The sequence below is a fragment of the Salmo trutta genome, chromosome 21, assembly GCF_901001165.1.
Source record: "Salmo trutta chromosome 21, fSalTru1.1, whole genome shotgun sequence".
NCBI lineage: Eukaryota > Metazoa > Chordata > Actinopteri > Salmoniformes > Salmonidae > Salmo > Salmo trutta.
This window is the reverse complement of record NC_042977.1, coordinates 29900740-30004673: the sequence shown is the minus strand read 5'-3', so window position 1 is coordinate 30004673 and position 103934 is coordinate 29900740. Positions and strand designations below refer to the sequence as shown.

Genomic DNA, 103934 nt, shown 5'->3' with positions numbered 1-103934 from the left:
TTGATGACAGGGAAAAAACAATTTAATACATTTTAGAATAAGACTGTAACGTAACAAAATGTGGAAAAAGTCAAGTGGTCTGAACATTTTCCGAATGCACTGTATGTTCCACTGGTGGAAGTATAGGGAATGTACTTACATGAAGATGTATATGAGTTGCATAGGGAAGATGAGAACAATATCCAGCTTTATAGTCAACTCCCTTAAAGGGTCCTGAGGAAAGGGCAGGGATGCTGCAGTGAGATACAGGTTGGACTAAAAGCTGATGTATGTATCCTCTGGCACAAAGTGGGAAGGCGTTTTATGACATTGTACTGTACTGTGCCACAGGGTGGTCACACACCAGCGGTTACACATAGACACACTTGTATTTTTTACACACACACACGCACACGCACACACACAAATACATACAGTAACATATCAAACATACAGAATTACTGTATATGAGTCTCTGTCATCAAGTCTGTAATCATCAAGGCTAGCCCTCTGCAATGGAATTAATTATCTAATTTGTCCTTATTAGAAGTACTGCCCTCTGTCTATGGAGAATCCATCCACACACTGCTTACAGTGCATAGGAGCAGCACATAGCATTGGAGGATGTGTGTTGGACACAAGGAGTGTGATTGGATGAGTCCTCTTCTCAAGCCACTCCTCCAGCCCTGCCTTCCATACGGTCCTGTTGGCCAAAGTATCATCAATGCCAGCCAACACGTCCAGGCCCAGCCATTTTGGACCCTTTTGGATCCCAATATCTTCATAGTTTTTCTGTGTGTTCATGGCTCCCTTTTCTTTCTCTCCGCCTCTCTCTCTCTCTCTCTGGTTCCTTCTTGCCGCTCAGGTCTTATTGGCTCTCAGAGTTGTAGCACTGGGTGTCTCCTCTCTCCTTCCCGTTGAAACTTGGCAATGGCTGCCCATACTTGTCGACACACCAGCAAAACCCTCGCTTTCTGCCCTTGGATGGACGGCACTGTGTGTGTGAGGGAGAGAGAGAAAGGGGGAGAGAGAAACGGAGAGTTACAGAGACCGAGGGAGAGAGCGAGAGAGCAAGAAAGAGTTACAGAGAGAGAGTTACAGAGAGAGGGAGAGAGTAACAGCGAGAGAGTTACAGAGAGAGAGTTACAGAGAGAGAGATTTACAACAAGAGAGTTACAGTGAGAGAGTTACAGAGAGAAAGTTACAAAGGGAGAGAGTTACAGCAAGATAGTTAAAGAGAGAGAGGGAGATAGTTACAGCGAGAGAGTTACAGAGAGAGAGGGAGAGAGCGAGAAAGAGTTACACAGAGAGAGTTAGAGAGAGAAGGAGATAGTTACAGCAAGATAGTTAAAGAGAGAGAGGGAGATAGTTACAGCGAGAGAGTTACAGAGAGAGAGAGAGAGTTGCAGAGAGAAAGTTGCAGAGAGAGAGAGAGCGTTACAGAGAGAAAGCTACAGAGAGAGAGTTGCAGAGAGAGAGGGAGAGAGCGAGAAAGAGTTACACAGAGAGAGTTAGAGAGAGAAGGAGATAGTTACAGCAAGAGAGTTAGAGAGAAAGTTACAGCGAGAGAGTTACAGAGTTACAACAAGAGAGTTAAAGAGAGAGAGAGAAAGAGAGTTACAGAGAGAGAGGGAGAGAGAGAGTTACAGCAAGAAAGTTACAGAGAGAGAGAGGGAGAGTTACAGAGAGAGGGTTATGTCGAGAGAGGGAGAGAGTTACAGTGAGAGAGGGATGGAGTTACAGAGAGAAAGTTACAGAGAGAGAGGGAGAGAGAGACTTACATGGAGAGAAAGTACAATAAAAAGATTTAGGCTTATACAGTACATAATTACCAATAGTCATCTAGCACAATGGCCATCTAAAATGACTTGAGGAAGTGGGACATGAAATGGTTAAGGACATTAATGTCCATTTTGTGCTGAGGACCTGAGGAGACTTGGCCATGGGATGCATGCTGGTGGTATTTTCAGCTGCTTTTACGGTCTACCTCCAGTTCCACACACATATAGAGAGCTTTAAGATAAACAGAAACCTGGTCAAATATTTGCTTAGGCCCGTTTGTGAACAACTGAGACCCAATATCTATTTTCAGTGAGCTGGTGGCCAGTACAAATCATCTGTTGCTGATTATACCCCAAAGCTCCAAATTATGGGTACTACAAATGACTTACAGAGTCTCCGGAGGAACCCAAGGGCTGTTATTTTACTGCCAATTTGACTAAAGGTCAGAGTCCTCTCTAGTAAAACATGCAGGCATTAATTTGAAGGGCAAAGGAAGGCGAACAAATGGCGTCGCTCTCTAAAAGAGTTCATCAGAATGGAAGTCAGTCCTTTCTCTGCTTGATATTACATGTGTCTAGGTATCTGACCCCAGAGACCATAGCATAGGCTCAACCCTGTAAGAGCGATGTGGTACCGTAGAGTTTATGTAATGGACTGTCCAGTCAAAATATGACTATCTTGTCTACTGTAACTTAACTCTCTAATATTGGCACCCATTATCATGTTATTTCCCTTCTCCGAACAAATTATGTTTTATTATAATTTCATCTATATGACCAATCAAGTAGCATAACTTTATTAAAGTACACATGCTGAGAGGTTAAGTCACATTTTCAGGAAAAAGTAATTAAAAAGTTGAAACATTGGAGTCAAAGAATAACTCCACTAAATAGTAGCTTGGGAATCTAATAAAAGTAATAAAAAGAAGACAAAACCTGGAAAAATGCATTTAAAAGCTGCATTAAAAGCTCTTTTAAATGCACCTCTCATGCATAATCGCTTTACCATTTCCACCATCTAACTCCACATGCTTTACTTCCTCCTCCAAACTATGTATACGTTTATAGTTAATAAGACATGTTGGGTCTGAGACTCATGGGAACCGCAGAAGTAAACTCCCAGACATTAAATGTCTGCCATTCCCTCCCTGCCTGCCATCCCTGAGGAGACACAAACGTACATTTTATATAAACAAAGACAATGAGCCTGGCGTTTTGGTATAGCTGGTTATGAGATGATTGCAGGTCAAACAGAGGCACGTCCATTAGGCAGGAGACTCAGTGCTGTGGCATGTAATAGAAATGTTGCTTTGTTTTTGGTGGGTGCCGTGATGGCGCTGGTGGACTAAGTGCCTCCATATGAACGCGTCAGGGACACTCATTTATTATAAACCTATTGTGGGTGGACCAGGACCACGCAAATGTTTGAAATGGCTGAAGATTCTATTTTCGGCACTGCTTTTTCAAAAGTCTGGCAATTATGGGGAGCGAGCAGCGGGTGCCGGCGGCCACCTTGACGTCTGTCTCCCTGGGAGGGTTCACGTTAAATGGCCGCTGTTTGAGCCGCGCTGGGTGCTTGCTGGGGTCTGTGGTTCCATGTCTCCAGAGCCAACCCCAAATGGTGTGGCTGAGAAGTGATGAGGCTCTAAGAACTAGTGAAGCAGATCTGGAGGAATGGATCTGCTCCAGATATGAATCTAGTACGCATGATGAGCCACTGACATTACAATCTTCATTGATGAAGAAAGGGTAAGTGGGAAGATTATGTTCAATGGGGGTGACTTTCCTGGCCTTTATAACACTGTTCAAATAGGTGGGTCTGGTATCTGGGCTCGTGTTCCTTGGTGGAAGCATGGCTTTGACACATTCGGGTAATGCCAAGGAGCGTGGGGGACTGACTCATAAAATGGCATCTTTATCCCTACGGTGTGTTTGTAGGATTTCCTTACCTGTTTTTTTTTGTAGAAGCCCTTATTGTCACAGTTTGGGATGTGGAAGCCTCTGGGGTTGAGGATGTCTGTGATCTTCAGTCCTTTAAGGACACTCTCCATCTCTCTAAGACAGGGACCCTAAACACACACAGACTATAATGACCCATATTACCTCTTCCAATCCAAAGCACTCTGTCTATTACCTACAGATCAAATAATGTATTTATCCTATTCGAACAGTGAAACTAACAGAAGCCACAAAAGTGTGCTTACTTGGTACAGTGTAATTCAATCTCTAGGAACAATGGCGCCGGAGAAGAAGGCTGACGTTTTACGTGTCCCCAACCGATTGTGTTATTTTGTTCATTTATTTGCGTTGTTTGTAACTTATTTTTTAACTTACTTTGTACATAATGTTGCCGCTACCATCTCTTATGACCGAAAGTAACTTCTGGACATCAGGACTGAGATTACTCACCATGGACTGGCAGAATCCTTTTTTTCCTTTAACGAGTCTGACGAGGCCGACGCGAACGATATACTGCTTTCTCGGGAACAGGCCCAGATCCCCGTGATTTGCGTGAAGAAAAAGGGGCCAGAGGGCGGTCTGCCTTCTGAGAATTTGTAGGTGATCGAATAAACCCCCACTTCCTAGCAAACGTGCAATCTATGGAGAATAAAATCGATGACCTACGCGGAAGATTAAACTACCAACGGGACATTCAAAACTGTAATATCTTATTCTTCACAGAGTCATGGTTGAACGATGACACTATCAACATACTGGTTGATAGCTGGTTATACGCTGTACCGGCAGGATAGAACAGCGCCGTCTGGTAAGACAAGGGGCGGCAGATTATGTATGTTTGTAAATAACAGCTGGTGCACGATATCTAAGTCTCGAGCTATTGCTCGCCTGAGGTAGAGTATTTCATGATAAGCTGTAGACCACACTATCTACTTAGACAGTTTCCATCTGTATTTTTTGTAGCTGTTTACATACCACCACAGATTGAGGCTGGCACTAAGACAGCATTGAATGAGCTGTATTCCACCATAAGCAAACAAGAAAATGCACACCCAGAGACGGCGCTCCTAGTACCCGGGGACTTTAATGCAGGGAAACATAAATCCAAATTTCTATCAGCATGGTAAATGTGCAACCAGAGAGAAAAAAACTCTTGACCACCTTTACTCCACACACAGAGACGCATACAAAGCTCTCCCTCGCCCTCCATTTGGCAAATCTGACCATAATTCTATCCGCCTGATTCCTGCTTAAAAGTAAAAATTAAAGCAGGAAGCACCAGTGACTAGATCAATAAAAAAGTGGTCAGATGAAGCAGATGCTAAGCTACAGGACTGTTTTGCTAGCACGGACTGGAATATGTTCCGGGATTCCTCCGATGGCATTGAGGAGTACACCACATTAGTCATTGGCTTCATCAATAAGTGCATCGATGACGTCGTCCCCACAGTGACCGTATGTACATACCCCAACCAGAAGCCATGGATTACAGGCAACATCCGCACTGAGCTAAAGGCAAGAGCTGCCGCTTTCAAGGAGCGGGACTCTAACACGGAAGCTTATAAGAAATCCCGCTATGCCCTCCGACGAACCATTAAACAGGCAAAGCGTCAATACAGGACTAAGAACGAATCGTACTACACCGGCTCTGACGCTCGTCAGATGTGGCAGGGCTTGCAAACCATTACAGACTACAAAGGGAAGCACAGCCGAGAGCTGTCCAGTGACAGAAGCCTACCAGACGAGCTAAACTACTTCTATGCTGGTGCTTTCATGCACTGAAACATGCATGAGTGCACCAGCTGTTCTGGAAGACTGTGTGATCCCGCTCTCCACAGCCGATGTGAGTAAGACCTTTAAACAGTTCAACATTCACAAGGCCGCAGGACCAGCTGGATTACCAGGGTGTGTACTGCAAGCATGCGCTGACCAACTGGCAAGTGTCTTCACTGACTTTTTCATCCTCTCCCTGTCCGAGTCTGTAATACCAACATGTTTTAAGCAGACCACCATAGTGCCTGTGCCCAAGAACACTAAGGTAAACCTGCCTAAATGACTACCAACCTGTAACACTCACGTCTGTAGCCATGAAGTGCTTTGAAAGGCTGGTCATGACTCATATCAACACCATTATCCCAGAAACCCTAGACCCACTCCAATTTGCATACCGCCCCAACAGATGATGAAATATCCATTGCACTCCACACTGCCCATTCCCGCCTGGACAAAAGGAACATATATGTGAGAATGCTATTCATTGACTACAGCTCAGCGTTCAACACCATAGCACCCTCAAAGCTCATCAATATGCTAAGGACCCTGGGACTAAACACCTCCCTCTGCAACTGAATCCTGGACTTCCAGACTGGCCGCCCCCAGGTGGTAAGGGTAAGTACAGTAACAACACATCCGCCACGCTGATCCTCAACACAGTGGCCCCTCTGGGGTGCATGCTCAGTCCCCTCCTGTACTCCCTGTTCACTTATGACTGCACAACCAGGCATGACCACAACGCCATTCTTAAGTTTGCCGATGACACAACAGTGGTAGCCCTGATCACCGACAATGATGAGACAGCCTATAGGGAGGAGGTCAGAGACCTGGCCGTGTGGTGCCAGGACAACCTCTCCCTCAACGTGATTAAGACAAAGGAGATGATTGTGGACTACAGGAAAAAGAGGGCCGAGCACGCCCCCATTCTCATCGACGGGGCTGCAGTGGAGCAGGTTGAGAGCTTCAAGATCCTTGGTGTCCACATCACCAACAAACTAACATGGTCCAAGCACACCAAGACAGTCGTGAAGAGGGCACGACAAAACATATTCCTCCCCAGGAGTCTGAAAAGATTTGGCATGGGTCCTCAGATCCTCAAAAGGTTCTACAGCTGCACCATCGAGAGCATCCTGACTGGTTGCATCACTGCCTGGTATGGCAACTACTTGGCCTCCGACCGCAAGGCACTACAGAGGGTAGTGCGAATGGCCCAGTACATCACTGGGCCAAGCTTCCTGCCATCCAGGACCTCTATACCAGGCGGTGTCAGAGGAAGGCCCTAAAAATTGTCAAAGACGCCAGCCACCCTAGTCATAGACTGTTCTCTCTGCTACCGCACGGCAAGCGGTACAGGAGCGCCAAGTCCAGGTCCAAGAGGCTTCTAAACAGCTTCTACCCCCAAGTCATAAGTCTCCTGAACATCTAATCAAATGGCTACCCAGACTATCTGCACTGCAGACAGGGATGCTATCATTAGCATTAGGCTACACCAAGCTCCATCTGTAGCCTAACGCACTACCGCACTACCCTTCAGTAGTACCCAAACAATGTTGGTACTAGGGATAAGAAGAAAGAGAGGCAACTAATAGGAAATTAATTCACCTTGTGAGGGCTTACACTTTGCTGAAAGCTGTTTAGAAACTAGCTAACACTTTACACAAAGGGCCAGGGCCAGGGGATAAGGTCCATTCAAAGAGGTCTTAGAAAGGAGCCGACAGGCCTTATCCTCAAGTCCAGCTCCACTCTCTGATCAAAGCAAATCAAGGCAGAGTTATTTTCTTGTGCTGCACTCGTTTCTCTGCCACCGGGCCAAAGACAGGATAAAAAAACTAAAAGAGGAGGGAGGAGGGCGAGTCCAAACAGGCACACGCAAAGGGCCAATCCATCATCAACTTGCTCTGAGACTCGGCGCTCCCCTCCAGACCGCCACCGCTCCCCTCCGTTCCCCCAGGAGGCATGCGGACGCCTTGCTGCAAAACAACAGGTTACCCACAGAGGCAGAGCTAATGTACCCAATCACCGCCATGCCAATCTCCCGCCAACACGCCACCGCCAGCCGTCAGAACCCATACCCAGAACATTTCATCACCCGCAGACGGACGGAGAAAAACACCAAAACACAGAGAAAACGGGGAGGAAAGAGGGAGAGAGGAGGAGAAGGGAGGAGAAAAACACAAAAACACAGAGCGAAGAAGGAGGAAGAGGAGAACATTTTCTGAAAGTCTGTTCCTAGAGAAAGGAAAACAGTGGACTTGGTACTCACATACTCTGGCTCCTGCTTGGATTCCAGGGAGAAGTTCTGTTGGTCTGTGCTGTGAGCTCCAGGGAGTTCCTCCATTTTGTAGCTCCGGGCCCTCTTCAGCTGCTCCCTGTGGATGACCACTGCCTTGACAGGGTGGAGGAGAGACGGGTGGTGGGGGAGTCTGGGGGGGCCTACAGGAGGTCTGCTGGTGCTGAAAAGGGCTTGGGGGGCTTGGATCACTGGGGCGGTGGTGTTTTGCTCCTCCTCCTGAGTACCATCCACATTCTCTGCCAAAAATTATTTTGGGGCAATTATTTTAATTCCCAAAATTACATAATTATTTTAAGTATTATACATTATAAGTATAATATTTAGTATAATAATACTAATGGGTATATGTTTGGATCATGTAAATCATGTGAATGGTCTATCTGTGCTGGTTCGGGTGGGGTTTTTTCACTCGAAGTTCATCCAAGCTAATAATAGTTGCACATTAATTACTGATGAAGAGAGGAGGGTAGAGAGATCAGATGACATTACAAAATTACAACATGTAAATTAGTTTTGATTTACAATTGGAAACCACAGTGTAGTTTGAAATAAATATTGACATCTGTCAAATAATTCCAGACTCATTCAATCAATAATCTTCATGAAACCCTTGTATCACAGAACACCAGTTGTATCACACAGTCCCAGTTGTATCACACAGTCCCAGTTTATCACACAGTCCCAGTTTATCACACAGTCCCAGTTGTATCACAGAACACCAGTTGTATCACACAGTCCCAGTTTATCACACAGTCCCAGTTGTATCACAGTACCAGTTTATCACACAGTCCCAGTTTATCACACAGTCCCAGTTGTATCACACAGTCCCAGTTGTATCACACAGTCCCAGTTGTATCACACAGTCCCAGTTGTATCACACAGTCCCAGTTTATCACACAGTCCCAGTTGTATCACACAGTCCCAGTTTATCACACAGTCCCAGTTTATCACACAGTCCCAGTTGTATCACACAGTCCCAGTTTATCACACAGTCCCAGTTGTATCACACAGTCCCAGTTTATCACACAGTCCCAGTTGTATCACACAGTCCCAGTTGTATCACACAGTCCCAGTTGTATCACACAGTCCCAGTTTATCACACAGTCCCAGTTGTATCACACAGTCCCAGTTTATCACACAGTCCCAGTTGTATCACACAGTCCCAGTTTATCACACAGTCCCAGTTGTATCACACAGTCCCAGTTGTATCACACAGTCCCAGTTGTATCACACAGTCCCAGTTTATCACACAGTCCCAGTTTAATCACACAGTCCCAGTTTATCACACAGTCCCAGTTGTATCACACAGTCCCAGTTTATCACACAGTCCCAGTTGTATCACACAGTCCCAGTTGTATCACACAGTCCCAGTTTATCACACAGTCCCAGTTGTATCACACAGTCCCAGTTGTATCACACAGTCCCAGTTTATCACACAGTCCCAGTTGTATCACACAGTCCCCAGTTGTATCACACAGTCCCAGTTTATCACACAGTCCCAGTTGTATCACACAGTCCCAGTTTATCACACAGTCCCAGTTGTATCACACAGTCCCAGTTTATCACACAGTCCCAGTTGTATCACACAGTCCCAGTTGTATCACACAGTCCCAGTTTATCACACAGTCCCAGTTGTATCACACAGTCCCAGTTTATCACACAGTCCCAGTTGTATCACACAGTCCCAGTTTATCACACAGTCCCAGTTGTATCACACAGTCCCAGTTTATCACACAGTCCCAGTTGTATCACACAGTCCCAGTTTATCACACAGTCCCAGTTTATCACACAGTCCCAGTTGTATCACACAGTCCCAGTTGTATCACACAGTCCCAGTTGTATCACACAGTCCCAGTTTATCACACAGTCCCAGTTTATCACACAGTCCCAGTTTATCACACAGTCCCAGTTGTATCACACAGTCCCAGTTTATCACACAGTCCCCGTTGTATCACACAGTCCCAGTTTATCACACAGTCCCAGTTGTATCACACAGTCCCAGTTTATCACACAGTCCCAGTTTATCACACAGTCCCAGTTGTATCACACAGTCCCAGTTTATCACACAGTCCCAGTTGTATCACACAGTCCCAGTTTATCACACAGTCCCAGTTTATCACACAGTCCCAGTTGTATCACACAGTCCCAGTTTATCACACAGTCCCAGTTGTATCACACAGTCCCAGTTTATCACACAGTCCCAGTTGTATCACACAGTCCCAGTTTATCACACAGTCCCAGTTGTATCACACGTCCAGTTTATCACACAGTCCCAGTTTATCACACAGTCCCAGTTGTATCACACAGTCCCAGTTGTATCACACAGTCCCAGTTGTATCACACAGTACCAGTTTATCACACAGTCCCAGTTGTATCACACAGTCCCAGTTTATCACACAGTCCCAGTTGTATCACACAGTCCCAGTTTATCACACAGTCCCAGTTGTATCACACAGTCCCAGTTTATCACACAGTCCCAGTTGTATCACACAGTCCCAGTTTATCACACAGTCCCAGTTGTATCACACAGTCCCAGTTTATCACACAGTCCCAGTTGTATCACACAGTCCCAGTTGTATCACACAGTCCCAGTTTATCACACAGTCCCAGTTTATCACACAGTCCCAGTTGTATCACACAGTCCGTTGTATCACACAGTCCTAGTTTATCACACAGTCCCAGTTGTATCACACAGTCCCAGTTTATCACACAGTCCCAGTTTATCACACAGTCCCAGTTGTATCACACAGTCCCAGTTTATCACACAGTCCCAGTTGTATCACACAGTCCCAGTTTATCACACAGTCCCAGTTTATCACACAGTCCCAGTTGTATCACACAGTCCCAGTTTATCACACAGTCCCAGTTGTATCACACAGTCCCAGTTGTATCACACAGTCCCAGTTGTATCACACAGTCCCAGTTTATCACACAGTCCCAGTTGTATCACACAGTCCCAGTTTATCACACAGTCCCAGTTGTATCACACAGTCCCAGTTAGAAAATTGATGAAAGAATCATAGTGAGGAATACAGCAAAATTACAGGGTCAAACATCGATATCAACCAGATCATGAGTTAAAACCATTCTATCAATAATTAAAATTGCAAAAGACAACATTCTTGCTGTGGAATTCACCATAATAAAAACAGACAGTATAATTGTGTCCATCCAATTGTGTCAATATTGGATATATTACGCACAGGCTGGCTTCATCTAACCGGATAGCTCAAGGTGATAAATTATACTTTAGGCTACCTTGCATGCAGATGTTTGATGACAAGCAAAGTTATCTATATTTTTACAGGCGACATTATTATAACAATATAATATTCAGTTGGCAAACCATGCGTAAAAACCTTTCCAAACTGCGTCATCATCTTGGCCTTTACCTTGTATCTCATTGACGGCAGGTAAAGCAGCGGTGGATCTTTTAATGGTCGCAATCGCACACTGTCCTCGTCCCTCCAGCAGAGCTTGGAGAGGTTTCGTCTCGCCGGGCTGCTGCTGGCATGTCATCCCGGAGCCACATCTCCCCGTGTACACCCCGCACGGCTGTCCAAATGTCAGCGCGCAAGTCATGCAGCACCCGCAGCCAGTTTCGCGAACTCTCTCGGTGCAGTCCTTGGGCAACGGCTTGCACAGGAGCCGGGCTCCAGCATCACAAGGTTCACACCGGATAACCGGCCCTACCGCGGCTGATCTCCGCGTAATCAATGCCAGAACAACTGTCATCCAAAGTGTACGATAACAGGTCTCCATTGTAATGATTTCGGGTAGGTCGTGGTGCGTATTGTCCTAAATTTAACTCTGCAGTTGATGCGTACCTAATTCACATGAAGCCACTTTAGACAAAACATCTCAATATATAGAGCCATCCACTGCAATGTCACACCCCCTCAAATGAGTTGCCTGTGTGTGGGATTGCTTTAAAGGGGGAATCAGCAGTTGCTACATACATGTTTGTACATACATTAATATGTACCCAATAATATCACTTTTAAATGCCTCATGAGCTTAGTTCAACCCCATCAGTATGTAAGCTTTTTTATTCCAATGTGTGTAAACAAAGTAAATGTTAACAAGCACTATATAGACTCAAAACATGGTTAAAACTATAATGTTGATATCATGAATGGTCAGTCCTTGGATCCATAGATCTGTCTATGAATTTGAGAGTGATTCTATTTCTCCAACCCCATCTCCGTCCGCTGTTTGCCGAAACAGGCGCATTGTTATTGTTTGTACTTCTAATTGCCTGCCGCTTAACTTCCTCGCTGATATTTTCTGAAACAACTTGCTTAGAAGTTTCAATGAAAAAAGTAGCTTAATAAATAAAACATATGTTTTGGTGTGCAAATAAAGTAATCAAATAAACGAATCGAACTTGATTTATTTCTAAATCATTGAAAGGCTAATTCTGAAACGGATGGTTGTGGATTTTCTCTTTAGGTATGCCAGCACATTAACTAGCTTCATTTTAGTTGTATGACTTCTCTACTGACTTATATTGGATGAACATAAAAAAAGAGACCTTTGACGTTATTCTGAGGGCTCTTGATTTCAGTCAGGGTATTTTCTGTGAACTTGACAGAGTACCAGTTTTAACAGGATAGAAAACCTTATGTCCATGAAATTGACAGAACACGTGCCTGAAAGAGAAATTAAAAAGTGGCCAAATCAACATCAGTGTGAGGCTTAGGGGAAAGGGAAAGGTAGGACACTACACAGAAATGTGTGTGTGCACACATGCAGGCGCATGTACAGTGTGTGTGTGTGTGTGTGTGTGTGTGTGTGTGTGTGTGTGTGTGTGTGTGTGTGCACACATGCAGGCGCATGTACAGTGTGTGTGTGTGTGTGTGTGTGTGTGTGTGTGTGTGTGTGTGTGTGTGTGTGTGCGTGTGCATTTGCACTGGTTTTCACAGCACTAGGTTCCATCAATCAATGTGGAGAAAGATCCCTTCACAATCTCCTTACTCCTGATTGAGTGCTTAGGCCAAACCAGGCCCATAGATGGCAAATTCCATTGTTTGCTACAGGATTACTTGACTTGATAATGAGTCAGCTTTCTTTGGTTGACTTTTTAAAGGAAAAATGACTTTGTGTGTGTATGTGTGTTTGTGTAAGTGTGTCTGTGTGTGTGTGGGCATGCGTGCGTGCGTACGTGTGGGCGTGCGTGCGTGCGTACGTGCGTGCGTGCGTGCATGAGTCTGTGTGTGCAGGTTGTGGCCCCATTCCATATCAAAATCGCAAGCATTCAAATAGGTGTCAGGTCAAGGAACTGAATTTCTCCTGACATTACTCCAAGCATTATTGAGAAGATTAGGTTAGAAATACATAGATTATTTGTGAATACTGCATGTGACCAACGATACAGCTATACTCCATTATTATTTATTAAACTAATACATCAAAGTAATTTATGTTTTTACCATGCCCATTTGATCTATTGTCCCACATAGTCTACTAAACCTCTCATACTATCCACACCACATAGTAGTAGGCCTATGGAACATTGTGTAGTCACATACCTAGTCTGGACTCGAGAATGTGTCGGCCGAACAACAGCTGGATGGACCATCCCAACCCTGAATGTTTTTCTTCAACCTTGCCTTTCAGGACATGATTCTGAGGTTCTGAGGATGTGTGACATAGCTCGAGCAAGTCAGTAGGCCTACATTGTAGTTTGTCATAGCACCTACAGTCGGTGGGTTTGTTTCAAACCATTTCACCATGTATAACTTTGATATTCAAATAAGAGGGACTAATCTTCATATTGTATTTATACTTTTCGATACTTCACAATCCAGAGAGATGTGTCCAGTACAGCCTAAGATGAAGATGTTCCCCAGAACACAGCAAGGACCAGGTCACAGGAAGAGGGCTTTTAATGCCACATGGTACAAATACTATTCATGGCTGAAATATTCACAAAGCCAGGACTTGGCACATTGTTTTTGTTTACAGACACTTTTCACTACCCAATGCCCCTCAATCTTTCTTCACTTCTTTCTCTGGTTTTGCAAACTAGAAGAAAATAAATCATAGAATCGCCCCTGATTTCAGTGCCCTGCTCAGTCTGAGCAAAGCCAGCACTTGCCCAGCAGTTAGATGTGTTGACAGCCAACTTTAGAGCCCAGCCCGGAACCAATTACATCAACCCTCAAGCTTCAGTACCAGTAAGTTAAATATTACTCCTGGAGCAATTTACTGTTCTAATGGTCTCTCTCTCTCTCTCTCTCTCTCTCTCTCTCTCTCTCTCTCTCTCTCTCTCTCTCTCTCTCTCTCTCTCTCTCTCTCTCTCTCCCTCCAACAGGCATTCAGCCAGTTCTTAGTTTAACTCAGACCACACTGAACCCTGAGTTGTCCAAGTGCCAGTGACCAATATCTAAAAGTCACCTTTTAACTATTGTCTTAATGGTAGCTGTTTATTAGACTGAATATCAGGACTCTAAATATACTGGAAGGTATCTTTAGCTCAGCCCCCCCCAAGTCTTCCACCTGTAAACTATGAAAATTACAAAACCTGATAGTTAATGTATGATCAACTTAGTAGATGATATCCTATGTAAATATTCATGTGCATCATTATAATAGTACTCAGTCTTTATCTTGTGTGTCTTCCTAATATGTCCCTTGAAATACTTTAATTGATGATGGTGACTTATCCTTCCACTTTGTGTTTTTAAAACACCCCTCCATATAGGGTACTAGGGGGTAACTAGCCCCCTGGGGTAACTGGCCCTCCAGTGTAATTCACATTAAGACCACAAGATGTCACCAAATTATTTTCTCAACACTTTCCCTGGCTCCCACTGCTCTTGCTCAACAACAAAAATGTCCTCTGTGTCATCACAACTTTTGGATATATTTCAACAAAACAATTTGATCAAATTTTTGGGAAATTTTGAAAAAGTTGTAAATATATTCCAATGACGTTGGATCTATAATTTTTTTTAAATATACAAGAAGGAAAGCCTTAAGATACATAATCCATTTGTTAAGAGAGAAAAATGTTGATGGTTTTTTAGTAAAGTAGTAATATGTTGGATGAGTTTGTTGGGGGCAACTTACCCCCCCCCCCTTACTAGAGGGTAACTGGCCCCTGGGGGCTAGTTACCCCTTTATGGTTATGAATGTGTTTCTACCAGTTATTTAGACAATGACTTGCCCAGTTAGCGCTAGTTTATGCTAACTTGCTAGCTAGCAACTTCACCTTGCAGTAAATGTTAGCCAGCTAGATATTTAGCATAACATGCTAGGAGTGCTAGCTAGCAACCTTACTACCTGACATAAATTTGATGTCATATCATTCGGAAAGTATTCAGACCACTTGACATTTTTCACATTTTGCTACATTACAGCCTCATTCTAAAATGGATTAAATAATTTTCCCCCCCTTAGCATTCTTTACACAATAACCCATAATCACAAAGCAAAAACAGGATTTTAGACATTTTTGCAAATGTATTAATATACCAATTAGGCACATTTGGGCTTGATAAATCATTTTGAACAGAAATGCAATGGTTCATTGAATCAGTCTAAAACTTTGCACATACACTGCTGCCATCTAGTGGCCAAAATCTAAATTGTGCCTAACCTGGAATATTAAATTTTGGCCATTCTCTTGCATTCTCTAATGTGTTATATTCTCCTACATTAATTTCACATTTCCACAAACTTCAAAGTCTTTCCTTTCAAATGGTATCAATAATATGCATATCCTTGCTTCAGGTCCTGAGCTACAGGCAGTTAGATTTGAGTATGTCATTTTAGGTAAAAATAAAAAAAAGAAATACCTTATTTACATAAGTATTCAGACCCTTTGCTATGAGACTCAAAATTGAGCTCAGGTGCATCCTGTTTCCATTGATCATCCCTGAGATGTTACTATAACTTTATTGGAGTCCACCTGTGCTAAATTCAATTGATTGGACATGATTTGGAAAGGCACACACCTGTCTATATAATGTTCAACAGTTGACAATGCATGTCAGAGCACGAAACAAGCCATGAGGTCGAAGGAACTGCCCGTAGACCTCCAAGACAGGATCGTGTTGAGGCACAGATCCGGGGAAGGGTACCAAACAATTTCTGCAGCATTGAAGGTCCCCAAGAACACAGTGTGCTCCATAAGTCTTCAATGGAAGAACCACCAAGACTCTTCCTAGAGCTGGCCGCCTGGCCAAACTGAGCAATCGAGGGAGAAGGGCCTTGGTCAGGGAGGTGACCAAGAACCCAATGGTCACTCTGACAGAGCTCCAGAGTTCCTCTGTGGAGATGGGAGAACATTCCAGGGCAACTATCTCTGCAGCACTCCACCAATCAAGCCTTTATGGTAGAGTGGCCAGACGGAAGCCACTCCTCGGTAAAAGGCACATAAATCAAATCAAATCAAAGTTTATTTGTCACATGCGCCTCTAACTGGTGTGAAATGGCTAGCTAGTTAGTGGGGTGCGCGCTAATAGCGTTTCAGTCGGTGACGTCACTTGCTCTGAGACCTTGGAGTAGTTGTTTCCTTTGCTCTGCAAGGGCCGCGGCTTTTGTGGAGAGATAGGTAGGTCGCTGGTTCGAGCCCAGGTAGGAACGAGGAGAGGGACAGAAGCAATACTGTTACACGCCGAAAGACAACAGGTGTAGACCTTACAGGGAAATGCTTACTTACAAGCACTTGCAGTTTTAAGAAATAAAAGTAACCAATAATTAAAGATCAGCAGTAAAATAACAATAATGAGGCAGGGGGTGCCGGTACAGGGGGTACCGGTACAGAGTCAATGTGCGAGGGCACCGGTTAGTCGAGGTAATTGAGGTAATAACGTAACAGCCGACTTGGAGATTGCCAAAAGGCATGTAAAGGATTCTCAGACCATGAGAAACAAGATTCTCTGGTCTGCTGAAACTAAGATTGAACTCTTTGGCCTCAATGCCAAGCGTTACATCTGGAGGAAACCTGGTACCATCCCTACGGTGAAGCATGGTGGTGGCAGGGATGTTTTTCAGCGGCAGGGACTGGGAGACTAGTCAGGATCGAGTGAAAGATGAACGGAGCAAAGTAGAGAGAGATCCTTGATGAAAACCTGCTCCAGAGCGGGGGGGGGGGTCTGAATATTTATGTAAATGTTTTATTTCAGTTTTTTATTTGGTATAAAGTTGCAAAAATGTCTTGAACCCTGTTTTTGTTTTGTCATTATGGGGTATTGTGTGTAGATTGATGAGGGGGAAAAAATGATTTAATACATTTTAGAATACTGCTGTAACATAACAAAATGTGGAAAAAGTCAAGGGGTCTGAATACTTTCAGAATAGATATAGATAGCTAGCTACGTTTTTAAGAGCAAGCTTTTCAATTCGCATCTCTTCCCCTGTTTTCAGTCACAGTTGGGGACTGAATTAGGTGTGAGCAGTGCAGGAGGTGGGCTCATGAGTTGTGCTCCAATTTTACTGGGGATAACTTTATTTGTGACCTATGTACAAATTAGACTCGCGCAATAGCAGAGCATAAGAAAGTTGCCACATCAATGTTACCCTGAATTAATTAGTCAAGTTATTAGCTATATTCAATTACAATATTATATTCCAATGAATACATTTTTTTAATGAATTAAAAACAACTAATGAAAACCTTTTACACTTGAATGTCATTTTAAATACTGTTGGGATTTAAAATCTTGCATTATTCAAATCTCCCCCATATTGTATTTAAATAATTAAAATAAGACACCTAGACTTAGCTTTTAAGTATTATTTACTAAAGAATTTCTAAATAAAACGGATTAAATGGATTTTAACACAAATGTGTGAAACCCTATCCCATAATCTTCTACCGGGGTAACGTTGCTTTTTTGTGTCAGCAATTAGACATTGTTCTTAGTGTGGACTTGTTACCCCCTAATACACTATCCCTCAAGAGAGGCATACTAAGTCAAGTCAAACTGTGTGGTATTGCAGGAAATACGTTTTAAAATGTCCCCCCAAAAACGGGTGAAGACCCACGGACCACCCTCTACTGTTCCGCCCCCCACATATCTACCCCACAATTTCGCCCTTGACCTACAAAGTAACCTATACCTTAAAATAAGGACACGTTTCTGGCATAGATGCGGGAGATAGATTCCTGCATAATTAGGCCTACATCTCTATATCATTTAGGCCCGATATTTTAGTTGGTAACAGATAAGAATGTCACCAGTAGGCGAAATTTCCAAAATGTCTCCAAAAGAATAACAAACAGAAAAGAGAAAGTTGAACTATTGCTTTGCGTTAAAAAAATGTATACTGTCAAGACGTGGCCTCCCGCCAACAGTTTACAGTCAGGTCTGAGTCTACAGCAGAGCACCACGCAGTGGAATGCCAAATATTTGTTTCATATGCTGAAGAAAGAGTGTTGATTTTCCTCCCCTTTCCCCGGTCAGTTTTTTTTTTGGAAGGATCTGTCGACTATCAAGCACCTGCGCATAGTCCGCATAGCGCAGAAGGAGAGCGTTCATTGGGCACGGGGAGAACGCATTGGCGGCTTGGGGTGGAATTTGGTCCCGCAGCACAGCCACTCAATAAAGACGGAGTGTGAAGAATGCGCTTTTTCACACACAGGATATTACTGTACACGTGTTTAACATACACCGTTGTCAGAAGCAATCTCGGCCAACAACAACAGTCGCTCAAATTCTAATCCAAGGAAATTTTCCACCGTTTTAAAACGATTTGGACGATCCAGTCCGTGATTTTTAGAGCACATGTACAGCAGAATTGCCCCTATGTATTTCCTACTGCAGAGGAGACCACTAGCAGCTGAAACTCTTAGTAGGAATGTAGGCCTACTGTTCTATTCGAGACAGCTATAGGCTGACTGAGGACTACTGCTATCAGTCAGTACCATCATCATCATTATCATCACCAACAACATTGCCATTCTCTGGCGTACAATTTCCATAATCAAATCTTGATTCAAACAATGAGTCTGAATGCTGCCTGAGTCTGATTGTCTGAAGATATGATATGGGCAGGCTTGGAGCGAGTGTGGGGGATCTGCTGGGTGCTGTATGGCATTACTGCAGAGACAGAGAAAGAAGCCCAAGAATCTGCAAGACGTGCCAAAGCTCACAGAGAGGAAAGCACATAGTTCAATCAGCTGGAGGTCGCTGAGCCAAACATGCCTGACTAGGAAAGGGCAGTGTGTGTGTGTGTGTGTGTGTGTGTGTGTGTGTGTGTGTGTGTGTGTGTGTGTGTGTGTGTGTGTGTGTGTGTGTGTGTGTGTGTGTGTGTGTGTGTGTGTGTGTGTGTGTGTGTGTGTGTGTGTGTGTGTGTGTGGTGAGGGTTATCCTGCAGGAGGGAGACTGTAGATCCCATGACGTCTGGTACAGTCACTGTTATTATTATAGCCTCGTGACCTTCTCACACACAAAGGATAATTGATTCTGCCTGAGTGCCTTTCAAATTCCCTCTCTTAACTGACCCAAATGTATAACTCTCTTAAAACTGTACAGTACAAAACAACGGAGGAAGAGAGAAACTGTTACTCTAAGTTGATGTGGGTGCATACCTTGAGTCCTATACATTATGAGATGTTATAATGTTACTGTATTTCATTGCAGATAGTATTTTATTCTTCATCCAGCCAACCATTCCCTTCAATTTCAATCTCAGACACACTACTAGTCTCAATATCCAATCCAGCTGCAAAAATATCCAATCATCAGCAGTCCAAAGACTGTAAACAAACAGACAGATGACATACATTAAGGCCACCAGGCCATCTTCTGTGTGTCTATTTCTGGAGGCACTCCCTCTAACCCTCCCTTCCATCCCGTCCTGTTTTTGGAGCGGTCAATTTGTGTCGTGCGAGGAGCAGGGACCCTGCCTGCCTGGTCCTGTTGTAGTTAGTCTGGTGTTGTCGTGGTCCCCTTCAGGAGGCCAGCCAAGGCCCCAGCCCATCTAGGCAGCCCAACCCAAGGCTTCAATTAGTCCAGAGCGATGGGGGAAGATGGTGGAGAGCACGTGTGAGCACACCGCCTGACAGTTTGCAGAGCTGCAAGGAAGTGGGCTGAGAGTGGTGCCGACCAGCAGCCGCTGACTTTGGGTACTGCACAGACTGTGCTGTTCCCCATGCATGCACAAACATGTGCACTGAACACTTATGATAGTCTAGATATGTAGTTTTGCACACTTACAGTTGAAGTCGGAAGTTTACATACACCTTAGCCAAATACATTTAAACTCAGTTTTTCACAATTTCTGACAATTAATCCTAGTAAAAATTCCCTGTCTTATGTCAGTTAGGATCACCACTTTATTTTAAGAATGTGAAATGTCAGAATAATAGTAGAGAGAATGATTTATTTCAGCTTTTATTCCTTTCATCACATTCCCAGTGGGTCAGAAGTTTACATACACTCAATTAGTATTTGGTAGCATTGCCTTTAAATTGTTTAACTTGGGTCAAATGTTTCGGGTAGCCTTCCACAAGCTTCCCACAATAAGTTGGGTGAATTTTGGCCCATTCCTCCTGACAGAGCTGGTGTAACTGAGTCAGGTTTGTAGGCTTCCTTGCTCGCACATGCTTTTTCAGTTCTGGCCACAATTTTTCTATAGGATTGAGGTCAGGGCTTTGTGATGGCCACTCCAATACCTTGACTTTGTTGTCCTTAAGCAATTTTACCACAACTTTGGAAGTATGCTTGGGGTCATTGTCCATTTGGAAGACCCATTTGCAACAAATATTTAACTTCATGACTGATGCTTTGAGAGGTTTCTTCAATATATCCACATAATTTTCCTGCCTCATGATGCCATCTATTTTGTGAAGTGCTCCAGTCCCTCCTGCAGCAAAGCACCCCCACAACATGATGCTGCCACCCCCGTGCTTCACGGTTGGGATGGTGTTCTTCGGCTTGCAAGCCTCCCCCTTTTTCCTCCAAATATAACAATGGTCATTATGGCCAAACAGTTCCATTTTTGTTTCATCAGACTAGAGGACATTTCTCCAAAAAGTACGATCCTTGTCCCCATGTGCAGTTTCAAACCGTAGTCTCGCTTTATTTTATGGCGGTTTTGGAGCAGTGGCTTCTTCCTTGCTCAGCTGTCTTTCATGTTATGCCGATATAGAACTTGTTTTACTGTGGATATACATACTTTTGTACCTGTTTCCTCCAGCATCTTCACAAGGTCCTTTGCTGTTGTTCTGGGATTGATTTGCACCTTTCGCACCAAAGTACGTTCATCTCCAGGAGACAGAACGCGTCTCCTTCCTGGGCGGTATGACGGCTGCATGGTCCCATGGTGTTTATACTTGCGTACTATTGTTTGTACAGATGAACATGGTACCTTCAGGCGTTTGGATATTGCTCCCAAGGATGAACCAGGATGAACCAGACTACAGCTTCCCTGTAGCTCAGTTGGTAGAGCATGGTGTTTACAACACCAGGGTTGTGGGTTTGATTCCCACGGGGGGCCAGCACGGAGGGAAAAAGTAAATAAAAAATGTATGCATTCACTACTGTAAGTCGCTCTGGATAAGAGCGTCTGCTAAATGACTAAAATGTAAAAAAAAAATTCTGAGGTCTTCGCTGATTTATTTAGATTTTCCCATGATGTCAAGCAAAGAGGCACTGAGTTTGAAGGTTGGCCTTGAAATACATCCACAGGTACACCTCCGATTGACTCAAATGATGTGAATTAGCCTATCAGAAGCTTCTAAAGCCATCATTTTCTGGAATTTTCCAAGCTGTTTAAAGGCACAGTCAATTTAGTGTATTCTGACCCACTGGAATTGTGATACAGTGAATTATAAGTGAAATAATCTGTCTGCAAACAATTGTTGGAAAAAGTTTTTGTGTCATCATGCACAGAGTAGATGTCCTATCCGACTTGCGAAAACTATAGTTTGTTAACAAGAAATGTGTGGAGTGGTTGCAAAACAAGTTTTAATAACTCCAACCTAAGTGTGTGTAAACTTCAGACTTCAACTGTATGTGTACTTTGCATGCATGTTTGCACACACACGTGAGCACACATATTTTTCCAGGAAGAGTCACCTCACTCACACACACACACTCATACCCATGCACATGAATGCATAGCTTCATGTGCGTAGCCTTTGTACTGTTGGTGACTTGCACATAGAGTTTTCACACAGACACATATGCAGTGCACTGCTGTTGGACAATGAAAAGTTAAGGCCCCATGCAAATCATAGGTGGTGGATGGAATAACTCCACTTGGCAGTCGTAGGACATTCAATGGTTCATTTATTTTGGACGTGTTGGTGGTCTGTGGCTGTGAGATGTGGTGTGTTGCCTACGTGGAAAGGAAAGAACCAGAGTTATTGTCATCACAGTGGGGTGCTGAGAGTTTCATAGCGTTATAATCGTCTTTGACAGCTTTGGCAATCAGCTGATTGGTTAAGCTTACTGTATTTTTCTATAGGGACCCTGTTCAGATCATATACCTACTATTCCATACAAATCAAAGGCCGCCTATGGCTGGCTTTGCTTACAGCATGTCTAGGCATGAATTAGAATCAGGCAGGGGAGTACTTGCGAAATTCACATGTTATGTTATGTGATGACATAAACTGCTAAAACTACTGGAAAGGTAAGTTAGTCAGGAGACAGTTGAAACTTTTGAGCTTTGAAAAGGGAGGCAGAATAGACTAAAAGATAATGCAAATCTAGGTTAAATGGCACAACCACCACACTACCTCTGATACTAGTTGAGAGCCGTATCCTTTGGGAGTGAGATATAATCTCCACACACATAGTGTACACACGTACACACAGAAACACTCATTCACATGCACCTACACACTCACACATACAGTACATTAGGAAAGTATTCAGACCCCTGGACGTTTTCACATCTTATTATGTTACAGCCTTATTCTAATATAGATTAAATATTTATTCCTCATCAATCTACACACAATCTTTGGGGCGGCAGTGTAGCCTAGTGGTTAGAGCGTTGGACTAGTAACCGAAAGGTTGCAAGATTGAATCCCCCGAGCTGACAAGGTACAAATCTGTCGTTCTTCCCCTGAACAAGGCAGTTAACCCACTGTTCCTAGGCCGTCATTGAAAATAAGAATTTGTTCTTAACTGACTTGCCTAGTTAAATAAAGGTAAAAAAAAACAACTTATAATGACAAAGTGGAAGGTTTTCATAATTTTTTGCAAATGTTTCCATTGATCATCCTTGAGATGTTCTACAACTCGATTGGAGTCTACCCGTGGTAAATTCAATTGATTGGATATGATTTGGAAAGGCACTTTCCTGTCTATATAAGGTCACACATTTGACAGTGCATGTCAGAGCAAAAACCAATCCATGAGGTCAAAAGAATTGTCCGTAGAGCTTCGAGACAGAGCTCCGAGATTGTGTCGAGGCACAGATCTGGGGAAGGATACAGCATTGAAGCTCCCCAAGAACACAGTGGCCTCCATCATTCTTAAATGGAAGAAGTTTGGAACCACCAAGACCCCTCCTAGAGCTGGCCGCCCGGCCAAACTGAGCAATTGGTGGAGAAAGGCCTTGGTCACGGAGGTGGTTACTCTGACAGAGCTCCACAGTTCCTCTGTAGAGATGGGAAAACCTTCCAGAAGGACAACCATCTCTGCAGCACTCCAACAATCAGGCCTTTATGGTATAGTGGCCAGACGGAAGCCACTCCTCAGTAAAAGGCACATGACAGCCCACTTGGATTTTGCTAAAAGGCACCTAAAGGACTCTTAGACCACGAGAAACAAGATTCTCTGGTCTGATGAAACCAAGTTTGAACTCTTTGGCCTAAATTTCAAGCGTCATGTCTGGATCCCTACGGTGAAGCATGGTGGTGGCAGCATCATGCTGTGTGGATGTTCTTCAGTGGCAGGGACTGGGAGACTAGTCAGGATCGGGGGAAAGATGAACGGAGCAAAGTACAGAGAGATCCTTGATGAAAACCTGCTCCAGAGCGCTCAGGACCTCAGATTGGGGTGAAGGTACGTCTTCCAACAGGACAACGACCTTAAACACACCATCAAGACAACGCAGGAGTGGCTTCGGGACAAGTCTCTGAATGTCCTTGAGTGGCCCAGCTAGAGCCCGGATTTGAACCCGATCGAACATCTTTGGAGAGACCTGAAAATAGCTGTGCAGTGACACTCCCCATCCAACCTGACAGAGCTTGAGAGGATCTGCAGAGAAGAATGGGAGAAACTCCCAAATACAGGTGTGCCAAGCACATAGCGTCATACCCAAGAATACTCAAGGCTGTAATCGTTGCCAAAGGTGCTTCAACAAAGTATAAAGTAAAGGGTCTGAATACTGTTTTCACTTTGTTATTGTGGGGTATTTTGTTTAGATTGATGAGGGGGGAAAAAATGTATACATTTTAGAATAAGGCTGTAACGTAACAAACATACTTTCCGAATGCACTGTATGCACGCACACACGCAGCATATACACGCACACACACACAAACTAGCTCTGACACCCTTCAATGCACTGCTCTGCTGTTCCTGCGGTGTCCACTTAATGTAAGCCTAGTCATGGCTGAGCAGGTCTATATAATATTGGCGAAGTTGTGACCATGAGGGCAGTCAGTCGAGTCAATGCATGTGCGTCCCAAATACACCATATTTCCTAAGGGGCCTGGTCAAAAGTAGTGCCATATGAATGGAGTAGGGTGCCATTTGGGACGCAAAATAGTGTTGTCGAAGTGGAGTATGAGTTAGAGCAAGAAGTCGTTGTTCTCTGGCTTGTAACACACTCCCCCATGCATACAGTCAGTAAATGGGTCACCACCTTCCCTTTTAGCACAGTCAAGTGTAACACAACAGCAGGCCCACAATCCATCAGATACTTTCCCAGTACCTTCTGTCCCTCCTTCCTACTCTGCTATGTGTTGGAGCTGTTGAGCCTTGTTGTTCTGTTGGCAGGTCGGAAAGTAATAATGAAACATTATGTTTCTTTCTTTCGTAATGACTGTAATATTACATTGCATCTCTGTAATGGTAAAAATATAATCTAGGCCTACATTTGTTGCACGGTTATTGGTTACATATGATTAGTAAAAGCCTTTGATCTGCACACTGCTTTACATCTATATAACCTCTAGGGTAATGTATAATTCTAACACTATAGCTCCTGCAGAGTAGGGTAAATGGCATCCAGTAACCCTTAAAATAAATTTACATGACGCTGGGTGGCAAAGACGGCCCAAAATCAAACAGTGCATGGCATTGTGCAGCGATCCCAAAATTGAACTTTCTATTTCTGCGTCGCTACCTTTGTTCTTCCTCCAAAAGGGGACCTCCCCTCCCTCTTCATCCCCTCCTCCTCTCCTCCCTAATTAAACAACAAGTGAATGGAGGGAGGGAGAAGGGGAGCAGGGAGGAGGAAAAGTTCTATGGAACTGGGGCCACCACTTACCAATCCAGACTTGAAGAGCTCCTCCCAGAAACAGCCTTGTGCAAACTTGTGAAATTGTTTGGCAGAGCTCGATTTATTATTACTGTACGTGTGACAGCCCTAATCAGTGTCTGCAACGGGCGCTTGAGCAGGTCAGAACACACAAGACAATGGCAGCGATTATGCCCTGCCCTGTTTGAGACTCATCAGTGGGGATTGGGTTTGTGTTTAGGGTCAGAAGGTAGGAGGTTCCAGAATAGTGGTGGTAGTTGAGGAATTCCTGGTCAGTATCCAGTGTATTCTGAGAAATTACAGTATTTCCTAGAATTGATTGAACCCAATATATTATGAACAATATGCATGGAAATTCAACGAGAGGTCTCTCTCTCTCTCCAGTGTATTCTGTAGTCTGTAATTATGATGTATGTTATTCTGTACAAGAGACTACTGGATAGATCTTATGAAAGGTGCACGCGTTGAACCCTGTAATGGAAACTTATGGACAATGTGCTCAATACATACAATAAGTGGGAATTTCTCTCTCTCTCTCTCTCTCTCTCTCTCTCTCTCTCTCTCTCTCTGTCTCTTTCTCTTTCTCTTTCTGTCTCTCTGTTAAATGAAAACGAGGATGCTATTATTACTTGTCTGAAATATTGCAATCTCACAATCTGTTCTCATAAAACATCTACCCTCCCCAGAGAATTCCCTTCTATTATTTTAGTATTGTCTGCTTCTCCGGACTTTGGATTCCCCAAATTCCTTTTTCTCTGTGGCCCACTCAGACTAAATAAGACACCTACACTCCCTTCCTCCCCTCCCCGGGAATTCTTCACTTTCACCACCTGTCCAAGGACAGTAGGGGGTTTCTCTCCCTTCCCACCTTCCCCCTCTCCTCCACTCTCCTCACCCTGCAATTTGTACCTCAGTCTCACCACCGGGCCAGTCAAAGACAGACCTGTCCAGACGTGCACCGCCCAGAGAGAGCAGAGGAACACGTCCTGATTTCTCCAAGTGTTAAATGACACGTTCCTGTGTTGTCTTTAGGGTTCATCATCCAATCAGACAATAAACTGCCTTGTGACATCATCAACATTTGCACGATTTGCAGCGATAGTCTTGATGATCCAGGACCAACAGTGCAAAAGACAATCCAGGACTGACACAGCGCACAAGACAATCCAGGACTGATACAGTACACAAGACGATTCAGGATCAATACAGTGTACAAGACGATCCAGGACCAACACAGTGCAGTGAGTGCACAAGACAATCCAGGAGCGATCCAGTGCACAAGCCAATCCAGGAAGGACAGAGTCATATGACAATCCAGGACAGATCATCTTCTAATCAATCATTCTTTTAATACTGCTTTTGTGCAAGTATGTATGTCTGTGTGTTCTATTTTTGTGATCCAATCTCTCTTACCCTTTCTCCGAAATATTCCCTGTGCAGGTTAGCTGACATACCCCCTAGATGCGATGTCCGTGCCCCCCGTGGAAATCTAATTAGCACAATAAAAAAAATGCCCATCGATATCCGTCTGTTTAAGAAAGAGATATCAGTTTTTTTTGCATGGGCTGCGTCTCAATCCACTGCATCAGCCAATGGCGGCCTTCCGCATCTTCGGTGGAAGGTGGCCGAGCTATAGCAGTGTTTGTCAGACCATGAGATATTCAGAAAATTGGTCTTCTCACGAAAACGTTTGTAGCATCCAAACTAATATGACCACTCTAACGAAAGAGGAGACTCTCATAAACCCCCCCCGTCTGAACTCGGTTCCCTCTGATCTGCCAACTTCTGTTTTGCGCCCGAACAGTTTGGGCTAAACGCTAATATGACCCCTCTATGGATGTACACACATGCCTCACAAGACTTGTACCAGTTAAAACATTTTATGGAAGTATATGTGGAAGTAGTTTAGTGCCTAAAGAAATTTGTTAAATATGTGTAATTTTTTTTAATAGTTTTCTGATCTTTCTTATTTCTCTCAGATATAGGACAGACACTTCAAGACAGACTATCTTAGGTTTTTTTATGACTATCTGTTTTTCCATGTATGAATCTGTTCAATGTGTTAGGTTCTATGGGCTAATAGCAGTAAGGCCAAATTCAATGTTTCATCAAATCATTTTTTTATATTTTTGATAGCTAAAGTGGTCCTAAAATTCTAAATCTAATAGCTAATGGTACATGGTATGACCATCTTAAAACAATTCCATATGTTGGCTTAGTAGAACTCCCCTCCCCCCGGTTTAGACTCTTAAGGATTTGTGTGTTACTAGCACCCTCTTCTGGTTTCCTGGTGGAACAACAGACATACAAATCAGACATACTGCCAAACTCAACAAATCTCTCTATCATTCTGTGGTACCTGAATTGAAAGTCAGATCTCTCTCTCTCTCGCTCTCTCTCTCTTTCTCTCTCTCTCTCTCCCTCTCTCTACTTTTTGAGAATAAATAAATGTTCTAATGACATTACTTTTCCCTTTTGTTTATTTACATCTAACATTGAAAATGTAATTTCTAATATACAAACAAACTGTTCATGTCACTTGCTGCAGGATCAATATGACACTTTATTATTATTCCAAATGTGAGATAGTAAAGGTATTATGAGGTACAGACTGTAGATGATACACTACATGACCAAAAGTATGTGGACACCTGCTCGTTGAACATCTCATTCCAAAATCATGGGCATTAATATAGAGTTGGTCCCTCCTTTGCTGCTATAACAGCCTCCACTCTTCTGGGAAGTCTTTCCACTAGATGTTGGAACATTGTTGTGGGGACTTGCTTCCATTCAGCCACAAGAGCATGAGTGAGGTCGGGCACTGGTGTTGGGCGATTAGGTCTGGCTCGCAGTTCTTCCACAGCAATCTCGACAAACCATTTCTTTATGGACCTCGCTTTGTGCATGGGGGCATTGTCATGCTGAAACAGGAAAGGGCCTTCCCCAAATTGTTGCCACAAAGATGGAAGCACAGAATCGTCTACAATGTCATTGTATGCTGTAGCGTTAAGATTTCCCTTCAATGGGAAAAAAAACAAAAAAACAGCCCAGACCGTTATTCCTCCTCCGCCAAACTTTACAGTTGGCACTATACATTGGGACAGGTAGCATTCTCCTGGCATCTGCCAAACCCAGATTTGTCTGTCAGACTGCCAGATAGATGGTGAAGCGTGATTCATCACTCCAGATAACGCATTTCCACTGCTCCAGAGTCCGATGGCGGCAAGCTTTACTGCACTCCTGCCGACGCTTGGCATTGCGCATGGTGATCTTAGGCTTGTGTGTGAGTTCTCAGCTATGGAAACCCATTTCCTGAAGCTCCTGACGAACAGTTCTTGTGCTGACGTTGCTTCCATAGGCAGTTTGGAACTCGGTAGTGAGTGTTGCAACCAAGGACAGACGATTTGTACGCACTACGTGCCTCAGCACCTGTTCTGTGAACTTGTGTAGCCTACCACTTCACGGCTGAGCTGCTGTTGCTCCTAGACGTTTCCACTTCACTATAACAGCACTTACAGTTGACCGGGGCAGCTCTAGCAGGGCAGACATTTGAGGAACTGACTTGTTGGAAAGGTGGCATCCTATGAGGGTGCCACGTTGAATGTCACTGAGCTCTTCAGTAAGGCCATTCTACCGCCAATGTTTGTCTATGGAGATTGCATGGCTGTGTGCTTCGTTTTATACACCTGTCAGCAACGGGTGTGGCTGAAATAGCCGAATCCACTAATTTGAAGGGGTGTCCACATACTTTTGTATATAAAGTGTATAACTAGCTCATCATGAGAAAAATATGAAAAAATACAATGAAAATGTACATAAACAATGACTGTATAATATTTCAACAAAACCGTATTGGATTAGATGGTCCCTGTCCAGATTATTTGACATAAAGAAATAAGTGATCAGGAAAGTCTATTTAGACAAAAATGTGTTTTAAAAGTTGCGCTTGATTGAGCTCACACAGTGCATTGAGTGGGCAATGTTAATACATTTGCACTTTTCCATTTAGCTCAATAATCACCTATTGTTCCAACACAAAAAATGTTATGAATTCCAAATGAAATATATAATACAAATGTCCTCTAATGTATATATATATATATAAATAAGACACCTTATTATATATATATATATATTTATATTAACAATGAGACATTCCAATATATAGTTAGAGGCAATAATATACCACCAAAAATACAATTGAAAACAATTTTTGAGATTAGCCAGAGGAAAAACAAACAGTGATGTATCAATGTTTAAACATTCTTCCAGACAAAGTTTTACTGAATTAAGTAATAAAGGAGTTTGAAGTACAAGTAATGAACTAATTAGATAAACTAATCATATAATATATTAGGGTTTACATAAAATAATGGTCTGTGGTTTAATTCATCCTAACACTCCCAATCCAGATCATAGCATTTGTGTGTATTATAGTTTTGATAGTGGTTAAACTCACATACGTTTCCAGAGTTAGCAACATCAAAGTTCAAGGGAAATGATTGGGATGGTAAAACATGAGTTTAGGGATATTTGAAGTCAATAGATATTACTTTTAAAATAGTATTTGATGCATTCACAAAAAATATATTTTTTCATGAAGTATGGAAAGGTTATGATTTAATGTATTTTTCATTACCCTTTTTAATAGCTTGAGAAATGCTTTATTTATATTGTTTCTTTCATTTTAGTTAAATATTCGACATGACAAACCCTTACATGCCAGACTTCTAGGGTCTTTAGCATAATATCACACCATACAGAGCATGTTGAGAAGAGGAATATGTAACTAACTTTAGTATAGTATCACACCATACAGAGCATGTTGAGAATAGGAATATGTAACTAACTTTAGTATAGTATCACACCATACAGAGCATGTTGAGAATAGGAATATGTAACTAACTTTAGTATAGTATCACACCATACAGAGCATGTTGAGAATAGGAATATGTAACTAACTTTAGTATAGTATCACACCATACAGAGCATGTTGAGAATAGGAATATGTAACTAACTTTAGTATAGTATCACACCATACAGAGCATGTTGAGAATAGGAATATGTAACTAACTTTAGTATAGTATCACACCATACAGAGCATGTTGAGAATAGGAATATGTAACTAACTTTAGTATAGTATCACACCATACAGAGCATGTTGAGAATAGGAATATGTAACTAACTTTAGTATAGTATCACACCATACAGAGCATGTTGAGAATAGGAATATGTAACTAACTTTAGTATAGTATCACACCATACAGAGCATGTTGAGAATAGGAATATGTAACTAACTTGTAAAGAGCTGGGATACATAAAACTGTAAACCCCTTCAAGACAGAAATGCAAACACCTGTATTAGTTCTATAACAATAAATGAAAATGAAATACACATGTTATAATATACCTGTTGTATTCTATGTTTCCCTGCATACACACCCCTAATGCTCATCATTAGGAGAGTCTATTAGAAAATGAAGTCAAAGGAAGTTTTGAGTTTTCATTCGACTCAAGAAAGATTTGATTGAGTTTCCTGTCCTGCTGATGGTCCACAGCTCCCTCTGTGCTGTGACTAGGAGTTTACTTGGATAGGTGGTGGAGTTGGCACTTATAAGTCTTTGCATGCTCGTTATCAAGAGAAATCTATCCAATGTCCAGTTATCCATTGTTCATTGTATCCCATTCTTAGGTGGTGGAAACATAGAAATAGAGACTCACAGAACTCACTCTAGTTCTGTGGGTGGAACTCTTTTCCACTGCCTTCCAGTATCCAACGGATTAAGTCCTGGGTCATAACCCTCAGGTTGTGGGTTGTACAATACAGTTTCCAGTTTTAGAAACAGCCCCATTAGCCAATCAGCTAGCAGCATGGCAGGTCTACTTGGTCTTCTGGGAGCCAATCATCACCTTGGAGACGAAGTTGACAATGGCGCTGGCGGGCTGCTCGGGGTCGTGCTCGGCAAACAGGTGGCACACGTTGTCCTGCCCGCTGCCCGTCTTCCTCGCCACAAAGCCAAAGATCTTTGCTGAAGTGCAGCCATCTTTTTTCCACCTAAGAATGGTTGGGGGAAAGAACACAAGAAGAACATACTGTTAGTAAGGTATCATACAAACAGTAAAAGGTGATGATATTAACCCCACCGTACTCTTATTTCAAATTATGTTCATTCTGGCATCTTTACTCACTTCCGATCTTGAGGGTCCAATGCACAGAAGATGACAGTGTTCACTGCATAATGCCTTCTGAAGAATAACCTGGAAAGAAGAGTGGGAGGAGGGAAAAAGAGAAATGCATATTATTACTGTATATATATATGTATAATTTTATATTACCTTTATATGCATTCCTAATGTGACCATACATATTACGTGTGTGTCTGTCTTTCTGTCTGTCTGTGTATTCTCCACGACTCACTTCCTCTGGTTGTCGGTGAGGGTGATACCCTGTGAGGAGACTTTGAAGTGGACCACGGTGGAGGTGGGCAGAGGGTCTGAACCCAGAGGGTCTGAGCCCAGCGTTACACTGGTGGCCTTCTGCACAGCCTGGTACCCCGTCAGAGACTCCATCTCCACCGAGCCCAGGAACCACACGTTACATGCTGCAGAGAAACACACACGTTACTCACTGATGAAACACACACTACACACTGAACACACACAGGAACCACACAGTACACACTGCAAGACCAAATACATGTTATCTACACAATCACTAAGGAACCGATGTTGTTGTTGTTGCCCAATACTTCATGATGAGCCTTTAATATAATCCCCATTGATTCATCTAATAGTCATACACCTGTATAAACATGTGCGTAATGATGATTTGTGGTTAGTAAAAGGATTTAAGTCCTACCTGCTCCTTGTTTGAGCAGCTCAGCAGCAGAGTTGGTGATAGATTGTGTAGTAGTATTCTCCACCATGTCTTCAAGAGGATCTATGGACATTGGGGGGGATAAAAAGATTTTCTATACAATGTAATGAAGAAAGTGATAAAGGAGGGATAAAGGAGGCATTGATATATCACTGAATTTATCCCTCTACTGGCCCTGCCACTGATTTTTATTTTTAAAATTTTTATTTCACCATTATTTAACCAGGTAAGCTAGTTGAGACCAAGTTGTCATTTACAACTGCGACCTGGCCAAGTTAAAGCAAAGCAGTGTGACAGAAACAACAACACAGAGTTACATGGAATAAACATGCGTACAGTCAACACAATAGAAAAAAAATAAAGTCTATATACAGTGTGTGCAAATGGCATGAGGAGGTATGGCAATAAATAGGCCATAGATGACGTGGGTTTATAGCTACCATGTAGAGGCAATTCATCTAAGTTGACAAGGCAAAGGGTGGCTACTTTGAAGAATCTCAAATATAAAATATATTTTGATTTGTTTAACACTTTGTTGGTTACTACATGATTCCATATGTGTTATTTCATAGTTTTGATGTCTTCACTATAATTCTACAATGTAGAAAATAGTAAACAATTTAGAAAAACCCTTGAATGAGTAGGTGTGTCCAAACTTTTGACTGGTACTGTATATATATATCATTCTAAACTGCACTGCAATTTATAGCCCTGTCACATTTAGTTGCCATGAGAGAAGAGAGAGTAGTGTTCATTTAACTCGCTTTTCCACAGGACACAATATGTTTTGTCAAATACAACACTCTCTATTCTGTGAATGTAAAATCTGTTCTGTTGATGATACTTAGAAGTAGCTTCTCACCTCTGTCAGGTATGATGAGTTTGCAGGGCAGGGCCAGGGGAGTGATTGAGTGCTGGCACACCAACGCTGTTAAACTTCCTGGAAAACAAAAACAATAGAAAACATACAATAAACATCATAGCAATTTAGAGTTGTGATGAGCTTTCAACACAAGGTCTGAAGGTCTGAAGCGCAGTTGTGTTGATTATCCAGTAGAGGGAACTCTGAAACATTTCAAATTATTTCGCTGGTTACACAGAGTAACCAGCAGAGGTCCCCACTGTTTTACCACTGTCCTCAATGGAGTATGTAAAGTGTGCTAGAGAAGAGACACTCACCAAAGTAGGGCTCATTGGGACAGCCCTTCAACCGAACTCCTTTCTGTGTACACTCAATCAGGAAGTGACGGACCAGCTCATTGGACAGATCTCCTCCTATCAGAGAGAGAGAGAGAGAGAGAGAGAGAGAGAGAGAGAGAGAGAGAGAGAGAGAGAGAACTTTGTGATACACTGTAATTTAATAAATGCTCATAACATGCGTATAACCTGTAACAATGCACTATACCTGTTGGCTGTAATGAGGGTTAGGGTTTGTGTTACCGGAGTCTAAGTTCTATTACCCCTGTTAACTCCTATTCCTGAATTCTAAGAGTTACATAAATCTTATCCAATCACTGCTGAGATAAGTGGTATTATGATTTAACAACAGTGTGTCCGAGGGGCATGAGGATCTGAGGAATGTCCTCCAGTACAAAGGGACCTGAGAAAATCCTTCATCTGGAGCCGGCTCGGGATTCAATCTCTTAAGGAGTCACAAAGTAAAGCTGAAGGTGTGGAGAGGGACTGCGTCATAATGTTACTATAGGTGCTAGCCTGCTGCGAGCTTAGGGGGCGAGTGACACCAGAACAAAAGGAGAAAGGGGTCAGGGCTCAGTGGGTTGTGCTCTGGGCTGGGCATAGGGGCACCAGTGTCGTTCAGCGTGCTGTGTTTTAGGGACCACCCGCTGTAGATGTCTGACTGCCAACACTTTCACTCGATTCTACATGTAAAATTGATGCACACTCGATTTGGAATTGACGGCCGGCACTCTGTTCGCAGGTGCTAAGTACTCTCGGCCAGAAAACGCTATTGGTGTGTCTGAGGCCTTACAGGATTACTATCAGCACCCATTTTCTTTCTTTCCCAGAGAGCAACACCAACACATTCCAGGAGTATTCACATTAGTTGATCATGTTCCTTCGGGTTAGGGTTAGGGCTGGCACAATTACCGTGTAATTATGTAATCGACGACTCTGGATGAAGACATTCATGAAAACAAAATAACCATCATAAGCGTAAATTTGTTTGGAATGAACAGCTGACTGAAGATGTGACGGCTGGGCATTCGTGCGGTTGAGTCCGTTTCAGCGGTAACATGGACTCATTACAACGTGATTAAACTTTGTTGCTCCTTGTTGAAACAAGCAAGGTGCTGTAGTAAACAAGTCTTTGGTTGCCTAGGAAACGCCCCCCTCCCTGCAGCAGCAGGATCGGAGGAGAGGAGCTTTAAAAAAATATATATATATACATATATATATATATATATTCAATCAATTATAACGGTGACCGTGGTCATTTGGCTGACCAATATGACCAATAACAATTATCCAAAATTCCATGACTGTCACACCCCTAGTTAGGGTAGAAGTTTGGGGTAAGAAAATATCAAGTTTAGTGTTCTGTAGGCCTATTCCTAGAAATATGTCTGAATATGACTTGAGATTATCGTAATGATTTGTCTTTTCTTTAGAAGTCCTTCATGTTTGTTTTCAATTGAAATATAGCCAGACTCACATACCGCCCCAACAGATCCACAGATGACACAATCTCAATCACACTCCACACCGCCCTTTACCACCTGGACAAAAGGAACACCTATGTGAGAATGCTGTTAATTGACTACAGCTCAGCGTTCAACACCATAGCACTCACAAATCTCATCACTAAGCTAAGGATCCTGGGACTCAACACCTCCCTCTACAACTTGATCCTGGACTTCCTGACGGGCAGCCCCCAGGTGGTAAGGGTAGGCAACAACACATCTGCCACACTGATCCTCAACACAGGGGCCCCTCAGGGGTGTGTGCTTAGTACCCTCCTGTACTCCCTGTTCACCCACGACTGCGTGGCCAAGCAGGACTCCAACACCATCATTAAGTTTGCTGACTACACAACAGTGGTAGGCCTGATTACCGACAGCGATGAGACAGCCTATAGGGAGGAGGTCAGAGACCTGGAAGTGTGGTGCCAGGACAACAACCTCTCCCTCAATGCTGATCGTGGACTATAGGAAAAGGAGGGCCGGACAGGCCCCCATTAACATCGAAGGGGCTGAAGTGGAGCGGGTCGAGAGTTTCAAGTTCCTTGGTGTCCACATCACCAAAGAAGTATCAGGGTCCAAACACACCAAGACAGTTGTTAAGAGGGCCCGATAACACCTTTTCCCCTTTAGGAGACTGAAAATATTTGACATGGGTCCCCAGATCCTCAAAAAGTTCTACAGCTGCATCATTGAGAACATCCTGAGCAGTTTCATCACCGCCTGGTATGGCAACTGCTCGGCATCTGACTGTAAGGCGCTACATCCCTGGGGCCAAGCTTCCTGCCATCCAGGACCTATATACTAGGCGGTGTCAGAGGAAGGCCCAAAAAAATGCCAAAGACTCCAGTCACCCAAGTCATAGACTGTTTGTTCTCTCTGCTACCGCACGGCAAGCGGTACATGAGCACCACATCTAGGACCAAAAGGCTCCTTAACAGCTTCTACCCACAAGCCATTAGACTGTTGAACAATTAATCAAATGGCCACCCGGACTATTTACATTGTTTTTACACCTCTGATATTCGCTGTTAATTATCTATGCATAGTCACTTTACAAATTACCTTGACTAACCTGTACCCCCGGATATTGACTCGGTACCGGTATTCCCTGTATATAGCCTCGTTATTGTTATGTAATTTTCTTGTGTTACATTTTGATTAGATTACATTTTTTTACTTTAGTTTATTTAGGAAATATTTTCTTAACTCTATTTCTTGAACTGCATTATTGGTTAAGGTCCTGTAAGTAAGCATTTCATGAAAAGGTCTACACCTGTTGTATTCGGCGCATGTGACAAATACAATTTGATTTGATTTGAAATGGCATCGGCCATTAAAAAAAATACATTAGTTCCAGGAAGAGCTGCATGCCATGAACAAAGCAAAATATTGCACGACAGGCTATTTCTGAATTGAATTGTGGATATATTTCAATGTGCTTTATAAAACATTAACTGTGCTGCTGAAAAAAACTGCATAAACCAGGATAAATTCCAATCTGGTCCATGGTGATCTAAGCTGGTCGGATGCTGGTCTGACCAGCCTGGTCTAACTGGTTCTGCTGGCCAACCAGCATCAGGGGTGGGCAACTCCAGTCCTCGGGGGCCTGATTGATGTCACACTTTTTCTCCATCCCTAGCAAACACAGCTGATTAATCAAATCGCATTCTAAACTGAAGATCATGATTAGGTGATTATTGGAGTCAGGTGTGTTAGCTGGAGCTGGGGCAAAACTGTGACACCAATCAGGCCCTCGAGGACTGGAACTGCCCACCCCTGCAGGTTATGCTGGCAGATTAGCATGGTCTAGCTGGTCAAGCTGGTCTGACCAGCATGGTCTAGCTAGTTATGCTGGCAGACCAGCCTTCGCTGTGTTTTCGCTGGTGACCAGCCCTTGTTGTGTTTTCACTGGTGAACAACCTTTGCTGTGTTTTGGAAACTGGTGACAAAGATAAACTAAAGCAAAACCAGCATCAAGTCACATTATGCTGACTTGTAAAGTAATTTCAACAAAAATGTAGCCGGAGTGGAATCCCATAATCTGCATTCAGAAATACTGCCAGGGTTAGAAATATGAAAAAATAACCACAACTAAAACATCTAAACTGGAACAACCATTTCAGTAACAGGTACATTAAATCCAACTAACAGATTGGATTAGTTTAGAAAAGTGTATGTTATTTATCTTTGTGTAGCATAAGATAAATTAATAGATTAATTAATTAATCAATGTATATTCAAAAATAGAGATATTGAAAGAAGCAATTCTACAAATATAACTGCAATAGAGCATGCTGGGAAATATGATAATGAAGGGTGTGGTTTTGCAGGCCAGTTTGGGAGTAAACTTCACTTGGCATTTGAGCACCCCAACCCCACCGCACTAACAACATGTACGGTCACAGTTTTGTGTTTATATATTTATATATAAAAAAAGTGTATTATTTGTGAGTTGTGATTTTTATTACTTTGATATCACTATTGGAGTTCTCCAGGTTTATGCATTAATATGCACTGAAATGCATTGGCACCATCTGTTGGTTGGTGACCTTTACACTGGTGATTGTGACCTCACTTCCTCATTCTATTGAGAGAACTGTTCCTGAAACTCGTCAATTTTCTCATCTCATAATTTCTCCTGTTTTACAGATTAGTTTCAGTTGAAGCTAGAAAATGCTAAGTCTCCCCATTATAAGTAATGAACCACACTTGGTGGAAAAGATTTAACATGGAGGTGAACCTAACAAAATTACACTGCAGACAAGTTATAAATATATATTTTTTACCTCTGGATGACTTCATTTGATTATACGATGGCTCAGATTTAGATACATATATGTTGCATTATTGAATCCTTGTAGTTAGATGTTTTAGTTATTTGTTTTAGAAAGCTCACTAGCTAGCCTAGCCTTACGCTAAACGCTAGTTTAGCCATAGCTTTATTATTATTATTATTATTATTATTATGAACAATACAACAAATACAAAAACTGAAATATACAAACAAGAGTACATAAACCTAACAGACAGGGGTATTACATGTCGAGATAAATGTTACATTCTCCAAAAAGTTTATGGTACATATTGCTTTTTTGTTTTTACACTTACTGATAATTTCTGCTTAGCCGTTCATGTATTTTACTATTAGCTGTAACACGGCTAGTGGGAGTCACTGTGGTCGATTATGTACTATCGGGTAACATTTATGTTTACACTGTTGAGATGTGTTGGACAAATATACATACAATTTGATGGTTTTACATGGTAGATAGCACACCTTTTGCACTGTTTGTAAGTGAATTGCCTTTATTTTGGTACAGATACTAATTAGTTGAATTGCAATTACTTAGTGCCTTCAGAAAGTATTCATAGCCCTCGAATTATTCCACATTTTGTTATGTTACAGCCTGAATTCAAAGTGGATGAAGTCTCCAAGAGCTTTCCACACCAGAATTGTGCAACATTTGCACATTATTATTTTCAAAATTTTCCAAGCTCTGTCAGATTGGTTGTTGATCATTGCTAGACAACCATTTTCAAGTCTTGCCATAGATTTTCAAGTAGATTTGAGTCAAAACTGTAACTCGGCTCAGGAACATTTACTGTCTTATTGGTGTCTTATTGCTAAGCAACTCCAGTGTATATTTGTCCCTGCTGAAAGGTGAATTAATCTCCCAGTGTCTGTTGGAAAGCAGACTGAACCAGTTTTTCCTCAACGGTTTTGCCTGTGCTTGCTTAGCACCGTTCTGTTTATTTTTTATCCTGAAAAACTCCCCAGTCCTTAACGATTACAAGCATACCCATAACATGATGCAGCTACCACTATGCTTTAAAATATAGAGAGTGGTACTCAGTAATGTGATGTACTGGATTTGTCCCAAACATAAAACGTTGTATTCAGCACAAAAAGTTAACTGCTTTGCCACATTATTTGCAGTATTACTTCAGTGCCTTGTTGCAAACAGGATGCATGTTTTGGAATATTTTTATTCTGTACAAGCTTTCTTGTTTTCACCACTGGAAAAAGTACTCAATTGTCATACTTAAGTGAAAGTAAAGGTACCTTAATAGAAAATGTGAAAGCCCCCCAGTAAAATATTACTTGAGTAAGAGTCTAAAAGTATTTGTTTTTAAATATACTTAAGTATCAAAAGTAAAAGTATAAACCATTTCAAATTCCTTAAATGAAGCAAACCAGATGGCACAATTCTTTTTTTTTTTTACTTAAGTACTTTACACCACTGGTGTAGTAACTGTGGAGTTAACTACAATACTGTTGCTCCATCCTCAGTTTTCTCCTATCACAGCCATTAAACTCTGTAACTTTTTTAAAGTCACCATTGGCCTCATGGTGAAATCCCTGAGCAGTTTCCTTCCTCTCCGGCAACCGAGTTAGGAAGGACGCCAGTATCTTTGTAGTGACTGGGTGTAGTGTATTGATACACCATGCAAAGTGTAATTAATAACGTCACCACGCTCAAAGGGATATTCAATGTCTGTTACCAATAAGTGCCCTTCTTTGCGAGGCATTGGAAAACCTTCCTGGTCTTTGTGGATAAATCTGTGTTTGTAATTCACTGCTCGATTGAGGAACCTTACAGATCATTGCATATGTGGGGTACAGAGATAAGATAGTCATTTAAAACTCATGTTAAACACTATTATGGCACACAGAGTCCATGCAACTTATTATGTGACTTGTTAAGCAAATCTTTACTCCTGAACTGATTTAGGCTTTACATAACACAGGGGTTAAATACTTATTGACTCAAGATATTTTAGCTTTTCATTTTTAATTAATTTGTAAAAATGTTTAAAAATATACATATATACATTATTCTACTTTGACATTATGGGGTATTGTGTGTAGCCCAGTGACCAAAAACAATCTCAATGTAATCCATTTTAAATTCAGGCTGTAACGCAACAAAATGTGGAAAAAGTAAAGGGTTGTGAATACTTTCTGAAGGCTCTGTATATGTACTGTTAAAGAGACTGAACATAGGATATAAAAATATGTGAATGTATATTTTTCTACCAAGCATTCTTATGAACCAGATAATTGACCCTTTATTCTTTTGGAAAAAATATGTTTATTACATTCTATTGAGATAACTTATCCTGAAACCAGGCAACTTTATCTTGTCTCATCATTTCTCATGTTCTACAGGAAACATATTAAATGTTTTTTTTTTATTACAGGAAATTTGCTTTAAAACTGCAACATTTTCTCAGACAAATGGTAAAATGTGTAAATAGCATGAGATTAGCTATAAAACTGCAAATTCTTCTTTCTCCCCATGGCAAAAAAACAAAAAGTTCAACCCCCCCCCCCCAGACAACACATTGTTCGTGCGCAGCTTGCATACAAGGCACACGCGATCTACCGGTGCACTGAACGTTTGTGTCGATCTGGTAAACAACTGAATAGGTCTTTATCATTCAACAGCATCACCTTCAATCTATGCTGATAGTATTTAAGTCACATATACAGTGCATTTGGAAAGTATTCAGACTGCTTGACTAATTTCCATATTTTGAAACATAACAGCCTTATTCTAAAATTGATTAAATTGTGTTTTTCCCTCATCAATCTATACACAATACTACACATTACTAAGCAAAAAACATGTTTTTAGAATTATTTGCAAAAAAAGGTAAATACAATTTTTTTATATTACATTTACATATTGTAAGTATTCAGACCCTTTAATCAGTACTTTGTTGAAGCACCTTTGGCAGCTATTACAGCCTCGAATCTTGGGTATGACGCTACAAGCTTGGCACTAGAGGTCGATCGATTAATCGGAATGGCCGATTAATTAGGGCCGATTTCAAGTTTCATAACACTCGGTAATCGGTATTTTTGGACACCGATTGTGGCCGATTTTTAAACATGTATTTTTTTACACCTTTATTTAACTAGGCAAGTCAGTTAAGAACACATTCTTATTTTCAATGACGGCCTAAGAACGGTGGGTTAACTGCCTTGTACAGGGGCAGAAAGACAGATTTTTACCTTGTAAACTCGGGGATTCGTTTTTGCAACCTTCCGGTTACTAGTCCAACGCTCTAACCACCTGCCTTACATTGCACTCCACGAGGAGCCTGTGTGGCAGGCTGACTACCTGTTATGCGAGGGCAGCAAGAAGCCAAGGTAAGTTGCTAGCTAGCATTAAACTTATCTTATAAAAAACAATCAATCTTAACATAATCACTAGTTAACTACACATGGTTGATGATATTACTAGTTTATGTAGCGTGTCCTGCGTTGCATATAATCGTTGCGGTGCCTGTTAATTTCTCATCGAATCACAGCCTACTTCACCAAACGGGTAATGATTTAACAAGTGCATTCACGAAACAAAGCACTGTCATTGCACCAATGTGTACCTAACCATAAACATCAATGCCTTTCTTTAAAATCAATACACAAGTATATATTTTTAAACCTGCAAATTTAGTTAATATTGCCTGCTAAGATGAATTTCTTATAACTAGGGAAATTGTGTCACTTCTCTTGCATTCTGTGCAAGCAGTCAGGGTATATGTAGCAGTTTGGGCCGCCTGGCTCGTTGCAAACTGTGTGAAGTCCATTTATTCCTAACGAAGACCGTAATTAATTTGCCAGAATTGTACATAATTATGACATAACATTGAAGGTTGTACAATGTAACAGCAATATTTAGACTTAGGGATGCCACCCGTTAGATAAAATATGGAACAGTTCCGTATTTCACTGAAAGAATAAACGTTTTGTTTTCGAAATGATAGTTTCCGGATTTTACCATAATAATGACCAAAGGCTCGTATTTCTATGTGTTATTATGTTATAATTAAGTCTATGATTTGATATTTGATAGAGAAGTCTGACTGAGCGATGGTAGGCAGCAGCAGGCTCGTAAGCATTCATTCAAACAGCACTTTCGTGCGGTTTCCAGCAGCTCTTCGCTGTGCTTCAAGCATTGAGCTGTTTATGACTTCAAGCCTATCAACTCCCGAGATTAGGCTGGTGTAACTGATGTGAAATGGCTAGCAAGTTAGCGGGGTGCGCGCTAATAGCGTTTCAATCGGTGACGTCACTCGCTCTGAGACTTGGAGTAGTTGTTCCCCTTGCTCTGCAAGGGCCGCGGCTTTTGTGGAGTGATGGATAACGATGCTTCGAGGGTGGCTGTTGTCGATGTGTTCCTGGTTCGAGCCCAGGTAAATCAAATCAAATCAAATTTATTTATATAGCCCTTCGTATATCAGCTGAAATCTCAAAGTGCTGTACAGAAACCCAGCCTAAAACCCCAAACAGCAAGCAATGCATGTGAAAGAAGCACGGTGGCTAGGAAAAACTCCCTAGGAAAAACTCCTTAGAAAGGCCAAAAACCTAGGAAGAAACCTAGAGAGGAACCAGGCTATAAGGGGTGGCCAGTCCTCTTCTGGCTGTGCCGGGTGGATATTATAACAGAACATGGTCAAGATGTTAAAATGTTCATAAATGACCAGCATGGTCAAATAATAATAATCATAGTAGTTGTCGAGGGTGCAACAAGCACGTCCGGTGAACAGGTCAGGGTTCCGTAGCCGCAGGCAGAACAGTGGGAACTGGAGCAGCAGCATGGTCAGGGGCGAGGAGAGGGACAGAAGCTATACTGTTACACTGGCAATACTAAAGTGCCTATAAGAACATCCAATAGTCAAAATAGTCAATAGTCCTATAATTCCTATAATAACTACAACTTAAAACGTCTTACCTGGGAATATTGAATACTCATTTTAAAAGGAACCACCAGCTTTCATATGTTCTCATATTTTGAGCAAGGAACTAAAACGTTAGCTTTTTTTACATGGCACATACAGTGGGGGGAAAAAGTATTTGATCCCCTGCTGATTTTGTACGTTTGCCCACTTACATTGAAATGATCCGTCTATAATTTTAATAGTAGGTTTATTTGAACAGTGAGAGACAGAATAACAACAAAAAAATCCAGAAAAACGCATGTCAAAAATGTTATAAAATGATTTGCATTTTAATGAGGGAAATAAGTATTTGACCCCTCTGCAAAACATGACTTAGTACTTGGTGGCAAAACCCGTGTTGGCAATCACAGAGGTCAGACGGTTCTTGTAGTTGGCCACCAGGTTTGCACACATCTCAGAAGGGATTTTGTCCCACTCCTCTTTGCAGATCTTCTCCAAGTCATTAAGGTTTCGAGGCTGACGTTTGGCAACTCAAACCTTCAGCTCCCTCCACAGATTTTCTATGGGATTAAGGTCTGGAGACTGGCTAGGCCACTCCAGGACCTTAATGTGCTTCTTCTTGAGCCACTCCTTTGTTGCCTTGGCCGTGTGTTTGGGTTCATTTTCATGCTGGAATACCCATCCATGACCCATTTTCAATGCCCTGGCTGAGGGAAGGAGGTTCTCACCCAAGATTTGACGGTACATGGCCCCGTCCATCGTCCCTTTGTTGCGGTGAAGTTGTCCTGTCCCCTTAGCAGAAAAACACCCCCAAAGCATAATGTTTCCACCTCCATGTTTGACGGTGGAGATGGTGTTCTTGGGGTCATAGACAGCATTCCTCCTCCTCCAAACACGGCGAGTTGAGTTGATGTCAAAGAGCTCCATTTTGGTCTCATCTGACCACAACACTTTCACCAGTTGTCCTCTGAGTCATTCAGATGTTCATTGGCAAACTTCAGACAGGCATGTATATGTATTCTTGAGCAGGGGGACCTTGCGGGCGCTGCAGGATTTCAGTCCTTCATGGCGTAGTGTGTTACCAATTGTTTTCTTGGTGACTATGGTCCCAGCTGCCTTGAGATCATTGACAAGATCCTCCCGTGTAGTTCTGGGCTGATTCCTCACCGTTCTCATGATCATTGCAACTCCACGAGGTGAGATCTTGCATGGAGCCCCAGGCCGAGGGATATTGACAGTTCTTTTGTGTTTCTTCCATTTGCGAATAATCGCACCAAATGTTGTCACCTTCTCACCAAGCTGCTTGGCGATGGTCTTGTAGCCCATTCCAGCCTTGTGTAGGTCTACAATCTTGTCCCTGACATCCTTGGAGAGCTCTTTGGTCTTGGCCATGGTGGAGAGTTTGGAATCTGATTGATTGATTGCTTCTGTGGACAGGTGTCTTTTTTACAGGTAACAAGCTGCGGTTAGGAGCACTCCCTTTAAGAGTGTGCTCCTAATCTCAGCTCGTTACCTGTATAAAAGACACCTGGGAGCCAGAAATCTTTCTGATTGAGAGGGGGTCAAATACTTATGTCCCTCATTAAAATGCAAATCAATTTATAACATTTTTGACATGCGTTTTTCTGGATTTTTTTGTTGTTATTTTGTCTCTCACTGTTCAAATAAACCTACCATTAAAATTATAGACTGATCCTTTCTTTGTCAGTGGGCAAACATACAAAAAATCAGCAGAGGATCAAATACTTTTTCCCCCCACTGTATTGCACTTTTACTTTCTTCTCCAACACTTTGTTTTTGCATTATTTAAACCAAATTGAATATGTTTCATTATTTATTTGAGGCTAAATTGATTTTATTGATGTATTATATTAAGTTAAAATAAGTGTTCATTCAGTATTGTTTTAATTGACATTATTACAAATAAATAAATAAAAATCGGCCGAATAATCGGCATCGACCTTTTTTGGGCCTCCAATAATCGGTATCGGTATCGGCGGTGAAAAATCATAAATCGGTCGACCTCTACTTGGCACACCTGTATTTGGGGAGGTTCTCCAATTCTTCTCTGCAGATCCTCTCAAGCTCTGTCAGGTTGGATGGGGAATGTCGCTGCACAGCTGTTTTCAGGTCTCTCCAGAGATGTTAGATCGAGTTCAAGTCCAGGCTCAGGCTGGGCCACTCAAGGACATTCAGAGACTTGTCCCGAAGCCACTCCTGCGTTGTCTTGGCTGTGTGCTTAGGGTCATTGTCCTGTTGGAAGGTCAACCTTTACCCCAGTCTGAGGTCCTGAGCACTCGGGAGCAGGTTCTCACCAACGATCTCTCTGTACTTTGCTCCGTTCATCTTCCCCTCGATCCTGACTAGCCTCCCAGTCCCTGTCGTGGAAAAACATCTCCACTGCATGATGCTGCTACCCCCATGCTTCACCGCAGGGACGGTGCCAGGTTTCCTCCAGACGTGATGCTTGGCATTCAGGCCGAGGAGTTCAATCTTGGTTACATCAGACCAGAGAATCTTGTTTCTCATGGTCCGAAAGTCTTTAGGTGCTCTTTTGTCAAACTCCAAGTGGGCTGTCATGTGCCTTTTATTGAGGAGTGGCTTCCATCTGGCCACTCTACCATAAAGACCTGATTGATGGAGTGCTGCAAAGATGGTTGTCCTTCTGGAAGGTTCTCCCATCTCCATAGAGGAACTCTGGAGCTCTGTCAGAGTGACCATCGGGTTCCAAGTCACCTCCCTTACCAAGGCCCTTCTCCCCCGATTGTGAAGTTTGGCCGGGTGACCAGCTCTGGCAAGAGTCTTGTTGCAACCAAACTTCTTCCATTTAAGAACGATGGAAGCCACTGTGTTCTTTTGGACCTTCAATGCTGCAGAATTTTTTTGGTATCCTTCCGCAGATCTGTGCCTCAACACAATCCTGTCTCGGCACTCTACGGACAATTCCTTTGACCTCATGGCTTGGTTTTTGCTGACATGCACTGTCAACTGTTGGACCTTATATAGACAGGTGTGTGCCATTCCAAATCTAGTTGTAGAAACATCTCAAGGATGATCAATGGAATCAGGATGCACCTGAGCTCAATTTCGAGGCTCATAGCAAAGGGTCTGAATAAGGTATTTATGTTTTTTATTTTAAATACATTTCTAAAAACCTGTTTTCGTTTTATCATTATGGGCTATTGTGTGTAGATTGATGAGGGAAAAGGTAATTTAATTCATTTTAGAATAAGGCTGTAACGTAACAAAATGTGGAAAAGGTGAAGGGGTCTGAGTACTTTCCGAATGCACTGTACATTGCCAGCACTGCCCATCCCCCACTGAAATGGACTCCAACATGGCTAGTTGCTGTTCAGCACGTGGACTTGTTTTAGTAGAAGATGCACACGAGCAAGAAAGGGATGGCCTTACTGCTGCTGGACATTACTTGCAAGTAGCAACATTGGATATTTGCATTGATTATTGGTGTTATTGGTATAGCTAGAATGTGTAGTTATTTCTATAATGTTAGTAACGTTTCATAAAACACTATTGTAGCCTGTGTATTTTAGCCTAAAGAAAAGGATTAGGATTAGGAAGTTTGTACACATCCATATACACACACTCTCATTCAAATACACACATACAAGGACACACACGTATGTAAATAGTGCCAGACATGCACTCAAACATATACAGTTGGCCTTGCTGTTATGATTTTAGTTGTCCTTGATGTCCCTTGTTTTTTTTTTGCATTGTTGTTTTCTGTTTTCTTTTGTCTTTTTCTTTTTCTCATGAGTTCATTTTCTTGGTTGTTGGTGCATTGGGGGGTGGGGTTCTTGGGGGTGGGGAATGGAATAAAAAAATATTTAAAAAATATTTATTTTTCTTGGGGGGGTGACTGTGGGAGGGGTCTCGGATGGTTGAGAGACAGCTATGGGGAACTGTAGGGGGATCCTGGAGGGTTTGTGTCCCCGTTTTATTTTGTCCTTGTGGGAGATCTGTCGACGTGCCCTTGAGCAGGGCGTTGACCCTAGATGCTTCTGTGTGTCGCACTGAATGGGAGTCTGTTGGATGACTGGTGTGGTGTAGTTGTTGAGCGACTTCACTGCAAGCAAATTGTATGTTTTGGATATTCAATTAAAAAAAGAAAAAAAAGGAAAACAAATATAAGAAAAGGATGGAGCGGTAACATAAGGCACCTTATGTGAACAAAACATTCAGATTGAAGTATATTATAGAACACTATGTGTCTGACACATATAATATGAAATCCTCTAATTTATTTTTGTCACAGAAAATGTACAACTTTATCACTGGAGAAACTTGAATCAGGGATGGTAATCTACCAAGAGACTCAACAAGCGATTACAACACTTCCTGTAATTCGTGTGTGCGCAAAGAAGATTCTTGCAGAAGTCAATGGAAAAGTGTCATGTTCTAAGCTACAGGAAGAAGCCTAATTGCATTTTGAGTATCTTGTTTTTCTAATTTGCCTAGCTCGCACAAGTCGGGGATTCTTCTGTCGACTACTTTCCATTCCATGTCCAGTCTCATAAGCGATATAAACAAAATAGTGAATAACGTAAGAACACGTTTATGAAGTTAGACATTACTATATTGGCCTGTTCAATGTGGATTCTTCAATAGCATAACCAGTTTCATGTGTCTTTTATTGAAAACATGTGGTTATGGTAATGTTCGGTGTTAGGGCTGTTAAATGCTACAACAGATTCATGAACATTACCCTGCACATATTGTGTAGACCTGTAGATTTATTTGACTTCAGGAATGATGTTGAACCCTTGCTCGGATAAAACCTCTCTTTAATAAACAATTGATCAGTCACTGTCACCCATACTCACCTACAGGTAAGTCTACTCTTGGCTGGCTGACTTTGAGAAAATGCAAACACAACACTATTTAGGATATCTACTTTATTCAAATGGTATACTGACTCACTTTTGCAAGAAATCCTGAACATGCTGCAAAGCAATTGTGGTCTTACAGGGACCCTGTTTATAGCGTATGTGGTAGAGGTCGACCGATTAATCGGAATGGCCGATTAATTAGGGCCGATTTCAAGTGTTCATAACAATCGGTAATCGGTATTTTTGGCCACCGATTTGCCGATTATTATATATTAAAAAACCGTAAATATTTTTTAACTAGGCAAGTCAGTTAAGAACACATTCTTATTTTCAATGACGGCCTAGGAACGGTGGGTTAACTGCCTTGTTCAGGGGCAGAACAACAGATTTTTACCATGTCAGCTTGGGGATTCAATCTTGCAACCTTACGGTTAACTAGTCCAATGCTCTAACCACCAGCTTTACATTGCACTCCACGAGGAGCCTGCCTGTTATGTGAATGCAGTAAGAAGCCAAGGTAAGTTGCTAGCTAGCATTAAACTTATCTTATAAAAAACAATCAATCAATCAATCAATCATAATCAGTAGTTAACTACACATGGTTGATGATATTACTAGTTTATCTAGCCTGTCCTGCGTTGCATATAATCGATGCGGTGCGCATTCGCGATAAAGGACTGGCGTTGCTCCAACGTGTACCTAACCATAAACATCAATGTCTTTCTTAAAATCAATACACAAGTATATATTTTTAAACCTGCATATTTAGTTAATATTGCCTGCTAACATGAATTTCTTTTAACTAGGGAAAATGTGTCACCTCTGCAACAGAGTCAGGGTATATGCAGCAGTTTGGGCCGCCTGGCTCGTTGCGAACTGTGAAGACTATTTCTTCCTAACAAAGACTGCCAACTTCGCCAAATGGGGGATGATTTAACAAAAGCGCATTTGCGAAAAAAGCACAATCGTTGCACGACTGTACCTAACCATAAACATCAATGACTTTCTTAAAATCAATACACAGAAGTATATATTTTTAAACCTGCATATTTAGCTAAAAGAAATCCAGGTTAGCAGGCAATATTAACTAGGTGAAATTGTGTCAGTTCTCTTGCGTTCATTGCACGCAGAGTCAGGGTATATGCAACAGTTTGAGCCGCCTGGCTCGTTGCGAACTAATTTGCCAGAATTGTACGTAATTATGACATAACATTGAAGGTTGTGCAATGTAACAGGGATATTTAGACTTAGGGATGCCACCCGTTAGATAAAATACGAAACGGTTCCGTATTTCACTGAAATAATAAACGTTTTGTTTTCGACATGATAGTTTCCGTATTCGACCATATTAATGACCTAAGGCTCGTATTTCTGTGTGTTTATTATATTATAATTAAGTCTATGATTTCATATTTGATAGAGCAGTCTGACTGAGCGATGGTAGGCAGCAGCAGGCTCGTAAGCATTCATTCAAACAGCACTTTTGTGTGTTTTGCCAGCAGCTCTTCGCTGTGCTTCAAGCATTGCGCTGTTTATGACTTCAAGCCTGTCAACTCCCAAGATTAGGCTGGTGTAACCGATGTGAAATGGCTAGCTAGATAGCGGGGTGCGCGCTAATAGCGTTTCAAACGTCACTCGCTCTGAGACTTGGAGTAGTTGTTCCCCTTGCTCTACATGGGTAACGCTGCTTCGGGGGTGGCTGTTGTCGATGTGTTCCTGGTTCGAGCCCAGGTAGGAGTGAGGAGAGGGATGGAAGCTATTGTCACGACTTCCGCCGAAGTCGGCCCCTCTCCTTGTTCGGGCCGCGTTCGGCGATCGACGTCACCGGCTTACTAGTTAGCACCGATCTATATTTCCCTGTTTGTTTGGTTTTGTCTTAATTATACACACCTGTTTCATATTACCTGATTATGTTCATTATTTAACCCTCTGGCTTTCCTGTTTGTCTTGTCCATGATTGTTTCCTGTTTTGTAATTGTTGGAGGTGTTTCTCCCAACCATGTTTTATTGCTGTGGGAGAAGTTGGATTATTGTTTTGAGTAAACACATTTTGTTTGCACTCATCCCTGTGTCCTGCGCCTGACTCCGATACTTCTCCTACGAAAATCATTACAGCTATACTGTTACACTGGCAATACTAAAGTGCCTATAAGAACATCCAATAGTTAAAGGTATATGAAATACAAATCGTATAGAGAGAAATAGTCCTATAATTCCTATAATAACTACAACCTAAAACTTCTTACCTGGGAATATTGAAGATTCATGTTAAAAGGAACAACCAGCTTTCATATGTTCTCATGTTCTGAGCAAGGAACTTAAACGTTAGCTTTTTTACATGGCACATATTGCACTTTTACTTTCTTCTCCAACACTTTGTTTTTGCATTATTTAAACCAAATTGAACATGTTTCATTATTTATTTGAGGCTAAATTGATAGTATTTATGTATTATATTAAGTTGAAATAAGTGTTCATTCAATATTGTTGTAATTGTCATTATTACAAATAAATGCAAAAATTGGCCCATTAATCGGTATCGGCTCTTTTGGTCCTCCAATAATCGGTATCGGCGTTGAAAAATCATAATCTGTTGACCTCTAGTATGTGGCCTATCCAGGGCTTTAAAACAAATCTAGACATAACTACTAGGCATTTACACAATTGTATTTATTTCAACTTTCGTGCTATACAAAGATAAATAGAGTACAATTTCTAAACTAATCCAATCTGTTAGTTGGACTTAATGCACTTGTTACTGAAATGGTAACCCTGGCAGTCATTTTGATTGCAGATTGTGGGTGAATAAAAGTGCACATTTTTGGATATCCCCAGTCAGGCTGGATTCCAATAGGAATTAGACATCACTTTGCAAGCCAGCATAATGTGACTTGATGCTGGTTTTGTGGGTGACCAGCATATGCTGGTATGCTGGTGATCAGCTTATGTGTCCAAAACACAGTGAAAACCAGCAAAAACACAGAAAATGCTGGTCACCAGCAAAAACACAGCAAAGTCTGGTTACCAGTAAAAACACAGTAAAGATTGGTCACCCGCCAAAACAACCTGGTAACCAATGAAAACACAATGAAGGCTGGTCACCAGCATATGCTGGTGTATGCTGGTTTTATTCAGCAGGCATATGTCAAGTAAAGTAAGGCAAAAAGTATCTCTGGAGAAAGTCCTGAAATCTGTGCAGGTTTATAAAGACAGCATGTCTATTGTTTGTCTTGAAACACTAGCCGCCACATCTAAGGCTAGTTGGCAAAGAGAAGGGCTGCTTGGCTCTATCATGATACTGCCCAGAAGAGAGACCCAAAGCTAGGAGTTGTAGAGAGAGGGGACAGAGAGTTGACTATCATGTTCCCTCCATGGAAGTAAGGTCATAGGGGTGAAATAGTAGAGGGCTTTTATGGTGATTGTTATTGTTAGATTCCCAGGATGCTGCCTCTCAGTTGGCCCATTTATATATTTCAGCCAATGCCTACCTCTCTTGGTCTGCGGCAGGACTGAGGGAGGGGGTGTGGCCACCTTCATGGCCAGCCCATAGGCACCTCTGAAGGAGTGGCTGTCGCGTACAATGAAACACCCAGGCTCTTTGTCCTTCAGGACTGAGATAGCTGAGAGGAGGAGAAGAGGAGAAGAGGAGTATAGAGGAAAGGAGTAAAGGAGGAGAGGAGGAAGATATTTTAACGATGGTGTCATGGAGGAGTGTGCAAATTTGAAACTCTGCTAAAACTGGACAAAATCACTTTCAACATGTTGAAGAGCATCGTGGAAATTCAGCAGACAAAATACAGTTGGTAGACAAGACAAGTATTTCCTCATGTTTTTACCTTGGTCCCTGGAGATATCAGGCTTGTACCAGAACTTCGATGTGTCTTGCACAAATTTTACAGTCACCTGCTTGATGGCCAGGACATCTGGAAATACAGTATCACAAACAGACCAGAGGTTAGCCAATGCACAAAGACCTCAGGAATTCAAACACTAAGTTTAAAAGACAAATCCAAATTGACAGAGAACACTCACCTAAAGGATATAGTACTGATTACCTTTTTTAAAAGTATTGCACCAACCCAAGCCATTGGCTCATATAAGTGATTGGCTATTGACTACGCTAGCTAGAGGGTTACCTGGCAGAGGTGAGGCAATGTCCGGCATCTGTGCAGAGGCTGAGAGGTCAGGCAGGACATTGGGGAAGGGGATACTGAGGGAGCTCCCGCTGTGTGGGCTGGAGAACCCGCTGGGGGCTGGGGAAGCCCTGCCCAGGGAGTGCTCCCCGTCTGATGCCCTCCTCTTCTCGGGCAGCAGCGGAGGCAAGGCCCCCTGGGCCTGGAGCTGCTGGTGCTGCTGGGTCCGGATGGTGCCCTGCTGGTCCATGGAACCAGACATCAACATGCCCCTCTCCATCCCTCCATTCCCCAGAAGAGGAGAGGCAGAGACTGGGCAGTCGGCGGTGCCGTAGCTCCCCAGGCCTGAGTCGTCCTGTTCATCAAAGCTGTGTGCGGGGCTGTGGGTCAGGGCGTAGCGGGCCATGTGGCTCCGCTGGCTTCCCCGGGGGGAGCTGTGCGCGTTGGGGGCCGGGTGGGGGTGCATGGGAGGGGAGTGGTGTCCGTAGTCCAGGGACATGGAGTGGGGAGGGGGGTGCCTGGGGGTGGGGCAGGTGCTAAGGGAGGCGTGGCGGCTCAGGAGGGCTTTGTCCTCTGGCCAGGGCTGACCCATGGAGGGGCTGGAGAAAGGAGGAAGAACACCAAAATTAGAAGATAATCAAAAACACATCTATAATCAAACTGTATGACCATAACGTATTTTCAGAACATGTAGCCTATAACCATAATTATACTGAACAAAAATATAAACACAACATGCAACAATTTCAATGATTTTACTGAGTTACAGTTCATATAAGGAAATCAATAAATTTAAATTAATTAGGCCCTAATAAATTAATTAGGCACTAATTTATGGATTTCACATGACTGGGCAGGGGAGGCCATAGGTCCACCCACTTGGGAGCCAGGCCCAGCCAATCAGAATTAGTTTTTCCCTACAAAAGGGCTTTATCACAGACAGAAGTACTCCTCAGTTTCATCAGCTGCCCGGGTGGCTGGTCTCAGAATATCCCGCAGGGGAAGAAGCCAAATGTATAGGTCCTGGGCTGGCATGGTTACACATGGTCTGCAGTTGTGAGGCTGGTTGGATGTACTGCCAAATTCTCTAAAATGACGTGGGAGGTGGCTTATGGTAGAGAAATGAACATCAAATTATCTGGCAACAGCTCTGGTGGACGTTCCTGCCATCAGCATGCCAATTGCATGCTCCCTCAAAACTTGAGACATGTGGCAATGTGTTATGTGACAGAACTGCACATTTTAGAGTGGCCTTTTATTGTCCCCAGCACAAGATTCACCTGTGTAATGATCATGCTGTTTAATCAGCTTCTTAATATGGCACACCTGTCAGATGTATCGGCTATCTTGGCAAAAGGGAAATGCTGACTAACAGGGATTGAAACAAATTTGTGTCCAAAATTTTACAGAAAAATGTTTTTATGCATGTGGAAAATTTCTTGGATCTTTATTTCAGCTCATGAAAGATGGGACCAACACTTTACATGTTGCATTTATTTTTTTCTTCAGTAGATATACAAATCTAAGTGATTGGGTCCATAACCATCTACAATATTCAAAGAAATTACCTTTGAATAAACATGAGCTAGGCTTCTAATAATTATGTGAAAAGCTTGTTAGTGATTGGCTATACCTGTCTGTCCTTTGGAGCGTCCCACTTGTGAAGGCGGAGCGAGAGGAGCCGAAGGACCTATGGCTGCTGGAGGAGGAGTCTGGTAGGCCCTCATCTGTGGACTGGGGAAGGTGACCAATCATCTCTAAGTAACCGTGAGGCTCTGTGGGGGTGTGAGAGGGCATACATGACAAATGACACATATTGGATAAATACATTCAAGGACTAGGGCTAGTGCGCACTAAACATCTTTCAAATCAAATTTGATTTGTCACATACGCTGAATACAACCGTGAAATTCTTACTTACAAGCCCTTAACCAACAATGCAGTTTAAAGAAAAAAAAATAAAATAGAATAAAATCAAATAGTCCTTGTAGCCATTTGATTAGCTGGGGGTAGAAGCTGTTAAAGAAGCCTTTTAGGCCTAGACTTGGCGCTCTGGTACCGCTTGCCGTGCGGTAGCAGAGAGAACAGTCTATGACTAGGGTGGTTGGAGTCTTTGGAGATTTTTAGGGCCGTCCTGACACTGCCTGGTATAGAGGTCCTGGATGGCAGGAAGCTTGGCCCCAGTGATGTACTGGGCCGTACACACTACCCTCTGTAGTGCCTTGCGGTCGGAGGCCGAGTAGTTGTCATACCAGGCGGTGATGCAACCATTCAGGATGCTCGTGATTGTTCAGATGTAGACATTTTTGAGGATCTGAGGACCCATGACAAATCTTTTCAGTCTCCTGATGGGAAATAGGCATTGTGGTGCCCTCTTCACAACTGTCTTGGTGAGGGAGTACAGTAGGGGACTGAGCACGCACCCCTGAGGGGCCCCCGTGTTGAGGATCAATGTGGAAGATGTGTTGTTACCTACTCTTACCACTTGGGGGCGGCCCGTCAGGAAGTCCAGGATCCAGTTGTAGAGGGAGGTGTGTAGTCCCAGGGTCCTTAGCTTAATGATGTGTTCCTTTTGTCCAGGTGGGAAAGGGCAGTTTGGAGTGCAATAAAGATTGATTCATCTGTGGATCTGTTGGGGCGGTATGCAAAATGCAGTGGGTCTAGGGTTTCTGTGATAATGGTGTTGATGTAAGCCATGACCAGCCTTTCAAAGCACGTCATGGTTACAGAAGTAGAAGTCATTTAGCTCATCTGGTAGGCTCGTGTCACTGGGAAGCCCACGGCTGTGCTTCCCTTTGTAGTCTGTAATAGTTTGCAAGTCCTGCCACATCCGATGAGCATTGGAGCCAGTGTAGTAGGATTCAATCTTAGTCCTGTATTGAAGCTTTGCCTGATGGTTCATCGGAGGGCATAGCAGGATTTCTTATAAGCATCCGTGTCAGAGTCCCGCTCCTTGAAAGTGACAGCTCTAGCCTTTAGCTCAGTGCGGACGTTGCCTGTAATCCATGACTTCTGGTTGGGGTATGTGCGTACGGGCACTGTGGGGACAACGTCATTGATGCACTTATTGATGAAGCCAGTGACTGATGTGGTGTACTCCTCAATGCCATCGGAAGAATCCCGGAACATATTCCAGTCTGTGATAGCAAAACAGTCCTGTAGCTTAGCATCTGCGTCATCTGACCACTTCCCTATTGAGCGAGTCACTGGTAATTCCTGCTTTAGTTTTTGCTTGTAAGCAGGAATCAGGAGGATAGAGTTATGGTCAGATTTGCCAAATGGAGGGCAAGGGAGAGCTTTGTACGCGTCTCTGTGTGTGGAGTAAAGGTGGTCTAGAGTTTTTTTTCCTCTGATTGCACATGTAACATGAGCATTTGGAGATTTTTAGGGCCGTCCTCTGATACTGCCTCGTTTAACATTAGCATTTTCTTATTTGCATGTTTCAGACCGTCTATTGACCAACACTCCAAAATAAATACAGATCCAATTTCTCCAAAACATCTGGATATCACATAAACAAAAACTGGGCAAAAATGCCTAAACTCTTAATCATAAGAATTTCAGTCAAATAAAAGCACTCTCCCCCCAGGTGCAGTATAATATAGTACATCCAATACCAAACAGAGCAGTCAGCAGTGGTGTTAGTTAAATCATTCTCCAGTCAGTCAGTAAGTCAGTCTGCTGCTAGCTCAACAGTACAGCAGCCATTCATCGATCTGTTCAGTACGGAGCAGATTACTCTCCCTGGCAGGCCTTACTGCTGTCTGGCAGGCAGTGGCACTGAGTCAACAAATCAGACTAATTCATTCAAGCAGAAATTAAAATTCCCCAGACATAATTGAGTAAAGCTTTTATTTCATCAATCAAAGCTCTGGAAACCCTGACAGGTGTCTAGCCATAGAAACCTGACTGGTAAACTCATTGGTACACTCGCAATGGCTTCCTGGTATTGTGATGCAGTAATTACCACGGTAATGTACAGGTCTCTGACACTGTCACCACCGATAAATCTACGATAATCGATCATTTCAATAAGCATTTTTCTACGGCTGGCCATGCTTTCCACCTGGCTACCCCTACACCGGCCAACATCTCAGCACCCCATGCAGCATGCAGCAACTTGCCCAAGCCCCCCCAAGCCTCTATGGCCTATTTATTGCCTTACCTCCCTACTCTTCTATATTTGCATACACTGTACATAGATTTTTCTTTTGTGTTATTGACTGTACGTTTGTTTATGTGTAACTCTGTGTTGTTGTTTTTGTTGCACTGCTTTGCTTTATCTTGGCCAGGTCGCAGTTGTAAATGAGAACTTGTTCTCAACTGGCCTACCTGGTTAAATAAAGGTGAAATAAAGGTGAAATAAAAATGTGCCTGCCCCCAGAACCTGAAACCACATGTTTCCAGTCCACAGAGTCCATACAGCTCAGTGACTGACTGATGTTTACATGGGTTCCCAGTTACCTCTATGGGAATGTGGAGGACAAGGCAGACAACAAAACGAGAAAGAAGGGTACTGGTTTCTTTTTGTCCCTCGACCCTTCTTTTGACACAGAGGTACTTTCACTGGGGAAATAAAATTGTTTTTGTGCACCCCGATTCCTCGACCCTGTGTAACCATGGTTACGTGGCACGTCTGAATGCGGTGATTCTATACACGGTGCGTGCTTGGGCAATGTGGGCACAGTGGGGCCACAGATCAGTCTGGGGGTGCTGTCACTCTCACAACCCCTCTGACACAGATCACCATGACAACAGGCTGGTGGGGGTCAGACAGGGACAAAGAGACGAACATGAAGGTCACCTCTATGAGTCTCACTTTGTGTGTGTGAGTGTAACCTCTGATATCATCGATGACCCACAGTCACAACAGGAGGGCAAAACTCTGCCAACTGCTCAACTGGATTTGGAACAAAAACCCTCTTTATGACTTGTTTCGGAGGGAGGGAACCACAGAAGGGACCTATGCCATGTCTGATTATGTCTCTATACTCTAAAAGGATGGTTTAAGATGTATGCCAGTAGATGATAAACCAAAACATCACTCCCAATCTCTGAGAACAACCACATTTATAACTGGGTGTGTTCCACCACTGAGAAAAATTTAAGACCACAACAAGGCTAAGCACAAACAACATTTTTTACTGTTTTAGTCATTCAAGGCTTCGCCACTGTGCTATAAAAAAACTGTTTCTTTTCAGTACTGAAACCACATAGACGTTCTCCAAACCGACCATGGGAGGAGAGAGACTTGTATGGAACCCCCAGGGAAAGGAGGCAGTCCATAAGAAGGCTTTGTTTAGTGCACTGCCTCCAACCACCACAAAATCCCCAACTACAGGCAGGGATCATACATTCGTTATGGAAAAGTGACCAGCAATGGTGCAATACCACAGGAAAAACAAAGACAACCAGATATAAACACATAAACATAACCTACACCTAAAAGGGCTATGGTCGATTACATTCCGAGAGAAGTTCTCATGATAGTCAAAAGCAGTGATGAACAATGAATACACGTAAACCACTTACTTGAATTCAAACCCTCATCACTGGGCTCTGTCTCCTAGAGCTATTTCTCTCACTCACTCTCTTTCTCTGACACCCACTTTCTGTCTTTAATAGAGTGAGAGATGAAGTAAAGAGGGAGAGGAGGATGAGAGAGAATGAGTGGAATAGACTCCTTCACTTCTAATGTCTTCACTTCCCTACATAGACCACATATGCATTGTTCCACTGCCCTATCGTGTGACTCCTCCAATCAAATGGCTTTGTCAAAGGTCAAGTGCCACATGATACATTCCCCTCACAATGGCCTGACATTTCAATATATCCATTCACTTTATGTAGAGATTAGTGGTATTTCTATGGATTGTTCTGTACTCTAAAAATAAAAGTATATTTTGAGTACTGCTGTAATCAAATCAAATTGTATTTGTCACATGCGCCAAATTCAACCTTACCTTGAAATGCTTAGTTACAAGCCCTTTACCAAAAATGCAGTTAAAGAAATAGAGTAAAGAAAATATTTACTAAATAAACTAAAGTAAAAAAATGACAAAATAAAAATAAAAGTAATACAATAAAATAACAATAACGAGGCTAAGTCAAGTCAATGTGTGGGGGTACAGGCCAGTGAGGTAATTTGTACATGTAGGTAGGGGTAAAGTGACAATGCATAGACAACAAACAGCGAGCAGCAGGGGGGGGGGGGGGGGGATTTGATGAATTGTTCAGCAGTCTTATGGCTTGGAGGTGGAAGCTGTTAAGGAGCCTTTTTGTCCTTGACTTGGCGCTCCGGTACCGCTTGCCGTGCGGTAGCAGAGAGAACAGTTTATGACTTGGGTGGCTGGAGTCTTTGCCAATTATTTGGGCCCTCTGACACCGCCTAGTATATAGGTCCTGGATGGCAGGAAGAGTGGCCCCAGTGATGTACTGGGCCGTACGCATTACCCTCTGTAGCGCCTTACCGTCAGATCCCGAGCAATTGCCATACCAGGCGGTGATGCAACCGGTCAAGATGCTCTCCGTGATGCAGCTGTAGAACTTTTTGCGGATCTGGGGACCCATGCCAAATATTTTCGGTCTCCTGGGGGGGAAAAGGTGTTGTAGTGCCCTCTTCACGACTGTGTTGGTGTGTTTGGACCATGATAGTTTGTTGGTGATGTGGACACCAAGGAACTTGAAACTCTCGACCCGCTCCACTACAGCCTGTAACGATATGCACTGAGAGTCGGGAAGCAAGTGCAAGGAGTGAGTGCTTTGATAAATAAACGGAACATAATGCAAAACAAGAAACACGAACAACGAATAGACATGAAACAGCAACAATAACGCCTGGGGAAGGAACCAAAGGGAGTGACATATATAGGGAAGGGAATCAGGGAAGTGATGGTGTCCAGGTGAGTCTGATGACACGCAGGTGCGCATAACGATGGTGACAGGTGTGCGCCTTAATGAGCACCCTGGTGACCTAGAGGCCGGAGAGGGAGCACACGTGACAGTACCCCCTCCCCGACACGCGGCTCCAGCTGCAGGATGCCGACCTAAATCACGATCCCAGGGATCAGGAGCGGACTGGTCACCTCTGCTGAGGCGCGGGAAACTTGTCAGTCCGGCTGAGACGCAGGAGCATGGCGATCTAGAGCGCCGAAGAGAGCATACGTGACGGTACCCCCTCCCTGGCGCGTTCGGCTCCAGCCGCAGGATGCCAACCAAAGGGACGATCCCGGGGATCAGGAGCGGACCGGTCACCCCTGCTGATGCGCGGGAACTTGTTGCCAGCTGGGGAGTGGGAACCTGACACACCGGCTGAGGCAGGGGAGCCTGGTGATCCAGCTGAGGCATGAGAGCCTGACGAGCCTGTAGAAGCAAGGGAGCCTGGCGATCCGGTGAAAACATGAAAGCCCGACGAGCCAGCGGTAGCAGGGGAGCCTGGCGATCCTTTCAAAGCACTTCATGGCTACCAATGTGAGTGCTACGGGGTGGTAATTATTTAGGCAGGTTACCTTCGCTTTCTTGGGCACAGGGACTATGGTGGTCTGCTTGAAACATGTAGGTATTACAGACTCGGTCAGCTTTCTAAATATTGACCTGTTTAAAGGTCTTGCTCACATCGGCTATGGAGAGCGTGATCACACAGTCGTCCAGAACAGCTGGTGCTCTCATGCCTGCTTCAGTGTTGCTTGTCTCGAAGCGAGTACAAAAGGCATTCAGCTCGTCTGGTACGCTCGCGTCCCTTTGTAGTCCGTAATAGTTTGCAAGCCCTGCCACATCCGACGAGCATTAGAGCCAGTGTAGTAGGATTCAATCTTAGTCCTGTATTGACGCTTGCCTATTTGATTGTTCGTCTGAGGGCGTAGCGGGATTTCTTATACGTGTAAGAATATTCAAAGATAAATACACAACGAAGAGGACGTAAGGTCAAGAGGGAATTAACGATCAATGGAAATAGTTGTTTTTCTGTAATAGGGATTTGTTTTTTGTTTTAGTTTTTTTACCTTTATTTAACTAGGCAAGTCAGAACAAATTTTTATTTACAATGACGGAATTAATGATCAATGGAAATAGTTGTTTCTGTAATAGGGAACTGAAGATTAATGGGTCAGGGACACGGGAGGAATTTCCATCCTGGACTCATAGCTACATGTGGCAAGTTCTCATTGGTCTGAATTGTCTATACATTGAGCCTGAAACAGGATACTTGTTATTTGGCCATTGGCCCAATTTTACTGCAAGGAATTCTAATTGGTCAACCACAGGCTAGGGTTGGGTTATAAACTACATCCTGTCTCTTTGTTCAGTGGAGAAAACATTGAGGACAGGGAAGAATGAAATCTGCCATCTACTTTCCAGCATAACAACTATGATTTGTTCTCTTTGATTAAATATATTTTTCTCCCCCTGATCTGATTCGGGGTCTGTGTTATTGAAGAATAACGTCAACTGCTAATATAAGCATCCGGATTAGTGTCCTGCTCCTTGAAAGCAACAGTTCTAGCCTTTAGCTCGGTGAAGATGTTGCTTGTAATCCATGGCTTCCGGTTGGGAAATGTATGTACGGTCAGTATGGGGATGACGTCGTCGATGCACTTATTGATGAAGCCGGTGACTGAGGTGGTATACTCCCCAATGCCATTGCATGAACCCCGGAACATATTCCAGTCTGTGCTAGCAAAACAGTCCTGTAGCGTATTGAGTGAGTCACTGGTACTTCATGCTTTAGTTTCTGTTTGTAAGCAGGAATCAGGAGGATGGAATTATGGTCAGAATTATGTGTGTGGAGTAAAGGTGGTCTACAGTTTTTTTTCCCTCTGGTTACATATGTGAACTGCTGGTAGAAATTAGGTAAAATGGATTTAAGATGGCCTGCATTAAAGTCCCCGGGCCACTAGGAGCGCCGCTTCTGGATGAGCATTTTCTTTTTAGCTTATGGCCTTATACAGCTCGTTGAGTGCAGTCTTAGCGCCAGCATCGGTTTGTGGTGGTAAAAAGACGACAACAAATAATATAGATGAGAGCTCTCTTGGTATATAGCATGGTTTACAGGTTATCATTAGGAACTCTACCTCAGGCGAGCAATACCTCGAGACTTCTTTAATAATAGACATTGCACACCAGCTGTTTTTGACAAATAGACACACACCGCCGCCCCTCGTCTTACCAGACCATTGAATTATGGAATATATTTAAACATTTATCTCACTTAATTTGAATGAAGAATTAATTCATGAGAATGTTAGTTCTGTGATACACACAGCCATGACCCACCCTGATCCATCCTGTAAGCTCCGAAGGATTGCATGCTGGGAGACGGAGATTGCCTCAGGTGAGGGAATTCCGGCATGTTTTTCACTGTGGAAAGATAGAAGAAGAGATGAGGTTCAGAATGCAGTCATTCAGCAACGATCACAAGCACCATCATATGCAATCACACACACACCTTTGAAAAGAGGCCATAGACAATGAAGGAGGCTCTTACCATAAGGTGTAGGGGGAGAGATGGGGAAGGCAGGAGTAGGAGGAGTCATGTCACTACCAGCCTCCACTCCGCTGTCCATCTCTGGACCCTGAGCTCTGTAGTCCACACTGTCACTCCTGTATAGCATGCCATGCTGAAACAAACACACAGCAAAAACATGCGTGTGAACATCACAACATTTTACATAGCAAAAATGGTACACAGCAAAACACAGCACTTAATTGTGCACATCATGACAAGCAAGGCAATTTTTGGGGTCCAGCAACATTAAGGCAGTTATATACAATTTAAAATATCACATGACATTACATTTCATAACACTTTTCACAAAGTGAAAGGGAACACATTAAGTGTCTTCCCTCAGACCACTACTCCACTATCACATATTTACAATACAACATCCAGCGGGGACGTGTGTGTAGAGTGTGTGTCTTATCATGTGTATGTGTGTCTGTGCCTGTGTGTGTGTCTCTTCACAGTCCCCGCTGTTCCATAAGGTTTATTTTTATCCGTTTTTTAAAATCAGATTCTACTGCTTGCGTTCCATATAGCCATGGCTCTATGTAGTACTGCGCGCCTCCCATAGTGTGTTCTAAACTACAAGGTAATGACAGACATTGGGAGTCAGCGAGTCAGAGTTTCAGTATGTTCAGGTACCTGTGAGTGAGGTGCGCAGGGTGAGTAGGTCCGTGTGCTCCTGTAGTCTTCCTGCACACCCCAACCTGAGCCACAGAACCCTGGGTGATCTGTGACATCACTGACCTGCCGACTCAGACTCTGCATGGCGTCCACTCTGACATCACCAATGGACGATGGGACGGCTGCTCAGACACACAAAGAGACAGAAAGGAGGGTGAGAACTAGCCATTGATGCTGAACATACCAGAGAGCACTACCACCTCAAGTCTATAGGAAATACATGTTTCTGAAGAATGTCAACCCTTTAAGCGATGTTTGTGACATGCAATGTGTGAAGCAATATCATACCAAAGACTTCTGGCTCTAACTTCTTGATTACACTCTCTAGGAGTTGTTATACCTCTCCAATACCTTCAACTGTCATAATATTGAGTGTAGTTTAGTACTAGTGTCTGTGTCGTTGTGAGTGGACAGCTGAGGACCGAGGGGGAGATGTGAGGTGGGGGGCAGACTTGTGACAGACTGGCCTGGCCTGGGGTGACCCTCCACTCGGCACCGGAGTGCTAATTTAAGCCCTGTCATCCTATAGCCACGAGGAATGTTAATGTAGAGATGTATAGTTGTGGCCAAAAGTTTTGAGAATGACACAAATATTAATTTCCACAAAGTTTGCTGCTTCAGTGTCTTTAGATATTTTTGTCAGATGTTACTATGGAATACTGAAGTATAATTACAAGCATTTCATAAGTGTCAAAGGATTTTATTGACAATTACATGAAGTTGATGCAAAGAGTCAATATTTGCAGTGTTGACCCTTTTTTTTCAAGACCTCTGCAATCCGCCCTGGCATGCTGTCAATTAACTTCTGGGCCACATCCTGACTGATGGCAGCCCATTCTTGCATAATCAATGCTTGGAGTTTGTCAGTATTTGTGGGTTTTTGTTTGTCCACCCGCCTCTTGAGGATTGACCACAAGTTCTCAATGGGATTAAGGTCTGGGGAGTTTCCTGGCCATGGACCCAAAATATCGATGTTTTGTTCCCTGAGCCACTTAGTTATCACTTTTGCCTTATGTCAAGGTGCTCCATCATGCTGGAAAAGGCATTGTTCGTCACCAAACTGTTCCTGGATGGTTGGGAGAAGTTGCTCTCGGAGGATGTGTTGGTACCATTCTTTATTCATGGCTGTGTTCTTAGGCAAAATTGTGAGTGAGCCCACTCCCTTGGCTGAAAAGCAACCCCACACATGAATGGTCTCAGGATGCTTTACTGTTGGCATGACACAGGACTGATGGTAGCGCTCACCTTGTCTTCTCTGGACAAGCTTTTTTCCAGATGCCCCAAACAATCGGAAAGGGGATTCATCAGAGAAAATGACTTTACCCCAGTCCTCAGCAGTCCAATCCCTGTACCTTTTGTAGAATATCAGTCTGTCCCTGATGTTTTTCCTGGAGAGAAGTGGCTTCTTTGCTGCCCTTCTTGACACCAGGCCATCCTCCAAAAGTCTTCGCCTCACTGTGCATGCAGATGCACCCTCACCTGCCTGCTGCCATTCCTGAGCAAGCTCTGTACTGGTGGTGCCCCGAACCCGCAGCTGAATCAACTTTAGGAGACGGTCCTGGCGCATGCTGGACTTTCTTGGGCGCCCTGAAGCCTTCTTCACAACAATTGAACCACTCTCCTTGAAGTTATTGATGATCCGATAAATGGTTGATTTAGGTGCAATCTTACTGGCAGCAATATCCTTGCCTGCGAAGCACTTTTTGTGCAAAGCAATGATGACGGCACCTGTTTCCTTGCAGTTAACCATGGTTGACAGAGGAAGAACAACGATTCCAAGCACCACCCTCCTTTCGAAGCTTCCAGTCTGTTATTCGAACTCATCTCAGCATGACAGAGTGATCTCCAGCCTTGTCCTCGTCAACACTCACACCTGTGTTAACGAGAGAATCACTGACATGATGTCAGCTGGTCCTTTTGTGGCAGGGCTGAATTGCAGTGGAAATGTTTTTTGGGGATTCAGTTCATTTGCATGGCATTGAGGGACTTTGCAATTAATTGCAATTCATCTGATCACTCTTCATAACATTCTGGAGTATATGCAAATTGCCATCATACAAACCGAGGCAGCAGACTTTGTGAAAATTAATATTTGTGTCATTCTCAATACTTTTGGCCACGACTGTACTAATGCACAGGATTATTAGACACACACACACACACACACACACATTCTCTGAGGGCACAGCCGGAGGAGGTGTGTGTGTTGGTGTGTGCGTGTAGGTTGTTGTGACTGTCATGGTGTGTTATTTTGGACTTCATTTGCATATTTTTCTTAGTCAGCATTTTTATTTTTTAAATGTGTGTCCATTTTTCTAAACCAGTATGTTTCAGTCAGGCTCGGCATGCCTGTGCCTTAGTACCTTTACATTTAGCAGACGTTCTTATCCAGAGCGAGTTCATCTCAAGATAGCTAGGTGGGACAACCACATATCACAGGTGGGCTTGTGGGGGGGGACACTGGTAGCGTTTGCTGGCCAAGAGCGGTCTAAGGTACACCTCTGAACAGAGTGCCGTCTGAAATTTGCAAATCGATTCTGCGCAAATATGTCGTCAAATCAACATTTGGTGAGGAGTGTATGGTCCCTAAGGTGGCATCATGGGGAGTTGAGCTCATTGAGAGGGATCTGAATAAATGGCGATCTTATTACCATGTGAGAGACTAACACTGCTAATAACTCTCACTATCACCTCTCTAACGTCCTATCTCAGGTGGGATATTTTCATTGCCCTTCGGCTTGTAAACACTGTCATTTTTGGGGTGTTGCTATCTTTTTCTGTTTTTGGGAGACCTCACTTTGTAGAGACATAACATACATTCCAAGGATGATATCATGATTTGGGTTAGGGTTATGTTATCCACTCAGTCAATTTTTTTGTATTATTTCTCTATTTTCTTTCTTTCTGCATTGTTGGGAAGGGCCCATAAGTAAAAAAGATGATTTGCTGCTACTACTCTTTATTTTACTCTTATTATTATCTATCCTGCTGCCTAGTCAGATTACCCTACCTTCATGTACATACAGTGCCTTGCAAAAGTATTCATCCCCCTTGGTCGTTTTTCCTATTTTGTTGCATTACAACATGTAATTTGAATGGATTTTAATTTGGATTTCGTGTAATGGACATACACAAAATAGTCCAAATTGGTGATGTGAAATTAAAAAATAACTTGTTTAAAAAAATTCAAAAAAATAACTAACAAAAAGTGGTGCATGCATATGTATTCACCCCCTTTGCTATAAAGCCCCTAAATAAGATCTGGTGCAACCAATTACCTTCAGAAGTCACATAATTAGTTAAATAAAGTCCACCTGTGTGCAATCTAAGTGTCACATGATCTGTCACATGATCTCAGTATATATACACACCTGTTCTGAAATGCCCCAGAGTCTGCAACAACACTAAGCAAGCGGCAACAACACTAAGCAAGCGGCACCACCAAGCAAGTGACACCATAAAGACCAAGGACCTCTCCAAACAGGTCAGGTACAAAGTTGTGGAGAAGTACAGATCAGGGATGGGTTATAAAAAAATATCCGAAACTTTGAACATCCCACGAAGCACCATTAAATCCATGATTAAAAAATGGAAAGAATAAGGCACCACAACAAACCTGCCAAGAGAGGGCCGCCCACCAAAAACTCACGGATCAGGCAAGGAGAGTATTAATCAGAGAGGCTAAAAAGAGACCAAAGATAACCCCGAAGGAGCTGCAAAGCAGTGGAGATTGGAGTATCTGTCCATTGAACCACTTTAAGCCGTATACTCCACAGAGCTGGGCATTACAGAAGTGACCAGAAAAAAGCCATTGCTTAAAGAAAAAAAATAAGCAAACGTTTGGTGTTCGCCAAAAGGCATGTGGGAGACTCCCCAAAAATATGGAAGAAGGTACTCTAGTCAGATGAAACTAAAAGTGATCTTTTTGGCCGTCAAGGAAAACGCTATGTCTTGCGCAAACCCAACACCTCTCATCACCCTGAGAACAGCATCCCCAAAGTGAAGCATGGTGGTGGCAGCATCATTCTGTGGGGATGTTTTACATTGGCAGGTTCACCTTCCAGCAGGACAATGACCCTAAGCATCCTGCTAAAGCAACACTCGAGTGGTTTAAGGGGAAACATTTAAATGTCTTGGAATGGCCTAGTCAAAGCCCAGACCTCAATCCAACTGAGAATCTGTGGTATGACTTAAAGATTGCTGTACACCAGCGGAACCCATCCAACTTGAAGGAGCTGGAGCAGTTTTGCCTTGAAGAATGGGCAAAAATCCCAGTGGCTAGATGTGCCAAGCTTATTGAGTCATACCTCAAGACACTTGCAGCTGTAATTACTGCAAAAGGTGGCTCTACAAAGTATTGACTTTGGGGGAGTGAATGGTTATGCACGCTCCAGTTTTTCACAACAAAAAATATTTTGCATCTTCAAAGTGGTAGGCATGTTGTGTAAATCAAATGATACAAACCCTCAAAAAAATATATTTTAAGTCCAGGTTGTAAGGCAACAAAATAGGAAAAATGCCAAGGGGGGTGAATACTTTCACAAACCACTGTATCTACCTCAGATACCTCATACATCTGCACATTGATCTGGAATGTATTGCTACATTTTTGTGTATTTTATTCCTCTTGTGTTACTATTTTTCTTTTATTATATATATATTTTTTTACCGTGCATCGTTTGGAAGTGCTCGTCAGCAAGGAATAGGATAAAGTAATCCTTCTAACCCCCCCCCCCCCCCCCTAGAATGATTTAGATGCACTATTGTAAAGTGGTTGTTCCACTGGATATCATAAGGTGAATGCACCAATTTGTAAGTTGCTCTGGATAAGAGCGTCTGCTAAATGACTTAAATGTAAATGTTAAGTCTAATCCCGTTGCATTTGGCGCATGTGAGAAACACGATTTGATTTGAAGTACGACAGTGCTTAGCCTATTTCAACAAAGAAAAGGAGTCAAAATACAACTCTATTCATGCATTTATAATTGGGCTTAGGTTGCACACAACAGTGTCGTAGCTGTGTCGTAGAGTGAGTTTGCTTGTAATGTTCAGAATGTTTTATGTGGAGTGTTTATGAGTGTGCCAGTGTTTGTGTATGTCTTCAATACAGCTGCTCTACACATGTGATTTATGGCTACAGCAGTTATGTCTGTCTGTCAAGATACAATTTGTGATTTTGCCCATAGACGTAAAACATTAGCATAACAGAGGTACCTTTCCAAGTCTTGTGTACTTACACAGTACAAATCTAACATTTGAACTCATCTACTCATTCTAGGGTTTTTCTTTATTTTTGCTATTTTCTACATTGTAGAATAACAGTGAAGACATCAAAACTATGAAATAACACATATGGAATCATGTTGTAACCAAAAAAGTGTTAAACAAATCCAAATATATTTTATATTTGAAATTCTTCAAAGTAGCCACCCTTTGCCTTGATGACAGCTTTGCACACTATTGGCATTCTTGATGTTTGGGGCTCCCGAGTGTCGCAGCGGTCTAAGGCACTGCATCTCAATGCTAGAGGCGTCACTAAATACCAGGCTGTATCACAACCAACTGTGATTGGAAGTCCCATTGGGCGGCGCACAATTGGCCCAGCGTCGTCAGGGTTTGGCCGGTGTAGGGCGTCATTGTAAATAAGAATTTGTTCTTAACCTGTTTGGGCTAGAGGGCAGTATTGAGAATTTTGGAAAAAATATGTGCCCATTTTTAACTGCCTCCTACACCAACTCAGAAGCTAGAATATGCATATTATTGTTCAGGTTTGGATAGAAAACACTCTGAATTTTCTAAAACTGTTTGAATGGTGTCTGTGAGTATAACAGAACTCCTATGGCAGGCAAAAACCTGACAAGGTTTCAAGCAGGAAGTACCCTGTCTGACAAGGAGTCGTGCGTCTTGCATCTGTTTATTGAAAAGTAAGGATCTTAGCTGTAACGTGACAATTCCCAGGGCTCCGATAGGCTCTCAGAACCCGGGAAATACCTGAAGGTTGACGAGGCAGCCTCAGGCTGAAACACATTATCGCCTTTGGTAAGTGGCGGCTCAGAGGACCTTTGAATGAGGCGCGTGCACGATTCGCTCCTGAGGAGAAATTTTATTCGGCTGTTTAGGCTCAATGCATATTCCCGGTCGGAATATTATCACTTTTCTACGAGATAAATGGCATAAAAATTGGTTTTAAACAGCGGTTGACATGCTTCGAAGTACGGTAATGGAATATTTAGACATTTTTTGTCACGCCAATGCGCCATGCGCAAGACCGTGATGTAGCATTCTGATAGTGTCTAGAACTCACGAACAAAACGTCGCTGTTTGGATATAACGATGGATTATTTGGGACCAAACCAACATTTGTTATTGAAGTAGAAGTCCTGGCAGTGTATTCTGACGAAGAACAAGCAAGGTAAGAACATTTTTCTTATAGGAAATGTGATTTTGGTGGAGGCTGACCTGGGTGGGTGTCTAAATAGCTAGCCCTGTGATGCCGGGCTATGTACTTAGATTATTGCAAAATGTGCTTAATCCGAAAAGCTATTTTAAAAATCGGACATATCGAGTGCATAGAGGAGTAATGTATCTATAATTCTTAAAATAATTGTTATGCTTTTAGTGAACGTTTATCGTGAGTAATTTAGCAAACTGTTAGTAAATTCCCCGGAAGTTTGCGGGGGTTATGCTTTTTCTGAACGTCACATGCTAATGTAAAAAGCTGTTTTTTGATATAAATATGAACTTGATTGAACAGACATGCATGTATTGTATAACACAATGTCCTAGGTGTGTCATCTGATGAAGATCATAAAAGGTTAGTGCTGCATTTAGCTGTGGTTTGGGTTTATGTGACATGATATGCTAGCTTGAAAAATGGGTGTCTGATTATTTCTGGCTGGGCACTCTGCTGACATAATCTAATGTTTTGCTTTCGTTGTAAAGCCTTTTTGAAATCGGACAGTGGGGTTAGATTAACGAGATTCTTGTCTTTAAATAGCTGTAAAATAGTCATATGTTTGAGAAATTGAAGTAATAGTATTTCTAACGATTCAAAAATCGTGCCACTGGATTTCAGTGGCTGTTACGTAGGTGGGACGAGTTCGTCCCACATGCGCCAGAGAGGTTAACTCAACCAGCTTCATGAGGTAGTCACCTGGAATGCATTTCAATTAACAGCGGTGCCTTGTTAAAAGTATATGGAATTTCTTTCCTTCTTAATGTGTTTGAGCCAATCAGTTGTGTTGAGACAAGGTAGGGGTGGTATACAGAAGATAGCCCTATTTGGTAAAAGACCAAGTCCATATTATGGCAAGAACAGCTCAAATAAGCAAAGAGAAACCACTTTAAGACATGAAGGTCAGTCAATTCGGAAAATTTCAAGAACTTTGAACATTTCTTCAAGTGCAGTCACAAAAATCATCAAGCGTTATGATGAAGCTGGCTCTCATGAGTACCGCCACAGGAAAGAAAGAGTTAACTCTACTGCAGAGGATAAGTTCATTAGAGTTACCAGCCTCAGAAATTGCAGCCCAAATAAATGCTTCACGGAGTTCAAGAAATAGACACGTGAATCAGGCCTTCATAGTCGAATTGCTGCAAAGAAACCACTACTCAGTCCAAATTTCAAATTTTTGGTTTCAACTGCCATGTCTTTGTGAGATGCAGAGTAGATGAACGGATGATCTCCGCATGTGCGGGTCCCACCATGAAGCATGGAGGAATAGGTGTGATTGTGCTTTGCTGGTGACATTGTCAGTGATTTATTTTGAATTCAAGGCACACTGAACCAGCATGGCTACCACAGCATTCTGCAGCGATACGCCATCCCATCTGGTTTGCGCTTAGTGGGACTATCATTTGTTTTTCAACAGGACAATGACCCAACACACCTCCAGGATGTGTAAGGGCTATTTGACCAAGAAGGAGAGTGATGGAGTGCAATCACCCAACCTCAACCCAATTGAGATGGCTTGGGATGAGTTGGACCGCAGAGTAAAGGAAAAGCCGTCAACAAGTGCTCAGCATATGTGGGAATTCCTTCAAGACTACTGGAAAAGCATTCCAGGTGAAGCTGGTTGAGAGAATGCTAGGAGTGTGCAAAGCTTTCATCAAGGCAAAGCGTGGCTACTTTGAAGAATCTCAAATATATAATATATTTGGATTTGTTTAACACTTTTTTGGTTACTACATTATTCTTTATGTGTTATTTCATAGTTTTGATGTCTTCACTATTATTCTACAATGTAGAAAATAGCCAAAATATAGAAAAACCCTGGAATGAGTAAGTGTGTTCAAACTTTTGATTTGTACTGTACGTACAGTCACGTTATGAGTTGTCCCTGAACCACAAAGCTATTCCCTTTCCACTGTAAATCACATGAATCACACTTTAGCCTTAACAACTCACCTGCACACTATGTTCACCTTAACACTAATCATTATTCATCTACACATCGACACAGACGTCTACTCTAAACCAACTCAATATACAGATATAGAATCTTAATTTCATCCAGTTTGCTTCAGCAGGAAAATCCTCATTCAGCAACCGGAAATGTGAATTATTATGTAGATTATAATTAATGGACATTTCTGTAGGGGTTGATACATTTTTTTTAGGGCAAATCAAGTCTGAAATTTCAAAGTGGAAATTACAAAGTTTAGAAGCCTTCTTAAAGCTCAAATACACTACACGTTTGCATTTCCTACTGTGCAGGAAAATTCTCAGCAACAAGAGTGATCAAATTAAGGTTCTACATCTGTATATGGCCTTCATGTAAATAAGCTAAACACAGCATGTTTCTGCACTGTGCTGTGTGTCAGTCTGGATGTTCCACTGTATGTACCGGATATGCGCAGACAGGTACAAGTCTCTGAAATCGGATGGAAAATGCGATGCCTCGGGGCAGGCACACTTGTTCCTCTCTTGGAAATTCCAGGGCCCTCCTCCCCGTGCTGCGCTAACCTCTTTATGTGCCCCCTGGCTGCTCCAGGTACATATCTTAACGTTATTCACACTCTACTGACAGCCAGACCGCACTCACTTACTCCAGGTAGAAACAAAATGGTGGACCACAGTTCCAGAGCCAATGAACTGCACTGCATGCTTATTCTTGAGTCATCAACATTCACAAGTTCAACAACTGAGAAGACACAGCCAAGTTTGGTGAAATGAAGAAATACAAAACATTTGTGGTTTTAGTAAGTGCGTAAGATTAAATCTGTACATTTGAATAGTTATCTGCAAGATACTGTACATATCACTAATAGAGGGAAACGAACAAAGTGAGATAATGAAATTAGCTGGTTTCAGATTACAGACCAAAATACTGTGAATGGCTAAGGTCCAAAGCTGGTGGGAGACGTAGGCTACTTTTCAGTCACTGATAAGCACTGAACACTCCTAGGATTCTTTGGCACAGTGTTTCAGAATCAACGTCTATGTCCATGAACAAGGGCATAATAGACCAAAATAATATCCAGACTTCCAGAGGGAAATATTTGGCATCTGAACTAAAGATAAGCCAATGTTTTTTGTGGAAAACTATTGCAATGTTCAAAACATACAATAAGTAAGTTAGAATATTCCTCCACTTCTGTTTTTTTATTATTTTATATAGATAACATGCAAGGGGACCTGCTGACACCGACAGCTGAATATTCCCTTTAACATGAAGACACTGTTTTCTGAAAGCAAGAAACATCAAGCTGGTGTTTCTACTGATAAAAGCAGCTTCAGTGAGCAAATGACAAGTAGGGCCTGAGAACGTGTGAGGAACTTTCAAAGACATTCCATGACAGCAGTATAGTGTCCCACATGTATGAATGTTCTAGAGATGTGTGAGCCTAGATCTACAGAGTTGATGACAGCCCTCTCTCTCCCTCTGATTCCGGAGTGAGATAGCTGTACACAGACAAGCCTCGACAATGGCCTCTGACTCAAAAACAAGCTGAAAACATCTGAAAAGCTGTCAGGAACCCTGCTATTTACACTGGCAAACAGCCCTCCAGGTGGGAGAGAGAGCAAAAGTGTGTTTTGGTAAAGTTAACACTATGTTGTAAGAGAAGGGAGGATTTCATGTTGATGTTCTCCCAGAACAGATGCATTACCAAATCTGACTGTCTCATTGATTTCCTACCACCACCATTTTTCATGAAGCTTTGCTATTTGCAGAGGTTGCGTCACATTTCCACCACCAGCGCTAACATTACCACCAGTACTATTATTGAATCACCATTATCGTTTATTTCCTTGTGTCGCAAATCACACTCTGTACGGCAATATTTTTTGTCAATTGGACAACACTTTTCGACGCTTTGCGGAAATTTGCAACACAAACAAACATGGAAGAGAGTGAACGTGACACAGAGCACAGAGACACGAAGTTCGTACCTAAAAGAGGGGCAACTTCGGTCGCATGGACGTGGTTTGGGTATAAAAAGTCTGACACGGACCAGAAAACCGTCCACTGCAAAATATGCCGCAGGCCGGTCCCGACAACAGGCTCCAACACCACTTTCCTATTTTACCACCTATGCAAGAATCATGTGAAACAAAACAGAGAGAGTCTGCGGATGAGACCCCAAAAAAGTACAGTCGAGTGCTCAAAACAAACCCCCGACTCAGACGTTGCAAGAGGCTTTTGCCCGCGGCACAACATATGGCAAAGAATCACGAAGATGGAAGGCGATAACAGCTGCCGTTACAACTTACATCTGCAAAGACATGGCCCTAATTTACACGGTCCAGAAACGGGGATTTCGTGAGTTGGTGCTAACACTCGACCCAAGGTACCAAATGCAAATTGACATGTGACACGTATTAATGCCAAAATAACATGCAAAACAGGCAAGCCCCCCCCCCAAAAAAAAATATATATTAGGCCTATATTTATTTTGTTTGCAACTATAGTTGAAGTGTTTTCTATTTACCTTTTTAGATTTTATACATTCATATTTTATATTTTGTTACATGCTTAATTGAAAATTTACACACGTTCTAAATAAAATAAAATAAATAATCGAATATGAGTAAGTACCTTTTTATTTGTTGAGTATAATTCAAAATGTAATTAGAAATAGGCCTTTACATGTGGTAATTTTATATAAACTATTTATAAATTGAATTTACAGAAAATGTGCTATATCGTGATATGTATCATTATCGGGATATGAAATTACCTTTATCGGGATATGATATTTTGGCCATATCGCCCAGCTCTAACCACCACCATTCATATCACCACACCACCACCACCACCACACCCAGAGCTTGCTGTCTGTCTTACCTGACTGCTGTGTGCTTTGCAGTGGGGCTGTACTGTTATCCATGAGTCTGTGACTGACTCCATTGGGGCAGCCTGTTGAGGTGGTGGTGGTGGTGGTGGTGGTGGCAGAGCCATTCACGTGCGTCCCTGTACCTCCGTTCCTCTTGACCGAGCTGGAGCGCGTGGGGACCGGCATGAACGTGGGGTCCAGGTCCATAATCAACTGGTTGAGCTGGTCGATGGAGTTATCAATGTCCACGGTCAAAGAGTTGAATTCCTCGTCTCGCTTATTCTTGTTGACGACCGCAGGAGACTGCTCATTGTGAGTTTGTGGCAGGGCCATCACCGTTCTCTGGACAGCAGTGTCCATCCTCAGCACGGAGCTTTGTTGCGGCACTGTAGGGGCTGGTGGTTTGGGTGGGCTTCCCTCCTGCTGCTTGTTGTCCCCTGGGTACCTCTCTCTTTCCTCACCCTCCTCGGCCCGCAGGTAGGCATATTGATGGGCTGCTACCATCTGCTGCTGGCGCACCCAGGTGTGTGTGGAGTAACTGCCCTGCAGGTAGACCTGCTGCTTGGGCATGGGAACAGTGCTGGCTGGGGTGGAGGCAGAGATCGAAGCACTCCTTTGGCCCAGACAGCCCCTCCGGGCATCAGCGTAGGCCCTCTCGTACTCCTCCATGGCTGCAGGGGCTGGGTGGTGGTGCTGGTGCTGGAGCTCCTCTCCCCCGGGGCTGCCAAAGCCATCCGACAGCAGAGAATTCTGGCTGCTCTTGTGGCAGGACGATGACAGGGTTCCCAGGCTGTCCACACTGTGCAGGTCGTGACCCGACAGGAGGACCAGGTCATCCAGGATGTCCGTTTCCCTCTCCCTGGGGGGCCGCGGGTCTCCGACGACATGCACCTGGACTTGGACCAGTTTCTGGAAGGCCACCCCTCCTGGCCCTCCACCTCCGCACTCAGACATCTCCTCGACCTCTCGGGAGGGTTCCTCCAGGCCGAACCCACTCAGCAGGCGCTTCAGCTGGGCCTTTTCCTGGCGGCTGGGGCCCTGCTGGGACCTGGTGGTGATGGGAGCTGGGGGTCGGTCGGTCCACAGGGAGGTGCTGGACAGGCCTGAGTCGCTGCTGGCTGACAGGGCGTGGTCGCTGTGGTCGGGGCTGCTGGTGATAGAGGTGGCTCGGTGGGCTCCACGGCCCAGGGTCATGTTGGTGGATCCTCCCCCGTTAGCGCTCCTCTTGGACAGGGCTGCTTTGTCCTGGGCCAGGCCCTGAGAGCGAGGCACTGGAACGACAAGAGATGGAGTGTCTTCAAACGGTCAGCTGGTACGGAGACACACACACAGACTTGACCACACATGGACACACACACATACAGGTGGATGACCACAAAGACGCTCACATGACCACAAAGACGATCACGTTCTCACATACACAAATAAGTTTTCACAATCACATGGAATGAACAACAAGTACAGTTCGCTGATAAAAACAAACAGGGATACGCAAACTCACACCTTTTGACACACAAACATTCAAATGAACACACACATTAACTCAAAAGTATGCCACATTTCCAGAGCTGGTGGACAATGAGTAGGCTACAGGTTGTAAGAACAACAAAGCAAGAGAATTTTCAGCACTTCAACTGCACATGACAAGAGTGTTCTCCTAGACAACAGTGCAGCACAGAATAGTTTCCCCTCAATCTCAAACCAAAACAACACAAACTAATCACAAAATCTAACCATTCTGATTAAATAAAACCACAAAAGTATCACCAACCAACAATTATTTAGGCTAGAGTTGATCCCACTCCAAGAACTCCCAAGTTCTAACCATCAGCCACATTATTTAGCGAGTGATTTTTTTTTTAATAAAGCACCTATAACTCTCATTCGTACATTGTGCTGTACAGTGTTCCTCATGTTCAGATGATATAACTAACTGGTGATGAAAGCCAAGAAGCCATCCATCTGTCTCTCTATGTGCTGAAATAGGAGAGACAAAGTGATGTTTAGTCCCCAGCCAGTCAGTCAGTCACAGTGTTTGATCTCTGCATTCCTCACTGTGGGGTGATTTACCAACCCGTCCTCACTACCCTTTGACCCTCCAACATATGTCTAAACGGCCCAGTTAAACCCTCGGCAGAAAAATACAACCACAGTCAGAGATCAAAACAGCACAGTCAAATTCATCACTCTCGCTCATTCCTCGAATAGGTTACTGAAGAAAAAATGAAAGAGTTCTAGCTAGCTAACAAGACAAGCAACCGGTACTTACAGAATGCAGTTCAATGCATTAGACGTGCTCCATGTGCAAACAAAGGCTGTGTTGAAGTCGTGGGTAAAAGCGCCATTCCACAATCAGTGTCACTCTCCTCTAGCTCAACAAAGGAGAGTTAGCAACATGACCCTGGTGCCTCTGTCTCAATCTGGTGCGTTAAGTACTTTCCTTTCAGTCAAGCCAACAGGGCTGTTGTAGGATCTGAATACCAGACACGCATGATAAAAGATACCCTCCTCCTCTACCCTGCCTTATGCTGGTTTCCCCCCTACACTGCTACACACACACACACACACACACACACACACACACACACACACACACAGGGTTCTCTTGAACTCACATCCGGCTCTCTAAAGCAAGTCTCAGGCCTCCTCAGCAGGCTACATTCCAGGTCAGAACAGAACTTCTAGGAGTATTCCAACAGATCCCTCTACAACATTCCAACTGGCAAAGGTAGTAACAATTCTGAAGACAGATGTCTCCCTCCTCTCTCTCCCTCTGGTGCCTCAGTATGTTACCCTCCCACTTATCCCCCCCTTTCTTCCTCTTCCCTCAAGGCCCCCCTTCTTCTTCAAAATGGAATACAGCCACAGCTCTTACCTTCTCCTTGCCCGGCTGCAGGTAAATAAGTGCACGCACTAGACAACCACCATCTCCCGCATAACAAAATTGAGAAATAGAGGGAAGATATGGAGAGAAGGAGGGAATCAATAAGGACTGTGATGTTTAGCAAACAGATAGTAGGCTCCCACACACACACATACTAGTCCTGCTAGCAGTGAGAAGGAAGGTGAGAGTATTTGCACTCCACACAGGGGGGACCTTGAGGAATGTAAACAAGTGGGGAGGGGCCATGGGGTGGGGGAGGGGCCATGGGGTGGGGGAGGGCCAGGTGCTGAGCTGAGCTGTAACCCGAACTCGAGCCCGGCTGCATCAGGGGACTACCCTGCGGGAGGGAGGAAGAGGGTATGAGAGAGCGAGAGAGACCATATTAGAGACCCATATTTCCCTCAGATTACAGATTCACAAAGATTTTGAAAACAAACTCAATTTTGATAAACTCCCATATCTACTGGGTTAAATACCACGGTGTGCCATCACAGCAGCAAGATTTGTGACTTGTTGCCATGAGAAAAGGGCAACCAGTGAAGAACAAACACCTTTGTAAATACAACCCATATTTACGTTTATTTATTTTCCCTTTTGTACTTTACTATGTGCACATCGTTACAACACTGTATATAGACATATTATGACATTTGAAATGTCTTTATTCTTTTGGAACTTCTGTGAGTGTAATGTTTACTGTAAATTGTTATTATTTATTTCCCTTTTGTTTATTATCTATTTCCTCTTGCTTTGGCAATGTTAATATATGTTTCCCATGCCAATAAAGCACTTGAATTGAATTGAGAAAGAGAGAGAGAGAAGCAGTGAGGTTTGAAAACAACATTTCTTCTCCTCTCCTCCTTCCCGCTTTCTTTCACACTATAAAGAGCGACTTCATTAGAGCGAGCCTGCCTTCTAGTTGTGCCCTCTGCTGGTTTTTTGAAACCTACCCAGATAGCCAGGTTGTTTTTCTCTCGCTCTGTTGTATTATGAAATGACATGCCTGCCATCCGCGCTGCGTACAACACCAGTGTGGAAACTGATGTGCCCTAACCTCAATTATGGGGTTCAACAATTGTTTCTACTGATTTTGTCTATCATAAGACACACACTGGCATGGCTGAGGTCCATGGGTGGTTAACCAAGTATGGTCCCATCTGGTGGTCTTCATCTTTGACCCATTTCATCTATCCTAGAACTTCAAGTTTTAAGTTTTTATTGTCACTTGCATTAGTACAGTGAAATGCCTTTATTTCTTGCTAAAAAGAGCACCCCGCTAACTAGCTAGCCATTTCACATCGGTTACACTCACCCACCTTTTGACCTCCTCCTTTTCCGCAGCAACCAGTGATTCTGGTCAACAGCATCAATGTAACAGTATAGCTTCCGTCCCTCTCATCACCCCTAACTGGGCTCGAACCAGGGACCTTTTGCACACATAAACAACTGCCTCCCACGCAGCATCGTTACCTATAGCTCCACAAAAGCCGCGGCTTTTCAAGGTCTCAGAGCGAGTGACGTCACCGTTTGAAACGCTGTTAGCGCACCCCGCTAACTAGCTTTGCCATTTCACATTTGGTTACACGTGCGTGGTGCTTGTTATGTGTGTGTGTGTGCATGTGTGTACGGGGGTGGGGAGGAATGGAGGCATTGATCAAACAACTTTTGGTTAGAAATTGTACATTTTCTTAGGTTATTATGGTGTTATAAAACACTCTTCACACTCAACAAGCATTAGGGCAAATGGGAATGTAGCTGCAAAACTGTTGCTCTGACGCCAACTATTCTTAACCCCCAGAGGGATTGTTGTTGCTACACCTTTGAAATTACCCTACTCTTACTCTGCTCCGTTCACATTACTGTTATTACCATCTGCCATCCCTCCTCCTCCTCTCCTACTGTATGACAGGCCTGTGAGTCATGACCATCATCATCCTCATTTCTGTCCCTCCTGGCCGGGCCCTGGCCTAGCTGCCGTTAAAGGGAAGGTTGCACAATATATTTCCACAAATTGAACAACGCAGATGGATTAAATTCCATCTAAACGGTCTTTAAGCAACAGTGTATAAGAAAAATATGTTATGCACTTCTATTTTTGCAATTTGAATTACATTGATCAAAAACTCATATATCAACAATCAATTGCGGCTTTGATGTCAAGAAGGGAACGGCCTGATGGTAGCGGCAGTGCACTAGAACCACTGTTTACCGGCATGCATGTTTGCCGAAATGTGAGAAGTTTGGCCGCTTTGTGAGGAGGGGAACCCCTGGTGCTTCAGTCATTTTGATGGCTACCAACGGTGGAAGAGTGGATTCACCATGAAGCTGCTGCTAAAAAAACGGTTCTGTGCTCACAGTCAATGTAGGCTTCAAGTCCACTGACACCACCGGTGCTACTGCAGCATAACGGCGGGTGGCTTCAATGACTGATGTGAATCTGGTAAGTACAGTTGAAGTCGGAAGTTTACATACACTTAGGTTGGAGTCATTAAAACTAGTTTTTCTACCACTCCACAAATGTCTTGTTAACAAACTATAGTTTTGGCAAGTCGGTTAGGACATCTACTTTGTGCATGACACAAGTCATTTTTCCAATAATTGTTTACAGGCAGATTATTTCACTTATAATTCACTGTATCACAATACCAGTGAGTCAGAAGTTTACATACACTAAGTTGACTGTGCCTTTAAACAGCTTGGAAAATTCCCGAAAATGATGGCATGGCTTTAGAAGCTTCTGAGAGGCTAATTGACATCATTTGAGTCAATTAGAGGTGTAACTGTGGATGTATTTCAAGGCCTACCTTCAAACTCAGTGCCTCTTTGCTTGACATCATGGGAAAGTCAAAAGAAATCAGCCAAGACCTCAGAACATTTTTTGTAGACCTCGACAAGTCTGGTTCATCCTTGGGAGCAATTTCCAAACGACTGAAGGTGCCAGGTACATCTGTACAAACAATAGTACGCAAGTAGGGACCACGCAGCCGTCATACCACTCAGGAAGGACAAAGGTTCTGTTTCCTAGAGATGAACGTACTTTGGTGTGAAAAGTGCAAATCAATCCCAGAACAACAGCAAAGGACCTTGTGAAGATGCTGGAGGAAACGGGTACAAAAGTATCTATATCCACAGTAAAACGAGTCCTATATCGACATAACCTGAAAGGCCACTCAGCAATGAAGAAGCCACTGCTCCAAAACCGCTATAAAAAAAGCCAGATTACGGTTTGCAACTGCACATGGGGGACAAAGATCGTACTTTTTGGAGAAAAGTAAAACTGTTTGGCCATAATGACTATCGTTATGTTTGGATGAAAAAGGGGGAGGCTTGCAAGCCGAAGAACACCATCCCAACCGTGAAGCACGGGGGTGGCAGCATCATGTTGTGGGGGTGCTTTGCTGCAGGAGGGACTGGTGCACTTCACAAAATAGATGGCATCATGAGGTAGGAAAATTATGTGGATATACTGAAGCAACATCTCAAGACATCAGTCAGAAGTTCAAGCTTGGTCGCAAATGGTTTTCCAAATGGACAATGACCCCAAGCATACTTCCAAAGTTGTGGCAAAATGGCTTAAGGACAACAAAGTCAAGGTATTGGAGTTGCCATCACAAAGCCCTCACCTCAAGCCTATAGAAAATTTGTGGGCAGAACTGAAAAAGCGTGTGCGAGCAAGGAGGCCAACAAACCTGACTCAATTACACCAGCTCTGGCAGGAGGAATGGGCCAAAATTCACCCAACTTATTGTGGGAAGCTTGAGGGAGGCTACTCAAAGTGTTTGACCCAAGTTAAACAATTTAAAGGCAATGCTACCAAATACTAATTGAGTGTATGTAAACTTCTGACCCACTGGGAATGTGATGAAAGAAATAAAAGCTGTAATAAATCATTCTCTCTACTATTATTCTGACATTTCACATTCTTAAAATAAAGTGGTGAACCTAACTGACCTAAGACAGGGAATTTTGACTAGGATTAAATATCAGAAATTGTGAAAAACTGAGTTTATATATATTTGACTAAGGTGTATGTAAACTTCCGACCTCAACTTTAGGTACTAAAGTGCCCAAAGAGTTTTGTCATGTTATATTGCTAGTAGATAATGAAAAACCAAGATAGCCAACTATATACAGTGCATCCGGAAAGCATTCAGACCCCTTACCTTTTTCCACATTTGTTACGTTACAGCATTTTGTTACGTTGCAGCCTTATGGACATGATTTGGAAAGGCACACACCTGTCTGTATAAGGTCCCACAGTTGACAGTGCATGTCAGAGCAAAAAAACAAGCCATGAGGTTGAAGGAAGTGTCCGTAGAACTTAGAGACAGGATTGTGAAAAGGCACAGATATGGGGAAGGGTACCAACAAAAATTCTGCAGCATTGAAGGTCCCCAAGAAAACAGTGGACTCCATCATTCTTAAATGGAATAAGTTTCGAACCACCCAGAGTCTTCCTAGAGCTAGCCACCCGGCCAAACTGAGCAATCGGGGGAGAAGGGCCTTGGTCAGGGTGACCAAGAACCCTGCCCAGAACCTGATGGTCACACTGACAGAGCTCCAGATTTCCTCTGTGGAGATGGGAGAACCTTCCAGATGGACAACCCTCTCTGCAGCACTCCACCAATCAGGCCTTTATGGTAGAGTGGCCAGACGGAAGCCCCTCTACAGTAAAAGGCACATGACAGCCTGCTTGGAGTTTGCCAAAAGGCACCTAAAGGACTCTCAGACCATGAGAAACAAGATTCTCTGGTCTGATGAAACCAAGATTGAACTCTTTGGCCTGAATGCCAAGCGTCACGTCTGGAGGAAACCTGGCACCATCTCCACGGTGAAGCATGGTGGTGGCAGCATCATGCTGTGGGGATTTATTTCAGCGGCAGAGACTGGGAGATTAGTCAGGATCGAGGGAAAGATGAACGGAGCAAAGTACAGAGTTCCTTGATGAAAACTTGCTACAGAGCGCTCAGGACCTCAGACTGGGGTGAAGGTTCACCTTCCAACAGGACAATGACCCTAAGTAAACAGCCAATACAACGCAGGAGTGGCTTCGGGACAAGTCTCTGAATGTCCTTGAGTGGCCTAGCCAGAGCCCGGACTTGAACCCGATCAAACATCTCTGGAGAGACCTGAAAACAGCTGTCCAGCAACGCTCCCCCATCCAACCTGACAGAGCTTGAGAGGATCTGCAGAGAAGAAGGGGAGAAACTCCCCAAATACAGGTGTGCCAAGCTTGTAGCGTCATACCCAAGAAGACTCAAGGCTGTAATCGCTGCCAAAGGTGCTTCAACAAAGTACTGAGTGAAGGGTCGGAATACTTGTTTAAATTTCATATTTCCAGTTTTTTTTTTACATTTGCTAAATTAAATAAAAAACGTTTTTGATTTGTAATTGTGCAGTATTGTGTGTAGATTTCTGAGGGATTTAAAAAAAAAAAAAAATTCAATAAAAAGTCAAGCGGTCTAAATACTTTCCGAATGCACTGTAAGTGCACCTGGCCATGCAGAACGAACTGTCCTACTCACACAGATCTAGCATGGTGTTTTTGGGATGGAAGCTAGCTAGAAAGCAAGCTACAGCAACTCCATCAACGGAATACTGTTTTAAATTGTAAATTGTAAAATACCAATCATATTAATGTAATTCTTTATTTCAAGGTATGTCTTTATTTTTGCTAAACTGACTGATCTTTACTGTCTGATATAACTTGCAGGATATCATGGTAGCCAATGTTTGAGTAGCACTCAGGTTAGCATGTGGCTAGCTATAGCTACCATCGGCCAACAACAGAGTTTTAGCCAGTTTGGCTATAGACTTTCAATGTCTAATATCTAACAGTAGGAGAAATGCTGATGTGCTGAACTGCTAATAAGTGATGTGTTTCAAGGCTGCTAGTGGTTAGCTAGTGGTTAGCTAGTAGGGGTAAGCCAGGAGTGTAAAAGGGCTATGATAAAAGCCTGCTAGCTGTATGTGTTTTCAAAAAAAATTCTACAGAATAAATAAATCACAGGATATGGTCATATGTTCCCTTTATTCAGAGTGCCACAATATTTTTTCAAAAACATTAGTAGGACTCTGCATGATGTGGGTCTTTACCGTCTTATGTGGACAGGTTCGCCCTGTTCCTCTCATGCTCCTCTTTATGTCACATTTCTGAAACATTTTGTTACATGACTTCAGTCAAATTCTGATAAAATATACATTTCTCCCAAATTACAAATGTAAAGGGATATGTCATATTGGGACATTTAGTTGGAAGGATGAAGCAAATCAGAATGTTTAATTAACAGCAACCTAATTCTGCAATCTTCCCTTTAAGGCTTCCGTTTGGGGCCCAGCCAGACAGCCCTCAGCTAAAACATTCCTCATTAATCCAGCTAGCCTGGTAGATGGCTCTGCTCTGACTCACTGACTCACTGACTCACTCACCGGGAGCTAGAGGCAGAAACAGAGTTGAGAGAGAAGGGAGCCCTCAGTACTGGAGAAGTCTACTGTGGTCTAGGCTTTATCTGTGAATAGGCTCAAAGGCGGTTGTTGACACACCTGGTAATGATTACAGGGACACCCCCTGATTCATGTACACGGGAAGTGAGTTTCTAAAAAACAAAACAAACACTGGCTGGATTTGTTTCTGTTGATGGACAGGACATTTACCCAGGAAAGAGTAGTTCAGTTTCCAGTAAGTTGTGTGAGGTAAAGTATTGTGTAAAAGAAAATCCTGGAAAAAAAATCCTGGTAAAGAAATCTAATTGATTGATACAATAACAACAGCTATATCAATCAAATCTAATTGATTGATACAATAACAACAGCTATATCAGCCAGAAGAGGACTGGCCACCCCTCATAGCCTGGTTCCTCTCTAGGTTTCTTCCTAGGTTTTGGCCTTTCTAGGGAGTTTTTCCTAGCCACCGTGCTTCTACACCTGCATTGCTTGCTGTTTGGGGTTTTAGGCTGGGTTTCTGTACAGCACTTTGAGATATCAGCTGATGTAAGAAGGGCTATATAAATATATTTGATTTGATTTGATCAATAAGGATTTTTTTCTTCTAAAGGACCTATTCTTATATCCCTCATTAAAGATCATTCCACCATGATATACTCAAACACAATACTTAATTAGAAGATCAACCCAAATTTCAAATAGATTAGATTTTTTAAAAAGCCGTTGAGGTAAATGATGTTGCCTTTCCACATACATAACAACGAGGTGGTAAGCAGTCTTTAAAATGGCAAGAGTACTTCCTCCTTCCCTTAACCCACTGATTGTCAGCTAGTTAGTGGGACACTGGGAGCTGCCAATGGACTGTAGCTGCTGAATTCCTGTAGAGCTCCCAGTCTTTCCTCTCCAATCTAGAGTTTACATGAGAAAACAAGGCTGTAAATATTCCACAGGAATGCCTCAAAGCAACACTTTTATTTTTTGTTTAGGTTGTTGCTGTATGCCTTTAATTCATATTTTAATTTAAAAATGTGCTCTTTCATTACGCGCCCAGAGACTCTTGATCTAGCACTTCAAACATAAAAGTTGTGTAGTTGAGTTTCTCAAATAAAGCAATATAACAAATTGTCTTTATCATCAAATGGCTTCTATGGGTGTTATATATAAATGCTTATTGTGTAACGGGCCTGGGTGGATTCATGTTTTAATGCCACCATATCGCTCTATTCTGGGAGGTTGTTGTGAATTCTGCGGTTGAGAGGAGAGATTTGGCAGAGCAGCAACCACCACAGCTAGGAGGGGACGCCCTGACAGTGTGTGTGTGTGTGTGTGTGTGTGTGTGTGTGTGTGTGTGTGTGTGTGTGTGTGTGAGAGAGAGAGAGAGAGGGAGCACACCCGCGCCTGCGTGAGTGGGTTGGTTGAAGCATGCCTATTAATTTGATACAACAACAACAACAACAGAAATCTCTGGGGAACTACCCGTTCTCTCTATGACCCCTGGCTTGCTGTATGCCCTACGGTAGCAGCACTTTTCCGTCGCTAGCAAATAACAACCCAAAAGACCTCCAGAAACATCTCACTACAATTGTCCTAACCCTAACCCAAGCTGAGATTGACATGGCCATTCTTAGCAGTATGAGAATCTCTGTGCCTTTGGTTCATCAAGAGGATATGCTATCCTTCATATCCTCTGTTCGCCATAGTAAATAAATAATTTTTCCATACGACTTGCCCTGGTGCAAATCTTTCTTATGAGTAATGGGTCCCACTGCCACATAAACTAGGCCAGGGACGATTGACTGTGTGTATGTTAATGTAATCACGCTGCGGTCCCTATATGATACAGTACAGAATGAGGTGGGCCAACCAGAGCATAGGACTATGAATCTGTCATGCTCTGCAGTACTGAGACTAGCATGACGTTTACAGAGTTGCTGAGAGATCTGTTTCACTGGTAAAAATACTGCAGTTATCACTTTCCACTGGACACGGACTGGTTGAATCAACATTGTTTGCATGTAATTTCAAAGAAATAATGTTGAACCAATGTGGAATAGATGCTGAATTGACATCTGTGCCCAGTGGGTTGGCTCTCTCAGGAATAATCCATTCATTCATTTATAAAAAATAAGCACTGACTGAACCAGACGTGGTTTGATTGGTTTTACTGGGTGTACCTGTGTTGGTAAAACTGGAGCTTGGTTAAGGAGTTGTTCCTGACAGGGATAGCCTACATGTGGCCCAGAGATTTTACTGGTCAGAAAAAACGCCCTAGTAATGGCACAATGGACAATGTAAGCAGATAAATTCCATTCACTCATAAAACTGACATGCTAAACTACTGACCCAGATATGGCTTGGTAACTGGATGAACTTGTTTGTTTGTTAGTTGTGGTGGATCATGTGATAGTAAGTTAGTAATAGTTAGTAATGGATCATGTGATAGTAAGATTGGAAGCTTTATCTTCCAGGAGAAATAAGTCAGAGTGGCTGCTGTTACCTTCCCCGTCATTGATGTTCTGGTAGGAGTCCCATCGTGTCAGAGGGTCGGCTGTGTTGTAGTCCACACTGACGTCTGCCCCGTTCTGCCAGCGCTCTGCACCTAGACCAATCAAAACCAAGGATTCACTCTGAGATGCTCTTATATGATTCTTATATGGTCCAATCAACAGCAAGGGATCAGTGGGGAAATCTTATAGGTTTAAACTTTTGAGGAACACTGTTGGAAATAAGCTTTTTTTGTTTCTTTCCTAGAAGTGATTTGTGGCCGGAGTGTTTTCATCTTCCAACTGAGAGGTGAAGGAGTGTTACTTTTTACTAGTTGTGTAGACCACACATATGCTCGGACACATGTATGAGCTCACGCACACACGCACGCATGCACACACACACACACACACACACACACACACACACACACACACACACACACACACACACACACACACACACACACACACACACACACACACACACACACACACACACACACACACACACTCCCTACACTCCCTCCTGTGGGGCTGGGAGGCAGGGCATGCTATGCTCTTTTACCTATCTGTCAGTACACACTTCACACTACATTTCCCCTCTACGGAATTCAACATCCTCATCTCGGCAGGGGGAAGAGGGGGAAGGAGGGGGGATCGAGGGGGAAGCTAGGTGGCTCCATGTGTCTGGAGGTTTTCAAACCCTCCTGCTTTTCTAACTGGGTTAAGGAGTTAGAAAAATACCTGGGATCTTCTCCGGGCCCTCAGAGAACACCAGCTCTACTTTCCCGTAATCAGGAAATCTAGGTTCTGCAGAGTCAACACAAAGGAATGCCGTGAGTGTGGCTGCGCTGGAACGCAAAGGAAAGATGAATGATGCTGCATATGTGGTTGTTATAAAGGAAAATGAAGTCCAGCAGAGACCTTCTCTAGGCCTTTCCAGGTGTGTTTGTGTGTGTGTGTGTATACCTTTATTGGCAGTCTCCATGTCCTCCTTCTCGAACACCAGGTTGTAGCCCTGCACTGCTCCCGTGTGGAACTGGAGCCGGAAGATAACCTCACGCTCCGAAGTGACATCACTCTTATGGTAACATTTCACCTGCAGGAACAGGGGAGACAGGGTGTAACAGAAGTTTGTGTGGGTATTCATGTGACCTTTATCAAGTCACTTGTTGGCATCTGCTATGTTTCTTACCATTTTATATGTGTAAGTCTTCTGTTAATGTTATCTATCATGACTTCCATCATTCCTTTTGTATGGTATACCCAGTACATTCCGTAGGATATGTTGTGTGATGCTATGAGAAGTTGTTCTTACCATTATGTCTCCCTTTAGCAGCTGAGCAGGTTCCAGACTGATGCATATCCTGTCTCTGTGTCCAGGCCCAATGTGACTGGATAATAGAGACAAACAACCAATCAGAGAGAACATTCTATGACCAATCACTGACACTCACAGAAAGTGAATTAGAACAACAACCAATTATGCTTCAAAGAAAATGGTATCACTTATTGTGAAACAAAATTGGAAAGAGGTTGTTAAATGTATGCTTACTAGACCCCTGAGGAGTAGACAGCTTGCATTCCCTGGTAGACTTTCAGATATGGGCGACACACTTAAAAAAAGAGAAATAGAAAAGAGTGGAATTCAGCAGAAAGAGCGGGGACCAAAATGAACAAGTGTTATGATTAAGTGACCTTTTGAAATGACATTGTATCAATATACTGCATCATGAATTCATGAATGTTATGTTATACTGTCTCATGTATTAATTCATTAATTCATGTTGGTATCAAGTGACAGTTAGTCATAATTTCTTAGATGTATTGCTAATAAAATGGCATAAACCCTTTCCCTCAAGCTTCTTGTGGGCTGTTACAGAGAACGCACAGGAAATCTGACCTGACAATTTGCGACTTGACAAATTGTGTCAGTCTCTCTAAGATGCTACTAGGCATATCTCTATGTAAGCGTCATGTGCGACATTGGCAGCCTCTCAAGCAACCTATAGGCATGTCACATGCAACATGTTCTGTGTGTTTCCACTGTGGTCAACTGCTGTTCTAACAGAGGTTTGTACCAGTAGTTCCATCCAGTGCTTCGTTTGTAAATTGGGAGGTGCCGGGAAAAAAAGTGAGCCGAGAGGGGGCTGACCTGGGGTGCTATTATAAATTCATCTTTAAAATAAAGCATTGCATGCATATCATCACTTTTGCATGTTGGCATAGAGCAGTAGAGTAGAGGTGCTTGCAGAAGAGGGTCCGGGACAAATGTAGCCTTTTACATAATTCTACATCGTCTTAGATGACTGGAGACTTCAGCATAATCTTTTTTCATACCTCACAAATTGAGAATCTGAGATCAATAAAAACGACCTCATCTTGAATCCATCAATAGCCTAGACCTGTGTGTGTGGAGACACACATATTGTACAATATGAGGAGAAAATTATCGTGTAAAAAAGCTTTCCAGTTTCACTGACTCACCCAATGATGTGCAGCGTTATAAGCATTTCGCTACACTCGCAATAACATCTGCTAACCATGTGTATGTGACCAGTAACATTTGATTTGATTTGATTTGGGCCGACCAACCAGTGCTCCCGCACATTGGCTAGCCAGGCTATCTAACTTGCTGTGTCCCGCCACCCGTCAACCCCTCTTTTACGCTACTGCTACTCTCTGGTCATCATATATGCATAGTCACTCTAACCATATCTACATGTACATAATACCTCAATCAGCCTGACTAACCGGTGTCTGTATGTAGCCTCGCTACTTTTATAGCCTCGCTACTGTATATAGCCTGTCTTTTTACTGTTGTTTTATTTCTTTACTTACCTATTGTTCACCTAATACCTTTTTTGCACTATTGGTTAGAGCCTGTAAGTAAGCATTTCACTCACTGTAAGTTCTACACCTGTTGTATTTGGTGCACGTGACAAATAGACGTTGATGTGATTTGATTTGAGCTCACTCACCGGCGATGGCCGATGCGCTCATGCCAAAAGCCTATGTCTCTCTTGTTTTACTTTGTAAAACAATGCTGTTCGCTCAATAGGCCTATTTAAAAGTTGATCACATATTTGGTATCCTACAGACAGATTTGTCTTCTCTTTTCAGCAGAATCCATTTGCTTTCAAACCTGTGTTTTCCCACAATGTTTGGCTATTTGAAATATTGCGAATAGCCTGTTTTTGCTGCATGCTGTTCAGATTTGCTGCGCTTTCCAGACTGTAGGCATGCCTTGTGATTGGGCTACACACAATCTGCAGCTAGGCTAAAAAAAAGTTTCAACGTTTTGATCTGTGGCTAAATTATAGGTCTATTCCTAGTGTGGTATTCAGAATGATTTCATTTCTTTCTGAACAGACAGCATTAATTATATAACTTTGGCAAATGTATTTAAATTTATCAGGGGTGCTGCGACACCTTCAGCACCCTTCCTCCAGCTACACTCAGAAAAAGGGTTCCAAAAGGGTTCTGCAGCCTTCCCCATAGGATAACCCTTTTGGTTGCAGGTAGAACTATTTTGGGTTCCATGTAGAACCCTCTTTGGAAAGGGTTCTACCTGGAACCAAAATGGGTTCTCCTATGGGGACAGTCGAAGAACCCTTTTTGGTACTATATAGCATATTTTTAGCTAAGAGTGTATGATTCTAAAGGAAATAAATTATGAAGTGCAAAGCTGGAGAGATGAGAATTGCAGGCACGTGTCTATCAGAGCAGAGAGAGGGAGAGATCACAGAAAGTGAATGTCATTCTAGTTCTGTGAGAGATACAGGTGTGCTTCTCTCTCACCACAGCAATGGTCTATACAGATTACAATGTTGCGCAAACCATAAACCCGGTACGGCCCAACACTAATCAATTCTTAGAAAATCAGGTACATTTTCACATTACGTATTACGTTTTTTAGGTGGCAGGATAATTACAGAGAAGGCAAATTGAATTAACTCTGATTGATTTTAGTATAATTTTTTACATTGCAAACAGTGACAATTATTTTTTATTCCAAGAGAGGAACTGATCCTGGAAAATGGGTTTCGATACAAAACAGTCCAAACTTGAGAGGTGCCAGATCCTGTTCCGGCAGGATCCGGCTCAAATTAGGGCACTGGTTCCATCTCAGGGAAGTCTTTTTTGAAATGTGTAAAAAAAACATTTGTTTATGTAAAAAAATGGGTGTGGATTCCCTTACTACAGACCATCAAGAAGTTATTCTGTGGTGCGTATTTACATATGCGCATGTGCATGTATACATGTGTGCTTCAGTCTGTGTGAAAGGAGAGGTTCACTTAGCATGCAAGATCTCTGAGAAGCCCACTTCTTTCTAGATAGCCTCATAGGGATTTTATCGGTAGTTATTTGTCAGACTTTTAGCTTCTGCAGATGTAGGATCTTAACTTCAGCCAGTTTGCCACAGCAGGAAAATAATCCTGCAGCAACAGGAAATGTTAATTATTATGTGGATTATAATGAATGGACATTTTTGTAAGGGTTGATAAATTTTTTGTAAGGGAAAATCATGTCTTTAATGTCAAAGTAAAAATAACAAACTTCAGAAGCCTTTTTAAAACTCAGATACACTACAAGGTTAGAATGTCCTGCATTGTAGGAACGTTTTCTGTGACATAGTGATCAAATTAAGATCCTACATCTGTATTGACTGAGTGGAATATTTACATTTCTTTCTTCTAGTGGGCCAATAGGTGAACAAAATTGTGTTTTCAGTTACCTCCTGCAGTGTTGAAGTTGGGTATCCGATGAAGAATGATGCAATGCAGGAACAGTGGAGAAGCATTCATTTTCATCGACCCACTCAGGAGACTGTTCAGGATCCAAACATACCTGGCATGAAAGAATAGAAGAGATATAGTAATCCACACAATAGCTAGCCAGATGATCCTCACTAACTAAACCCCTTTGCATATAGGTGGACAACAACAGATCACTTACAACACTGACATCAATGGATAAGTCCATCCGTGACAATTGCAACCCAGTTACTGAAGCACACATGGGAAAAGGACCGCTCTGAGATGCATTGAGCCTGTGTGTTTGTGATGGAGATATTCTTTATGAGGCGCCCACAGCGTGACTGAGTCACAGGGATTCAGTGTGATGCAGCAGGATTAGATTGCACCGGGTCACCACAGGATCCCATTCTGTTTCAATTACACACAATGGAGCGACTATCACAGGCCCTTTTCTATAGGAATGGACAAACAAGACCAAGACACGCAATAGGTTTTCTATTGGTCTTGGTGGGACTGGGACCTGAACTTGCCCTAACATGGGCAGAAAGGGGTGTGTATAGATCTGTGTGTGTTTGTTGTGTGTGTGTGTGTGTGTGTGTGTGTGTGTGTGCACGTGCGTGTGCGTGTGTGTGTGTGCGTGTAAAGGGGTGGGGAGGAATGGAGGCAGATGAAGGAGGGTGTGGAATAAGACCTTTACCTCACCATCCATATCACACAATGAGCATTTCCTCAGTACTAGAGAGTAGATGAATATTGTGCCTGAGAAGAGGCCGTACCTTTTCTGAGAAGGTGTCATCAATGCTGAGACCTTGTCGTCATAGTACTTCCTCATTGCAAAGCGGTCCAGGGCCTGATCAGCACTATGTAAGACAGACACAGACATGGTTTAGGCTTAAACACTGACTTACCCTCCTCCTGTTTAGGCTTAAACACTGACTTACCCTACTGTTTAGGCTTAAGCACTGACAGAGTAAACACTCCTGACAATGATGGAAAGTAAGCTTTAGTTAAGACCTTAAGTTTTAAATAAGGGAACAGTGAACTAAACTGAACTGAGCGTAAGTCCTCAGCCTATACCAGAGACCCTCCTGGCTGACAGAGTGGAGGTACACACACTGTAAACAAACGTTGGCACATATTCAATACATATTCTGTTTCTCTCTGACACCCACTCATGCACACACACACATGCGCACACACACAAATGTGAGCATGCACCCACTGACAAGCGATGAAGAGAGAAAGTAACCAGAGAGGAAGACAATCCAGAGTAAACAAAAAGGAGAGGAGGAGAGGAGAAAGAGGTCAGAGTGTATACACAGTTACTGCTGTAGCAACAGGCCTAAAACCAACAGGCACTGGAGGCTTTTCACTAGAGGTCTCTCTCTCCCTCTTTTTCTCTCTTCCTCATCTGTCTCTCCATCTCTCTCCCTCTCCCACCATATACACTGCTCAAAAAAATAAAGGGAACACTTAAACAACACAATGTAACTCCAAGTCAATCACACTTCTGTGAAATCAAACTGTCCACTTAGGAAGCAACACTGATTGACAATAAATTTCACATGCTGTTGTGCAAATGGAATAGACAACAGGTGGAAATTATAGGCAATTAGCAAGACACCCCCAATAAAGGAGTGGTTCTGCAGGTGGGGACCACAGACCACTTCTCAGTTCCTATGCTTCCTGGCTGATGTTTTGGTCACTTTTGAATGCTGGCGGTGCTTTCACTCTAGTGGTAGCATGAGACGGAGTCTACAACCCACACAAGTGGCTCAGGTAGTGCAGCTCATCCAGGATGGCACATCAATGCGAGCTGTGGCAAGAAGGTTTGCTGTGTCTGTCAGCTTAGTATCCAGAGCATGGAGGCGCTACCAGGAGACAGGCCAGTACATCAGGAGACATGGAGGAGGCCGTAGGAGGGCAACAACCCAGCAGCAGGACCGCTACCTCCGCCTTTGTGCAAGGAGGAGCAGGAGGAGCACTGCCAGAGCCCTGCAAAATGACCTCCAGCAGGCCACAAATGTGCATGTGTCTGCTCAAACGGTCAGAAACAGACTCCATGAGGGTGGTATGAGGGCCCGACGTCCACAGGTGGGGGTTGTGCTTACAGCCCAACACCGTGCAGGACATTTGACATTTGCCAGAGAACACCAAGATTGGCAATTTCGCCACTGGCGCCCTATGCTCTTCACAGATGAAAGCAGGTTCACACTGAGCACGTGACAGACGTGACAGAGTCTGGAGACGCCGTGGAGAACGTTCTGCTGCCTGCAACATCCTCCAGCATGACCGGTTTGGCGGTGGGTCAGTCATGGTGTGGGGTGGCATTTCTTTGGGGGGCCGCACAGCCCTCCATATGCTCACCAGAGGTAGCCTGACTGCCATTAGGTACCGAGATGAGATCCTCAGACCCCTTGTGAGACCATATGCTGGTGCGGTTGGCCCTGGGTTCCTCCTAATGCAAGACAATGCTAGACCTCATGTGGCTGGAGTGTGTCAGCAGTTCCTGCAAGAGGAAGGCATTGATGCTATGGACTGGGCCGCCCGTTCCCCAGACCTGAATCCAATTGAGCACATCTGGGACATCATGTCTCGCTCCATCCACCAATGCCACGTTGCACCACAGACTGTCCAGGAGTTGGCGGATGCTTTAGTCCAGGTCTGGGAGGAGATCCCTCAGGAGACCATCCGCCACCTCATCAGGAGCATGCCCAGGCGTTGTAGGGAGGTCATACAGGCACGTGGAGGCCACACACACTACTGAGCCTCATTTTGACTTGTTTTAAGGACATTACATCAAAGTTGGATCAGCCTGTAGTGTGGTTTTCCACTTTAATTTTGAGTGTGACTCCAAATCCAGACCTCCATGGGTTGATAAATTGGATTTCCATTCATTATTTTTGTGTGATTTTGTTGTCAGCACATTCAACTATGTAAAGAAAAAGTATTTAATAAGATTATTTCTTTCATTCAGATCTAGGATGTGTTGTTTAAGTGTTCCCTTTATTTTTTTGAGCAGCATATTTCCCTCTAAATCTCCCTGCCTCTCTCTGCCTCTCTTCTTCTTCCCCCTCACTTTCTTTCCTTCCCTCACTGTCCTCACTCTTTTTCTGTTCTACTCTCTCTCTCTCTCCCCTTCCCTCTTTATCAGTCTCTCTCTCCCCTCTCTCTCCCACGTTGATTGGCCTGCCCCAGCCTGGCCTGGGCCAATGTGTACCCATATCACATGGGGGCTGTTTGCAGAAAGGATCTCCATAAGACAAGACACACACAAACACACACACAGCACTTCCCTTCACCTTATAAACCACTTTCTCGCTAAACGTTTGCAGTCAGTTCTTGACTTTAGGGATTAGCTGAGTTGCAGCTGCTCTGAATATCCTTTCAGAGTGTAAATGACTTTCATCTTTGTTTGTGTAACTTTATCCACTTAGAGGAACTACATGTGCTTGAGGGGAAATTTTCTACTCAAGTGCCTTATTGAAACTCATATTTAATTGCTAAATTAATTTCCAGGTCTATTCATTGAAACTTACATTGACCTTTGTGATAAACGGCAGTTCCTGTCATAAGCTGACTGTCATGACTGTCTAGTATTGTCTATGTTGATTTAGAGTGTGTCATTCTGTAAGTGTGATCCCACAACCATAAGTATTGATTGTTTGACTCACGTTCTGAACTACTGTGGAATTCAGTGAAAGGACTGAGTGGGCCAGTAGTGGTCAGACAGTGAAATAGACTATCTTTGTTTCTAGGCCTATATGTATCTGAGACATTTGGTTGGAGTTGACAAGGAGTTTGGACCCAAACATTCAATCAGTGCTACTCACTCTCTCCTGAGATCAGATATTTTGGTTAGAGTGAAGTCATATTTCACAATGCTAAACCTCAATAAATGAAAATATTGATAAAAAGCTACATGAGATGCCATTTGTTGCAGCAGTTACCTGGCAGATATGTCAGTGAAATGCACAAACGATGAGATGACCACTCCAATTCTGCTTTTCCCACCCTGAAATACAAGACAGAGACAAGATGTCAAATGAATTCATATTTGTGTGCCAATGCTTAGGCATAATCATTTGCAACAGTAACAGGTAGTGTTATTAATTTATAAATAAACAACAAATATTTTTTCAACTCCCCGGAAGCATTACCATGACCCCACTCGCCAACCGGTAGTACCTTCAGCTGAATGCTTCCTGTGTTGGAATGTTGTGGGCATACCCTAACTATAGAATGGTGTGGGCATACCCCAACTATAGAATGGTGTGGGTGTACCCCAACTATAGAATGCTGTGGGCGTACCCCAACTATAGAATGGTGTGGGCATACCCCAACTATAGAATGTTGTGGGCGTACCCCAACTATAGAATGCTGTGGGCGTACCCCAACTATAGAATGGTGTGGGCGTACCCCAACTATAGAATGGTGTGGGCATACCCCAACTATAGAATGGTGTGGGCATACCCCAACTATAGAATGGTGTGGACGTACCCCAACTATAGAATGGTGTGGGCGTACCCCAACTATAGAATGGTGTGGGCATACCCCAACTATAGAATGGTGTGGGCATACCCCAACTATAGAATGGTGTGGGCATACCCCAACTATAGAATGGTGTGGGCATACCCCAACTATAGAATGGTGTGGGCATACCCCAACTATAGAATGGTGTGGACATACCCCAACTATAGAATGGTGTGGGCATACTCCAACTATAGAATGGTGTGGGCGTATACCGGTCATTAAAAATATTCATGCGAGTTCACAGCTGATTGTACATGCTTGCTATTTCCTCAGCAGCATGAGGAAATAGCAAAACATTTGTAAATGGTCCGTTTGAGATAAGTTTGAGGTTGTGTTTTTGAAGTGTTTTTTTTGCTCAAATTTATGCTTTGACCACAAATAGTATGAGACGAGTCAACAACATTATTTGGGTATGAGTTAACAGAATTAAAAACAGTTAGATTTTTTACTGGACAGTGACTTTATATGATAAGGTGAGACAAGTGATCTTTGGCCAGAAGATGATGAGAGGGTGATGACAGAGTGATGATGATTATGCTCACCCTGCAGTGTATGACCACCACATGTAGAGGGTCAGCATTGAGCCAGCCTTCCATGGCCTTACAGATGGTACAGATCTTATCCAGAGGAGGGGCATGCAGGTCAGGCCAGCCCGTGTCCAGAGTCTGCAAACACAAGGTAAGACACACACTCTGTTATAGATAGTTCTAATCAATAAAACCTCTATACAACCTAAAAGATCTATTTAGCACGTGCAGAGTCTCCAGAAATCCTAGAGACAGCCTTTCTAAATCAAAGGGTTATCTAGTGAGACAGTTGTTCAAACAAATATGGTTGAGATCCATGTTGCCACTGATATTCATTGATTTAGCTATAGCAAATACAGCCGAGTCATTCTGCAGCTTGTTGATACCTGTATGTCTTCAGCACCTCGTGTCTTGCCCTATGTTTTGTTTATGTTGCACATTTGGAAAAAGACAGTATGGTTGCTTTACCTTAGGGTTCATTTTAGAGAGATCATGTCTCTTCTCCGACAGGTTGATAATCTAGAAAGAAAAAAGATATGTACGCATGAATACATACATTTATGTTGCAATTTTATTATATGCCTTTTATAACTATCTTATTAAAAAGTAACTGTTTCAACTGTTTTCACTTCCTCTTTCCCATATGAACTAAAGAAGGCTTCACAGCACTCCACACTAAATGGTTGAGCTGAGGTTAAAGTAGACTCTTGTCCTGTCAACATCACTTCTCTAGAAACCACAAAATGTGTCAATGAGACAATGACATAGGGTGAATAACAGTCACACTTTAAACCAAATAAACAAAGCAAACTTTAGATTTAATGATCTCACTAAGACAGAAAGGACTAGGTATCTCGATAGTCTATGCACTACAAGTGAGATGAAGAATGGTGTGAGACAGATGCACGAGAGTCGTGTCAACTGACCAGGTAGTTATCAGCGTGCTTGGACTTGAGCATCCGGGTGACATCCTTCAGATTGTGGAGGTAGATCTCTTCTGAGCATGTCCGAGGGAAGGACACGGCGATGATGCGCTCAGTCACGTAGGTCAGGTCAAGTTCGTATCCCTCATCCATTCTCACATCTGGGTCTTCTTCCTGTTGGGAGGGAGGGAAGGAGAGATAGAGAGAGAGAAAGAGAGATGCCTCAGGGCCTGCAACACACTTTCCTCTTTCCCATTGACAGGATGCATGTTTTCACTCTAGTCAATGTTTGATGAGCAAAGTCCTTGGTGTCAGCCATTGTGCCATGCCACCCCACTGATACCTTTACAATAGGAACACAAGCCTACTGTAGATTGTATGACAAAGAAGGACATCTGTTTACATTTAACTGTCTGCACAGGTGCCACACTGACTGCCATTATGCCTCATGATAGGTTACTGCAGATGATGATGAAACACTATTTCCACTTCTATGTTCACTGTAGTTGTATTCCTAATTTCCATTTACTCCATGTAAAAAGTAACTGCTTTTGAATATGAAAACAAGGAAATAGTCACCAACTGATCATGCTCAAGTTCGCACAGTAAAAACAAGACAGACAGCAACAATGAAACAAAAAAAAAAACATGAAAACTCCGCTGTCTTCCAGTTGGAACCAGTCGTGTGCTGTGTAGCCCTGAAATATGGCATGTTCCTGTGACCTCATGGTCATGAACTTCCTGTGTAGCCGCTGGGGAGAGAAAAAGAGAGCGGGAGAGAGAGGCTTCCCCCACTCATCCACACATCTCTTATCTATCCATCTGTGATCTGTGTTTTGGCCTAGTGCTCTGTCTTTCCTGTCAGCTGGGGAATAGGGAAGTGATTCTTTAAACAACATGCAGGCAGTTAACTGGCGCCCCTACGAAGATAATCCATCCAAAATACCACAATACAAATCCCAGCGTGAGTTCTTCTAGGAATCATTTTCACATCAGAATCATGTTCTATTTCGAGGTCATTCTATCAGTTTTATAATCTCACTAACAACGAGAATCAAAGTAAGGAATCAAACCGAAAGAAGTTTCATAAGTTCACAACACACTCAGATCAGTATTGATATAATGGTAGTTACCACAGAGGGATAGCTTTGGCATGGCTGTGTAGAGATAGAATTACGAAACAACAAAACTCTCAATATCTACGTGTCAGTCTATTGCATGCCTGTCCTCTATCTAATCTAGACCAACAGGGTGACCACAAATAGTCAGCTTGGAATTTATTTCTGCTCCCACCCTAACACCACACACTCCCAAAGACAAAGGGAGTGAATCGAAATGTCATGTTTCAGTCCGGTCACCTGATTGTTTGTTGTGATTAACAGTGAAAAGGCCTGAATGTGCCTGTTAATCAAGTCTGAAGTGACTGCAGGCTAAAGTCACACACTTTGAAGGACTCTGGAGAAAGGGGCCAGGACCGTAAAACCAGGGGGCCGTGGACTACTGCACCCAGGGGCTTAAACCCCTTGGAGAAGAATGAAAAGGGGCCGTGTGTGTGTGTGTGTGTGTGAGAAAGGGTCATCGCTAGGGGAAACGGACTGGGGTGTAGTGGGTCTGCAGTTAGTGTAATAGCAGGGTATGTCCATTTTCTCCGAGAGCTGCGGGAAAAACTGTCTATCAGAAATGTACGAAAAGGTTGACCGGCCAACACTTGAGGGTTGTGTTTTCAGTGGCGGAGGTTGACCGGCCAACACTTGAGGGTTGTGTTTTCAGTGGCGGTGGGGACTAGGTGAGTGGGAGGCTGGACTGGACTGTATTTAAGAAAGTGTCAGAGCATAGTACCAGAGAGAGGAGATGGGTAACCACCAGTACTTAACCTTCAATCCCCAAGCCATAAGATTGCTAAATAGCGAACAAAATGGCTACATGGACTATCTGAGTTGACCCTTGTATTTTTTACATTTTTTTGCACTGTCTCTATGCACACTCAAAGGACTCTACACACTCACGCACACTGACACTCCAACACACAAACACACACACACATACATGCAAACACATACACGCAAATACACGCAAACACACACACACTTAATTTGCTCACACAAATAACCTTTATACTGACTCTACACACACGCGCACACACACACACACACACTCACATACAAACATCATATACACCGATGCTACTCTGTTTGTCATATATCTTGATGCCTAGTCACCTTACCCCTATACATACAGTACTGTATCTACCTCTATCACTCCAGTATCCCTGCACATTGTAAATATGCTTTTGGAACTGACCCTGTATATATGTTTTTGTTCTACCTTATGTTACTTTTAGTACTACGTTGATATTGATTACTTTATTTGGGGTATAGAGCTTGCAAGAAAGACATTTCTCTGTACTTAATAAAGTTATTCAAAACACAGGTTAAAGTCTGTTTGAGTTGAAAGTCTGTTTGAGGTTGAAGTCTGTGTTTGATAGTCGGCCCTTGATAAGGTATTTGATAGAATCAATGTGGGCAAAGTCTTCCTCATCCTATGAAGCTCTATGGAGGGTAGGCCTACATTATATTGACGTTTCATTATTTTATAAAGACTATCCTACTTTTTTTAAATTGAGATGTTTTCATTTCCAAAACGCAGTCTATTAGATACATCAAAACATATTTCAGAGTATACCTGATGACAAATCTACATTCCAATGTGAGCACAGATATTTTAAAGAAGTTAGGTAAACCCACTCATCTATTTCATGTAATCCTAAACTCCATAATTTTATACTCAATCACATATCAATATAAATCATCCAGACACTCTACACTGTGGTAGTTCCTTTCAACTAAACCTCTCTCTCCCATAGTCCCGTTCTGTCTCTCATCAGTCACGTCAGGGAAACAGCAGCGACTTGCCCCAGCACGCACTACAGATCATTGCTCTTTAATTTACAAGGAGTGCTTTTGTTCCTGGTTCAGGGCATGGCGCTCGGCCACTAGGGCATAACACAACAACCATCCCAGGCAGCCGGCTAAGGATCGGAAAGCACAGCCCACCCATGGCACAATGACTGGGAGTAGACAGTAGAGTAATGGCGGATGAGAAGGCGTAGGCCTAAGCTAAGCAGAGTGGTGTTTGAAAAGTAGGTTGCCAGCAGCAGGCTTCATAGAGAACAAGCTGAAACAGGTATACTAGTGTAGGTAAGGATTCTAGGGGATTTAGGTGTGTCTACTCTGAAACCCCTGGCTGACACAACCCCTGGAGGTATGGGTAAATGCTGGTGCGTGGGCGCTGTCAGCGAGGCTTAGATGTATATAGATCACTCAGCACTGTGAGGCCTGGGACTGCGTCTCAATAGTCTCCAATGGTTTCCTTTCTTTCAGTAATCATGAAGGAGAGGTGTGAGGTGAAGAGAGGTACCACCTCAGATTATTGAAACCCAGCCCTGATCAGTACTGGAAACTACACCTCTCACCTGGCTGTAGTTCACTCTGCATGGAATATTCCATCTTAAATTGCAGGGGAGTTAAATTGAACCTTTATTTAATTAGGCAAGTCAGTTAAGAGCAAATTCTTATTCACAGTGACAGCCTACGTAGAGGAAACACTGAGCGCTGTTGACATGCTGAGGATAAAATCCACCAACTAGTAATCAATGTTGGTCATCCTCAGAGGATGGAAACGTGGCCCAGTCGTGTGAACAGTGACATCATGGTTGTTTTCATTTTTTAGCACATGTTGGTGACAACGGTTGACAAAAACTCAGCATTCTGGCCTGTCACAAATAATAAAGTCATCCAATTGGGATCATAGGGTTGGACGACAGCAACAAAGTCCAATTAAGACATCCAACTTTTGTTTGTATGTTATTAGTCCGGTTGCTACACGTCTTCAGAATCCTCAGTTACATTTTCCACAAAAGGCACATTGGGGTGATCATGATGGAGTGGAGACTGTGTGTATGTGTGACTGTGAGAGTGATTTGTTAAAAAAAACACCATAAATATGGATGGAAATTGAAAAGAAGCATTAGATGTGGATGAAACTCAAGAGAAGTGAAACAAGCATAAACTATGGCTGTTGTAGGAATGGAAAAACCGAGAGAGGGAGTCCTTGGTGTAGAGGGAAAAGGAGCAGCACATGAAACAGCTTAAGGTGAGGGAAGCAGTATAATCCTTTAAAGACAGTGTCTAAAACCACATGGAGGGGATAAAACTCACTCTGCAGCCATAAAGTCCACAGTGCTAACTACCACAGCTGGCATATCTTTAGAAGTCCTAATCATTGTTTTATTGGTAAATATCATTCATATATCCTGACTTATCAAGCAGGTACTATTTCCCCAGCAGTGTCTGGCCAGAAACCAGATCAATAACTACAATAATAGCCATGTCTTATTAAATTAGGCATATTTCAATGGACCAGGAGATCAGTCAATAAATACAGGAGGTATTGAACAGGGAAAGAATGTAGTGAACAAAGTCCATGATTTAAAGATCAATGGGATAGTAGTTGGCAACAAATAGGCACCGTCTACTCAATCATTTGACTGCTCAGGCGTAGCCAATATTCCTTATTGGATGTAGGTTCACCACATTATTACTTTCTTAGGCTATATTGCCAACATGTGATGGCCAACAATCACCCCTTGGCTGGCTCGTGGTAAGTTCCATTCCTTGACTCAAAACATCAAATTTAGAAGTGTTCCTATTGGCTGGCCTTGGTTCATGACTGACAGATTGTGGCAGTGCAGTCCATTATTGGGTTAGTTGAGAATTCACCATGGTCACATTAAACCAAACTATGTTCCAGTGGTGAAAAGGAGAGCAGACGGATCTCCACCAACTTAGCACTCCAGAAAAGAAACCTCCCAGTTCTCTCTGAACCAAACATTGCCAAAACCCAAATCTATGGTCAATAAAGTACAGAGTCAGCCTCTCCACCAGGATCTAAAGTTTATATGGTATTAACAAGTCGAATGTGCCATACTTCCATTTATGAATAGTGGAATGAAGGATGAAAGCTAGGTTAAAAAAAGAAGATATTTCTGCAAGGGAGGATATGGCTCAGTACAGCCCAGCATGGGAGGACTTGGCTGTGCTGTGGACCAATGTAAAAACCAGCCACACGTAGCCTACTGTCTCTCTGGGAGTCAGTGTGCTTGGTCCGGCAGCCAGGGACACATTCATGATCTTGTAAGATGTTCGTCTTTGACCCTCAGCCACACCAAACATGTTTTTTAACGTTTCAGGAAGCTGCTTATGGGGAGACTGTTAAGGTGGAATGTCATATGGAATTTGCAACCCGTCATTTTACCTTTTAGTACTAGTAGGATCTCCGCTGGCTTTGGGTCACAGAGGTAAGGCCTCTGCAAACAAGCATATGAGTTAAATGGAGTATTGGAATTCTTATATTGTTTCCAATGTTGTCTTTGTGTCTTTCTTGTCCAACTCTATTTTATAGGGAGGGTACAGCACAATGTGGAAGGTTGGAATAGCTGAGCCTGCGCTTTTTTTTTGTATGGCTGAGGTTCAACTCTTCACCTCAACACTGCATGTTCTTTGCTTGTTGTGCGGTATATCACTTCTCAGTACTACTGCTAGTTTGCATAGACTGTGGGCACCTGAAGGTATTTAGCATTTAAATCTGGACACCATCTAATAACCCACCCTAATTCCCATCAGTCAGTCAGACAGAGCACCACACATGCTCTTATACCTGGCACGAATAGAAGCAGTAGCAGCACACTTTAAACAGTCAGGGAGGATAACATCTCCCACAACAACATAACAGGCTAGATGGATGAAGTGGCTTTGGGTAGAAGAGGCCATAGTTTGTTCTGCCTGTTTCCTGTCTCGCTCGATGCGTTTACGCTGTGGCTTTGAGGCCCATTCAACACCGAAGGGCCGAAATAAACAAAACCGGGGAGTCTGTAGGGAAAGAAGCAGCAGGAGGGGGAACTGGAGAAAAGGGGATATTTTTAATGCTGTTTATTTAGCAACTCTGGAACTCAAACATATAGTTGTCTCTCATTTTCACAGGATATTTTGAAGGGAAATGAAAGCGAGTTGCTTCCCTGCCTCTGGGTGAATCTGTGTGTAGCAGCAGCACCCACCAGCCTCCTAAAGCACCACCTAATTACCACCTTCGTTCCCAAGGTCATAGAGGAATGCGTTCCAAAATGGATTACCCCCCCGTTTTCTCTCTCTCTCTCATTGCTCTCCCTCTCTTCACTCTGGCTAATGGCTTACATATGTGTGCTGTGTGGCTAGCTGCTCCTTTCTGTGACACTATACTGCCCCAGCAGCCCTCAGCCCTACAGTCAGTCCCTGCCCTGTGAAGAACATAATGTATTTTTCTACTTAGCTTACTGTACACACACACTAGCCTTCTTCCAAACCACATTATCAGGGTCCTATCCATCTGTCTCTCAGCTAGCTCTTTGTAATCTCTCTTTTATCAAAGGAGAGAGACAGAGAAGAGAATTGAACTCCCATGTTTTCTGTGTTCTTTCTACACTTGTCTCACAGTTCCTATTGATAGTTAAACATGATCTGTATGTGTGTGTTCTTATGTGTGTGTTCATGGTGCAGTAGAGCTTTTCTTTTCTTCTGTTTGTTTTAAAGATAGATAGCTACAGGAAGGAGAGAAATTGAGATATCTAGACAGGTAAGGAGGAGGGTGTAGCCAATGTGAGGTAAGAGGGACTCTTGTACATGTCATCAACAATGGCTGCCTAAAAAGTGAAGCCCTGAGGCCTGGAATACCCCGCAGCAGCTGTGGCTTGAAGAATACGTATATCTCTCTTTCTCTTTCCATCTTTTCTTCCTCCCAGCAGACCAGCCATTCAACAAATTTAGTAAAAAATGAAATAAATTAAAAATGCTGCAGACTCATTGAGGACTATGTTAGCTCTGAAAGGTCTCCAGCACAGCAAAGCCCCAAATATCATGGAGTACCAAACCAATATAAAAGAAAGCTTAACCGGTAGGACATTCACAGTGGCGCGATTCTCTTAATGTGTGAAAAGCTGCAGCCAAAGCTTGATGAGGAGATCATGTTTTTTTCATTAACAACACTCACTTTATCATTCAAAGAAATCACACACACACTGCACGTTGAGTTTGAATGACCCCCTTCTCTCTCTTCAGAATTCCCCCCCGCTGACATACACATACACACACAGACAGACACATATACACACACACACACACACACACACACACACACACACACACACACACACACACACACACACACACACACACACACACACACACACACACACACACACACACACACACACAAGTAGGGCATAGAGCCAAAGTAAATAAAGACTAAGCAATGCCCCCATTTTACATTTTGAATGAATTCCACTGAATTAAATGTGCTTGAACCACAGGATAAAGAGAGAAGCATTGATAACATCACCAGACTGCATGAAACTAATCCAGAACTGATTTGAAGTACTAGCACAACAATAAAACCATCTCCCCTGCAAGTTAAACACTACAAACTACTTAAAACTCCAAACCTTACCGTTTCAAAACTGAAAATAGGAACTTTTATTCTCCTTCTTCCTTTGAAATCCCTTGTCAGTCAGACACTGCTGAAAAAGAGGAGGGTGATAAAGTCCAGGCAAAGAAGAGAAGAGAAGATGAGGTTTAGTTTAGGTCCCGTCACACAGGCTTAGAGGAGGCTGACTGGCTCATTCTCCTGTGCTGGAATGCGGTTGCAGGGTGATCAGAGGCACTTCTGTGAGCTCACTTTGTCTGGCTTTGCCGCCCCCACTGCTGCTCCCTCCCTCCCAGGCTGTTGCAGCTGACTCCTACTACTGGCTGTTGGCTTCTGTTGGCCGTGTTAAAATGGAAGCCCTGCTCTGTTCCTGAACTGCTGCACTGCTCTGCTCCACTCAACCCCCAACACACTTCCTTCAGTCAGTGAAGGCTGCTAGGCGCTGCCGCAGACACAAGTCCTGGCATGGGATAGTCCTCCCACTGTGGCTGGGCTGGGGCTGCCTCCCTCGCTGATCCCTCCCTCTTCCACACTCCCTCCCTCCTCCCTTTCCACCCACTCCACCTCTCTGTCACTCACACACATTCTCATACTGCCTCCATGTCTGCTTCAGTTTTTGCCAGAGCTGGCCAGTGGATGGACACACACACACACACACACACACACACACACACACACACACACACACACACACACACACACACACACACACACAGAGAGTTGAGAGGGGGATGGGTGGGGGTGATGGAACAGGAGGGCACATTATACTGAACATTTGAACTTTCTTTTTTTATGTTCATGGTGTAATACTGCTCTAGATTTTAAGGGCGGTGATTCCTTGGATTTTATATGAAATTGGCGAGCTTGGATATGTTATGTATCTAGTCCAGTCTTAGTGCTGGTTAAACAAAAATCGTTGAAATCTATTCTGCTTAGTTGAGCCACTTGTTGAAGTGTCTGGAGCCCTCAAGGAAA

At 43.0% G+C, this 103934-nt stretch overlaps 2 protein-coding genes across 2 annotated transcripts; both read right to left on the bottom strand.

The window, feature by feature from the left end:
* Positions 1–766: 766 nt before the first annotated feature.
* On the bottom strand, positions 767–11635 carry LOC115157128 (insulin-like growth factor-binding protein 3). The gene is made up of 4 exons (XM_029705106.1): positions 11178–11635; positions 7756–8021; positions 3710–3829; positions 767–973 (listed from the first exon to the last, which is right to left on the bottom strand). The coding sequence occupies exons 1-4, from the start codon at positions 11545–11547 to the stop codon at positions 848–850; spliced, it is 882 nt and encodes a 293-aa protein (XP_029560966.1). The 5' UTR covers positions 11548–11635; the 3' UTR covers positions 767–847.
* An 18173-nt stretch (positions 11636–29808) lies between these two features.
* On the bottom strand, positions 29809–103429 carry LOC115157127 (tensin-3). Its single transcript, XM_029705105.1, has 26 exons — positions 102984–103429; positions 95451–95621; positions 94993–95043; positions 94540–94662; positions 93415–93479; positions 90241–90324; positions 89443–89555; positions 86260–86320; positions 86023–86098; positions 85674–85803; positions 85449–85514; positions 84716–84817; positions 72902–74161; positions 61572–61735; positions 60915–61047; positions 60704–60787; positions 53067–53208; positions 51437–52032; positions 51137–51223; positions 50789–50920; positions 33239–33334; positions 32922–32999; positions 32042–32122; positions 31601–31784; positions 31372–31440; positions 29809–31237 (listed from the first exon to the last, which is right to left on the bottom strand). Exons 2-26 carry the CDS (start codon positions 95598–95600, stop codon positions 31063–31065), a joined length of 4302 nt encoding a protein of 1433 aa, XP_029560965.1. The 5' UTR covers positions 95601–95621; positions 102984–103429; the 3' UTR covers positions 29809–31062.
* Between the last annotated feature and the right edge of the window lie 505 nt (positions 103430–103934).

What these genes read in the sequence shown, in the direction of transcription:
- LOC115157128 (XM_029705106.1), bottom strand. Translation starts at nt 11,547, where the DNA reads ATGGAGACCTGTTATCGTACACTTTGGATGACAGTTGTTCTGGCATTG. An exon ending in CCAAGCAGGAGCCAGAGTAT is followed by an intron (nt 3,830 to 7,755) that starts GTGAGTACCAAG and finishes GTGTGTGTTTAG; the next exon opens with GGTCCCTGTCTTAGAGAGAT. An exon ending in GCTTCTACAAAAAAAAACAG is followed by an intron (nt 974 to 3,709) that starts GTAAGGAAATCC and finishes TCACACACACAG; the next exon opens with TGCCGTCCATCCAAGGGCAG.
- LOC115157127 (XM_029705105.1), bottom strand. Translation starts at nt 95,600, where the DNA reads ATGGATGAGGGATACGAACTTGACCTGACCTACGTGACTGAGCGCATC. An exon ending in CCTGCGCACCTCACTCACAG is followed by an intron (nt 61,048 to 61,571) that starts GTACCTGAACAT and finishes TGTTTGTTTCAG; the next exon opens with CATGGCATGCTATACAGGAG. An exon ending in CTCTCCCCCTACACCTTATG is followed by an intron (nt 60,788 to 60,914) that starts GTAAGAGCCTCC and finishes ATCTTTCCACAG; the next exon opens with TGAAAAACATGCCGGAATTC.